Raw genomic sequence first — 144,179 nt, 5'->3', positions numbered from 1 at the left:
ATGCTTATTGTGTCAAAGTTGATTTCGAATATTCCCAATATATATTTTATATACTGTTTATTTCTTTGCATTGGTATAAGGCGTTTGACAAAGGAGGTAACTTTATATAATGAAAACATTGGGTGCCAACGCTCTCTAAATGCTTGACGTGCGCCAAAATGCAAGAAAACGGTTATGGTTTCTGGCATTCTTACTCATCTATCGTCGACAAAAATGTTTCAAGTTTCAAACTTTATTCAACGCCGACGCCGACAATCAATTTACAACAGCTCGTAGATTTAAAAAAATTCAGACGAGCTGTTAAAGTCGTTGAAATGTCAGGTTGAAACAAGTGCGACTAAAGACTAAACATTTTTAATGTTTGCCTTTTTATCCACTTAGATTTGCAAAGTATAACAGTATATTTTATTTTACCAAAACTTTGTATATGCTCTTATTTAGTAGAATTTGTATCAATGAAATTGTAAGAAAACATCCTCTACAGTGTTTATCCTAGTTGTGCTGAATATTATTGGAAATATGTACCGCATATGGGCTTGTATCATTTTGCGAATCTTATTGCTGTTGACGCTCTCTATATTTTCTGAATTCACAATCTGTTCACTCATCAAAATAATTATGGATCTCTGAATTATGTTTAATGTGTTGATGAGATGAAGACTTGGTATATAATTATACTGTCTTGTGAACAATTTGACCGTAAGATTGATCTCTATCATAATAAGCTATGTAAAAGTATTAGGCATAAATACATTTAAATGTTTGTATAATTATTGCTGATGGGGTTGGGTAAAATACTTCTTTAAAATTTTCTATGAATTATCATGAAACTCAATAGCAATGGTGGCGAAATATGTTAGAAAATTGTAATTATATTTCCACCTGGTGTCATACAATATTCTAAACATTGTATGTCTGTTACAGGCAGAAACAGTAAATCTGTGAAAAGTCTGTGTGACATATTTGTATCAAATCAACAGAAGTTTCCAATTAATAAAAATGCTGGGTTGCTTTTGTTTTTGTTTTTTGTTTTGTCAAAGAAAATACTTTCTTTTGCATCATAATTATCTCACATCTGGCTATTATCATTTCGATAATGGTAGTTGATAGTCCTGTTTCTTTTCGACGTTGATTTACTAGTGATTATCAGCACTGCACGAAAGTTATTCTAAAAGAAATTCTCTTCATATATCGACCTCGTCTTTGTGATAAGAGACGATGCCACGTTGGTGACAAAATCTTAATGAAAAGAATCATATTTCTCCTTGGAAGGAGGAGAAATAAATCACATGAAGTATTAATATTAATTCAGTACGATATTTCTAAACAATACAGGGTACCTTTCTTATTACAGTAGCAAACAATTGTGTCTGTGAGATTGTCTAGGTGTCGACGATATTAATAATCCAGACTACAGAGGTTTCCAATTCTTTTCAAAGAAAATATTTTCTTTTCGGTCGCATTATCTAACCTCGTCTGGCTGTTATCACTTAGATAGTGGTAATCTGTTTCTGTTTCGTCTGAGCATTTTTTTCTGCCACAATTTGATATTGATGTTACATATCAGTTGCGCATCGAAACACAGCTGTTAAAACCACTGGTTCGCATTCACTGTAGACATATTATTGAAAGTATTATTTTAGTAACACTAAAAGAAAATAGGTTTATCCATGAGTAAATGTTCAAAATAGCTTTTATATAATTGTGCGTGCATAACGGTTCACAAGGAACTAAAATGTTTATTTTAATGGAAAGTGGAAAGTGCAACACCGCTCACACCCCCGAGTACCAGAAAAAAATGTCATTATTATGTGATTGCATCTCATGACAGTATAGGCCTAATATACATGAAGCACAATTACCTCTAGTTGGAAATAACAAAAGCACAAATGTTTATACTTTATTACTGGTGATGAAGGCAGGTGATTACTTACAAGGAAGATATATAATATAATCAGGATGAACGAATATTGAAATGTATCATACAGTAACAAGAAAAGTGTACAGTAGGATTTCCATTTTCTTTAGCAAGTTAAAATACAACAATGCTGTTACTTCATTACAATCATAATCCTGACCTGAGTCGTTTCTATTTTTTGTTTTGGTTGTAGTTTTGTATTATGTAGTCCATTTAGTATGTCCCCTTCGAAGACGGAGGGGTATATAGTTTTGCAGATATCGGTCGGTCGGTTGGTATGTCGTTCGGTCGGTCCGCAGACCAATTGGTTACCGGATGATAATTCAAGAACGCTTAGGTCTAGGATCATGAATGTTAATAAGGCGGTTGGCCATGACCAGCAGATGGCCCTATTGATTTTGAGGTCAGTAGGTCAAAGATCAAGGTCACAGCGACCGGAACAGTTAAAAGTTTTCAAATTATAACTTAAGAACGCTTAGGCCTAGGATCACGAAAGTTGATAGCGAGGTTGGCCATAACCAGCAGATGACCCCTATGGATTTTGAGATCAGTAGATCAAAGGTCAATGTCACATTGACCCAGAAAAGCAGAACGTTTTTGCTAAATAACTTTGGTCTAAGATCACATTTGATACGGAGGTCACTTATGACTGGTAAATTCCCCATAATTATTGATATGAGGTCAGTACGCCAAGTATTCAGTGCACAGTGGTGAAATGTCTGTTTCTTGTGCAATTACTGGTTACATACAGGGGGAGCGGATTTCGTGTTCTACCAGACCAGCCCATTTACTAGATAGAACTAATAAAGTTCTACTAATGCCGGCTCTAGGATGCGTGGTTGTTGCACATTTTATTACCCTTCGTGAACAGACTCGGTGAAAACGAGTCTGCTGTTATATTGCTTTGTTTTGTTTTATGCTCCCAAACGATCTTCATATAGATTATATTGTAATTGATGGGTTAACGTCACACCGAAACAGCTTTATAACATCTCTGGCGACGTGGGTACAAGAGACATAATAGGTAAAGAAAAAAAGAAATTTTGAAATTTCAGCAGGAAAAGATTACATATGATAAAAGATTATTATATTTGATAATAGTATTTCCATTTAGTATGTCCCCTTCGAAGACGGAGGGGTATATAGTTTTGCAGATATCGGTCGGAAAAAAATTACAAAATTACAAAATTTCAAAAAAGAGCAGCTCGAATCATCCTTGATAAATGTTTTGATTTTCCATCTGAAGATTTGTTTAAAGAGCTGAACTGGATGAAATTCAATGAACGACTGCATTATAAGAAAGCAATTTTAGTCTTTAAATCAATTAACAATCTTAGTCCATCCTATCTTCAAAGTAAATTTAAATTTGTACATAATCCTTACATTAATTTAAGATCAGAATCAAATAAATGTCTTGAAGTACCTAAACCAAACTTAGAACTGTACAGAAAATCCCTTGAATACTCGGGACCAAAAATCTGGAACACATTACCTCTTGAAGTAAAAAATTCTAACAGTCTTGAGCAGTTCAAAAGATCCTATTTAACAAACTGGAAAATGAACAACATAACATATGCTTAGAATGTTGTAATCATGCTATTGTCAAATTTGTATTTGAAATCTATTTGTAAATATTGTACATAATTTTGAGGCCCACTTGGAAGATTGGGCATGCCTAATAGTGTTGCCTCAATAAATAAAGTCATTATTATTATTATTATTATTATTATTATATTGGTGTCTTTCCACATTGAATTTATCAAACTTGAATAAAATTGATAAAACTTCGCATTTTATTCAACTCGCTTAATAAATTCGATAAGAAAAAACACTTTCGTAACATCCCCTATAAAAGTCTTATGGCAACTTACTAGCTTTTGGCTGGTCTTTACTGTAGGCACAGGCGCTTACTTTGGAAAAACAACGAGCTTTCCGTACGCTGATTGGAAGACTTCCTAACACGAAACAATTCTACATCAAAAGCAAACGTTCAAACGCAAACGGTGTGGGGCAAGCGTTTCAAAGTCAGCGACCTTAACCACCTGATCACAGAGACTGCTTGATGTAATAACGACTTTATTTTATGAGGCTAGCTGTTGTGAATGATGTGAATCTCTATTCATTTTTGTTCAGTTATCTGTTTCAATGTCACGTTAGTATGCAGATATACACTTGTAATTGTATTTACATTGATACATTTTCACAATTCACACAATTTCCTTGTTGTATTTAGATTGTTTAAAAAGACTTAAAAGTTGATTTATTTCTTTAATTATCTGCTCTAGACCTCCACAAAATTTTATGTAATCTTAGAATGCTTTTGGTAATAGTATTCTTTAAAGGATAAGCGATGGCTCAAATCAAAACATTACGAGTAAAAATGACACAAATTAACTTTTTTTTGTCTTTCTTTAAATGACCTATATAAATTGACACTAATAAGCTGCAAAAGTTGAAGTTCCTTATATGTAACTATTTAATGAAATATATTTTAAATTCGTTCTTATAAAAAGATAAATCTATGTTGTTTTTAGATATGATGATGTCATAGGTAAGGATTATTTTGGCCCTATTAACGCTTTAGTTTGATTACTTTGCCTTTCTGTACCATGATTTCTCCTGTCCTTATGCAATTTCGTCTCAGAACAAAACATGGTGAAAACGACAAATGAGTTATTCATAAATTAATGTAAATATCTTCTATGTCCGTTCACTCCTTGAAAGTTTCGATGAAAGCCTTCCTTCTATATTTCATTTCAAGGCGTCTTAAATTATCCATGCAGTGTTTAGGTTAAATGCGATTCAAAATTACATCCTTCAACTTGGCTGCATTTAATCAAGGTTTCACTTTGTACTACCTGCAATTTACTCAGAAAATATAACTGTAATTTCTAGAGAAGACGGGAGAGCGTTTGTCTACGGATCGCGGGGTCGCGAGTTCGATCCTCGGGCGGGGCGTATGTTCTCCGTGACGATTTGATAAAAGACACTGTGTCTGAAATCATTCGTCCTCCACCTCTGGTAATTCATGTGGGGATGTTGGCAGTTACTTGCTGAGAACAGGTTTGTACTGGTACAGAATTCAGGAACACTGGTTAGGTTAACTGCCCGCCGTTACATGACTGAAATACTGTTGAAAATCGGCGTTAAACCCAAAACAAAAAAAACATGCCACACCGTACCGAGGGGTGGGCAAAACTGCACGCAATTATGCAAACAGTATAACATGATTGTGTGTGTTTTATCAAAAGATTACTAGATACTAGACAAAAAGCTTCCTCACATGAAAGAACGATGCATATTGACAAAGTGCCAGCTTCCGCTGTGATTTATTGCTCCAAATGAGGTCCAAGACAATATGTCAAGTCTAAGTAAGAGTTGACGAGTATTTTCCTATCTGGCTGCAATATTTTTGTCATTTACCCATTCCCGTCATAGTATCGCTTTCTGCACAGAACGATATCAATAAAAAAGTAATTTTTCAAGACGGTTCTTAATTACATTTCTAACTATGCGTCCGTCCAATATTTCAGTGGCGTGTTTGTTTTACGGTTGTTCGAAGTTGTTCACTTCCCTTTTCAATCTCCTACTAATGTTTATGGCGTGGTCACACTACACGTAGTTAATCGTAGTAAGGAATGATCGTAGTTGATCGTAGTTGATCGTACTAAGCGTAGTTACACGTAGATAATCGTAGTCAAACGTAGTAATGATCGTAGTTCGAACTTATGATTTGTCCATAGTAAGCAAATAATTTTTCGACATGTTCAAAATCTGACTACGATTAACTACGATGTTTTGACCCTACTGCGACCGTAGTTTGAACGTAGTTGATCTTAGTTAAACGTACTTGATCGTACTTAACAGTAGTGTGTATCGTTTTTGATCGTAGTACAAGTACAAACATGATATGAAACGAGAGCCGATTACACAAAAACTTTACTGTTATATAAATTAATTTCAATTCTAGTATGATAATATCGCTAATTATAAATACTTAAAAACTAAATAGAATTGTTTTCGGTATTCATGCGAAATGAACAACAGATTTGGATCGGCAAATATATGTACATGAATCGCGCTAGCAATCAACTGTTCATTTACCATGAAGACCGGGAAAATCCATTTTATATATTGCATTTAAATTATATTTTCTTTGCATTAGTTAGCAAATCTGTGGTATAAATTGCGCATTTTTATGCATTTTACTTTTAAATTCAGTTTTTCGGCCATTCTGTTTTATAACATCGTTTTTTCCTAGGCGGCATACTGAAGCTTAAATGATGCTGTCTCGTCAACTTCCTAGAGCAAAATGACTGTAGCTTTCCCGTCCTGCGCAGGCGCAACCACAACGTTTTTCCGTAGCTCAACGTAGTTGATCGTAATTTGTCGTAGTTGTTCGTACTTCGATCGTAGTATATACGTAGTGTAACGTAGTAACTCGTGGTAAGACGTAGTGATACCCTAGTTAACCCTACCCGATTTACTCGTAGTTGAACGTAGTTGTTCGTACTTACACCTACTTCAACGTACTAAGACTTTCCATATTTCATATTTTAAACCTAGTTCAAGCGTACTTCAACCCAGTTGATCGTAGTATTACTACGACAAACTACGTTTAAAATGAATTACGACTAACTACGTGCGTGAACGTAAATGTGACCATTGCTTAAGTCGTTTTTTGTTTTCATTTCCGTAGCATTTACCGACTTCATGTGTGGTTTTGAATGGCATGAGCATTGGTCAAATTTAAGCTGCGATTTAAAAGTCTTGAAATAAATTGATTCTATATCGGTAGAATCTTGTATACTATTTTGAAGATATAATAACGCTGTGGACAAAAAAGAAACCTCACTTAAAACCCCGGATAAATCGAAAAGTTTTCTCTTTGCGACTACGTGCGATCGATCTTAAACATTAAATATGCAAATGCATATTGAGTCTGGTGAAATTTATGTCTGAATAGTCTGAAGCAAGACATTTTATGCCTGTCGTGTGGAATAGGAATTTTGGTAATGTGACTGCAATAAGGTTAACATTTAGATTATGTTTATGACGAAGGTGCAAGTTTTGATATTTGTATTAAGGTCACGTCACGGCTGAGATAGTTTAGCATTACTGCAATACACAATCGGTATTAAAATTGTGTTTCCAATACATGTGCTCATTAGATAAATCCTCAATATCTATGTGAAAATAAGGGATGTGTTTTGTATGATTGCAACACTTTGAGTTGCTCTAATTAGTGACAAATGACTGAAACAATAGGAATTCGTACGTGACTTGGATAGACAAAACGACACTAATGTAACAATATATTTTTATATTGTTTTAATTCATGAGTTGTAAGCTACAATATAGAATACCCATTTTCAAGAAAATCAAACTGGAAGTTAGAAATAACAGAAAAAAATTAATTAGGTCATGAGTCATCATATACCTGTCAAAATTTGTTATTAGTTTTCACGAGCTGTCAAAATTATTTTTATCTCTCTATTCTGCAAATGTAATGTTTTTGTAAGTATCTTGGTAGGATATTGTAATGTGTAACTTACTTTACATTCCACATTTATATTTGTGCTTGAAATTGCTTTGTTGAGCTCACCGAAGTCACGTATGAATTTCTATTGTTTCAGTTTATTGTCTGTAAAAAAGGTACCAAACCTCAATATTAAGATATAAAAAGTGTTCCTTTCTGGTAGACAAAGGAAACTGTTTGGTTGAATCATAACATAACGGGTTTTGGAAAGAATGAATATTTTGTGTGTGTGTGTGTGTGTTTTTTTGTGTGTGTGGTTTTTTTTTTGTTTGTTTTTTTTTTTTTTTTTTGTTATTCAAAACGTGATACCACCTTAATGATCATTATATTCGGGATAATATGGCTCATTAATACATTTCCCTTTTCCAAGTGAAATACCATGTCAACACAAATATTAACTAATTTCCTCTTTATGCAAAGATCCTTCACCATAACAAATGAATATAAAAAATGATATTCCCATGATTATCATATTTAATCAAAATTTACTTTGGTTGTAACCTTGCATGCTTATTGATATTTTGCTCGGACCAAATACATTTTACTTAAAGATATATAAAGCTGTTAATTTTGTTCTGCCAACAGAAATGCTTGTTCCATTCTATAGCCTGTGCATTTCAACTGTAACAAGCTTTCTCGATTTGGCAAACTTTGAGCCATTTGTGTTACTATCACCTTAGAAGAAGCGCCCAGAGTTTTCATCAAACATTTCTGTGAAACAAATGTGAATGACAAAGCTGATGCACATACCGCAAATATAACCTAAACCTCATAATACGGATCTATCTCTTGTATGACAAACATATCAAGTTACAGTCCAATAAGACCTTTGATACCCAAGAGTGATTTTCGCTTTTGAGAAAGAAATATCGCATTTGCGTGCACACAGCCACTAATTGAATCAAAGCATTGTAAATACTGGAGGACGTTTTGAAATGTATTGATTCTGTCAAGTCCAAGATCAGCAATGTCCCTTTTCTGTTGGGAGTGTTTAACTAGTAAATGTCTTTTTCGGTTGTTTTTACAACAGTGTTACCATTTCCTTGCCAAATTTCTATGTTCATTGTGAATTGAATGACTAAATATGAACAATGCAGACTATCATTATCAGACTGCACAGATGTGCATGTAGACACAATTACAAAACAGTCATACATTTTGTAATAACTATTGGGCAAATATACATCAAACTATAATAACATAGCGAACAGAACTGAAACACATTTTTAAGGTCACTAATTATAACAGGGACGACCAGACTTTTAAGGAATACACATATAACTGATTACCGTGTTGCAAATTAAAGTAGACTGTAATAGCCAAATCATTTGAGCATGAAATATTTTGATTTTGCTCTAGAATAGTATTAACTTTTTACAGATTTACCGAGAGCTAAGTAATATAATTGTATTCGGCAATATTATAGATTCCTTTCTCAATAAATTTCCAAGTATCATAAATCATTGGAAAAGTCTTTTACTTTTTTTGATTATCAAAAGCATCTATCAAAGTTCTATTATTTTATTTCACTTCTTTGTGGTGATTAAAAATAATAAATATCCGAGCTTTTACTTCCGCTAAATTCTGAATATTTTAGTACAGCAAATTTATATGTGAATTTCATTGATGTAAAATCTTCAATGCGTGATCCAGCGATAAGAACACTGTCTCGTATAAAAAGCGTGCTTAGTTTTTTGGTCAGAGGGCACATCGTCTGCTCGAATTTATACTACACTAATCATCTGCATTCAATTAAAGCGCGCAGTGAAGCGTGGTGATTTCAGTTCTTCTATGTGCTGCCATTTGAGAACTATTTTCTTTCGGCGGAGTGTGAAATCTATGGTGGTTATCAAAAAATCGATTAAGCCGAAATTCGTATATGTATGATTGTGGTTCCACTGGAAGGAATTGTCTTCGACAATCCGTCCAAAACATTTCGACTACAGTTAAGTTTGCTTGAGAGTCACGCCTATAAAGAGCCAACTTACATTAGGAGACAATTTTTTTCAGTTCCCATCCGTTTTGCTAAAGATAAAATATATTGTAATATGAGATCACGTTTTGCCCTTCCCTTAAGTGGACCCTTAATACATTGAACATTGAACGACCTTTTGACGACTATGCTAAGCTCACCGCAAAGTAAAGTTCGAAAAAACTATATCTGAGCTCTGCCTTATGGGGCATAATACGCGAGTTCCAAACAGAAATGAACAGGGCAAGAACAATGGGTATTAATCAATAATTGTCAGCAATTACTTTGGGGTAGGGAACTCTATATTATATTGAGAAAAATAGAAACTGCAGGCAAAAATGAGGAAGGTGTTCCTTATAAACAAGTAACCGAATTAAAAAAAGTAAAACATAAAGGTACAGAGAGATGGTGTGTGCGTGCGTGCGTGCGTGCGTGTGTGTTCGGGTTTAACGTCTTTTTCAACAAATTTCAGTCATATAAACGACGGTGTCTGCTTGTAGCAGTGAGCAAAATGCCCGACTTTATAGTGCTGCCTCATTGGAATATCACGCCGTAGACACGTGACATGATACCCCACCAAGTCACATTATACTTACACCGGGATGACCAGTCCTAGCACTACCCTCTTGCTGAGCGCCAAGCGAGGAAGCTACTATAGTCTGTCCCACCTAATTTTGGACCTAAACTTTGGGCTGATATGAAGAAATGAAACGGGGTCAAAGATTATAAAACATGTTTTTGTGAATAAAAAAAAAGTAACCCTCGAGAATTTTTGCAACAATCGTCTGGTTTTCCCGTGCGGCTAAATTTCAGTTTCTCTATGTCTATGTCTATGTTATACTGCTTATCAGTCGTTATCGATTATGATTAGCAGGCGCGTTGTCAGGGATAGCGTTAAAATAATAAGAATACAGAGATTATGTGCATCTCAAAGATAAAGTAAAAGAACTATTGTACAGGTCAGGTTAAAAAGTAAAAGCAGGAAGTTGATTAGAACTCATAGAAGGGTGGTAGCTGCCTAGCAAATACTTCTAAGCTGGGACTAGCTTGCAAAGACACAGGGAGATGTACCACAGACGTAGGCTTCTGGGAAAAAAGGAGTTTGCATGATAGTGTGTCTTTGAATACGGTATCAAGTAGTTCAAGGTTTAAGTAGGTCTAAGGTGCAATTGTATTTTGAACCATTTTGTGGTTGTAATGTACAAGTTCAAAATGTATTTATATTATATTGTTTGAGAGACGTTGCATGTAATCGATTTGTAATTAACTATAGTGGTTGTTGCGGATATTTCAGTTCTCAACTGATTTCAAGTAATTTTGTCGTTCTATACTTATTCATTGGTATCAGTTTATCGTATTACATGCCGTAGGTGACACGTGAGACACAAGGTTTCTATGGGAATTCGCTGTTGTTTATTTCTGGTCGCCATTGCCAAGTATTCTCTACTTTGGAGATTTTAGGGAAATTTCACGTGTTATTCCTCGGGGACGTTTCACACTTATTTTTTTACACGTAGCTATTTTTCCTCCCGTATGAAACAGAATGGGTTTGAAATAGAATATACAATTTAGTATACAAACGAAATTTTGAAAAATGTAAAAATGGAAAATAGAAAAAGAACTTACTTTGTTCGAAAGAATCCTGCCATTAAGTATTCAGTTATAAATTCCCTTAATCATAATTCCATTTATACCTTATTCTCGATATTCCGTGGTTTTTCGTTATTTCCGTGGCTGTCGAAAATACGCTCGCGCCGCTTCCGCGCGTGTCCGAAGTTCATGAAAGTTTCTCGGAAAAGTAAACAAAGATTTGTGAGCATCCGAAAATGCGCGATAAACAGGTAAGTATAGCTTATTTACTTAAAAATATGTAGTAATGCACGAATATAAGCACGCATTTTCCCAAAAAAAACACTTACATTTCAACATTTGTACTCATAAATTTGCGATATTTGTCAAAATTTCATGCAGCCGAGTCCAGCAGCATCCATGATGCAGGTCACGTGACTTCAGCATCGCCCAGAGTTGTCTACCGCAGCTATAGTTATTGTAAACAAATACATTACATTAAGTCCCTCGTACAATTAAATTCCAATTAGAAATAATTTGTTGCATGTATGCTGCAACTGTCTAAAAGTGATTGTCTGTGATGTTTATGATAATAAATAAAAAGTATTATTAGTATTACATAGGTCTATATTAGAGTTTCATCTTAATTTTTGCCCTTTTCTCTTGTCCTTGTTTAATAGACCTTTCTAGTTTATGTATTTTTAATCTAATAGTCTTAAAATGCTCAATATTTGCCAGTCAGAGGTTGAATTTTGTTGGTTTTTTTTTAGACAAAACCAAAAACGATTGAAAAGAAATACAGAAAGTATGCTGCTGAGAGCATGCTGAAGGCCTATGATGCTGTGAGAGAGAAGGGTGTACCTGTGCAACGGGCAGCACTGCAATATGGCTTTCCTGAGCAGACTTTACGAGACAGGGTTAAGGGTATAGTAAATCCTTTAAGCTTCAAACAAGATAAAGAGACAGTTTTTACTTACGAAGAAGAACTTACCTTAGTAGAACACATTGAAACAATGGTTGAGCTGGGTTATGGTATTACCAATGTTCAGCTCCAGCATACTGCTGGTGAACTGGCATACGATCTCTGCAAAAAGAGTAACAATAAGCCAATCAGTAACAACTGGTTATATGCATTCAAGAAAAGATGGGAGCATAGACTTGCTTCTTTAAAGCCACAAAAGCTAGACAGTAATAGAGCCCGTTCCACTACACCTGAAGTACTGCAGAACTATTATACAAACCTTAAACAAGTATATGACAAATATGAACTCCATGATAGGCCTCAAAATATTTACAAGTCAAAAGTTTTTCCGCCGCCAGAAATGTATATTCAGATCAGTCATAATGAATGTCAATTTTTATTGTGAGCAATGTTTTGTGGGCTAATGATCTCAAAAACAATTGGGGTCATAACAGGTCATGGCATAAACTATAGATATTAGATTTTTTAGAATATAACTTAATAACTATAGTTTATGCAAACTAACCACACTTTTCTAACCAGAATCCTAACAGATGTAATGTAAACACATTTCCATTTACTGAACAAACTTTACATATCTCTATCAAAGGTTATCATCTCACTGAACAGCTGATTATTTGTTTACTTGTTATGAACGCAGATACTGATGACGTCATACGCATCAATCCGTTGTTACAAGTTAACAAAACGCATTATTCTAGTAATCTCCGATAATCGTGGTAATCCTACATCACAATCAATTTTAAAATTCTTGTATCTAACCAAATGTACCATATGAAAGGCGAAAATTGTAAAAAATAAAAATGTAAAGAAAAGGATCGTGTGAACTAGGTCACATCCATCCGAAAGCGACAATTGAAGATGGTCGTAACTTACGGTGTGTTACGAAGATGGTCGAAACGTGTCACGTGAGCCAAGTTTTTCTCTTATTTTTAAAATAATGATAATATATATATACATAAATATAATATTTTATCATTTAAATAAAGTATTAGTGTATCACACATGTACGAATAAAAAAAAATCTGTACAGTATCGAAAACCTGTCACGTGGCTTGTTCCATGTCCCACACGTGAAAAAAATTTAGCATACCAATAAACCCACCGCCTCATGGCGGCGGGTAACAATGTTGATGAAACTGTTTGCAGCCTGAACACCGACTACCAAATGTTATTGCACCTATCAACAGTAAACCCCAGGCCATTACTTCACCAAAATCTACTACAACTACATTAATTGGATGTTCAAATGCCATTGGAAATTCTCTCCCACCTTTCTTTGTATTTAAAGGCAAACGTTATAACCCAGACCTGATGAAAGGTGCAACCCCTGGTGCAAAATGTGAAATGTCAGAAACTGGATAGTCAAAGTCTAATATTTTCAGGAAGTATGTTCAAGACCATTTCTATCCTCATGTGAGAATCCAGGCATCAGGTAGTGAGCATGTCCTTCTGATATATGATGGCCACGGTTCCCATATTAACCAAACATTGATTACATGGGCCAAGGAATATAACATTATATCATTTGTTTTGCCTGCACATACTTCGCATCTCTTCCAGCCGTTGGCCCGTTCAAGTCTCAGTACTATACTGAATGTGCAATTTATATGAGCACACATATTGGCAAAACTATAACGCGTTTTGACATGTGTCAGATAACTTGCAAGGCTTATCTAAAAGCAATGACCCCATTCAATATTATATCAGGGTTCAAAAAAACTGGAATCTTCCCCTTTAGACCAACACAAGTTCCCTTAGAAAAGCTCCTGCCCTGTGAAGGCTTCAGGGAAGAAACCCCCTAGCAAAGGCCAAAGCAATCAAGTCCGGGAAAGAGCCAGTTGAAGAATTCCTCAAACTGAAAGTGGAAAAACAAGTAGTAGATGATGTACAATGTAAAACATGTGACTGTGCCTTGAAGAAAAAAGTATCTAAAACTGCAAAACCAAAGCCTGGTGGTAGAGCAATGACAGAAGATAGCTACATAACTGAAATTACAGAATATGAGAAAAAAATACACAGTCTGAGCACACTGGAAAGAGAATTACAGATGAAACTAATTCAAAATCAAGCAAACAACAGAAAACCAACAAAACTCAGTCCAAAATTTACAAGTCAGCACAAGAACCGCAATCCCCAAAACCATCAACAAGTGGTTTGAACCTGAATACAAAGGCTTCCTCAGCTGAAGATGGTGATGATTCTGATGGATCCGACTCGAACGAGGAGGTAATGGAGCAGGACTTGTGCTGCGTGTGTAAACGAATGTCACCACCCAACTTGAAAGACTTACCTTTCTTGAAAATAGTTAATTGGGCTATGTGCGACAAGTGCGGTCACTGTTCCATTTAGACTTAGTGCATGTTGTCAGGAGGCATAATACTTTTCTATGCCCCACTGTGTGCAGTAGGTAACTGAACTTGTGCAAAAGAAACCCTGTAAATACGTCTTTAAAATGTTCCAGTTTAGACGTTTAAATGATTCATAACTTTTAAAGTTTACTTTGTTTTTTATATTGAAATGTGAAAAAAAGACTTTTCAGTGCTAAAGAAAGAGAGGGTGGCATACAAAAACTTTTAATTAAAATACAAACATGCAAACCGATTGTGACAAAATTGTAGCATCACATAAAGCAGTCCCCTAACTAAATGCTGAGCAGTGTAATTTGTCAAGGTACCCTTCATCATAGAGACCATCAATCAGCCGATCAGAGCCATGGATTCAACGAGAAGCTGCCAGCTGATCCAGACCAATGTAGGTCAATATACATGTGGTGAGATTTTTATTTATTTTCTGTTATATCTTGTTGATTTTTTGAGTTAGCATGTTTATATTGAAAGGTTGCAGCTACTTTTGGTTAAAAAACAACAATGTGAATACCTAACATCAAACGCGCATGCGCAATTTTGCCGTTTAAGAGCCACGGAATTACGACAACACAGCATATCCTTAAATCCTTCCAATCGATGTCCAGTTCAATGCAAAATTTTCAAAGTAAGAAGTTTTGCACAGAAAATCCATCATCCGAAAATTGATCCAGTCAATCTGCGGTGGTGTTTCGAAGAATTTCTGGCAAATAACTGAACAATGCCTTTGAAACAATATCATTAATCACAGTACTTTTCAAATGCATAATCTAAGAAGAACCTGTACAGTACAAAGTCGCCATCTGCTTCGGCCTTCTTAGAATATAGCCTTCTACACATTTAACAAGCTCGCCATGACACAACTTTTTTTCAAACGCTAAATTCCAAGTATGTCATACAATATATGACGTCGTTAAATATCTCGAGCGATCAAATGCATTGGCGGCATGATATATGGGCTCTTTTACGCATATCTACCCCAACGACAATTAATTTAGAAAATACTGAAGCTAACTGAGTCCCGAATTTAAAAGAGGGTAAAGTAAATTAGTTGTCGACTATGTCAGTCTGACTACTGGATAAATTTAAGTCAAAGCGGGAATTGTTCAGTTTCTTTAAGTTGAGCCAGACCTAATCTGAGAAAAAAGGTTTAATTTGTTACTTTATAAAATATCGACATGCTAATTTAAAAGAAACGTGTAAAAAGGATTTTTCTATCACCGGCAAAACAAACAACCTTCACGTACCCGTATGGAGGTGGTACATTAAATTGAAATTTGACTTCTTACATGTAAGTGTAATGGTTTTACTAGAATACCCGAAATTATAAGAACTGTCGAAGATCATGAAAGGATATACACTGGCTCATATTCAATTAATGTTTACACCGATTCACGTAATACAATTGGAGTAGGCTATTTTGAAAAATATAAACATTTGTCACATGTACAGATCAATTCAATCTTTAGTTTCAAAGATTATTGAAATTTCGTCAAATATTTTAAAGGCACGTGTAGTATAAATTAAGCGACAGTGAAATTTATATGCCTTTAAATTAGAATTTTAAACGTTTTGGGGTGTATTTCAATTGGCCGCCGTTAGGGGGTCTTCTCGGCCATCTGGTTGAGGCTGCTTACTTGGAACACTTGCCCCTAAACGCCGGTGGCTCGAAATTTCCTTAGTGTGTAGAATTCTTTCATGTCAGGAAGCCATCCAGCTGGCTTTCGGAAGGTCTGTAGATCCGTTTAGGTTCTCAAACGTGATAAAATAATGCCCGGTGGGAACCTAGGTTGTTATTCCGCCACCAAAAGCTGGAAAGTCGCCATTATGACCTAAATTCTGTGGGTTTGACGTAAAACCAAACGTAAAAAGTAACAACACGAAACAACAAGTACGCTGTTTAAAGCATTTGTCAACATAATTCTGAGTTTCATAGATCAGTATGATATTACAATGAAAATCCATTTGGCATGTGACTATAAACACGCATATACATGACCGAGTGAATTCTATGTATATTGCATAGTTAAAGTTGTGCCATTGATACCGTCTTTTTGCCAGATATATTTTGTAACGAACGGTAGTGTATTTAATAAGCTAATTATACCAGTACTGGTAAAGTTCCTGCAACTACGAAATTTCGACTGAATTCTATATAAATTTTGAATTGCTACAAATCATTTTACGAAACACTGTTTATTATTTTTTTCATTTAACGTGTTTTGGGGAATTTTCAATATACTGTGTACTGCCCCCGTTTGTAAAGAAGTAAATGATTTCGGATACTCTTTTTGGCGAGACAAAAGCACGTATTTTCATAAGTCGAAATGAAAGTAACTAACGCGCTTGAACATGCTCTTTTATCGGCAGAAGAACAAATACCCTTTAAGAGCATATTTTATTTCGCCTATAGATCACCATGCCTATCAATAGCACAAACATTTTTAAACATGCCCACTCTACAACGGCCGAGCATGAGAAATAAAACTGAGAGAATTGATAAAATAGATATATGTTATGTAAAGAATAAGGCAATTATTAATTTGCTAACGTATTCCTTATATAGGCCGTTGTCGCATATTAAAATATGTACATTTTAAATCATTAATTGCATTGAGGAATAATGTTTTACCTAAATTGAACGGTCATTAAAATAGTGAACAAATAGTAACAGAAAGCACCAGTCATACACAAACATGTATTCATGCTAAAAACAATCTTAACAGACTTATCATCTGAACGTTGAACGATTGAAACAACAGTTACCCATAATAAAAATGATCAATGTTGCGCGCATCTTACTGTCCCCGCCTCTATTATGATATCTATGGCTGAAACAATGATACGCACTGACTTGAGACATGACTTTATTTTACGTCAATGCTAACGAGTAAGTACAAACACATATTCAGAAAAAAAGCTGAAAACCTGAAACCGAAAAAACTGCGTAATTTGATGTAAAAGGTTAATTCAGCGCCTTCCGTACAAGTAAATCCTAAAAGTTTTGGACATAGTTTGTTTTAATTTTCCATGTATTTTATTCAACAATAAATATATCAGACGTCGCCAACTGTGAGCAAACCCCCAAATGATGTTTGTATGGACGCCGCCATCTGAATGGACGTCGCGTCATTTTACAACGCAAGTCTATTTTTTACGTCTTTGGTATGACGCCGCCACGAGTCGAACCCACGACCTCCCGCACTCGGAGCGGACGCTCTACCACTAGGCTCCCTAGGCGGTGTGGGATGGAATATGTATGTGGATGCAGCAAGGAGATGAGGGATACCACGATACTGTATTATGAAAATAAACTAAAAGTATAAAAATACAAGGGCGAATGTGTGTGAAAGATGAGAGCTACGAAGACAGTATAACAACTAATTGAAAATAAAAAATACAGACAAAGCGCTGGGCTAAGTGCAGATGTGGGTGGAGAAAATATTAAGTAACAATACCAAAGGCTGAATTCAGGTACAAAATACGAGCAGAGGAAAATATTAACCAATGCGCTCCTGAGTAGACTACCAACCAAGCAGATTCTGTGTATGGTGATTCTTTTCCATGCAAAACTACTGTTTACAGGTGGGTAAAAATAATTGACAATTTAAAAGGGAGAATCTATAGTCCAAGATCTACCACGTGTATGGCGCCCTAATACATCAACATTCCTTATCATAACATTGCTGTTGCAGCCATTGTGGCAGAAGACTCGAGATATAGTTTCTCAAAAACTGCATTAATGGGCATTTCATCGAACATTGTTCACAAAATTTTTACTAACTGCTTGACAATATCGAAGATGTGAGCAAGGTTTTGACCAAACAACAAATGATGGAAAAGACTTCTTGAATTCTATAACATTGCAGTCGAAGGAGGTTTAATGAACTTCTCACAAGGGATGAGACATTGGTTTGTTATTTCAAACATCCAAGGCGGATACACAACAGTAGCTTAAAGACGGGCAAGATCGACCAATTATCGCAAAAAGACCTCAATGTTAACGTAGCAAAAGAATTCTTTACAAAATTTTCTTCAATTCCAAAGGCCCTGTAAAGCAAATATCCAGTGTACCTGGCAGAATTATTACTGTAAGTTTTACAGGGACAGTGTTTTAAAATCAGTTAGGAAACACTACGTTTACAAACTGGTTTACGGGACATCTGCCTCGACAATGCATTCAAACAAGGGCAATATTGTGCAACAACATTTACCTGACCAGTAGGTCAAACAATTGTCGCACCTTCCATATCCGCCCAACCTAAGTTCCTGCGATTTTGTTCTCTTTTCTTTGCTGAAAAAATCTAGCTTGACATCACTATAATTCCAGAAGCACCCATGGTAGGTATGTGTGCATGCATGCATGTGTGTGTGAGGATTACGCCACAGCTGTGAACCCGCATTGGTAATCCGGAATCGTATTTTCCGTGTTTCCGTATGCAATTTTGACTTTTTTTTCGGTTTTTACAAAAATGTTATGTACACGACCTTTGAATTGCGCAACACGAATTGATTGCTGTGTGTCATTAAAGATTCACTACATTAAGAGTTTCTGGCTACGCTTTTGCTAATGTAAGAAGTAATACACGAAGAAAAAAGTCAGAAATAAATGATATGTTAGTAAACAACCATCTATCATAAGTAGAAAATGTATGCTTAGTGTCGTTAAGAAGTACCGTTTTGTTGATACATATATCAAAGGAAGAAATCTAGGAAATGGAAAATGAATGTCACATTTATTGTATGAATTGACGGGGGCAAAGCAAGCTGGTATCGAAAACTCATTAACTATTAATGCGTCTTGACACCTTTCCTATGGCCATAAATTGGAGGCATAAATCATTGTAGAAGCTAGCGTTAAATCAATCAGTATGTACAACTCTCATTGAATAAATTCTTATAGATATTTTCTCACATAAGCCATTAGTGTTTTATGCAAATGTACTTTGTTTATTTAGCGAGTGCTTAAAACATAAAAGAATATTATAGTTGAATTCTTGTTGAATGGATGAAAGAACGATTGAATGTAATTAAATTGTATTATATTTTGTGCATAAAAAACATATACCGGTATTTATATTGTAAATGTGCACGATTAACTATGAACGATAAACGCATCCAATACATATAAAAATAAATACTTCCTATTAGAATGTGTACTGTCAATAATAGGCTTATACAAGCAAATTCAAATTAGAATTGAAATATTTTCAAAAATAAACAATTGATAATTAGGATAAAATTCAATGAAGAATGAAATTCTTCAAAATAGAAAAGTCAATCATCTTTTCTTTCAGGGTGTAAAATACTGTACATTAACAATGACATATGTCCAACAGGAAAGGCCACATTTAAAAAAGGTGTCGCCCACAAAACATACCACATGGACGTGTTATTGTGTTTGAATGTCTGCACAAAAGCAGCGCCTGAGCACATGTACACAATAACACAAATGTAAGCATTAATAATAAATAGCATAGAGGAAACACACAGACATAAATATACACAAAAAAAGGTATACAGGCAGTCACCGCCTTGGAAAAGCCAGTGGCGCCAAACCCCACTCATAAACTATTCCTATATTCCTGTATTACAAGAGAGTGTAAATAAAACTACGCCCCGCCAGGTGAATCCAATACACGCTTTAACAATAAGCACAAGAACACATTTTAACAAGAGCTTTCCGTAACTAAGCACGCTCGACTTTTCTCAGTGATTGCCTCTGAATTATAGCTTTGCCAGTAAAAAATTTATAAAAAAAAAGAATAACCAAAAAATTCTAAGTTAAAAAGGTTCATAACTCTGTCAAAATTCAATTCAGACTTAACGCGGATTGTTTTTCCTGGTGAAGACTTTGATAGTAAATAATTCTTTTAAGTTTCAAGTCAAAAGCTTTGATAGTAACAGAGATATTTGACTTCATCAAAAACTTTAAGAAAAAAAAATATGTTTAAATGGCCATAGTTCTATCAAAATTCAATCCGAGTTATCGGAATGGTTTCTCCTGGGGTAGACTTTAATAGTAAATAACAATTTTAAGTTTCAAGTCATTAGCTTTGACAGAACAGAGATATTAGACTTTATCAAAAACCTAAACCAACGACGACGCCGATGCCGGGGCGAGTGCAATAGCTCTACGTCTTTTTCGAAAGGTCGAACTAAAAACAATATGCTAATGTAAATATATATAAATCAAAACATATAGAACCGTAAACGTACATGCTCGATGACTGCACAATCCGGAGCACCAATAGGAACAATGAATATGACGAATCAGGTCAGGGGACAAATATCTCACCAAAGTTTTAAGTTTACAATCTTTATAGTTTGTAAAATTTCGTGAACATCGGGCAGTTTTCATGTTTTGCAATGAAAACTGTGTTATAGTATACTGGTATCTTGTAAAGGTTTTTCAGAATCTTCAGGTTGTTCCAAGGTGTCAACAAATGGTTGTTTTGTCACCAAATGACCATAGCCTCACAATAATAAATCTATGGTACAGAAATCTTATAAATGAAAATGTTTGGTGAAAGTCAAGTTCATAAATCATTTTACATTGGGTAGGGTGTGTGAGTCTGGATTGAAGGGTACGGGTATCCCGAACCATAACCAAGAAACAAAACGATAAAAGAAATTGAAAGAGTAATAAAAATATTTTAAGAGGGAGAGGTTGGAGGGCCGGCGGAGTGAAATACGCCCCCCCCCCCCCCCCACCCCACCACAACACACAAACTGCAGGTAAGCAACCAAATTCACTTGTTGAAAAGAAATCTAATATCATGGTTTAATGGTTCTAATGACCTGGCCGTAATAAGACATTATACGACAATTCTGTGTTTGCCTTTAGTAGAATTTCGTTTCGTTTGTGGAAAAATGGCAAATGTTACTATATCAAAGATCGCACCGTTGGAAATTAACTATTACAACTGCAATTTTGAAGTGCCGTGGGACGGCTGTAAAAAGTCTCCCCGTACTTGGATTCAGTGTTGTTATATTATCAGGTCCTTTGGGATCATGGAGTCAATTCAACATATGCGTAATAGAGTTCCGCTTAAGCCGGTGCTAGGGGGCGTGAGAGGTGTTGCACTTCTCATTACCTCTAATGAATAGAAAATCAAACCGAGTATGCTATTATGGAGTCAATTCAACATATGCGTTATAGAGTTCCGCTTAAGCCGATTCTAGGGGGCGTAAGAGGTGTTGCACTTTTCATTACCTCAGTCAAACCGAGTATGCTATTAGTACTCTTTGTTACATTCTATGCTTCCAAAGGATCTTTTTACAGAGGAAAAGTTTTGCTATGCCAAAATGCCTGACTATGTTTACATAGATTGTGACACAAGTGTAAAGCATTTACATGTAATATATTACCGTATTGGACACACGTGCGTACAAAAACCTGTATTTCGGTTCAACAGTCCCATGTTAAACATACGATAAAGCCCGAAACGCTTGGAAATGTTCCGAATGTAAATCGGGTGGAGTAGGCGTTTGATTATGCGTCTGTACAATATATATTTGCACTCATACCAAAAGCTGAAGGCAGAATAACAATATTCAGTGAAATACTTTTAATTTATACTAAAATAAAATAGATATAGAATAAAAAGGTTATTTATTAAACATTGTTCTGTACAATCTGAGATACATTTGGACTCGTACCCAGCAAAGTAAACCATATGAGCACCAATATTCAGCTGGGTACTCGTCCAAACATATCTCCGTATTGTACAGAACAATGTTAAATAACCTAATATTATTATTATATTATAACAAATTATTTTATATTATCGTGTTTCTTTCTTTACTTATCCATTTATTTATTAAGTTATTCGTGTTATCTAATTGATGACTGTCGCTGGTTTGGTAACACAAGGTTAGCAAACATTGTTTTGGCTGCTTTTACGCAAACAGCAGTATACCCAAAGATGTATTTAGCCGTGACGTCAACGCGTGGTTCATTAGTGTAAAAATAGAAAAGTTGAAACTACAGGTCGCCGTACACGACAAAAATGAAAATATTGCAGGCTCGATGTTTCTGAGCCTTTTCATGGACGGTTGTGAAACTGTGTGCTACTATCCATGCCGTCTATCCCCGGTTGAGCAGAATTCAATATTTACACATGCTTCGAGTACTTTAAAGGCACTCGCTACAGTTTTTCCGGACGGGTCGATATTTACCCTTACACCGTGCCAATTGGGTTTCGATGTAGCTCACTGCAGTGTTGGTGCGGTCTTCTGAGCATGCCCGGAAGTGATTATCTAATGTCGCGTACGGCAAAAATTCGCAAATTATTGTATGTTCGCATGCATTTAATGTACAAAATGTATAATATACTGACTAAAGGTTAGGGTAAGTATCACCATGGTTACAAAATATATACATTTAAAGTACTTTTAGTTCAAATTGCTTCAATCCGACATATACTGGAGTCTGTTATTTATACCAACGCTCCAACTCTGCATAGAGTCACAGCTGTTTCTAATCCCGTACCGTACATTCGTAAACTATAGGTTTTGTTAAAAATAAATGCGGAAACTTTCATCGTTCTATGCCATCAAAATGCTTCAGAAACACCTTAAAATCCGATTATTAAGAAATCTGCCCTTTGATAATTTTATATATACATTTCTAAGTCATTTGCTCAAACACTGAACGAGTATTTCGTGCCAACCTGCGTTGTATAAATGCCCGCCACACCCCACCTCGTTGTAATTTGATTTAAGCGAAATCTAATATGGTGACCTATCAATTTTCTTTTTGTTTTAGATTAGGTAGACATAACCAAAGTTATGTGCAGAGTTTGATTAAATTCTATTATGTGAAACTAGATAAAATAGCAGAAGTACCAACTTAAAACTGACAAAAATACGCAAAATTAGCCCTTGGGTCTGCTGAACAAGTATTCCTTTCTTTACAAAATCATGTACACTAAATAACTTTTTTCTCCTTTGCAGCGACATTTGCTATGATCTTTGTTATATTTTAACTGGCAATATTTGAATGTTTACTGATTGACTGATTGATTAATCAGTTTTGTTAATTATTAAATTTATTTTGGCTCCTTTTCTCCCTTACAAAATGAACGTCATGAAATTATGTGACAAATAAACATTTAGCATACAAGTAACTGCTGAACTAGAGTAATTTAACTTAATACAAGGACTGTTTTCAATATTTAAAGTGTTTATATACGTCATACCTAGGTAACTTTCCTTCAAATGGACTGTTTCCTACAAAGATTCTTTATAAAAATTAGAATGCCGTAACTCTTGTCATAATTAGTACAGGAGGCAGATGGTTCGTCTAGCGAATAAATTAATTACTCCCCGACACGTACAGGAAGAGATTTTTACCACATCAGACTATCTACAGACGTATTGGAACAATTCTGACGATGCTGCCTTGTGCCATTTACGGTATTTAAAAATGGCGGACACGGAACTTTGGACTACTTCTACATTTTTAGGGTCCGGCTTTTCGTGAATGTATCTTTGTTATGAATGAAACTTATAGGGATTCATATTTATGCTTAAATAACTTTAAGCCTGATGTAAACCGGATAGTTCACATCAATTTTAACATTTAACTATGTATGTACTATATATTGTTAGCGTAACAAATTTCGTCCGGCTTTTTGTCGATATGTTATTTTATAATTTATATCATGTATAATTATGTGGCTTTTCTTTTAAGCCGTGCTTGTAGTACTCGAGCCTGAAATGTAATGCACTTTTATTGTTCTCATTGTTAAATGTTGCTTTGGGCGTATCACATTACCTAGTCTTAAGCCGGGATTTTCATTGGTCAAAGCCGTTGCCATTGGCACTCCAAAGGCTATAAATACGGGTGTCTGCGTTCAGTCGGCATCTTCTTCTCAACCGTAAAGCCTTGAGAAGTAAAACTCACAGATGAGACATTTCTATTCAGAATTACATTTCCTATTAAGAAATACATAAAAAGCTCTTTAGCAAGGTAAAAGAAACGCTTATTAGACAGTCTTAGCTTTATTTTAAAGAGCAGAAAGTCAAATTCATAGAATAGGCACTTTTAGCCTTACAGAACAACAACAACAACAACAACAATATTATGAAGTAAATACAAAACCATGTAAAACCGAACCTTGCAGTATGCCTAGTCTGAACTACCACGTTATGGCAGAACCAAAGAGATGCATTGGTCTACGTAATTCTACTTATATTCACATATTATAATGCTTTGTACTGATGTAGATTCTATATATAACTGCTTTGACTGAAGAAGATCCCATTGTATAGGCCTAGGTCCTCCATTGTTAATCTATGACGATGTAATTACTTCTACGGTGTAATATCATTTCTACGATGCCATACTGTCAGATTCTGGAACGTACTTTTGTGTTATGTAAGCGTTATACGATTATTATGATGTCGCAATATTAAAGAGCTATTTTTAACCGTTCATCCGAGTTCCTGTGGTAATTTGAAGGTATTGATGTAAACCAGAAAGCTGTACCTGTATATATGCACTTCATCTTAACTGGTGGTGATGTATGTATATCGGTTATCATTTTGGTCCAAGATCCTGACTGGATAGGACCGAAAAGTTTTTCCCAAGGTATATGATATATTTATTGACGCATCTACAGAGATTGTCCAATATCGACGCATCCAAAGAGGTTGTCCTAGGTATACATTTCAACGCATCTGGTGTTAATCCCAACATACACTTGTATTTGCATGCTTTATCAGAGGAGATGTTGATGTGCAAATACCAGTTATTACCAAGTCAAATGGTTTATCGCGGCCAGAAATTTGTACAAGCCGGACAGAAGTTGCGAAATTGTCATTTGTGCAGGAAAGAAGCGTTTACCATAATTTCCAGTACTGGACAGGTATAGTGACATACGTTTAAGATATCATGCTTTCTGTTTTTGCAGGTAAACTTGTGTTTGGTTAAATTTCAACAGAGCACAAATGTCTGAACAGTGTACAAACTCATTACTGTTTTTTCAGGCAAGGGTGGAAAAAAAGTGGTAGACAATGAAAGCAGTAACATTTTTATTAAAAAAAAAATAAACAATGAGACAAACATTTCCAACATCTTTGGACGGTTCAAAATTCCATGTTAAACATACGATAAAGCCCGAAACGCGTGAAAATGTTTCGAATGTAAATCGGATGAAGTAGGCGCTCTATGTATAGAGTTAGATTATGCGTCTTGATACTGTACCAGAGGGGTCGGTCAATTGTGGGTTATTGATTACACTGGGCGAGTCTACTTACTTATTACTTGAGGATGAAAAAACGTGTTTTTTTTAATGTTGCTTTTAAACAAGGGTGGCGGTTGAACTACAAAAAGTACAACAACAGTTAATTCACAACAAACCGTACGGTATGTTTTATAATCAGTAGAAGCTAGCCGTATTTACGCTTATGAGACCTGTTTCACCCGTAAGTAAAGAATTCACAGGTCCATCATGAAATATTTTCCCCAGCGCGCATATACTTCACCTATCAATAAGTAGATCGGTATCCTGATTAATAAGGATGTGCAACTACCCAGGGGGTAGGTCCTTACAATATTTAGGTTTTCCTTGAATTTAGCCTAAACAAAGTAATGATTTAGAGGATATAAAGTGTTGTTGTTAGTTAGTATCCAGTTTTTGTAACTGTGTTGAAATGTTCATCTTCTTTTTTTTATTTATCTTTTTTTTCTGCATGTAACGTCACACCGGCACAATTATCGGTCATATGGCAACTTTCAAGCTTCTCTTGATGGAGCAAGATGCCACAAACTGACATCAAAGTACCTGTTGTTTAAAAGCAGGTATTGCATCTTCTTTTGTAAACTTTTTGAGTTATTGAGGTAAATGTCAGATTTTACGCATAAAATACCTCTCGTGTTTTTCTGTATTTCATAATTTAAATTTCAATGTAAATTTCATTAAATTCGGTTCAGTAATAAAGAAGTTGATATTTTTAAACTTCCGTAATTTATGGTTTTATCCCCAAAACCACTATAACGGGTCTGAAATTGTAAAAAAGTATGGTCCAGCAATAATAGTCCGAGCTCACGGCTATGTTTTGATTCCCGTGCAAAATCCAATATTTGGCGGAACATAACCATACAAAATGACTGGACCAGATATGCTTAGCGCACAACACATTATACTGACTGAGGACACTATCTCACTCTTCTATTCTTGGTAGAAATTAAATTATTTTCGATCAAGGTAAGAAATGTATTTGTTAGATTTTTGTATGATTTTTGAATTACGACTTTATTAAGTAAATTTTTGTTCATTATACAGAAATTTGCAAATGTTTACTTTTCAGCAAGATATTAGCTCGTTCGATATGCCAGGCTTATTAAATTTTTCTGATTTTTGTAAATTATTTACTTTGAAAGAAGAATCTAAGATGCTTCATTTGTATAAGTTGTAAAATTTACATTGAAAATTATGTAACGTGACAATAAGCAAGTACTTTTTGGCATAAATCGTATTTGTCAATCTTTTCGTTTTAAATTATAGAACGCCGGTACTGCATTGTATTGTAATGTATAAATGTATGGTTTGACAAGTACAGTACCGTATATTTAATTCTTTATTGCCATTTAAAATTGTGTGCCAGTATATTGCATATCTATAAAATGTCCATTTTGTTCTATGGTAGTCGATAAAACGTTCATACCAGTAATTGTGTTTTACGTTCAATTTGCATTGCATTTTTGTTAATTTGTTGTTGTAAACAATAGCTGCAGTTTATCATCTTCTGATCTTAATTTTTTATCGTAATCTTTTCATATCTTTATCATACTTTAAGTTAAGTCTAGTAAGTAACTTGATTGATTTGAGAATTGATGGAAGTAATAAGTGACGTATTGTATTCACGTGACGTATGAACTTAGTAGCACGTATATTTTGTATGAGTAGCACGTATCATTTATAGGAGACTGCGGAGGTATGGTGTACCCAAAGGAGCAGTTTTGTGCTTTTATTTGTATTTGCTATGGTGCTTACCATATGTTATATATTTTAGCTTCTTCAACCAGACGACATTTTCCTGGTGATTTCACAACCCGGAAGTCTTATACCCGTGGTTTACTTTACTCGCCTGGATGTGAATTCCCAGCGCTGAGATTCTACGTCCCATGGTTGTGCCTTAACCGCCAAACTGCTGACCTTTGTAATCGACTGAGATAGCTCAGGGATACAAACACCGGATATGGGGAACCAGAATGGGGTCAACGTCTTCGCGATTTAATGGGACAGTACCTTACCGAATTTTAGTGCTACTCTATGTTCAAAAGTGAAATCGAAACATCTGTATTACAGTCACAATAACATTATATAAATAATCTGAGAATTGAACATCTTTTATAAACCATCAGATATTGAGCTCAGTTTTTTCCTCTTTTCTTCTATTTAGTTTTTTTCCATTCATTGTAAATATTCATTTTTTCTGTAAATAAACTTGTAAATATTGTAATGAGTGTTAAATTTTCCGTATAGCATTCGTCCCCGGTTCGACCATCCTGTCACACAATATCCCAGATGCTAACATGTAAGCATTTCTATATTGAACTATAAAGGCGGAATACACACCATTATTGTTTTGATTTATGCTACTGTACCCTTTAAAAGCCGAAATCGCTCGGCTTTATAAGTAAAATTTGACGCTGTTTGAACATATATTTTCGCATACTCTCGCTATAATCTTATTTTCTTTTCTTTTGTTCTTGTATCCACCCGGGATCAAGTGTGTTCGTTTATGTTATTTTATTTCTCTGTTTATAGCAAATCTGAAAAGTTGAAAGTTAAGGTCATTAGTAGTATCAGCACTTTAATATTCAGCAGAGGAATCTGAAACTATTGGAATGAATTACAAGATTACCAATAAACCAATTTTTACAGACATCTTAATCAGATTGCTTGCTCACTCAATATTACCCTAGCACCTGCTTCCGCTGTGATTTATGCTTCCAGATTGCTATTCAAGTGAATGTGTCACGACTAAATAATAATTGACGAATATTTTGTTACGCGTCTGTGATATTTTCTTCCTTTCATAACTTCTTTTCTTAGCATTATTTCCTTTTCAGAGTGATATCAATAACACAGTAAATTATCAATACATCTGTCTAACATGTCACGCGTCTATAACAGCGTTTCCAAAAATTTATTATATCTGATTTCAATTTGCGACTGACGCCCAGTAAAATCTACACTGACGAGATAAAGAAACGCCTCATTCAAACTCGGTATACAATTTTTCGTTAACCGTGATTCAAAATTAGAAAAGAACAATTCCATTCGCAAATTAGATGCTTTACAAGAATTTATGGTCAATAAGAAATCATTTCATTGTCGCATTATGCTTAAATCTTGAATTTTAATAGCCCGGTCGGAGAAATGCATTAGAAAAATCAGTAGCGCGTGTGGCCACCTCTGCTAGCAACCACAGCAGCAAGGCGACGCCTCATAGAGCCGCACCAGTTGCGTAACAGATACCGTGGGATTCTGGCCCACTCCTGGCGCAGCGCTGCTACCAGTTCCCGGACGTTTGCTGGCTGGGGTTGACGTTGGCGTAACCGCCGTCCGAGATAATCCCACGCGTGTTCAATCGGATTGCAGTCCGGTGAACACGCCGGCCAAGGTAAAACATTAATGTTTCTAGCCTGTAGAAAGTCCCTGGTGACGCGTGCAACGTGAGGTCGCGCGTTGTCGTGCTGATAGACTAATCCTTGACGTTGACGGAATAAAGGGACAACTACATGACGTAATATCTGGTCGATGTAACGCCTGGCTGTGAGATTATCTTGGCAAACGACGAGTTGGGACTTAAACCTATGGTGGATTGCTGCCCACACCATTACTCCACCTCCACCGTAACGATTGTGCTCCAAAACGCAATTGTTTGCGTAGCGTTCATGGCGTCGTCTATAGACACGGATACGTCCGTCGGCGTTCCACAAGTTGAAACGCGACTCGTCACTGAATACTACGTTCTGCCAACGCTGGCCGCGATGGTTGCGGGCCCAAATAAGACGTTGGTGACGGTGGCGTAACGTTAGAATTAGACCGCGGTAGGGCCTACGACAGGTAATTCCGCGTTCTCTGAGTCGATTTCTCACTGTATGTCGACTAATTGGACGTCCACGGTTACCTACAACTATACGTGACGTAGATTGCGCCGTCACAAATCTGTCACGTAAATGACGTTGACGTATATAATTATCCTGTCGTATTGACGTTACACGCGGTCTACCTGAACGTGGTCTATCGATAGACGTTCCCGTGTCTCTAACACGTCGAATAAGATGCACAATTGTCGAACGAGAGACGTTAAAACGTCTAGCAACTTGTTCCTGCGTTCGCCCACATTCAAGCATAGCCAAAACCTGAGCCCTCTCTTCAGAATTCAGCCTCGGCATTACGAAAACTAATGTTTTTTTCAGAGAATAGCTGAAAATATGGTTGTGTGTCGTATTACACATGTACATGTGCAAAAATCGTTCAATCAAACCACATGGTTTACATGCACGGACTGCACGAGGAAATCATGACCAGGTACATGAAGTGAACAAATGGCTGAATGAAATCGCGCGAGTTTTTGTTCACTGTGTTTGTCGGTCAGAGTACATGTAGATTTACTACATTTCACAACAATTAAAAGCGTTAGGAAAAAAATAACGCCAAATTTCAATGAGGCGTTTCTTTATCTCGTCAGTATAATTCTTAAACGACTGTTGAGGTTGTGATGGATGGATGGATGGATAGATGGATGGGTGGATGGATTTTATTTAGTAAAAAGCATAAAACATGGCAATTAAACAGATGCATGACATATAACAACAATATGGTGGCAAGCAGGCTAATTACAATCATACACATATTCTAAACCTTGAAATACCAGGGATAACACAAAAAGAGAAACATAGTTCTTCTTATTTCCATTGTGGTCCCTGTTATTGGCGGCATGACACAGAAAGTGATGTATTTGTTTTAACTATAAAATTGCACAATCAAGTGTGTCACAGATAATTTAGTTTTATGTATTATCACAGTATTTGATGACACATATTCATATCAAGGTATTTAGAATTTAAAAACACCTAGAAGTCAGTATGAAAATCACAGATATATATCATGCACTACATAAAAGTGGCTAGATAAAAATGAAATAAGAATGTAGGAGGACTAACTGGCCATGAATTGGATTTTGATGGCGTGTTTGAACTTTGAGAGACAAGTAATATATCTCAGATCCTGGGGTATTGGTGTATTGTTCACTTTGTGGTGTGGAGGTTTTGAAATGAAGTCTTAAATATATTTCATTATATATTTGGATAATATGAAAATCGAAATACAATATTGTCATGTTAATATTAGAATGATATAGTATTGCCTTTGAAATATGTCCGGGGGCTCCCGTATTTGCTCGTGGTCAAAGATCGAGGGCTAATACGACAGCTCGAGAAGAATATCTAGGCTAAAATAGAATCACTTGATAAATAACTATACATGTAATAGAAAATACGTAATTTCATCTCTTTGCAAAGTCCTTTGCTTATTTTCTTCTTTTCAGTGAAATACTGGAATACGCTGGTGAAATTAAACTGACATGTTCAGCGTTTCAAAACAGTTAAAATACTATTTTTACTTTTTCACTGATACGGAACTGCACATGAATGCGAATGAACATGATTTATAAACAACCGGAAATCCTTACCGAAAGATACTTTAATAATATAAATGCCTTCGCCAACATAAAGATATATGTTTCACCTCACTGAAATCAAAAATAAATTTAGAAATCTCATAGAACTATCATAAACACATTTTGACATCATAACATTTTGAAGTGACGACGAAATGTACGTGTTTTTGCGGGGGTAAAATTGGTATGATTTAGCGAAAACATTAAAAATACATGTAGTAAAAATGGTGTTTTACTTACTTTTATTTTTTACAACGATTCATTTCTTTAATTTCATTTTCTACCTGTTCATTCCTTGTTTCCCCTTTTTTCTTCAATAGTGCTTATTAATTTGAGGTCTAGTTCAATGTCACAGGGACATGGACATTGAAAATTATTTCCGCTCAATATCTTGACAAGTATTTCACCTAGGACCTTGAAACTTCATAGGTATGTTAGTCTTGATGTGCGTATGACCCCTATTGATTTCAGGGTTAAAGGTCAAGGTCACAGGGATATAACATCGAAAATGGTGTTTTACTTACTTTTATTTTTTTACAACGATTCATTTCTTTAATTTCATTTTCTACCTTTCCATTCCTTTTTACCCTTTTTCCTTCAATAGTGCTTATTAATTTGAGGATTATTTATTGTATGCCTTTATTAGAACTTTAACTCATTATCACTTTATTCGGAAAATCCGACCTAAACGCCGTCAGGCGTTAGCTGCTTTTTAATCTGGTTCCCTGTCCAATATTGGTCCCCATTCAAAATGGCTTCCAATTATTGGATCAGGTAACCACTAAGCAAAATAGCCAAAATTGTGGCTAACAGACTGCGTCGTATAATAATATTTGAACAAAACTGATTCCGTATTCAAAATATATACCAGTCGAGTACCTGAATAGCTCGGCCAATGAGATAGTGTCCTAGATTTTACCAACCAATGAAATCGTATCCTTGTTTCCAAGGTAAATAAAGAATGACATATCGACAACAACAACATGAAAACTTTTTCCCTCGATTCATTCGGAAAAATTTGAATTCTATGATGAAAGTACTTCATTTCGTTGTATTTTATGCATGATCATCAGAGAAAAACACAACTTATGCCTCAAGTAATAATGTCTTTGTTCAACAAATGAAGAAAAGCTGAAACTACCAGAAAATGCTGCCCAAAAAGGGACACCTGCACTTTACCGGTACGCACATTAAATAAATACACCCCCTTTTTTCCTACTGCCCCCACAGCCCCGTTTTTCTTTTTTCTTTAATGAATAAATTATTGTTACAATTTATTTAAATGATTGTAACGACCGCGTCCTGCCTTTTAAAATCCTAGCAGTAAAGTGCATTCTAGCCCCCCCCCCCCCAGTCATAGCCTCTATGCCGTCTAAACAGCTGATCGCATGTATTGACATGAGGCCCGATATGGGTAGCCGAATTCAGAGCTCTATGTATAGATCTATCCCCCCCCCCCCCCCCCCCCCCCCCAAAAAAAAGGCATGCCAGTGACACATGTTGACTCTTGTCAGTCTTGAATTTTGCCCAATAAAATTTATTATATTAGATATTTACAAGTCTTGTCTTTTCAACATAAGTTCATTGATAAATGTGCAAAGTTAAAGCATGTCAGGTTGTTCATGCATAAAACAGTCTCCCAACATTTATAATCATCATAAATTATATTTGCCAAAATGTGACAAACCCCTTATTTATTTTCATTTACACCTGCAATAAATCCCCTCCCCAGTCTCCTTCAAAACAAAACCAGAGACTTGCAGTTATAACTTGTCTTCAATACTGAATAACAAGTCACTTGAAAATGCATATTTTGCATAAAATGCCAATTAAATGTTCATGTACTATTAAATCACTCTCAACTAGAATCACTAGTCATGATCAAATACACCGATAGCTTACATTATGTGTGTCATGTATCTTCACTACAGGAATGTGCATGTCATGTGAAGGTCACGTGAAGGCTGAAGGCTGACAATTTTCAATGGAATGCAGTTTATCATAATGTGATACCTGCTAGAAGGGCCACATTCAGTATTTTGGTTTATGAAGTTGCAAAGTTTCTTGAGGATTCCAAGCATATGACCCCTTGGAACATTGTGTAAGCATACCTGAAAGGTGCAAACTGACGTATATTTGAGGCAGTTTGAGCATGAGTTTGTTTTACAAAATGTCACAAGTAAATTTTCCATATAAGCAACTTGACTAAGGTGATGGCTTTTTGCTTTGACAGTCAGCAATAATAAAGAGTGATATAAATAAAGTTCTGTGAGTGATTCAATGAAGCCAGCTGAACTGTTGTCTAAAATGATTGATGTATTAATTTTAGGCTGTAAAAAATCAATCATTATGATTTTTGTATTTTGGCCTTTTTCAGATCAGCCCATGCTTCCCCCAATAAACATCACAGTGAGATGTGCACTTACAGCACAGCTATAACTACTGTACAAATTTTGCAGTCTTGACTATCACTTCAAAGGGTATTTTTCTTTTATATTTTTTTATTCATTTAATAATTATGACTTGGCCATATCTAAAAGATTTAATAAAACTGTCTCTAGATAGAATGTAAGTCAATATGTCAAAGTAAAAAAAATGTTTTTGTATATTTACAGTTATTTTCATTTCAGTTACCTATAATACATCTATATCTATAGGTACTTTTAAACTATCTATAGATCACAAATATTTGGTACTTGTACATTTTTAACATAAAGAAAAGCAACAATAGTTTTATTAAGGTACATAATGCAATGAGGACAGTCACATTTCATGGTGTGAGATCCCTTAATTGTTATAAAAATGTATTGAGACAATAATGTACATTTTGGTGATTAGTATGCAAGTATATGATCTTGAATTTATCATGTACTGTATATTAGTCTTTCATATTGTCCTTGTACCAACAAATTATTATGTGGGAAATTTAGAGAAAACCTGTTATGTTTTATGGTTATCTATATTATTTCTCAAAGTCAATACCAAATCAAAATTGTACAAAAATACACAATTGATGACAAAAAAAAACCCACAATATTTTGTAAATTGGAAGTCCAAATAAATATTTCTCATATACAAAGGCTCAGACCTCACATATAAGTTGATTTCCTTTTTGTGAAATTTGGAGACTCAGTGTTATTTCAAATCAGGAATTTTTAATGCTATTTACTCTGGAAAAAATGTTTTCATCAAAATTAACTAAACCTGTCTGTTTGAGATTTTTCTGTATGAATAAATAGCACATTTGGGTAAAATTTACTTTTATGTTGCTGTGCTGAACCATGATATACAAGAAAAAAGCACATGCCAGGAAAGAACAAACAGCAAAGTATGGGCTTAAAGTAGTATAATTTTCTGAGTAATTGAAAAAAGTCTTTTATACCTATTCAATAAAAAATGGGGAAAACTGGATTTCTGTGAAACCAGGCCTCTTCCTACATTCTTACAATTATGGAGTGTGGAGTGTAGCAGGCATTTTTTTCAAACTGGAAAATATATAATTTTTGAAAACATTTTGGCACAATAACCTTTAAATTTCACTCAGAGTATATATTAACTGTTTACATATTAAGTAACAGATTGGTCAACACATTCTGGTGTTCTCCAATGAAAAACTTGCATTTGGTCAATCTCATTTAAGAAACATGTTATATATGGCATTTAAAATGAAAAATAGGCATATTCCTATACAACTGGCATCAGTTCCAAGAAATCATAGAAAATCCAAAATAATTTTTATGTCTCAGCTGCAAAAAAAGAAAAAATATCTATTCCACTATTTTCCATATACTACATACTCTTATGCATTCCTAAGTGTCCTCAAATATGAATCTTCAAAAATTACTTTGCCTGCAGTGCATATAAGTTAAAACCAAAATGACTTATAAAGGGAAAATAAAATGTTGTTGTTTTTTTCTAATAATAAAAATCATAAAAAATATTGTTTGTTTGCAGTGATCTGATATAGATGCTTTTTACCCCATTTCTGCCAACACAGACATGACAAAAATACAGACAAAGAAAATTCGAGCTGTCAATATTTAGGCTAATAATGAATAAATTATTACATTCTACAGAAATAAGTAAATAGTTAATACAATTGTTTCTGTATGCCAGGGCTTCCTGCTAGGATTTGAACCTAGAATTCTTACTGAAGTAAGTGTGTTTCCTTACACTACAAGAAGTAACCCCATAGCAACACAGACATTTTAGAGCATCCTAACACTTTCATTTATATATAATATAAAAGAGCAATTAGTTCCCAAATCTGCAATAACAGATGATAACTGAAAAGACATATACAAAACAGCAACCTATATTTAAATGTGACGGTGATACTTGTAAATATTTCAACGAAACAAAATTTAATACATCATGAACTGTCGTGATATGTGCTGATAAATTAGCAACACTTAGTATCATGTACATGTAAAAATAGCAAAATGAACCGCGCCATCAGAAAACCAACATAGTGTGTTTGCGACCAGCATCCGTGCAGTCTGGTCAAAATCCATGCTGTTCGCTTTCAACGCCTCTTGCAATTAGAGAAACCGTTAGTGAACAGCATGGATTCATGCTGGTTGCAAAATCACTATTTTGGTTAGATCTATACATAGATCTCTGAATTCGGCTACCCCTGTCGGGCCTCAGTCAGATAAAATATATGTGATCAGCTGTTTAGATGGCATAGAAGCTATGAATATATTTTGGTCTTCTCAATCTCATGGTGCAGCTCAAATGAAAGTGAATTTTGTTGTTGCTGAATCTATAAGTGTCAAAATTAAAAATATGTTTCATATTTATAAACAAACGGATGCGGTAACCGGATCCCTTGACCCTATGTCTACCGGTCTGGGTATGTTATAATTTACTGGTAATTGCTATTGGGAAAAGCTGAAGTAAGTTATCATCAAAATTGCCTCTTTCCATTTGTTATTAAAGAATCTATACATTTGTATGAAAAACAAATATCTACAGTATGAGGCGTTAGACTTGAACTTGAGATTATTGATTAAATGATTAAATCAATTATTTGGGGACGAACTGTCAAAACAAGAGCGAGTTGACTGGGGGCGAATCGGCAGTATGCCATCATTTACGCGTATTTTTAAGACCTTCGTCTACTTAACATTAAACAAACAATGAAGAACAGTAAATCTATAACATTTAAATGAAATGGGATTTGTAACTGCCTGTATTGATTTGAAACAAACCTACATTTCGTCAGAAAATAAAAACTCTCGGTAGCTTACCTCGCAGCCGCCGCCATATTTGTTTACCAAAATCCCATCAGCCAATCAGGCTACAGAAGTCGCTGGAGGTTACCTGTCGTACTTTTTTGAAGTTCGCAGGGGACCAGTCTAGCTGCTTTTTTCGTGTTACTCTAATCGGCCGTAACATTTGGCGTTACGTCTCTGTATTATAGGCTGAACACCACTAAATCCAGCTGTTCTTTATTTCATATAAAATCCACTCACTTCATAACGGTTTTTCGACATTTTCTAGCATATCAGATTTTCAGAGACTTATATTCCCATAAAGAACTAGATCGCTACTTTAGAAAAACAAAAAGAAAAGGGGGTGTTAACTTTTATATAAGAAAACTACAGTTCGTTAAATACAACCCGCTGAATTTACTACTTTTCGCTTCTTTCAGTTTCTCTTTTCGTGACATTAAATTCTTACGCCGCCATTTTTATCTAGCATGCGATAGGAACATGCCGATTTCAACAGAATGCAAAGTGATACATACTGAAACGCGGTAGGGTAAAAGTAAGCACGTTGCTGCCGAGAAAATGCACTAGGAAAGGAAAAAAGATTAGTACTATTTATATTTGGACTACTTGTGACTGGACCTGCGGAGGCTTACATTCTATTTGGTAGTGATCAGCCTATAAGAGAAACTTTTTGTTTGATTTTTCCATGAATTTGCATTCATTCTCAAGGTACACCTATTTTACAATGATTCTGCTTAGTTTTGGTGCAAAATATTGAGAAAATATTAAGAAATGACAATTCATTACAGGTCACCCCCATCCCCAAAAATATGCAAAATTTAGCCCTGTGCAAGCAATATTTCAATTTATTTTACCTTATTCGTGGAATTCACATTTAACATCCATTTAATCGTTACGATGTTTGTCATTTTCATTCAGAAACATGCTAATTTCAGTATTATTTAGACAACTGAAGTGCTAAAATGCCAGAAAAGACATTTACTAGGTCCTAAAACGATCCAAAATAGTGCCACCTGGTCGAAAATTCGATCTAAATTCCAAAAACACAAGAAATTTAAGCGTTTTCAGCCATTTGTTACCGTTTTACATCATAAAGAATAGATTAATGGCATTTTCATTCATTTTCGAGGGGTTTCAGAAAATACCATGTATTGCCCCTTATAGGCTGAACACCACTAAATCCAGCTGTTCTTTATTTCATATAAAATCCACTCACTTCATAACGGTTTTTCGACATTTTCTAGCATATCAGATTTTCAGAGACTTATATTCCCATAAAGAACTAGATCGCTACTTTAGAAAAACAAAAAGAAAAGGGGGTGTTAACTTTTATATAAGAAAACTACAGTTCGTTAAATACAACCCGCTGAATTTACTACTTTTCGCTTCTTTCAGTTTCTCTTTTCGTGACATTAAATTCTTACGCCGCCATTTTTATCTAGCATGCGATAGGAACATGCCGATTTCAATAGAATGCAAAGTGATACATACTGAAACGCGGTAGGGTAAAAGTAAGCACGTTGCTGCCGAGAAAATGCACTAGGAAAGGAAAAAAGATTAGTACTATTTATATTTGGACTACTTGTGACTAGACCTGCGGAGGCTTACATTCTATTTGGTAGTGATCAGCCTGTAGTGCTAATAAATATTTAAGAGATCAAACTGATGATTTTCAACAGGAAGGCAAAATTTTCCTGATGAAAGTCGAAAGAACGATGGTGAAACTTGAAAGTCAAAAGGCAAAATCCACGATGATAAAAGACGAAACCATCATGATGAAAATCGAAACCACGGTGATGAAAGTCGGAACTATGAGGATGTTAGTTAAAACCGTTAAATGCTGAAACCACGATGGTGATAAGACGACAATTATATCGCGTTTTAATCATCATGGTTTCGTGTTTTCATCAGTTTTGCACAATTTGCACAATCGTGATTTCAACTTTCACCATGATCGGCTTTTGACATTCATCATCGTAGTTTCATGTTTCATCATCGCAGTTTCAAATTTTTATCATCGTTGTGTCGAGCATCATGGTTAGGGAAAAAATCAAATACGCGATGGGCTAAACGGAGGAGAAAATATCACAGACAGTGTGTAATTGTTGGCTATTGTAAAAAAAACTTATTCAATTAGAATTGTACATATTGATTCAGCGCGAGCTTTCACAATGATTTATTTCCCCAAATAAGGTATCAAGATGTATTAATAGATAATGTGCTTTCGATACCACTTTGGCCTTTTTTCGTCATTCCATACAATAAGTGTGACATTCATTTTCCATTTCCGAGATTTTTTCCATCGATATATATGAATAAAACGGTAATTTCATAGGTTACTGACCATACATTTCTGTAACATGGACACACGAGTGTTTAATCGTAATTTTTCATCTGTGCACGTTCATTTCATTTTAACCTATATTTGTTATTTGTTTATATACATGAAAATGAATTCTTCCAGATAAATGAATGGTATTTCGACCAAGGTCATTCATATTCTGTTTGTTCGTAGAGGTAATTTAGTGGTATTAAGTAATCTTCAAAGTATCTTGAAAAGGGACCTAGTGCGATAATTTTAATAGAAAATGTCTATAGATATATAGTGTTATTGTGCCTCGTATTACAATGTAATTACAATCATAGAGCAGATTAGAATATCAGTGAGGGAGGGAAAATATCAGTGAAAACTTTTGTTCAAAAATGAACAGTAACAGTTTCGGTTTCAGTTTATTTTTAATACAAGGCACATAAGGGTATCTGCATGGCATAATACCATAACAATTTCCACAAAACAGTTCCAAGACAGTTCAAACATATTCAAAATGATAATTCTATCTAAGCGTGACTAGAAATGTGTAAATATAATTGAATTTTACATTTAATGGAAGGTGGTAATATTACCTTACCTTTTGCATAACATTTTTAACAAATATTGCAAGTTTTAATAATACAGTCCTATCCGAGCTTTGAAACAATTTTTGAAAAGATACAATATTGCGTATTTTTAGTTCTCTTGGAATGTATTTTTTCCTTTCTGAAATAAAGTGTACACAATCAAAAATATAATGGAATTCATCCCCTATAGAGATATTATTACACAAATGACAAGTTCTCTGACTAAGATCAATATTATATCTTACATACTTTTCTACTGGTAATTTATTGTTACAACATCTAAAATGACAAAATGACAAAGCCAAGTCTCTTGGAAGTAAATTAAAATAATTCTCAAAAGTGAAATCTGTTTTAAATATTCTGTAGTTAATACATTTGCTAGATGACTGTAACTGCTCATTCCATTTCTGCATAAACTGATCTTTGATTCTTTGCTTAATAATAGTACTAAAATATTTTGGGCTAGGAGCCGACTGATTAATCAAAAAATCTGCAAAACCTAATTGTTCTAATGACGTTTTCACAAACTTTATCCAAGGACATGAATATACATTTTCAAAATCTAGTCTGTATAATAACCTATACATAATAACATTGATTTTTTCTGTTCTACTGTTCACAATTCTACTCCAGTAATTCAAAACCCTACTCTTAACAACTGCATCTAATGGTAAAACACCAAGCTCACCAAGTACCATATTATTAGGCGTAGATTTCTTAACATTTAGTAATAGTTTTAGAAATGTCATGTGAAAAGTGCATATAACACTAAGGTCTTCACAGCCCCACACTTCTTTTCCGTACAACAAGATGGGACTGACCATTGTTTCAAATAAATGCAAAATCAAATCAATTCCTAACTGCAATTTACGACATTTCTTGAGTAAACTAAACATTGCTTTTCCAGCTTGCTCACATAAATGCTTCTTAGTTTTATGAAAACTACCATTATAACTGAATTTTACTCCTAAGTAAGTAACTAAAGTCATCAACAATTTCCAGCTCATTGTTATTGTAAGTAAAAGATGGCTTATTCCTAATTTTCCCTCGAGAGAATACGACTTCTTTAGTTTTATTTGTGTTCACTTCTAGCTTCCACACGTCACAATAATCTGACATTGAATCTAAAGCTATTTGTAGGTCAGTCTGTGACTCAGCAAATATAACAGTATCATCTGCATATAGCAACAGGTACAGTTTAAAATAAACCTCAATTGTATTAGCACTAAGAACAGTCTTTACTGAGTTTGAAAGTAATTCAAGACCTCTGTAGCTATGTGATATGAATGACACTAAATCATTTAGAAAAAAAGAAAACAAAATTGGCGACAAATTTTCACCTTGGCGAACTCCGGCGGAGCTAGTAAAAAAGCTAGAGAGGCCTTGATTACTTTTAACACAGGACTTAGCCTTTTCATAAATAGCATATATGCATTTAAAAATTTTACCATCCATATTATGTTGTAACAATTTGTTCCATAGACAAATACGGTTCACAGAATCAAATGCTTTTCTATAATCAATAAAAGCACAATAAAGTCTAGTTTTTTTCCTTAAATAAAAATCTACCAGTAGTTTAAGTGAAAATATGTGATCAATGGTCCCATAATTCTTACGAAAACCTGCTTGTTCTTCACACAACAGACCAGAGGATTATAAAAAAGTATTGATTCTTGTGTTAAGTATACTAGTAAATAACTTGCCTAGACAACTCAATATTGTTATCCCTCTATAATTATCAGGGTCATTGGTGTCACCCTTTCTTTTATAAATTGGAATAATTATACCCTTACACCAACACTCTGGAATGTATGAAGTATCTAAAACAAGGTTGAACAATTTACATAATACAGGCAACATGACTTCCTTGGAGTGTTTCAAATATTCATTCAAGATATTATCATACACAGAACATGCTTTATTGTTGTGTAGAGAATTTATGGCAGCTAAAATGTCTGCACCAGTAATATTAACATTAAAGTCGATATTGTAAGATTCATGTTATCTAAACTGAAATGTACGTCTTCATCCTCGGAACTTTCATTCAATATACTAAAATGCTTATAAAAAGTTTCAGCTGAAATATTAGATATAACATCTGACTTTTCATTACAATGCTTATTCAGAAGTGACCAGTAAGACTTCGGATCCGAATGTTTCAAATTTCTAAATTTTTTGTTCAACTCTTTATGATACTTGTGAAATTTGGAGTTTAATTCCTTTTTGTAAGCCTTACTCATCACCTTAAGATTCTCAAGAGCATTTCTTGAACTACAACGTCTATACCTTTTTCTAGCAGTAAAATATTCATCTCTTTTAAGTTTACAATCTGAGTCAAACCATGGCTTTTTCAGTTTCTTTTTCTGGTTAACAGTATTAGTCTTAGCTGAAGGTTTTACATTTTTAATTAAGTCGTTACAGTCTGCAGCTTTTAAAAATATATCTGAAACATCAGACACAATAGTATCAGTAGAGTTAGGAACATCATCTGGGTTTTGTTCCAAATGTTCTGATTTCTCAAGTACATCTTCAATAGCTGACTGATCAAAGGAGCGAATAAAACCTTCTTTCTTACTGGAATCCTAAATCGGTTTAGTTACAACATTTAAAACTTCATCGTCAACATTCACCAACATTAAAGGAAAAACGTGGATGACTCGTTGGTGACTCACTGGCACTTGAAATGTGAGTCTGGTGTATCACAAATGAATTTTCAAGAAAGAAAATGCCCAACTTTGATTTTTGGATGTAAATGGGAAAGAAAGAAGAGTAAAAGTTCACCTTAGAAAAATGGGGAGCAACCGTGCAATAAGGTTTGAATAATATCTAGCCAATACTTCAATAAAATGGTCAGTATCAGCCACACATGATAGGATATGGTGGATTTCATCAGATAAGTCCACACTTTGTAAATCAAAATCAACAAACATTCTATCCATGTGTTTTTCAAGTCACCAGTCATATTGGCCAGGTTTCTCAACTCTAGCACTAAGAAAGGTTTAAACCAGTATTAGTTAAGCCATCGCTTAACCTTGTTTTCTAACGGATTTTTACCAACACTCGGCGGGTATATTTGCGATTGTTTTAGCTAACCTGTGGTCACACGATATGAACAGGAAGATACAGTCATGGGACCGTCTCGCCGTATTTTTATCTATACAAAACGTGTTAATTTGGTGATTTAACATGTCCATATCAAAACGAACGCAGAATTATACAACTTTTGAAAAAGAAGTTTTCATTGAAATCATCGAAATATACAAAGATACCTTTGAAAACAAAAGCACTAGTGCTCATCTGATCAATGAGAAAAATGTTTGCTGGGAAAAGGTAAAACGTGAGTTTAATTCAATGTAAGACTACAAGCATTTCTTTTTTGTTCATTGTTTTATTGTTATCATTTTTCCTAAATATTGCGACTTTCATGTACAAAACACGTTTAATATACTCTTGTAATTAGGAATGCATTTGTAAATTAATAGGTACAGTATATTTACAGGTACATGCGTATATTTCAGTGCATAAAATAGCCTTGCATGGACACTTTTTTGTCAAGTGCACCCGAACATATATAAGAAAGTACATACTTTTATATTATCAACTACATCTGCACTTGCAAATGTATCTTTTCACGTATTAATTTACAAATACACACATCATTAAAAGGAGACGTGTATATATATGTTCACCTACATATTTATGCGTGCACGTATATGAATATTTACATGCACTTATATATTTATTCGTGCACGTAATCTAGTAAAGTAAAAAGCGAAAAGTTGAATCTGTTACATTTTAATACACAGTTTTGTATTTTGAAATCCATTTATATATTATATACATTAAAATATATCGACATGGTTTGTATCTGTTGCATAATTCATTCTAGATCGAATGTGAACCTCAGAATCTGCAAGCAACTAAAACAAGTCTAATATGAAATGAAAAGTCCATAGCGAAAGCAGATGTAGTTGATATATCCAAAAAATCCAAATTGTCGTACATAACGAAAGGGTTTGCTCTGTCCCGTATCATTCTCTCCCTCCTCAACATTTCTGCTATTACTCCATGCTGGAAATTTAAATCCATGTCTAAATATTCTGCCGCCATTTTTCCTTAAACAACCTATGCCCCGGGTTTAAGATAATAGAAAGATAAGCCATTGCTGACACCGCTTAAAGTAGAAAATTCCTATCCAAGGTTTAACTTTTGTCTTGCGCCGTTATTCACGTGCTGGCTTAAGCGTTGTAAATATGTCTGACACGGTTTAATTCGGGGGTTAAGACTTCACATTACGTTTTGATAAACAAAAATCAAACAACATCAAATCATAAAAAGAAAGAGTTGTTTAACATGAAAATTGAACAACATGTAAAACATGTATATTACTTTACGAAACCAGTGCCAATATGCTGATATAAACACTGAATTCCGGAAAAGGACTGCCTGAAGGTAGCGATATCACCACTTGTTAAAAAAAGTAAAAAAAACCTATAAATCTATACATTTTCTGAAAGTATGTAAATAATAAAACTTAAAACTGTGTTGCTTTTTCAGTTTACAGCAGTGTTACTATTTTTTATGATTTTTCAAACCCGTATGTAGTTATTTTTCATTCTGTCAATTTCGTACGTGTTTAAGAAAGGTGCCTTGTATTTGTAATCAAATTATGCTTTCACATAGATATATTACATTCATGTACTGTTTAAACAGGTAGTATAACCAACTGCAGGCAAAATGAGCACTCCAGTGTCCACAGAATGAAGCCAATGTCCAATTATGGTCAAGCGGGACATGACACGAGAGAAAGTTTATGGGGAAATCTATAACAATCATAGTTTAAATTGTTACATACACTGGCCAGTTTTGTAGTGGTTATGTAATAGAAAGAGCATTGAAACTCGAGGGTAAACGATTTGTACGAGGGGGCGTAGCCCCCGAGTATAAATCGTTTACCCGAGAGTTTTAATGTTCTTTCTGTTTTGTATCATAGCCATCCATATATGGTAGTTGTAGGCGTTCCAGATTGCCATATACAGCAGTTCAGTGAGTACTTAAAATCCTTGCTTTACAAATGTGTAAAGCCCAGGTAAAATAAACCAATGCTAGAGGAGCAGAAAATCAATAAATACACTTCGCTGTCTACTGTTCCAGACACGCTGGCATACTTTTCTTTCCAACAGTGCGGTAACTAGCGTGCCTGTATTAAATACCTGCACACTTTTAGTTACCGCACCCTGTACTCAGAGTATACGAATTACCTGCACCAAATTTGTTAAGAAAAAACACCGAGCTATGATTCAAGTCCTTGTTTTATCAAAAGCAACTTTTAAAGGATTATTAAAGTAAGGCTCTGATAAGACTGCATGTCTAAGTTTTTGTGCATGGTCTTATTAATCTCACAGGTATTGGACAGACAATTTGCTCTTTGGCTGTAGACAATATTGGATAATACTGACCAATATCTGCAAAGCAGTATGTCCCTTACAGAAACAAAATGAATAGTTACCAACTTTCATATTTTTACTTCATGGCTATAGATCTACACACAATTTCAAATCCCCTGCTGCATAATCTTCAAGCAGTTTATATGTGTATATTGCTGGGTCACCTGAGTACTTGATGTTTTACCACATGGGGTATCCCGGCACCTGTGAATAGAACAAAAAACAATTAAAATTCAAATCAGGCTTATACTGGAAACAATTTACAAAATATGTTGCTTTAAATGTACACCTGAAAATGTAAAGAAATTATAAAGAATACATCTAAAATTAAGTATTGCTTAAGAAAACTACAAGTCTACATACATGCACAATTATTGATATGTTCATACTTGTCTTCTTGCATACAACATTGCATACTACTCCCTCCAAACATTTGTGTAAAAGAATCAGTTTATAGTTGCATTTAAGAGAAAACCATGATAAACTTTGTACGTCCATTAATCCATACAGACAAATAGACAGAAAGTGTTAAGTCATTATGCCTAGGACAGAACATAATTTACACCAAGCATACAGTTAGAGGATCAGTCTTGTTCGAAAAATACCTGTGATATAACTTGTCCAATATATGTGGCCTTTTCCCCAGAGTCTCCCACCATAAATGTGTGCTGAATCTTTTTCCCCAAAAGTATCTGACATTCCCTATGTTCCGAGGTGACTGGTGTATGAAAACTTTGATGAACTAGACGTTTAACATTAACAGCAAGCTCATCTGTAGTCAATTTAATGTTTCTACCATTCACATTCTTAGAAAATTTTAACAATTTTTCACCATCTGTCACTTTCTGTCCCAGTGCTTTACTTCTGAAGTTCAACTGTGCTTTAAGCGCCTGTTCTTTTTCTTTTTTACTTCCAAGTAGTGATAAACCTGATTCAAATTCATCTTCACTTTGCCAAAGGCCCCATAACTGAATTTCGTTGTTAAGATCTTCTTTCTTCTGCAATTTTGCTAATCTTGCTCTTTCCTGCTTTTCAAGCTTCTCTGTCAATAAACGCTTTCTTTCTGATTCAAGTTCTGCACACCTTATTTTGTATTTCTTGCGTTGCGTTCTCACATTCCGTGATGCTGCTTTCAGCAAATTTTGTCGATCAGACTCTGTCTTACATTTTAACCACTGTAATGTCTTATTGTGTACAAACATTATATTTGCTTCCATGGCAATAATGGTGGTATTTGGCCTCTCTCTCAAAAGTCTGTCCATGTGCCCAAATATCGTTTCCGAGAATTTATTGTGCTTTGGCACCCCAGCTGTCTTCATCACCAGTTCATCTGTTGGCTGTGACCATTGACCAGACACCAAGAAGTCTTTGAACAGTTTTTTCAACAATTCTATCAGGGCTGGAACCATGATCTGTAGAATACTTTCAACAATAGCATCATTCTCCCACTCAGCTTTCAGAGCCAGAAAAACTTTTGAGTGTTCCAATTTCTCTCTATCAACAAACGACATGAATGACCGACCTTGCATAAAATCAGAGAAATTCAAATTCTGAAGATAGTCTACCATTCTTGATATATTTTATGAGACTGCATTAGAGGAATGTTAGTGTCCTCAATTATACACTATAGTGGAGTTTTAACAAGTTCACAGACAAGACCTAGTGCTTTACAACCTGCAACATACTCTGGTATGTTTATGTCATGTTTCACTGCAGTTAAACGATTTGATGATTCCATTTCAAGGTAGCTACTTATCTGATCTTTAAGAAAAAACACATTTCCAGCGTTTTCAAATAAAATATTAAATCTGTTGCCACGAAAACGATCACGAAGCACGCTTTTCATTTTATTTTGTGTCAGAAACTCTTTCATGAACAAATGGAATTGCATGTGATGGCCACTTTTATCATCCCCACCTCTTGCAAAGGCTTTACAGCTGGTTCTCAATAAACGAACTGTTCCAGACTCTCCTGGCTTTTTTACTGAAGCATCAACAACAGGAGCATCTTCAAAAGAACAACCTTCAAACTCATTTAGAACCTTATCACACGTTTCCGCCATGTGTACAAAAGCATGAAGAGAGCAAAAAAAGTTGCACAGTTTACTAACAGACACCTGTTCTTCATTTGACATGTCATGCCATGTATTACCTAAATCCTCTTTCAACACATCTGTTCTGAATTCTTCAAGGAGTTCATTAAATGTGCCTTGAGTTGCTGCCCTATCAGACATTGTCGAAGAGATGTTTCTAAATATCTGTTTTGACTTTTCATTGGCACTAGAATTGCTAACCTCATCAATGTCTGAAAGTATATCTTTATAAACCTGCAAAAAATCCTTGCCAGCTTTTTTAACTAATTCCCGAAGACCCAACACCCATATGTTCCCTTCAAAATCTGAGGCATGCATTCCTTCATACTTAGCGCCAAATTTGTTTGTCTCGTCACTTAACAAGCAAGTATTGTCCTTGTCAATGAACACTTCAGACAGATGCTGCTGAGACAGTGACAAACGTCTAATATTCATATTGTTCACTGTAGTTGGACATGGCAACCTATCTGTTTTACAATTCACTAACTTTAATACAGTTTCAATAACTTTGGACACATTATTCTGTGAAACATTCAAACTCAGAAGTTCAAAAACACACTCTTGTAAAGCTGGGGTATAGGATTTGCTAATTTCATCAAAAGTCACAACATTATCATTTACAAGTTCTCTTAGCCATTCACTTTCCCGTAACGTTTCATTTAATCTCTGACTTTTTAATTCCAGTTCAGTAGTTTCTTTCAACCTTTCGTTCTGAAATATGTTTAATTCATTGTCCATTTGTTCAATTCTAGTTTTAAGAGACTGAACTTTTTCCTGTGCCTTTATTTTGTTATTAACTTCATAAGAGAGTTTGACCGTAAGCGCTTCATTTCACTTGTTTTTGCTTTTAAACGTGCCTCTAAACAGTCTGTCATTTTTAATTTCTCTCTTACTTTTATGTTCAACTCTTTCAACTTTTCTTTCAAAACCTTTAAATTCCCAACTTTAGACAGTTTTATTCTACTGGCATTCTTTGTTTCTTTTAACTGAAACTTTAGTTCCCTATTCTCTTCAGTGAAATCTTTAGCCAAGTTTTTCATAATTTCAAGATTGTCCTGCGGCTGCCTTACTTCTGTTTCTTTTACAGCTTTATTGCAATGTCTGGGCTCTGCGAGAGCCTTAGGATAATGTACAGGTGTATCTAAGAAAGACTCGAATTTTGCTTTTCCATTTAACTTCGATTTACTTTTAATCTTCTGTATTTTGTATACACAGCCTTACAGCAAGATTCGAACGATTTTTCATGTGCAGTTTCTGTAAAAGATGTGCTACAACCGGAAGTACATTGTGAATAAAGCCAGTCACCACAGGCAACATGTCCAAGTTCCTTAATTTTTTCAACAACATGTCCATTTTTAATGTGCTCCATGTTAAGTTGATACTTATTTAAATGCAGTTATAATTGTTTGTGTCTCAGATGCTTCACCTTCAGTTTTGGACAAAATCTCAGGACTTGTGTAAACATAACGCAGTATCTTTTTAATCTGAGTAGTTTTTTCACAAGTATCACCCCCTCACTCAGTAGTCTGAGTTGATCTCTCTACGGAAAATGTACTATCATCGTCAGCAAATGTATTGGTTGTAAATAAAGAATGGCATTCACATTCCTCTCCCTTATAATGTTTATTAAATCTAAGATTAGTATTGTTAATAGGCACAGTCTGTGAGCCTGTGTCTGTGTATCTTTCGATCTACAAAAAAAGCATTAAAGGATATTTGCGTTTTCAAACACAAATCCAAGCATTTCTACTACAGGTTAGGTGTTAGTCTAAGGGTGTAACGATACACTGAAATTCACTTTATCACAACACATTAGTTAGGTGATACACGTAGGGTATACAGTGTTCGCGTTTACGGCGTAAAAGTATCTAAATACGCAACGAATTTGGTTGGTACGCAAATTTTTCAAGACCATTGCGTACATGGGACGCAAAGTAAAAACGGAACTGAATGTTTTAATTTAAAGACAACAAATACCAATCACGATGAGTGAAATTCAAGTCGCCCAATTTTTGTTATTCATCCACTAACAGCCTATTGTGGTACAGCCTGTTGACACTTTACTCGAATACACATTCGCATAATTTCGCCTCTGTCTCCTGATACAGAGAAGTTTGAAAGCAATTATAATGGTCGCTGACACCGTTGATTTGATAAACTAAACAGTAGCGATTTAGAGCACTCTATATTACATTAACTTGTACATTCTCCTTTGACTTTTCAAAAAATTATCTTTGTCACAAATTGACATACGGGCCTTATTTTATCTGTATTGTAAATGCAGGTATTGCATCATCTTTTTGTAAATTTTTGAGTTATTGAGGTAAATGTCAGATTTCACGCATGAAATACCTCTCATGTTTTTCTGTATTTCATAACTTAAATTTCCATGTAAATTTCATTGAATTCTGTTCAGTAATAAGAAAGTTGATATTTTATAAACTTCAGTAATTCATGTTTTTATCCCCAAAACCACTATAATGGGCCTCAAATTGTCAATTTAAATTCGCGCCAAAGTAGTTAGATTCCCCGGCTATATCGTGAATCCCGTGAAAATGACAATAGTCATAGCTCACGGCTTAGCCGTGAATCCCATGAAATTTAGTATTTGGCGGGACATTATCCTTTAAATAGACTGGGCTAGATATGCCTTGCGCACACCACCTTACGACTTTATAGACGAATCTATGTCTGATTTATTTTCTTGCTAGAAATTTATGCTCGATCGAGGTAAGAAATTTATTTGTTAGATTTTTGTATGATTTTTGCATTACGATTTTTTATTTGGTAAATTTTTGTTCATTCTACAGAATTTTGTAACATTTACTTTTCGGCATATGATTTTGGCTAGTTTCGGTATGTCAGGATGATTTATGAAATTTTTCAGACGTTTGTAAATTATTTCGAAAGAGGAATCTAAAATGTTTCATTTATATAAGATGTAAAATTTATACTGAAATTTGTATCGTGATAATTGTAAAGCACTGTTTCAAAAACTTATGTCAAACATTTTGTTAATTATGGAACGCCATTACTGCATTGTATTGTTATGTATAAATCTATATGGCAAGTCTAGTACTGTGTATGTAATATATTATTGTAATTTGTAATTGTGTGCCAGTCTATAGCACATCTAATTAATGTCCGTTGTAGTGTACGGCATTAGATATTATATGGATGCCAACTATCATATAACGTTTGATTTATATTGAATTTTGTTAATTTGTAAGTGTAAATAATAGCTGCAGTTTATCATGTCCGTATCTATAATGTTTCATCATAAACTTTTCATATCTTTTTCATACTTTAACTTTAGTCTTTTAAGTAAGTAATCTTTGTAATAATGGAAGTAATAAGTGACGTATTTTAATCATGTGACGTTTGAACTTAGTAGCACATATGTTTTGTATAAGTAGCACGTATTATTTATGGAGCCTACGGAGGTATGGTGTACCCAAAGGAGCAGTTTTATGCCCTGACTTATTTGTTTGCTATGGTGCTTACCATATGTTATATATTTAGCTTCTTCCGCCAGACGATTTTACCTGGTGATGTCATAACCCGGAAGTACAATGCCCGAGGTTCACTTGTCTTCACTCGCCTGGATGTGATATTCCCAGCGCAGAGCTTTCGTCCCATGGTTGTGCCGTAAACCGCAAAGACGATGATTTTTGTTATCCTCTGAAGTCAGCTCAGGGATGCAATCACCTACCACCATAGGGAGCCAATACGGAATCAACGTATTCACGGTTTAAAGGGACTGGATTTTGAGATGTTTTGTTTGTGCTACTTAAAGTTCACAATTACATTAAAGACCTGTGCCACGTCAGATTAGAATGGACTATAATAACTTTTGTATCTAGAGATACTGAACTTTCTTTTTTTTTCTTTCTTATAATCAGTTTTTTTCTTTTCATATCTATTCATTGTTAATAATCATCTTATGTAAATAAATTTGTAAATATTGTAAAGGGTGTTGATTTGTTTTGATGGTTACTGTCGCCGGTACGGCCTTTCCTGTCACAATCTTACCTTGAATAATTTCCTTAAATCCGCGTAATTTGAATCATTTTAGGCCTACTCCGAACTTAGAAACATATCACTGACACTATCTGTGACGAAAATAACTTTACTTTTCTGACAACTGTTGCAGAAACTGGGTTAAACATGATTGACAACTTTTTCTTTTTGATGTGTGCCCTCATTAGGGGATCAAAAGGACCGTGTTACCCTTTGTGTGACGTCACTGCTGCTGATGTCATGATGACATTTATTTAACTCACACAGTCAGTTCTAGTACAATATTGCTTTTATAGATTTTAGTGTTTTGACTAAACATTGCACTAGGAGCTTGATTTATTTTTTACTGGGCTAATTTTAGAATATGAAATGATCAAACTGTTTTGAAATTGTATTCATAGATCTAACTAAAGGGTGTTTGGTTTTGGCAGTGATTAGGAAATTAACTTGAAAAAATACTTAGAATTACAATTTACAGTAATCACATTATATAAATTCACAAGAATGAGAAATTAGATTAACAAGGATAAGAAAGCAGATTCACTGATCTTTTCAGTTGGTTTGTTTTATAATTTGACATGAAAAAAGAAAGATTTAAACAAGGAAGTGACTTTTTCCGTAAAATCTTAGTCTAGTGCTTAAACCTGTTAAAGTAACTATTAGCTGGTCAAAACCCATAACATCTGATATAACTTTGTAGATTCCAATATTTTTATACCTCTTATCAGAACTGGAATGCATTTATGAAGTTAAAGAAGAGGTGTTATTTATTTAAAACATGGACATTTGTCAATATTGTAGCCGCAAAACCTGGGACTCAACCATAATTGGCTGGGACTCAACATTTTTGGGAGTACTGAGTCCCAGGGACTCAGTGAAATTTTCAGAAAACGTGAACACTGGTATAGTAGATCTGTGTCACAATACAGTAAAGATACAGTTATAAGTAAAAAAAACGCTCGAATATTCAAAGGCTTGTCAACTGAATAAATCTAAAAGTAGAAAAGGGGCATAATTTAGAGAAGACCCTGAATCACTCACCTGAGTATATGAGCTGCATGTTTAAAATGTAAAATCAAGCAATTCCTGGGGCTGGGTCATCTTGACACATGGCGGGTGTGTGTGTGTGGGGGGGGGGGGTCAAGATTTGAACACATTTTAAAGGAGTCTACTAGGCACTGGTACATGTCAAATATCTAAGCTCTAGGGCTTCTGGATTTTGAAAAGATTTTTAAAGTTTTTCCTTTCGGTTGCCATGGCAACAAAAGTTCCGCATGGAATTCAATTCTTTGAACAACTTTTGTAGAGCTTCACCCAAGGAACATTCCCGGGAAGTTTTGGAAAATTGGCCTAGCGGTTTATGAGGAGATGTCGTTTAAAGGAAAACTTTACGGACAACGGACAATGGACAACCTATCACAATCGCTCGCCCTGACCCTTGGGCTCAGTTGAGCTAAAATTGCAAATGAAGTTATGGAACCTGTGCAATGCATGTAAATTGATCTCAATGACCAAGTGTGTGAAGTTTCAATCCATTCCCACATATAGTAGTTGACATACCAGCTTTCATACAACAAGATGGCCCTATATCGCTCACCTGAATTAACTTGCTTTCTTCGCTGTTCAAAACAAAAACTTTCATGTTTGATTTCATCAAAACAAACATACTGATCAAGATTCAAACAATGTGATCAAATTTTATGAAGATACAGTCATTAATGTGGCCTCTATAGTGCTAACAAGCTTTTCTTATGATTTAACCTGGTGATCTAGTTTTTGACTGCACATGACCCAGATTCCAACTTAACCTAGAAATCATCAAGATAAACATTCTGACCAAGTTTCATGAAGATAAATAATAAATGTGACCTCTACACACAGACGCCGACACATGGGTGAGTGCAATAGCTCTACCTATTCGTTGAGTAAGGGGCCTCCATGGCCCGAGGGGTTAGAGTCGTTGACTTCAAACAATTTGCCCCTTATCGAATATAGAAATATTTCAAGTACTTTCGCAATGTTGTACCACTTTTTTTTCATTTTTTCAAATGATTGCTTACTTATGGTTCTCAAATTGTATCATGATGCATAAAGTATCATAGAAAAGTGTATCGTTACACCCCTTGGTGTTACATATATGCTACAAACACGGCTACTGAAAGCTTATGCATTAGGAAAGCATAGTCACACAAATTTAGGTATATCTGATTAGATATAGATAGATATATTTGTAAGATATTAGATATATTTGTTAGTAATACTGGTTAAAAAGAAAAAAGCACAACTAGCTGCCTAAAGGAGACACAAAACTGCTAAGTTATTAAGCTATGTTTGATACACAAAAGGAGAAAGCGTGCCTGGTTCCACTGGTAGGAGGACAAAGTATGCAATAATATGGTAAACCTTATACCCCAAGACAGCGTGCAACTACAATCAATCAACTGAGTATTGAAAGTACTTACGGAGTGGAATCTTCTGCTCTTGAACACAGGACTTAGAGTACTCTAACAGTCAGACTGGTTACCATCAAATATCAACTAAGAAAAGAACATTGAAATCTGAAAACATGTCTTTTCCTGAATTATTTTACTTTGTAATACCATTTTATTTTTTAAAAATGTGTAATAGGAGGAGGAAATATAGATAAAATTATCTTAAGCCCGATAAGGGAATTGAACATCTGACCTCGAGGGTGACAGTCCAACATTTCAACCCTGTCTCTAAAGAGCTAGCCCAAAAGCGAGGCTGTTTGAAGGGGTAGAGCCACCGACCTTCCGTAAGCTAGCTGAATTTAGCTTCCTCACATGAAGAATTCTATGCCCCGAGTAAGGCTCGAACCCACATAGATGAGGGGCAAATGGTTTGAAGAAAAATTATGTAACAACACTTACACTCTCTGAATCACTAATAATCACAACATCTTCATCATCTAGCAACTGGATATTAGGGGTTGGTGGCTGTGTGGACTGCTGTGAAAACGGTAGGTTCTCTGATGACTGAATGTCAAACAAATGCTGAGATGGTATTATCTCTACATCAACATCTTGCAACAGAATGCCTGGTGCCGGTGGCTGTGTGGACTGTTGTGATGACTGGCTGTCAAACAAATCCTGTGAAGGATCAAATTCGTCACTCATTCCTAAAATAAAATGCATATAAACCATTAAGGTTTATAATTGTTAGAAGGCAACATTATCACATAACAAAACTGGTATACATGTATTTTAAAGTAAGTGTCTAAGAGTACAGACCTCCTTTACAGCTATTTATGTACATAAACACACTATCACAGAATATTGTTACAAAAAAATAATCAAATAAAATTTAAGCAATGTTTGTCTAAAACTCAAAGCTATTTTATCCAAAATAACCAGCATTTACTAGATTGTAATCATTTACATCATGGACTTTAAAAACCTAGGAACACGGAATCGGACTGGCATATAATAAAGAAAATATTTATTTGGACAGTCTCTTAAATTTCACATAATCATAATCATTTAATTTATCCTGTGCTAACTGACAAACTGTCTTGTGTCAATTGCTTATTTTTAACTTTCAACACCAATGGGTACAAGCATAATTTAAAAAGTTATATACTTTTTTGTGTGGTGAAAATTATTTATATCAATCTATTTTTTTTCTCTCCAAAATCGCAATATATTATTTGTTTGAAAAATTGATTTTTAAAATGTATCTTGAAGCCTGATCATTGCTTACACAGAAGCATTAAATATTGACCCCCAATTATTAAAAGGAAATCAATATCAAAACATTGCAAACCCACTGAACAAAAGACCTGTTCTGCTGCACCGGTGACAGTTCGCTAGCCACCACCATTTTTTTTGTATTTCAGTTTCAAAGGGACACAACCTTTTCTCGACGGATACTTAAACTATTCGGAAAAAGTTGTCTCCCTTTGAAAGTAAATGTCATTTGTACATACAATATTCGGAAAAAGTTGTCTCCCTTTGAAAATGAATGTCATTTGTAAAGAAATACACAATTGCTGAAAACTGTGTTCCACCCTGTTATGTGAAATTTCACCACTCGCACGCTTTTGCAAATGCATCAAAACGAACATATGTAACAGTTCTTTGAAAATGGTGAGTTTTTTAAAGGTGTTTGACTGTCCGGAAGTGGGGCCCTTTAGGCAGTCCTTTTCTGGAATTCAATGTTTATATCAGTATACTGACACTTGTTTCGTAAAGTAATATACATGTTTTACATGCTGTTCAATTTTCGTGTTTAACAACTCTTTCTTTCTATGATTTGGTGTTGTTTGATTTTTGTTTCTCAAAACGTAATGCTAAAATCTGGAAAGTAGATCCCTCGAAAGCACCGAGAACAAGGCAAATAGTGAAAATTGCAGACTCGGTTTGATTGAGTCTGTTCATGGGCAGTAATGGAAAAAGCAAAACTGCCCACGCCCCCTAGCACCGGCATAAGCAGTATTCAATTTTTGTATGATTTTTGCATTACGATTTTTATTTGGTAAATTTTTGTGCATTCTACAGAATTCTGTAACATTTACTTTTCGGCATGTGATTTTAGCTAGTTTCGGTATGTCAGGATAATTTATTAAATTTTTCAGACTTTTGTAAATTATTTAGAAAGAGGAGTCTAAATGTTTCGTTTATATAAGATGTAAAATTTATACTGAAATTTGTATCGTGATAATTGTAAAGCACTGTTTCAAAAACTTATGTCAAACATTTTGTTAATTTGTAGTTGTAAATAATGGCTGCAGTTTATCATGTCCGTATCTATAATGTTTCATCATATACTTTTCATATCATTTCATACTTTAACTTTAGTCTTTTAAGTAAGTAATCTTTGTAATAATGGAAGTAATAAGTGACGTATTTTAATCATGTGACGTTTGAACTTAGTAGCACATATATTTTGTATAAGTAGCACGTATTATTTATGGGAGCCTACGGAGGTATGGTGTACCCAAAGGAGCAGTTTTATGCCCTGACTTATTTGTTTTGCTATGGTGCTTACCATATGTTATATATTTTAGCTTCTTCCGCCAGACGATTTTACCTGGTGATGTCATAACCCGGAAGTACAATGCCCGAGGTTCACTTGTCTTCACTCGCCTGGATGTGATATTCCCAGCGCAGAGCTTTCGTCCCATGGTTGTGCCGTAAACCGCAAAGACGATGATTTTTGTTATCCTCTGAAGTCAGCTCAGGGATGCAATCACCTACCACCATAGGGAGCCAATACGGAATCAGCGTATTCACGGTTTAAAGGGACTGGATTTTGAGCTACGTTTTGTTTGTGCTACATAAAGTTCACAATTACATTAAAGACCTGTGTCACGTCAGATTAGAATGGACTATAAGAACTTTTGTATCTAGAGATACTGAACTTTTTTTTTTCTTTCTTATAATCAGTTTGTTTTTTCTTTTCATATCTATTCATTGTTAATAATCATCTTTTGTAAATAAATTTGTAAATATTGTAAAGGGTGTTGATTTGTTCTGATGGTTACTGTCGCCGGTACGGCCTTTCCTCTCACAAACACTGAGATGAAGTCGGGGCGGCTTTTTACGGCCGCCACACAGCACTTAACACACGCTCTTGTGAAGTAAATAAAATCTGGAAAGTAGATCCCTCAAAAGCACCGAGAACAAGGCAAATAGTGAAAATTGCAGACTCGGTTTGACTGAGTCTGTTCATGGGCAGTAATGGAAAAAGCAACACTGCCCACGCCCCCTAGCACCGGCTTAAGCAGTATTCAATCTTCAAATCTAAATTAGTTGAAATCAATGATCCTGAAGGACCAGAAAATATAACAACACTGAGATGAAGTCGGGGCGACGTTTTACGGCCGCCACACAGCACTTAACACCCGCTCTTGTGAAGTAAATAAAATCTGGAAAGTAGATCCCTCGAAAGCACCGAGAACAAGGCAAATAGTGAATTTTGCAGACTCGGTTTGATTGAGTCTGTTCATGGGCAGTAATAGAAAAAGCAACACTGCCCACGCCCCCTAACACCTAAGTCTTAAGTCATTACTGAATAGTTGAAAAACTGGCCAATAAAGTTTAGGTCAGCAACTAGCCATAGCACATTCCACTGTTACAATCAATGATGACTCCAACGACAGTCTTGAGCAGTGATCACTTTACCAAGCAAATTCAATGGCTTGATCGTATAGAAATAAAACTGTTACAATAGACTAAATATAATCTACCGTTAGAGGTATTGCGAGTCGTCTAGAAAGTTTTTATCAAATTAACAGGCTAGAAACCATTATTTCAAATACTGAGATGAGCCGTAACCGTGGCAGAGCTGTAAGATGTAAGTAAACAAACCAAAAGGAGCTTGATTCAGTGATGATAAAACAAAAATAGAAAATGTGCAAACTAAATGAAAGCAAAAGCTATAAGCAGAGATCATAGACTTGAAATGGAGCATGTGTGATAACAACTGAAGAAGAGAAAAGAATCAAGAATCCCAACTGTGTTGAAAAGTTTTTACTTTCACAGAAGAAATGTAAAACTTCAATGGGTTCCTATAATAGGTAAATACAAGCCTGCAGGCATAATACTTAAAGATCTCGTGACAAAGTTTGTATATTTTCCAGTGTGAGAAAATGTGGCATTGACGCTAAAAAATCAAGTTGACCGTATGCCAGCTAAAGTAATGGGACGAAGACAGAAACTGTTTTCGGTCTTGCTCGACTGGCTAGGAGCGATACAGGTAAAACTTGGAACATTGAAGAATTCTCACAGATTACTCCAACTTTACAAGATTTATTGGAGAATACGATGTAGTGTCATAAATGAAATGTGGTCACATATTTTCAGTGAAATTTGGAGAATTAAAACATAAAAACATTTAGCTTAATGGATATAAACTTTTCCACTCATTTAAAACATTTCAGAATAAAATGGTTAGGCAAAAGCTGTGTAATGGGGGCATTTTAGCCTATATTATATATTCATGAAAAATCGGTATGTTATTGCTAACATGGATATGCAGTTTCAAAACTGTACGTAATATCTACATTTTTAAATAATTTGTCAAAGTGCGTACTTCAGTATAGATAAAGCGTTTCTCGGTCCAGTTAATAGAAATTAAAGAACATTTTGTTTGCGATGTGAAGGCTAGAAACTTAAAAAACGGAATGAATACAAAATCTATTATTTAATTTTGTTTATTAATTTATCTTGTTTGGTTTAACGTCGAACCGACACAATTTTTGGTCATATGGCGGCTTCCCGGCTTTGATGGTGGAGGAACACCCAATATGAATATGCTATTTTTAGATAGCAGACCTTATCGGTGACGTCACATTTCCTCACTATTAAAAGATCTACGATCTCGTATTATAGATTACATTCTACCAATTAGTTTCTTCTTTATTTTATATAAACAATGAAATCTTGAGACCTTATTTTTAGTATTTTAGAGGGTTTCACTGATGTTAAAACCATATACGGTCGTTTAGTATGATATGTCTTCTTATCAAAAATAGAAAATATTGACATGCTATGCTACATATTAGAAAATTAATCTGTTCTGAAAAACATCACCCTCTGAAAATGCTCCCATGAAAAAAAGCTGTTTACCAACGCATATGTAGACATTTTCTCAAAGAACAAAACTAATACCAGGAAATTCACAATGAAAATGGTCTAGATCTTTTCTAAATACAAGAAGCAATAAAACTAAGCCAAAAATATAACTGCCACATATGAATCATTATACCAGATTTCATCAACAGCATGGCACTACATTTTGGACTTCTTCAAATGTAACACTGAGTAGTCACTTCCTTTTTGGTGTAATCAGTCCTATATGCTGTTGGTAAGCCGTTGAAATTTTTCTCCGTATCCGCAGGACAATTTCAGTCTTTCAGAATGCTGTATTCTATGAACGAAAATAAACCCTAAATCAACAATAAATTTGTCTTTAGAAAAAAAAATATTAGGAATATTTGTAAATGAAAAAAAGACATGCAAATTCGCTAGTGTTCAAGTCAGTTTACGCAAAATTCACGAATATAGCATTTAAAACTATCGTTTCACCTGCATAACCATAGCAAAACAATTGCTCCGCCCCATCAGGTTTCTGAAAGCTTTGATTTAAGCTTGCCCTTAGCTTCATGTAGTTGAAATATCCCAATAATATCAAATGCGAGTGTAAACTAGAAACTAGACTGAAATCAAAAGAAATAGATCACATTTCAAACACTTTTATATAGAAGGGAGGTAATTAGAAGTTTTCATAAAAAGTAATTAAATACTATGTGTACATTTCCAATAGGGATCTTACTCTATGTGACGGATCTTTTTGTTCCCTAAAGGAATCTCTAACAGAATATATGAAAACTGAAAAATGTCATAAAAGTTTGCTCAAATGTGATTGGCCACTTAAAAAATCACCTTATCTTTAACGTTACATAAGCTCCACTTGTATGCATGCATAAGGCAAGATGGCACTTGATCTTTCGCTTTGTACTTTAACCATATCTGTTCACATTTAAAGACGTGTTATAGAGATAAGAAAAGAGTTGGAACTCGAACATATTTGTATTCCATCTCATTGTTTACTATGTTTGCAGACAAGAATGCCGTAATAACAGTGTACTCTTGGAGGCGTTAACACATGTTAGCATGAGTATAACACTGAAAAAAATGAGACTAGGCCGAACTTTTTTAAAATTCTTTTACTGTTCAGATCGACATACATTTTAAAAATTACAATGTCAATTGTTTGTTGTAAGGAATCACGGCAGTTTGGACTCTCGTGAAGATTTATAAATATTTGCATAATTATTACTATGCAACCAGAGTTCTACGGTGATCCTATAGAGTCATTCGTATTGTATCATAGTTTACCTGCAGTGACATAATAACTGTGAACTTCTTTTTGTAATATTCTTCAATTGAGGAAGAGGCGTAACTATAAGCCGTACTCTAACTAAGTTATAGAACATGTCTTAGGTTCCGCCTACATATAGAATACTGTAGGGAAATCACAATTTTCTTTTTTCTCTGCAACGGTGAATTATAAAAGTTTAACCATAATATTTTGGCTACCATTGTGAATATAAACCGAACAAAAAACTACTGTTTGATCGACGTAATCCCTAACAGTGTTTTTTCGTGAACTGCTACTTTATTTTTCAAGATCCAGACATAAATTGTACACATCATTCTGAAGGTCTCCGTGGGTGGCTGTAGGTTTATTTGAATTTTTAAGATAATCTTTGATAATGCCAAATTTATCGGCAAACAAGTTCTTTTCCCATTCGGATAATTGGGTAAGTCATAATATATATATATATATATATATATATATATATATATATATATATATATATATATATATATATATATATATATATATATATATATATATATATATATTGAAATGTTGCGTTTCTGGCAACCATACACATGAAAGTTTTATAAAAATCCATTTACAAGTATGCTTAAAATTAAAAATTTAAAAAGAATGGATGTCATATATTGCTGACATTTTTAATGGAGAATACCCCCATCAAAATCGTTTTTGACGATTTGACGATGAATTCAAAACTCGTTTTGAAATTTTAAAAGGTTTCTATCACCATCATCGGAATTCTTTAGATTGATGTATAATATCAATTATAGTGTCTAACACTCAAAGAGAAATAAAGGAAAAACATTGCTATGGAAATGCATATCAGACAATAGTGTGACATTAATTGAGACTCTTGCATGTTTTCATATTGAATTTATCAAACGGATTTTAAAAAAAATAAATGACAAGGCTGTGCTGAGAATTTTATCCTTGTTGTTCAACGAGTGTTACAAAGTCAGTGTTGAAATACACTTGTGTAAGAATTCTTTAATCACAAAGTCATGTCAAGCTTTTCTGCCAAAACATCGAACTTTCTTCTTTCTTTGCATTATTATAGACAAAAACTTAAGTATACCATTTTATCATTTTGTCCATTTATAGAGTTTTTGTAGTCTTTTATTAATCAAAGAGCATAAACATCGACATAGTTGTGAAGATCCTGGCTTCATTTGCTGGAAACTGGCCTCCCATTTATACAAATATTTTACATACATATTAAGTTTATATACTTTGACAGAGATATCAACAAAGCCATCAATTTGTAACACAATCAAGGCAATAACTCTAGTCATGCTAGATGGAAGGGATGCAGTTTTGAGCAACTACAAACTGACATTCAGACATCATATGCAAAGAGAAGGAATTATCTACTTTAAAATTTGTACAAAATGTCATGTTGAGTTGTTTAATTCATCGTAGCTACTATGACTCAATACAAACACTCGCGTAACACATCAACTCAGTGTGACCAACGATTATCAAGGTATGACTAGCGGACAACACCAAAATTATATCCCTCCGCTTCTTGCAATGACAACTTTTAGGAGTGAGCTTATTCTGCATGATAATGTAATTTGATAACCATTATGATCACTCTAGCTTTAAAATGCGGTAGTAGTCAATTTAAGAAATGTTGAAAAGTGCAAAATTTTAAACGTGCTCCGGGTATGCCGATGCCGTTACTATGAACACTGATAATTCAGTGAATAATATAAAAATGCATTTGTATTTCAACTGCACGCTTATTAGAAAATGTTTAGTCAGCTCGACATTCACTATTTATAAAGGGTAATCGAATGTCGAGTTGGAATGTTTAGTCAGCTCGACATTCAGCTCGACAATTCGTTTTAATATAGCGAAAACCAAACATTCTAGCTGGCTAAACATTCTAGCTGGACATTTGATTTCCCTATATAAAACGAATGTCGAGTTGAATGTATAGCTGGATAAACATTCCAGCTCGACATTGGTTTCCGCTATATAAAAACGAATGTCTAGCTGGCTAAACATTCCAGCTTGACATTCGATTATAGTGAATATCAAGCTGAATGTCGAGCTGACTAAACATTCCAGCTCGATATTTGATATCCCTATATAATTTGCGAATATCAAGCTAAATGTCTAGCTTGCTAAACATTCTAGCCCGACATTCGATTTCCCTATATAACTGGCGAATGTCGAGCTGAATGTCTAGCTGGCTAAACATTCCAGCTCGAATTTGGTTTTCGCTATATAAAAACGAATGACGAGCTGAATGTCTAGCTGCCTAAACATTCCAGTCCGACCTTGGTTTACGCTATATAAATGGCGAATGTCGAGCTGAATGTTTACCTGGATAAACATTCCAGCTAGACATTGGTTTCCGCTTTATAAAAACGAATGTCTAGCTGAATGTCTAGCTGGCTAAACATTCCAGCTTGACATTCAATTTCCCTATATGAATAGTGAATGTCGAGCTAAAAATCTAGCTGACTGAACATCCCGCTCGACAGGGTTTTTTTTTCTATGTAAACGGCGAATGTCGATTGTCGATTGTCTAGCTAACTTCCTACACATGCAACACTCAAGCTTTTTGTTGTCGTTGAAGTCCCCAGTAACACCTCTGAGCATGAACAGGTCTCCCATTCTTTTAGTTTGCTCCTTCACATGGCTATGAGCGGAGTTTGAACTCACACAGACAAGGGGCAAGTGATTCGAAATCAGCGATCAAATCTAACTTTCATAGATGTCAATTTTATCATGATTCACATAGGGCCCCAATATATCAGCATTCGCTTCAGCTTCCAACTACTTTCATGATGGGTCAATTTGTCACCAATTTCGAACATCAGCTCAGCATTTAAATACTTTTACCGTCAATTAAAACGAGCAAGTCAGAACGATTCTATTTATTTTTGTCATTTATTGCTATTGTATGAAACATAAATTATGTAATATCAAAAACAACAACAGAACACACAACAATATACATATTTCTTTCTTAAATGTGTATATCTTTTGAACCATTTTTATATCTAACATGTAATATACAAGTTTCATTTGCCTCTTTCAAAATTAAATATGCTAGTATCACGTTAGCAGACGACAGTAAGTTATTCAGCAGCTTGTGAATAATATTCGATACTTTCGGATCTTTTCATTAAACTTCTAAGAAGTAAAGAAACTATATATTTACAAATAAAGAATCTCTGAAAATTATAGAATAAAATGTCACATTCTGTATAAATGAAGTTTTAAATACAAGTCAGTCACATCATTTGAAATATGTTAATTTTTTAATACATTCGGAAGTATTTTATGAAACGACTATGCATTACAAAACATACATCACGTAATACCCCATAAAATGTTACAAGTACAATTATCTTTGTACAATACAGTACAGACAAAAAAAGAAATATTATGAATGAAAATTCTGACAAAAGTAATGAGAGGGCCAGTATTGAAACTTTCGATGATCATTTTTGACTAGAAACATGTTATTGACAACATTATTACATTTGCATATACCAACTGTACATGAGATGGGAATCAATTGAATACGTTCTGCTGAACTTGGATGATGCGCCACGTAGTCTTAACGGACAGTTAAACTTCAAATGATATTTGATTTTATATGGTAGTCAACGTATAAACTCTGGGAAAGAATTTCAACTTGACTGCTGTAGAAAGAAAATGTCTGAAAATGGCGACAGTCGGCATCATTTTAGGACTGCAGAAATATCAATTTTACTTTCTTTAGTTTTGCAAACAAACATTAATACAAACGTAGTTCTTTTTGTTGCAATAATTAAGTGAATACAATTAAAATGTTGTGTCTAAAAACAAATGAAATCCATCATTTTGATATTAAATTAATCCACTGCATCTGAAACACTTAAATGCCTGAATTAAAAACATGTTTGGGTATATTTTACCTGCAAAAATATTTAAATGAGTAGGACCGTATAAACCTTTTAGTAAAAAAATGAACTGATGAAAATGTGTTAAGCTTCGTTATTGTATTCGGATCTCTCGAAGTCACAAGAGCGTGAGTAACATGAGATTGAAAAGTAAAGTTTCAATGAACTGATTGTATTTTGTCACAAAAACTGTTACCCTTTATTAGGCTTGTATAAAACTATATAAGCCTTGCATCTAATTGTTTAATGCTATTTTTTCGTAGACGGGTATACACAACATTGGAATGTTTTGCAAATGCATGAATCGCGCTAGCGTTTTTTCTTTCTATACCAATCACAAAATGACTAAATATTTAAGCACTGAGTGACCTCTTGCAAATGCATGAAATAAGGCACCATAATCTGAAAAAGTAAGTCACTGCACAGAATGGAAATTATGCATGTCATTGTATTAAAAGGTCCTTTCTGTATCTTTTCATGCAATAAATAGTTTTGGTAAGTTAGCTCTAAATATTAATGTAAGAAATTCAATCGCAAAGTTTCTTCATGTAATAAAATAAGGATCTCTCTCTCTCTCTCACACAAATACCATTTTTTCATTTAGTTCAGCTTATCGCTATCTTAATCTATTACCATTTAAGAAACTACTTTTAAGTAATTTTAAATATATCATATCTCTGGTTATGCGTTTTAAAATATGAAAGGTAATAACTTTTGTGAAGATAACTAGCTTCCTAAACATGTTGACATATGCTATATATCTAACTGGAATGTTCAAGTAATGGACGGTCATCCTATGTAAAAATATCAAAATATATAAAATATATACATCTAGAAAACAACAACAACAATCGGGAATGTTCTTCTGTAAACAAAACAGCAGTAAAGTTATCTAATACAACATTAGCTCTTTGAACTATGCTCTCAACATGAAATACAGCTAAATGTACGAAGTACGTCATGGTTTACAATGCGTTTAGCCAATATAGAAGGCTATAAATGCTATATATGTCGCAACAGTGTATTCATTTAAACTATTATGCTACAACTTAAGATTTCTCTTGTCCATCTAACATTTCAAAAGGCGAAATCATTTCATTCCTATTTACAAAAACTTAATATCAAAGAATGCACTGATGGTAATTTTACAATGTTCTTTTATCATAGAACGCAAATATGGTATTTATACAAGCACCATCTTCTGTAGCACTTTATAAAGTTCCCTCTTGAACACTACTATTCACGGCGATCAACCCGTGAACATGTCTTTGATCATCTCTATATACATAATAGACAGCTTCCATGTAGATACTGCTGTTTATTCCGTTATAGTGTACAATTCCAAACAAGTATTTGAAATTATCAAAATGTGAGTACTCATTTCCATTCGTCAAAGATTCTATACAGCCCACAATACGAACTACCAAGGAACTATGGTCGACCGCTGATATGCAGGAATGCTCCATACGGACACTGTGCTCGGTCCCTTCAACTATATACAATCCGTATTGGGTTCTTTCTTGTATTTCTGATTTATTCTGCATGGATAATATTGTAGAAGAAATGTTCAAGAAATCTTCACAGAGCCTCAAGTGTTGTTCAAATAACACACCAATGACCCGGAAGTAATGTAAGCTACTTAGTGGCGCCAAATTATCGAGCTGGAATGTAGATCCGTCTGCGGCAGACGACACTTTCATAGATTTTGTCAGCAAGGGTCAATTTCTGTGAGAATTAATTCATAACCATCGTCTTTCTTCTTCAGTTCAATGATAAACGTTGATTCATGTGAATAATGACGAATTATATTGTCATCCATGCGTACTAGGATTCTGAAAAATAAAACAAAATATGTTATGATTTAATTGAAAATCATTTGATTTTCATTGTAATGCATACAGGCTGTGTTGAAAACAGACGTCATAACGTTAACGTTTCAATATGTCTGTATATAACATTTTTGAAAATACTTATGACAAGGTTGACAACAATTGCAATTGTAATATTTCAACCGTTTGGTTAAAATGTATGTCTGATTTTATTATTCAAACTCTATCAACAGGGAAATTTCATTCCAATTCATAGCATTTTGTATTTCTGCTCTTATGCAATTTGATACTTAAAGCATTTCCAAAAACAATTAATCCAATAAGAATGTAAATACTTACCCTTTCTTTGAGCGTTTATATGAATGTTTGATTTTCGACATGGGAACATTATACTTCTCTTCAACCTGAAAACACAAATAACAACCATGTTACATACAAATAACAAACATGTTACACACAAATAGAAAACATGTTAAGCACAAATAACAATCATGCTTCACACAAATAACAAACATGTTACACACAAATAGAAAACATGTTAAGCACAAATAACAAACATGTTACACACACAAATAACAACCATGTTACACACAAATAACAAACATGTTACACACACAAATAACAACCATGTTACACACAAATAACAAACATGTTAAGCACAAATAACAAACATGTTACACACAAATATCAACATTGTTGTTATGTCTGCAACACGTATGTTAATTCATGTATCATGCACCATACAAACAAACAAACAACAAAATACATATAGTTTTCTATATAACAAGGCTCAAATATTTTAACAAGTAAATAAAATATTGTCATGCTATACAGCTATACAGAATCCTAAACTTGAAGGTGACTATTTCAGCTGATGTATGAACCTGAAGTTGTCCACTGCTTAGTGATGTATATAGATATAATGTTATGTATAGATTATAATTATGTTACAACACAAAATGTTTGCATTCAAATTTTGCATACCTAAAAATCTATAGTTGTTAATTGCTTTTATTTATCAACATATATGTCGACACTGGGCCTCCAAGAGTGATCTTGATCTTTGACATTAGGGTATCCGTATTGCGCAGGACAGATAGGACAGATAGTCTCATTATGGGGAATAGCTCTGTCAAGTAATATTAAAAAATCCCGTGATGGCAGGTTGTTACAGACGGACAAGAAAAAAGTTTGTTCACCTTTGACCTCAAAGTTTGGCCTTGACCTACTGAATTTTATACATAACATATCGTCTAACCATTGGGAACATTTATGACAGTTGACCTCCAAGTGTGACATGTGGCCTTTAAATTTAGGGTCCTAATGTTGAGCATGACGCGTTGTCTGATTACAGAACAAATATTGTGCCAAGTAAATATCAAATCCTCTGACGGATGGCAAAGTTGATGACCGGACACAAGTATGGACGGAAAGAACGACAAAATGATTGCGGCGCCATCGTATAATTCCAGACATTTGTTTTAAACGAGTAGGAGACTGATAACGTATTATGACTGCTGGTTACACTGAAAAACAAACAAGGACAATGCTCCAAAGGAGACACCACGTTCCAAGAATACAGACCCAACAAACGGGGACCTTTGTAGCAGTGTATGTGACCATTATACAAGTAAACACACAAACAAATAATAGAATACAGTGGGACACTGTTGTACAACATTGCATATAAACAGGGCTACACTTAATTTCAAAATGAGGCACATTTTCTAAAGAACTTAATATTTCTACTGATATCATTACAAGCACAATACATAAGTATTTAAAGCGCTGCTTGACTCCCCTCAAACCGATTTGCTTCTATGTAGGCAAACTACTGACGGAGGTAACACATTTGAAAATTACTTACCGCTTGTAAAAGTCCATGTAAGGTAGGAGATCTTAACATGACAGCAGTGAAGACAACTTCATGTTTCTCTCTAACATACAGCAGAACTGAAATGGAACAGAATATCATAACTTAATAATTTAAGATATTAATATTTTTCGGTAAAACACAAGTCCTTATCCTGCTATATTTCTAAGACAGACTTGTCTATCATTCAATTTGGACAGTACCATTTATTATTCGAAGGGGTGTTCATTGAAAATTTACTGACCTAATAACGAGCAGTGCTGACTATGACCATCCTGCATGGATTTGTAGGCTGATCTTGGTCTGGAACTGGTCGCAAAGGCAAAATCACTTGCCACCAGCAGGCTAATGGAAACATTCTATGGATTAACTTTACACATCTGAAACTTTCACAAACTGCACTACCCGTTTGAATGTTATATTTGTGTTATAATATCAACACATTTTAGATTTCCCGTGGAATTTTTATTTTCCCATTGGACTTTTCTGCAATTGCACTAATTTTAGCATTCTTTACTGAAACGAACTAATTTTCTGTACTGAAACATGGTCAAAAACTTCGTTATAAGTAACTCAACAAAATTAGAATCTTTGGACGTTTGACTGTATGTACCGTTCTACAAATACAGAGACCAACACCAGAGATACATGTACACTGTATTCAGAAGCTCAGAGCTTCCTTGGTATTTATGTTGTTCCTTTGTTGTTGTTTTTCCGTATGGACTGGTTCAAATAATCTTAATATTCTTCTCAGATGTAAACAATGTTTTATTTTATGATATCGCATGGCTTTTGTGTTACAGATGTAGTTTTCTTTAATGGTACTTACTATTTGAAAATGTTTGATATGGAGTGTAGTGATCTGTGCGAGGTCGTTTGGCTGCTGGGCTTATCCCATCTTCAGCACTGTCATAATGGTCAACGCTGCTCGTTATACTGGAAAAGAGTAAAAAATTCAACACATGTACATAAATTACTCTAGCATTAATGACAATCTGTAAAATACATAAACGCACTGGCAGTTTTACTTCTGTTAGAATTAAATAAGAATATACAAAATATATCATTAGACATATTTCTCTAGAAATGTTTTTGTTGCTTGCTCTTTGCTGTGTTATAAATCATACACGCACAGTTCATGCCATATTTGATGGTGGAGGAAGACCGTAGGTGCCAATTAATTATTTCAGTTTGGGCAGGCACCTTGGTCATGTTGGTAGAACTAACACCAGAAGTCAGGTGGATAGCTTACGTATGTAACAACACCAGTAAGTCTTTTTTCCAAAATAAAAACTGTAGTTTCAGTAGCTATACCCTGTAAATGTCTTACGAAAACAATAATTAATTTAGATTTAATCATTCATTACCTTGAACTTCCGTCTTCGTCTGTAATTGACAAATTAACAGGACTTGGCTGTAAAGAAAAAAAATCTCATTGTCTGAAAACTATGTTACATAATCAAAACAATCTCCACTAACAACGTCACGTTGGAATTATTCAAAACTTAAACATTCACCAACTGCTTCGATGTATACTGTATTCATTCATTAGCAGTATTGCTGTCAACTGTCCTTAAAATATCATTTTATTGTTCACTACTATAAAAAATTTAATAATATTTTGTAAAGGAATATTACGTTGAGTTATATCATTTCAGTTAATCTAAAATGTAGTTGAACACGAACCGAAATTGGTGTTTACTGTTGAAGACTTAAATACAAATACATTCACCTACAAAAGAATATACTTTTCGTATCTTCTCTTCTGGTACTACTTACCCTAGCGGAGTCATCGCTTTCGAATGTGGGTGTAAACAGTATAGGCTGAGACTGAAGGTCCGCCACGGGGTAAAATTCCGATTTGTCTAGCGCTTCGTGATATACCTCCTCGTGGCGCCTCCTGAGAGCTGTGAAAGTAAAACAAATCATTTAACATTATCAAAAAAGACATTGTTTGATATTTTTCAATTAATCTAAGGGTCCATACGACCGGTGTGGGTCCCGTCATGTCCCTTGCATATCTAAGGCAATCTTTATTGTCTAAGCTGAGACATGTAAGTTACGTATGTAATGTAAACACTGACTCACTTTTTTGTAGAAAATACACAGAAATATATTACGTTGTCAATTTTAACCAGTTGTAATACATATCACAAATATGTTTTGGGTTCTCTTTCCCGGTGTTATTTTCAATGTCGCTATACATTACATTCAATACGCGTATTGGTGAGTTCAATGGAATGAGTTCGCATCAATGAAGTTTCTTATAACTAACAGGGGCGTATTATTTCAAAGAATGGCATATATATCATCCCTGTTACCTTACCTTTGGTTCCTGGTTGAGTCTCTGTCTTGCTCACCCTGCACTGTTTCCTCCTTTCTTCATCTCGTATTTTCCTTTCGGCGCCCTGGGAATTAAGGCATATATGTTAAAAAAAAAGTGCATTTTAACTATATTACTCGAGTTTGAAGCTTCTTGCTATAACTTATTTTTGATCGACTGGATTTCAGTCACATCGACAAATTTCAGGTCATACGGTGAAGTTCCATCTATACTCATGGTGGGAAAGACCTCAGGTGCCCCATTAGCTATCATATCAGGTGGTGCAGGCTGGCACCTATATACCACCACCTCCCTCTGTAAGCCGAGTGGAGAACTACCTAACGTGACGACATGAGCTCGAAGGGAAAGTAGTGAAATTTGGGGATGTTTTATTGGAAATTGCGGTTATAGATGAAGTCAAACTGAAGTAATGTAAATATCATTTTCTCACTAATTTTCTTGTAATAAATCTAAAATGACACTGTTGTGACATCTGAGCGCCCTACCTTATCGCAAAAGACCTTTATCTGACAGTATCCTCTGCTGATAGGGAAAGCATCTTTGGTTGAGTTCTCGTAAGTGTCCACTTGTACATGTAGAGGCAGGCCCTATATGAAATTTCGTATAAACATGTAATTGCTAGAGCAAATATTACTGAAGGAAGAAAACAGTTAACAAGAAACCCCAAAAGGAAAGTCATTATAATCTAACTTTACGTCATGAAAACGAATTTCTAAGTACAAGAATGGATCAAAAAGTAATGTGTTGAATACTGAGCTGTGTTGTAAATCATACAATTCCATATCCATTGTTTAAAACGTCCGTGTTTAGTTTGTAAGTCTATTCATTTACAAAATGTATAAACGACAACTTTATCTTGCAGTATATATTCCGATCATATATTTATCATTACTGTAAAAAATCGTCCGACAAATGTTTTATGTATATTTTATACATATAGGTCTTACCTTTACGCCTTTTTGATTACTAAAATCTGTACTTAAACAGTGTACCGCAATATTCACCTGTAAAAAATGAGGTAAATGTCATAAAAACTTACTGTAAACGGAAAAACGTTACGAAACTGTAGGCTGAAGTATTTCATTTATGGAGAAAAAAAAGATAGACAAGCGTAAACGATATTTTACTCTTTGTTTTTGGATTTTATCATGAATCACTGCTCTCTTTCAAGTCGATTTTAGATTTATCTACAAAAATCGATATGTATTTTTGAAAATACAACCTTTTCGTTTCAGTAAAAACTCTGAACAATATTATAAAAATCTCATCTAAGCTGTGGCCAGGATATGGAAGTACTAAAGTTATTTCACCGTTGACAACTTCCGACCTAGATATTGAATGGTTGGCCATTATTAAAAGTTAACATACATGAATGAAGTGTAGTCAAAATTCAGATATGAATAACATTGTTATGACCTGACACTGGAAGGTGTCCGAAGACGAACAGACAGTCAGCGTGTGTACCAAAAGATGGCGCCTTATCAAGACCAGAGCTTTAGCTTACCTTCACTGGGGAGTCACGTGGATTCCATTTCACTGCAACAGCATTGTATGCTATCTCTTCGGTGCAGTTAGGGCCTATGTTTATACTGTTTTTGGTGTCTGTTGGGGGAAAATGATAACAGTTTAGTAGTTTTGTATCATTTGAAATAAAGCATACAGATGAAGCGTGAATGGGTAGTGTAATTAGTAATAGTTATAGTATGTGTGAGAGTGTGTTACCAGGATATATCAGAGCTAGGGGTACATCGAGGGTATTTTTCTCTGCACATATCGTCGAGGCCGGTAGGCCGAGACAGATATGTGAAGAGAAAAATAACGAGATGTACCCCTAGCTCTGATATATCCTGGTAACACACGAGCACTACATATTATAACTGTTTTATCGCATAGTTTATCATTAAAATTTATATATTATTTTCATTTAAATTTGTTTATTATTATTTTTACTATTTTGATTCCCTTTCTGCGCCTCGCTGACTGAAACACTAAAACTTCTGTTTTAGAAAATGTGTTCCCCAGATAAAAGTACCCAACAAATTTCTGCATTGGTTTTAAATCTTTGCATTTCATTGGCCAGACATACTGTAAAACTTGTTGTTTTGTTTGTAAAAAAAATCAAAGAAAAAGAAACATTTGAGAAATCTCAGAATTTCATATATTTCATGTATTTCTGAATTTGGCAATAACTATCAAGTTTGAAATATTCTAGTTTATTTATTCTTTTACTTTATAAATGTAGGTGTTTGTGACAATTCTTTCTCTGTGAACTGTAAATTGGAGCTAAAATCATGTTTTCTTTGAAAGGAAAAAATTATACCCCCTTGATAGGACCTCAATAGAGAAAAAGTGTTCCGATATATATCGGAACAGTTTTACTGTGCTGATATATATCGGAACACTTTTTTTCTTATGAAACTCCATAGAGATTTCCGTGTTGATATATATCGCAACAGTTTTGTAAGATATCAGCACAGTTTTGTAGTAATAATGTGTGTTACTATGTATAACATGCTGTAAAGATCAAAGGAAAATTGCCGCACTATGCGATAAAGGTGAATATTGAACATTCAACCTTTGAGAAAATCATTCTGAAATCCTATTACAGTCAGTGTAGCACCATGGCGTCGTTTATCTTTCATTACATGAAGATCATCATGGAGAATTAATGAATATCAATTAATCATACCGTGCACGTGAAAAATGTGTTTTGCGAAAAGTAACAGCCTTTAATATGTATGTTACTAAAATTAGCACCATTTTTTTTTTATATTGATGGGCTAATCAAAGTGGTCAGTCGGAAAATAGTGGGGCCTACAAAGAGCCTTTTTAGACAAAAATACAGTGGCATCTGGATGAACACTACACCGACTGTTGCTAAGATGTGATATTTATAGCATCTTTTTCAGTGAATTATCGAAATATTAGAGTGAAATATATCTAAAAAATAGTATATTTAGCCATGGTAGCCTTCGTGTGATTATTGGCTATGTGGTGCGATTGTCACCAAACGGCCAGCAGGAGTATTAAAATATTTTCGTCGTAGGTACACTCCCGCACACTTTGAGGCAGTCTGCAACAGACTTGACATACCTATATCAATAACTCGTTGTTTGTAACTATGTTGCCGGCTATGCCAGAATTCCCAAGATTTTCTTTCGTCTTCTAGGTGTTTGTCTTCTCTGAACACCACCATAATTACTGACTGGAAAAAACATAACGGACCTAATATTTCTTCAGAACTAAAGGCATGAGACGTCCATGTTATATGATAGCCGCACCATGAGAAAACCAACACAAATATTGCATTTGCGACCAGCATGGGTCCAGACCGCGCAGTCTGATCAGGATCCATGCCGTTCGCTTTCAAAGCCTACTGCAATTAGAGAAACCGTTAGCGAACAGCATGGATCCATGCTGGTCGCAAATGCACTATGTTGGTTTTCTCACGGCACGGCTCAATTATATAATATTTATAACACATTCTTTGACTTTTCAGTCTATCCTGTAGGTGGCATTAAACTGTTTTCTAAAGCCTCTCCTATCTGTACTGAACAATTTAGAATATTTATTTTCAAAAGCAATAGTCTACAAAAATGAAATGTTAGATTATATACTACTATTTGGGCAGAGAGTGTGTTTTTAAGTCACATCTGCAATTTCAGTTTATATGAGGCATGTTAAAGAGGGAAAGTTTTTTTTTTAAAAAATACCTAAAGACACTTAAATGCATAAATATAACTTCTTACCTTTAATGTCTGGCTTTTTATAGTTCGTTGTCCGTCATGTTCCAGTGTTAATCCGTAATACTGACCTATATAAATATTAAAGATATACTATGCACATCTCTCACTGGAATATTTTGTCATTGTGTATTAACTTTTAAACGTAGAAAACCCTAATCAAAACGTAGCTAAATATAAAAACTAACTACGTAAGTAGAACTGCATTCACATATGACTTTTGTTATAAAAAAAGCTGTCATTTGAGGTGGTAGGACCAATACATACCGTGGATATTTATGTATTTGTTATGTATCACTCTTAACGGAAAACATGATACTTTTGTACACTTTTAGAAGACCATCGTAAACGGCGACATTTTACAATATTAACGTTTTAGAGTTAATAAAAGTTGTAGTTTACCAAATCAAACTTGAAATGCTATTGGTGATTATTTACTTGTGTTGTTTCTTTCATAGACGATATTTTTGGTAATCGAGAACATTAAACTTTATCATTCAAATGGACACTAAAGACTTTTTTTTAAATCTGATACAGTAATTATTTGATGACGTGTTAAGGGATGTTGCCTGCCTTTAAACATTATTTTGACTCCATATTTACTCTGATTATACTATAAAGGTACATACTTTCGTAATTACAACTTTCGTAATTACAAAATATTGTAGTTAAACAAAATACTAAAATGCAACAATTTTCTTTGGAAAAAAAAATAAAGTTACATTTTAATGAAATGACTCATATCTCTAAACTGCTTTAAATTGAATAAAAATGTTAAACAAACTAAATGCTCTATAAAAATGACAAAAAAACGTTCACTTTCTTGTATGACTCGTTTGAGAAACTATATTCGTGAGTATTATTGCGCTTACCTTTATTGAGATATGTTATTCGGTCCTCCTCAATCCTCTGTGTGGTTGATATTGGACATTCCAGGAAGTACTTGTAACCCGCGGGATCTTCCTCCCTTTAAAAAAATCCAAAATTTAATTTTCATATTAGGATTTATTTAAGTTCGCATTAAGATTTTGTAAATATTATATGCACGGTTACTGCAAGTTTAATATGTGCACATTAACGTCATCATTTAATTCAACATGAAACGAGTTAACGTATTCCATTGCATTTGAAACTTATTTTCTTAACTGTCGTACTCTTAAAGCACAAGTCTTAAGAGAAAGAACAAGAACAGATAGAATAACATGGCTCTATAAATACTTTGTAAACAATAAGCACTTACAATTTTGTAATACCAGATTTCGCCAGTTTGTCCAGCGGATGCCAGTACTGTTTCACGTACATCGGTGGTGCCGACTTCCGTCTCCTAGCAACCTTGCCTCCACGCTTATCACCTTCGTCGCCAGATCCGTCTGGATATCGCTTGAGATCAACGCCCTCAGAATATTGCTTAAAATAAATGTCCATCACATCAAACATTATGAATTTGTTTTTGTTTTATTCACCACTTCCCAAATATTTAAGTAAAAACAACGTGAATACATGAACAACTTTACATTACGCTATAAATCTATTGACTTTACATGGTGTTGTATAGTGTAATTTTATACAAAAGATATTATCGTTTCAAATTGAAAAGCTTTTGTTTGTTTGCTATCTTCCTACACGGCAAAACATGAAATCTGATATCTATATCTAGGTATTTAAACGTAAGAGTGCATCAAAAATGCTCTCACATAAAACTAGTTTACACATACCACGTGATTCGGTTCCCTTGGAGACACACACGGTTCACAGAAGCCACTGTCAGGAGATTTAAGGCTGTAAGTTTCTTTACCGTGCCCTCTGCCACTTGGATTTTCATGGACGTAAGGAGCTTGTTGCTGTATATATCTCTCCAGCATTATATCACAATCAGAGGTCGCAGCCACGGTGGACCGAACTGGGTTTTGGTACATACTAATGGCTCCAGAGTTCACATCAGGGAAATAATACACTGGGGGAGGACCATTTGATGCATGGCATATGTTTGCTGCACTATTTGAACTATTAGTCTGATAACCATTTTGGTTTGTAGCAGGGACAGAGTTCTGCCTTACATATTGTTTGGTTTCAAGCGTTTGCGCATGCGCAATCGCACTGTCTTTGTTAAATATTGGTACAGTCACACGTCGCGTCACACTAGCACTTTCTATTGTTTGCGGAGCATCCACTAAACGAGTTTGTGTACAGTTTTGTGCAGTCTTTATTTCTTTGGTAAGAGACAGGGGAGATGATGAGGTGTGAGCTGTTGATGACGTCAGATGTGACGATGAGTATGTTGTCATGGGAACGGGAGATGCGTCCAAACTTTCAGCCTCTATGACAGGCAATGTTACAGGTAGGTTTTCTAATATAGTCTCATGATTCTTTTCAACAGATATGTCTTTTAAAACAGCACTGTCAGTTATATATGTATATTTATCCTCTACGTTATTTGTACAAACACCCTCTCTTCCACCGGGAGGAAGATTTGAAACTGCTGTTTCCAGTTCCGTTTTTTCACTTATAGTCTGTTGATCTTTTTGATTCATTCTCTTCATAATTTTTTCTGTCAATGCTTTCACAAGCTTCTTTGATAATTCTTGTGTTTTTACATTTACTTGTTCTTTCGGCTCTCTCGGTCGTCTGCTACTGCAAGTGACTTTCTCCGGAGGCAATACCGCGGTTACTGCGGGTGCTTTATTTGCACTGCAAGACTGTGCTGGAATGTCACCGCTCATATCTTCCAAGCTCCGCATGGCCACAGGCAATTCGGGAACAGAAGCGTCTGTGGTATTTTCGGAGCTGTGAACAACTGATTGCGGCACTTCTACATACAGTTGTGAAGGGTCCACAGTTTCGGCGCTAAAACAACTTGTTTCTACGCAAACCTGAAATATCGAATTGATATGATATATTAATGTCATCTGCTCAACTTTAGTTTATTAAACTTGTCGTTTTTTTAAAGATGAAGACATTCAATGTTTTTCCTATATTTAATTTTCAAAATGGCAAATATGAGCCAACCCACATTAAACATACGAAATGTAATTATCTCAGGATGTATTTTTTCTCTCTTTTTTTCCTTTAAGACTTGTTACCTATAATCAAAATGTCTTTTTGATTATGATACATATGTTTATGTGCTTATTCCTTGAACAGCTTCATATCAGATTTGATCTAATGGTTGATCATATTGCCATTAAACTGTTCTAAATTTAGTAAAAGATATACAGTTGAATATTGGCCGTTTATCTTTAACCGGTGAAAAAAAGATATCGAATGTCTTTTGACAGCGAGCTCAACAATCTTGTCTATGTTACAGACTACTTTTTGTACCTACATTTACTAATTACCATTAGTTGTATACATTTTTGATGGGAAAAATTTTACATAAACATGCGTTCTCTTTGGCAAAAACAAACCGTAACGTCTTGAAAAGAATTTGTGTAAACATTTACACAAAAAACAGCTTATCTGCAACTGTCTGAAAGTAAAATATCGTGACCTTTGTGCACCACTTTATACTTTATAACCATAATATTCTAAAACTTAGTTCATAAAATATTTAACTTACATACTAAATCCAAATATTCCGATAAATTAGACGACAACGTTAAAATTAACACTACCGGCACACACTATACATGCCATAAAATAAATTTAATGTATAAAAAATAATGAAAAACAATACGCTATATTCCTAAACATGTAATATTACTTATGATCCTACAGATTACTTTGATCATACCGCCGCATAGTAAAATGCCGATTTAATAGCGCGTGACTTTAACAATACGCGCTTTAACATTTAAGGCAATATTTAGATAAAATTATATGTAACTCAGTAGTTATGATATAGAAAATATGCCAAATGTAATATTCCACTTTAATCGTGTAACAGATGTGAGCAAAAATCCTTAAATATTTAAACAAGATTGGGGCTTCCAATATAAAATGAGGTATCGCATAACTGTTATAAAGCCGCAAAATGGTAATTTAACTAAGATAAATGGCCCGGAGTAGCTTACAACTGAAACAGAAACCATGGCTTAACTCTCTTTTGACCCATAAAACGATGTATTTCACGGTAGCCAGAAGAAATGTGATTATGTTTGGCGTTTTTTTAACCCGTATACAGTTATATTCAATCTAGGTGATGATTTCAACTTTTTCCTGTGAAACTAATCCTTGATATCTATGGAAATTTGCTGAATTATAAAAACACAGGTTTATTGTCAATTCAATTTTCAGTATAAAGGTAAAGGTCTTGTTTATTATAGTGTCACCCCTATTGAAAGGGCCAGCCAATTTGGCTTATGAGACACCTTTACCATTTACCTCCCAACTCCTACCACTATGCCAGACGCCAGGCGGATAGAAGTCGGTAACCATTCATTTAACTAGCTCACGGCTCACGAACCGGCCATTTCGGAACGAGTCCCATGACAAACGTCCCCCGGACGAACGCTCCCCATAGGGCTCGATCCTTCGACCTCCCGATCCCGAGGCGGATGCCTGAACCACTGGGCCACGGTGATCGGTATAACTAGTATAACTAATTATAATGATACTTAAAAGCATTTGTCATGATGATATTTCTTGATGGGCGCTTAGTTCAAATATGTTGTTATAAACATGTTATTAACCTTTACCCTGCTAAATTTCTATAATGGACTGGTCCTTTATTCAATTTGGCCAATACCATTTATTATTCGAAGGGTTTTTCACTGAAAATTTACTGACTGAATAGCGAACAATGCAGACCATGATGTGCAGGCACTGGTTGCAAAGGCAGAATTACTTGCCGCCAGCAGGCTATATGTTAAACTAGAGCTATCACTAAAGGTGATGAATGTACCCCCGCATGCACTGACACAGTACATTGCAATTTGACGCACACAAGATTGCATAATTATGTGGACTGTATGTATATAGACTGTATGTATACAGTATAGTAACAAAAAACAAAGTCCCATAACTATGCAGAATATATCTAAAAGAATGTAACATGCACCATGCACAACTAGGGTTGGTACTGATCACTTGTGTGAAGTTTCATTAAATTGTGTGTAAGGGTTTGGTAGATCAGGCACGCACAAGATTGCATATGCAGACTGTATGTACATAGTATGTTAACAAGAAACAAAGTCCCATAACTCTGCAAATTTTTGTCGCTGAAAGAACCTAACATGCCCCATGCACAACTACTGTTGTTACTGATCACTTGTGTGAAGTTTCATTAAATTGTGTCAAGTGGATGAGGAGAGATGGTGCGTACAAGATTGTGTCTATGTATACAGTATAGTAACAAAAAAACAAAGTCCCATAACTCTGCAAATTTTTTTTCTGAAAAAACTTAACATGCCCCATGCACAACTACTATTGTTACTGATCACTTGTGTGAAGTTTCATTAAATTGTGTCAAGGGGATGAGGAGAGATGGTGCACACAAGATTGTGTCTATGTATATAGTATAGTAACAAAAAACAAAGTCCCATAACTCTGCCATTTTTTTTTCTAAAAGAACCTAACATGCCCCATGCACAACTACTGTTGGTACTGATCACTTGTGTTAAGTTTCATAAAAGTGTGTCAAGGGGATGAGGAGAGATGGTGCGCACAAGATTGTGTCTATGTATATAGTATAGTAACAAAAAAAACAAAGTCCCATAACTCTGCCAATTTTTTTTCTAAAAGAACCTAACATGCCCCATGCACAACTACTGTTGGTACTGATCACTTGTGTGAAGTTTCATTAAATTGTGTCAAGGGGATGAGGAGAGATGGTGCGCACAAGACTGTGTCTATGTATATAGTATAGTAACAAAAAAACAAAGTCCCATAACTCTGCAAATTTTTTTTCTAAAAGAACCTAACATGCCCCATGCACAACTACTGTTGGTACTGATCATTTGTGTGAAGTTTCATTAAATTCTGTCAAGGGGATAAGGAGAGATAGTGCGCACAAGATTGCGTCTACGGACAGACGGACAGACAGACAGACAGACAACCTGAAACCAGTATACCCCCCCCCCCCTTACAACTTTGTTGTCGGGGGGTACAATAAGTCCCTTTCTGCATTTCTACATGACATAAATTGTAAGCATAGCTCTCAATCACAACGTGAAAGAACAACGTAATAACAGTGTACTAGACGCTTCAGATATTAAAGAAGCTAGTGCCAACAATATCATGCTTAATTTGTTGTGATATGACATTGTCACCGGCAGTAGCTACTTATGTATTTGGATTCAATTTACAGCGTGAATATAACAATCCACAAAACTGCAATATGTTATTGAAAATAATATCAGGCATAAATAAAATACATGTCGTGGCTTTTGATTTTCACAGTGCTGTGGCATGGATTGAGCTAACATTTATTTGCCGCTCCATACCGTACACTGTTGAGTATGCGTGTTAGAGTAGTTTCGTACAAATGTCTTGTATGTGCTCAACTAAACGTAACTTTCAACCTTTTTAAGATTATACATATTTGAACTAAGAACTGCTGCATTTAGCAACTACATGCATATTTCACTTACCTCATTTATCACTTCTTCTGCAATGCTGACAGGGCAGTTAGTATTTTCTGTTGCTATGACAACAGTTGTATCCTCGCCACAATCCCTGTTGAAGAATTTGTCCACTTCAGAGGCTAATGTCGTCTGCAACATTTGCATATAATCACCGTCCCCCTCACTTCCGGTTTCAACCTTTGCAGACGACCCGTCATCTCTATAACAATCGAACGAATGAAGTCAAACTGCAAGCTTTATTGCAGAGGAGATTTTTAAAATATTTTCTTTAATTCTGGCAGAACAAATGTATATAAACCCGCAAAAAGTACCATCTACAAACCTTAACTTACAGTCTTTAGTAAAACTTTCTTCTTTATGATGTTTCTTTCAAACAAATCGAAAATATCCGTTTATATTTATCAAAATGACTTAATGTGCAAACTAAAAAACTTGTAAATGTAAAATTGAATTGCTCAATATTGTAACCTTGAGCAAGTTAATGATATCTCGTCCACGCATGCGTGAAACAGATCTTTTTGCAAAATAATGTTCTATTTCTTTTTGTTTATGAACAGGAAGTTCAGTCCCTATTATAATTTTTGAATACAATCACAAGACCTTGAAATTTCCAAGGTTGAGGCAGTCTGAACTTTGTAAGACAAAGTGCAAAAACTGTCGTGTTCTTTTTCTTTGGAATGAAATCCTCGAACGGAGACAATTACCGTCTAGAACTTTTGGGATATTTTTAACATTTTTCTTTCTTTTAAGAATCTTTAAGGTGCCTTAATGTCAATGAAACTAACTGAAAAGTAAATATTTCGCACCTATTATGGTTTTATACCAAACGAAGTAAATTAGTTGTATCAATCTGATATTACCATATTTGAGAAGTTATTATTTTTTAAATTGAATACGGTTAAGTATGAACAGGAGTAGTTTACAAAGCAAAGTATAGTCAACAACTGTGTAGTACAGACAACAAGCTTGCATATTTGAGGATGGGTACCACGTTCACACTCAAAATAAAATCAGAATACGAGTTACGTAATATGAACCGAACAAGAAAGTGCAATACTTGTGTCCTTTCTGGTCTGACCTTGATTTTGAAGACAGACAGACAAAATTGTGTTATTTAAGATTTGTATAAGGGTTAATAGAAGTATAACCCAGAGAAGGAACTGCAATGTTTTAGGACCCTTCTGATGCCCTAGACCATCATCTTGAAGGAGAAGTCGGATACTTTGCATTGCAAACAAAACTAATTCCTGGTTGCTGTAAAATTTCATTAATGGTAACGAAGTTTTGTCCGGAAAAGAAAGCTTAGTATTTTAATACTCTTTGGGCCACCATGAAGTCTGTGCATAACATGTTGTTGCAATATTATAATATTATTCAAATATAAAACATATATTACCATAACATGTTATGTCTTTTCAAATCATATCTTACTAGATTACATCCCCATCTCTAAGATATGATATATAATTTATTTAACTGCCGTTTTGTAAATACCTTTATACCATTTAACTGTTCTCAGATTTATTTTCCAGTATACACACAAGCATTTTTAAATAAAGGGAAAGCTTTCACAATTATTTTACAATTTTTTATGCAAGATTTACTTCCCTTGCCTAGAGATTAGATATGTACCTCATTATGTCGTAAATAGAGTTGATTTTGTCGCCTATTTTCATCCCGCTTCTATCCAGGGCAGGGAGGTTGATGTACTCGTGCAAGAGGGCCACTGCGGACGCATGCGTGTCAGCGTCATTAGCCGATGCGGTTGCCGCTGTGAGCGGATGTCCGTAAAAGGCACGGATATCGTCAGGCGGGCCGTCGGTAGTGGGTGTGTGTTTCCCAGTGGTACTGCTGGTGTTATCTGTCTTGCCAATACCGACGTCGTCGTTTTCATTGCTGTTGTTGTTTCTATCAAAGCCATTATCTACGTTGCTGTCCGATTTCAGGTCTTCTCTGAAAATAGAAAAAGTTTGAGTTAAAATTATTTTTGACTATAGCGAGGTAGTGGGTTCAAACTCGTACGGCACGAATACAGGAAGGCAGGAGTACAGGAAAGTTATGAATATTTAATATATCGATATATAGATCTCTTTTGCTATATTGAATTTCAAAACATTGAAATGTCGTTATTTGTTTCTGGGTTTTAAGTTACAACGAATCGGCTAAGATCAATGAGCAATTTCCCAGGAAGACCCCCAGTGCCGCCTCCACCCCTTATTTCAGGCAAGGACGGACATAGACCTGTATATAATCACTGACATTTTGTATGTTATCTGAATATCAGACTGAAGACATACATAAACTGAAATCTTATTTCATAAGACGTGAACATGTGCTATATAAATAGCATATTCATGCTTAAACGCTCTTAACAGAATCTTTTTACCTCAGTCAATTGTGACAAGCTGCACGTCGATTGTGGCTGTCCGCAGTCTGTTGAACCTATTTGCGGTTGGTTTTTAACCATATAATTTTACAATATTTTGTGGTATAACAAAAAATTGCATACACATAACATCATTGGGGAAATTATTTCAAGTAGTAGTAAGTAGTAAGTTGATGAAAGGACTTGAGGTGCATCATCTTTTGTATTTATTACATATATGACCACAATTAGCACCTTGAAACTTCTTAGTTTAAAAAGCATTTTGAAAAGTAAATGTTTAATTGCTCTAAGAAAGTGGCTTCGCTTCGAGAGGGCTCTGTGTGTGGGGGGGGGGGGGGGGGGGTGTAATAACACTATATTTAACATATGCGACCAGTGTTTCCGGATTTATGTACAATTTACTATCTTGTATCCCACAAGTAACAGACAACTTCTCCAAATCATTCAAGAATCAGAGGTAGAATATATATTCATTATACAATAGAAGAAAATTTCTCTTTAAAGGAAATAAGTTCTTAGAGACACGTGTATGAATATTGTCTTGTATGACTATTCACGGTTTAAAAACAGCGACAATGTGGGCGACGAATTAGTTCAACCTGTTAACATTACCACTAAGATACGATTACCAAAATCATTTTATTTCTACGCTTCGATTACTATGTACAATTTTACCACTGAGTCAATATAGTTTGACAAGCTTGCGTGACAATATGTAAATGAAAATGAATCATTAAAATGACTTATAATGTATAATAATGTATAAAAGGCCTTCAACTGTTGATCTTTATCCAACACCAGAAATTTCAAAAGGATTCTAGATCTTTATAATCTATTTCAACAGCAAAACTTCAATATTTGACATATCAACAAGTATGATATTCGGTTTCATTTTGACCTTAAGCAAAGGATATATTAGATCTATTTGGATAAAATGAGAACAGTAATTAAACTATCAATGACTATAAACATTGTGGTATTCGTCAAATTCACATATCTTATTTCAGTCATCAGTCAAAGTACGTCCGATTCACCCATCTTATTCCAACCATCAGTCATGGTGAAACATCAGTCACAGTGCAACAGTTTAAAACCTCTTATCAAAATAAATTTACACTTCGCATTAAAGATTCCAACGTCAGTATATAATTAAATTATCTGTCAAATTACGCTAGATTCCAATCATCACTCAATCGAAGCCAGATTCACAAACCACTTCCACTAATCAGTCAAATGAAGTCAGACTTACATGTCTTTGCCCAACTATTGTCAAAGTACAACAGATTCATACATCTTATTCAAAATCATCAGTCACAGTACGCAAGACTTAAACATATTTTTTTTTCACATTATCACCCAACCTCGTCTTAATCAGATTCACGTCTTTTTCTAATAACCAGTCAAAGAACTACCTAGTTGCCAGTCGCGTTCGCAACAAACTTACTTTTAGGAAAAGCTTTAATCTGCAATTACAGAACATTATCATGCTTCTATAACCAAAACGACAAACAAAATAACGTAGAACACTATACTTGATGGCAGTTAAGACGTCCGCCACACAAAGCGAGACGAAGTTTTAGTGCAATTTTAGTTTATACTATTGGACGGTAGCTTGATTAGAAAGCTTAAAGTACTGGTGACATATGAGATGTGGCAAGACCAAAGTGGAGCTCGACCTCACAACCCTCGGGTTCAACGGTCGACACCTAAACTACTCTAGTGGTTAAACCGTTATGGACAGCATAAGAAAAACTAAATACCCTTTCATCTTAAACAACACGTGCAAACTGATGAATTGTGCATTACAAGCAACGAAATGACATTTCTGAGTATAGCTATATGTAAAAGTGTCCAAAGGAAAAAAACCAATCTATGCTTTTTGGATCGTGTGTGGTGTCTGTTGTATTTAATGGTTCCCTAAACAGCTAACCTTCCTCATTTTCAATTGCTGTAAATTAGGGAACTGTCCTGTAGGACCACATTTGTAACAGATCGCATTTGTAACAGATTTCATACGTATGCGATCGCATTCGTAACAGGTAAAATGTGTTACGAATGTGTTTGTCCAACATGGGGGTTGACATGAGAAGCACATATGTATCATGTTGAGTTTTATACTGCAAATGTTCAATGAGTTGGTTGTCATCGCAACATCATTAAATAACTACCATAAGCACCATCACAAGTTAGCGTCGTCGTCGTCGAGGTCAATGACATCATAAAATTATTTGAGCCGCATCATGAGAAAATGGGCCTTCGGGAATCTTCGGGGCTTTGCGACCAGTGTAGGCCCAGATCAGCCTGCGCATGCGCGCAGTCTGATCATGGCCCACACCGTTCGCTGTTATTTCAAAGAAGGCTTATTCTACCTGAATATGAAATTTTCTGACTCTGATTCAGATGCATAAATGCACAGGTCAGCCTAAATATAGACTTTCCGGAAATTCACGAAAATGTCCGAATGCCAATTTTTCCGTGACGTGGCTCAATTGTTATAATCATTTCTGCTTCCATTGCCACTACCACTTTAATATAATTACAACTTCAGCTACTTCTACTGTTACCTCGACTTGCTGAAATGTAGACCAACATGCTCAGGTCACTGGTTCGAACCCGGTGGCGACATACATTTGTAGCTATAGTTCGTCATCCAGAGCTGTTTCAAGTTGGTTGACAAACAGGAAGCTGCTATGTCACGGGACAAATTATATACAACTTGTCATGGACGGAGTCGTTAGCCTTAAGTCTAGGAGGGTCCGACCTTGTGCTGCGAACTAATGTCTATGGGATTTTAAGAAAATACACCTTATTTTCTAATTACCCTCACCCCACTGAGTCCGTCTGTAGGCCTTCTTTTATTATAATCCGGCCGTGAAATAGCGGAGTCTGTGCGTTCGTGCAGTTATATATATAAATATAAGTTCATGTCCTTGGTATAACTTGCCCATTCATAGTCAGATTTTCAAATTATTTGGTACAAATGATCATCATGGATAGAAGGTGTGTTGAGATCATGATCCTTGTTGCTACATGTATATATCCAAGATCAAGTTCACAGCTTTGAACTTACATTGGTTTTGTTATTTTGTTGTAATATATATGTTTGTGCCCGAATCATAACCCGCTTTAGTCAGATTTCCAAATACTTTGGTACAAATAACCACCATTTATTGACAATCTGTAGTGATCATATTACATCTATTACTGCAAACGTCTCAAATTTTGGGACCCTGTAGAATGGTTTCGATGAATATTATTTTTGTTTGTTGGATTCAGAGCGCCTGTTTTCAACAGTATTTAAGTAATACAGTTTCGGGCAGTTAATCTTATCATTAATCCTAAAACGGACCAGTCCAAGATGATGATGGTTATTATGATGATGATGATGATGATAATGATGATAAAAATGTCAGTAATATTAAAATCAGTACAACAGTATCTTTATGTTAGTAACAGACAACTTCCCAGCTAGAAACAGCACTGAGTAACGAAAATAGCAACAGATACGAGTAGTTTTCACCCGGTCTCGAACGTGTGTCCCTCGACACTCTAGTCGACGGTAAGTTCTTCCCATTTATTTCAACTGAAATTATACCCTGGCTCATATACGAGTTTACACTCGTGTGTTCGTTTACGGGTCTGGTAAAACGCACTGATACACGTAAGGTATTAACTAGGTGGATGAAAGACACATTGTCAATATCTCTGGAAATTCTGGCCCTGACTAGAAGTTCAACTCGCTCCGCCGGTTTCGTAATCTGCAAAACTATCCACTGCACCAGCCTCACCGATGGAGTTACTCGTGCCGCTCCTATAGAGATACAAAATAAGAGTGTTTCCATACGAATGCTGACACCAGGCCTGGCAAGACAACTCTCATAGTAAATATAATCCAATAAAGTTCACGCCAGAGTTTTAAGTTGGACATATTTCTTTTGTCGTCAGTTTAAGTTTTTTATGTTTAAAGCAATGCGAATTGACAAAGATAAACAAAACGAAAACGAAATCCCTATCTTGCAGCGAACCCGTGGACACCGACGACATCAGGATCAGAAAAATAGTCATTAGCAGTCCTCGATTTGTCAAGCCAGTCACTATTTTTAAGTATACATAGATGTATATATACCCAGTGTTCAGCTTTAACAAGACTTTCTATGTTAGTTGAGACTGCCTTGATCTTGATTTTCGAGTGCGCTTTATTTGTTGTTGAAGCGATACAACCATCGAATTGCCGATTATAAAAGTTGAACAGGGATCGCATGTGGTGTATCTTCCCTTTTAATTATACATATTCATATACTTGTATTCATGCATTTAATAAAAATGAAATCTTACAAAGCAAAATCTAAAATGAGAAGTTTATAAGTGACATGTACATGAAGTACTATGAACAGACCAGTCATGATAACCATTCGGTATTCTTGCCAAGTTTTATTGCCAGATAACCAACCAGTACCGAGATATTAACCTAACCGGAAATATCCCTCTAATCAGCAAGAGGGCCGTCATGGCCCACTATCGCTCACATGAGTAATACTACACAATACATGTTATTATATAACTGATATACAAGTTTGATCAAAATGAAATAATAAATATGGCCTCTATTGTGTTAACAAGACTAAAATAAGCAAATTTTGCCATTTCAGCCATAAGTCTGAGATCAGTGGCGCGATATGGCTGTTTTGAAAGGAAGTGAGATCCTATATAAGTTTAATGAAAATCAAATAATAAATGTAGTCTCCAATGTCTTCACAAGCAGCATTTTTTACCAATTCAGGGGCCGTAACTCGAAGTCAAATAAATGGTGCAATACGGTTGTCTTGAAAGGAACCGAGATCTTATAGATATATAAGTTGTATGCATATTGAGTCAAAATAACAAAACATGCGGTCTTAATCGGGTTCAAAAGGCTAAAATCAGTAATTATTGCCATTCCAGGGGCCATAACTCCTAGATGAATAAGGTGATATGGCTGGTTTTCGAAAGGAACCGAGATATAGATCTATATTAAGTTCTGTGCAAGTTTTGTCAAAATCAAATGATAAATATTGTCTCTGTCATATTTGAAAAAAAATGTGAACGGACGGATGATCGCAATAGCTTACTTTGTCACTTCGTACAAGTGAGCTAAAACATGTTACAAATGTGTTTCAGATGTAAAAATGCACTTTTTTGTTCATTTTTCCGATTGAAAATGACATGCGACAAATGTGATCAGATGTCACATCAAAAATCGGCATCGATCACATTCGTCACAAAAATTGTTACATATGTGCTTGATTTCTGTTACGTATGCGATCTCATTTGTAACACGTGTTACAAATGCGATCTGTTACGAATGTGGTCCTACATGTCCAAGCAATACCAATACTTTTTTTTAAACGTTTCCCTTCAGTTTTTACAGTTCTTTATTAGATTTTCGACAACACAGCCTTTATCAAAACATATCAATTTAAATGATCAAAACAAAAAACGTGGCTGGAAAATCTGAGTATGAATAAATCATATACAATGTAAGTGATCTGAACATAGTTTTATGTAACGATGCTATATTTTGGCCTTTTTTCTCCCTGTTACAACTGTAAGCTTAACTCTTACCCTGCGAAAGTTCTATAATGAACTTGTCCATCTTTCAATTTGGACAGTACCATTAACTATTAAAAGGGGTGCTTACAAAAAGATACAGACTGAATGGCGAACAGTGCAGATCTTGATCAGACTGCACGCATGTGCAGACTGATCATGATCTACACTTGTCGCAAAGGCAGAATCAATCGCGTCCAGCATGATAAGGGATAATATGTCTAGACAGGAGTGCATGAACCGAATCATACATCTAATGTCTTATCAGTGCAGTGCACAAAATCACAAACAGCTGCGCTGTAAATTTATACAAGTGCTTTCTCTGAAAAGTTAAAATAAAATTTGTGGAAACTTTTCATCAATGTAATCGTCCTTTTCAAACAACTTGAGGCATGAAAAGATACATTCACCTGTGAATGCAGCGATAGTTTTTCATTATATTTTTACCCAAAATACCTTCAAACTATTAAATAACACAGACAAATTGTAACCTTGATCTTGATATAAGATAAATAATAATACGCAGTAGACGCGTAGGGACACAAATTCAAAACTCCCAAGTTTGACGATGAGCTTCTTGTTTTTGTTTTATTTTAACTGACTGCGCATATGGTACCTGAATAATATGTAATATTTCATTTTGCTTAAATTCTATATTTTATATTGATAAGCTATATATGGAACTGTGACAATTGAATTTCACGTTGATTAAATCTTATTTTTCAGAGCTATAATCAACTAGAACTGTCACAGGAGTGACTCATACCCCCACCATACGGTCTTGTCACAGAAGAATGGCAACCATAAGAAATCTTAAAAATACTTTGGAGTACTTCATCCTGGGCTTCCACATATAAGTAATACTAGTATAATACTAGTATGGTAATACTAGTAAATATATTAAATCTCTAATATTAGAGATACACTAAAAGTGAATACAAAAAATGTCTAACCGACCCATGTTACCACAGAAAATGTATTTACTTTTTACATAGGACTTATAATAAAAAAGTTAGAAAAATACCTAAAATATTGAAAATCTAAAAATAGGATTTCTAAAATTAGACTAATTCCTGGAATTTAAGGGGAAGAAACTCAGTACGAAACTTAAAAAAAAGGTTACTTCCCTTTGGCTCTAAGCCAATCAGAATGAGATATAGTGAAAATACATCAAAATTAACCTTAAATTCTAGGTAAAAGGGGACACAATTCAAGAAAAATTAGTGTCAGAGTTATGCACCTTGTGTCACATGATGTGGGTGATGAGTAGGAACATCTATTTTAAGTCTGAATCAAATCCATTCAGTAGTAACTGAGATATAGTGAAAATACATCAAAATTAACCTTAAATTCTAAGTAAAAAGGGGCATAATTCATAAAAAATTGGTGTCAGAGTTATGCACCTTGTGTCACATGATGTGGGTGATGAGGTGGAATATCTACTTTAAGTTTGAATCAAATCCATTTTGTAATAATTGAGATATAGTGAAAATACATCAAAATCAACCTTAAATTTAAAGTAAAAGGGGAAATAATTCATAAAAAAATTGGTGTCAGAGTTAAGCACCTTATGTCACATCATCTGGGTGATGAGGTGGAACAACTATTTTAAGTTTGAATCAAATCCATTTACTAATAACTGAGATATAGTGAAAATACAACAAAATTAACCTTAAATTCTAAGTAAAAGGGGACATAATTCATGAAAACTTGGTGTCAGAGTTATGCACCTTGTGTCACATGATGTGGGCACATGATGTGGGTGATGAGGTGGAACATCTATTTTAAGTTTGAATCAAATCCATTCAGTAGTAACTGAGATATAGTGAAAATACATCAAAATCAACCTTAAATTCTAAGTAAAAAGGGGCATAATTCATAAAAAATATGGTGTCAGAGTTATGCACCTTGTGTCACATGATGTGGGTGATGAGGTGGAACATCTATTTTAAGTTTGAATCAAATCCATCTAGTAATAACTGAGTGAAAATACAACAAAATTAACCTTAAATTCTAAGTAAAAGGGGACATATTTACATGAAAACTTGGTGTCAAGAGTTATGCACCTTGTGTCACATGATGTGGGTGATAAGGTGAAACATGTATTTTAAGTTTGAATCAAATCCATTTAGTAATAACTGAGATAATAGATTTCGGGACGCGACGGGACGGGACGCGACAAAACTGACTCCTATATACCCCCCTCGGGACGGGACGGGACGCGACGGGACGCGACAAAACTGACTCCTATATACCCCCCTCAAACATCTTTAGTGGGGGTATAACAACTTATACATAAGTGGGAATCGAAATATATTTCAAATATATCTTTCGACAAGTTTGAATCCCACAGGAGGATGACTTCTCGATCAATTCTACGGGGATCTTTTTAATCAGCCTTTCGCATGGAATGTACATAGATATGACATGTATTCAAACAACTGAATCTACCTTGTGTGCTGCCCCAGTTCGTATTCAAACAACTGAATCTACCTTGTGTGCTGCACCAGTTCGTATTCAAACAACTGAATCTACCTTGTGTGCTGCACCAGTTCGTATTCAAATCGACAATTTACTTAAGAAGTACAATTTCACCTGACACCAAGATACACAAAGAACTGTTTGCTCTTACTCTTTATTTAAGGAACGTTTAATATTTGCTAAATATTAATTAAACAATATCCCTATAGTGCTTCCTCGAAATATTCTCCAAGTCAATTTACTGAATACGTAATGAATGCAAATCTTAAGTTGATAATTTCACTTTTCCTCTATCTACAACAATGTACTTTCCCTTTTCCTTCAAAGAGATACGTCATATCTTTTAAAATGAGAAAGAATTTTTATTTATTAATAATAATGATTATAAGTAAAAACTAAGTGTATTACTGTGTTTTAGACAAATAGGCAATGTTTATTATATAACAACTCCTGTAATCTATCCACTTTAGTGAGTCCGTGTGGATCACACTGTAAACATTATATAAAATAGATGGAATAACACTGTTCTCCGAAAATGCATACTTAAATATTACTAGATTTCCGTCATTTTATAAACGTTACTGCATGGAAAAAATGATACTATTATATAGATTAGGAGTTGTGTCCCTTTAAGATGAACTGCACGAGACTGGGACCATATACAATGGTTACTTCCTTGTATTCTATCACATAGGCTTAGTCTGCTTAAAAATGTTGATATCTGACCAGTAAATTAACAACAGCTGTCCGTATGACAGCACGCTCGACTTTTCTCAGTGCTTGATTCTGAATTAGATCTTTGCCAGTAAAAACTTTTTTATAAAACCTTAACCAAAAACTTCTAAGTTAAAAAGGGCATAACTCTGTCAAAATTCAAACAGAGTTATGGGGATTGTTTCCGCTGGTGTAGACTTTGAGAGTAAATAATGTTTCAAGTTTCGAGTCAAAAGCTTTGATAGTAACAGAGATATTTTTTAACTTCATCAAAAACTTTAACCCAAAAAAAATCTAAGTTAAAAGGGGCATAACTCTGTCAAAATTCAAATCAGAGTTATAGGGAGGGATTGTTTCTCCTAGTGTAGACTTTGATAGTAAATAAGTATTTTAAGTGTCAAGTCAACAGCTGTGATAGTAAAAGAGATATTTGACTTTATCAAAAACTTTAATCAAAAATGCTAAGTTAAAAAGGGGCATAACTCTGTCAAATTCAAATCAGAGTTAGGGGATTGTTTCTCCTGGTGTAGACTTTGATAGTAAATAAGTATTTTTAAGTTTCAAGTCAATAGCTTTGATTGTAATAGAGATATGTGACTTAAAGTTTATCAAAAATTTTAACCAACGCCGACGCCGGGGCGATTGCAATAGCTCTACTTTTTCTTCGAAAAGATGAGCTAAAAAGTATTTCTAATTACCTCCCTTTATTATGTCTGATATGTCTAATAATGTCACTATATTTTGATTACCTCCCTTTTGAAAGTCTTGTTACCTCCCTTAACAATTTTTGAAAGCATGTATTTTCTAAAGGTGTAGATATAAAAACGTAGCACTTTTTTGCAACACAGAATTAAAAGCAAAATGAGAATTTGAAATAATGCAGTTACTTTTCTTCAGGTACATTTAGTTTTTGCACAGTCTCTCAAATAGATATTTTAATTTCAACTATTCTACTGGACAAATATTAGCTTGAAAGTTCTCCGACATTTTGTAGATTACCTAGTAAAATATAACTAGCCATTCAACCAAAAAATACCTAAATTTTATAAACTTTATTTTTCTCACAGCTGTTAGAGGTCAAACATTCATAGATGTTGTCGACAAAAGGTAGTTTCTCACAATCAAATTTACAATCGCGACAAACTGTTCATTGTAACCTGAGGCCTCCATCGCCCAAAATGTCCAAGTAGTTGGACACATTCTGATGTCCAAGCAGCCGGAAATATTTTTTTAACCTCAGTAAAACGATACGACTGTGCAAACATTTTACATGTCATTATCAAAACACAGGGTAACCTTTGTGACGGTTTTCGTTTATCAAATGAATCATCATTTTTATTATTAAATGTTTGTGCTACTGTTCGGTCTATATTTCGACGCTAAATTTTGCTAGGCTCAAGTCAAAAATGAAAATTTACATCTGATGTCATGTGATAAAACACTAAAATGACTTTGACCGGCAAGCCATTCAATATTTAGTAAGTGTATAATATTGAATGTTAAAGGTCCATTACTAAGGGAAAGTGAGTTGGCAATTTTTTTCATAGCCAGTGCATAGACTTCTGCAAGACACTAAATAATGAAGATTGGCAGGTCAAAGTTTACAGAAGGTCTTTTGAACTCAAAGAAATGTATGTGTATTATGTTGAAATTTCAATGATTCGACAGAATGACCCCCCAGGTCTTTTTAACTTTCTTCATACTTCATATAAAAATAATTGTACATATACTGCGATTTATTTCGAATTTTTACATACCAACTTTCATTTTCCAATAAAATGAAATAGTTTCTGTGCTTTTTAAAAGAAATTAAAATGTTCACTTTCCTTAGTATTGGACCTTTAAATTTTGTTTTGATCGCAGCTATAATGTATCAAGATATTTTTAAAAAGGATAAAAGCTGTTTTATCTAAAATATCTAAATAAAGATGTGGCCTAATAGTCAACTGAGAAAAACAAGCGTTTATAATATTTTTGACAAACACTACTAATGGATCGCGTTTTTCTTGTATTTGTGTATTCGCGATAATTAATCAGCAATTTTGCTTTAAAGTTCTTACATTGCCACATGAAGTTATTCATATGTAAGGCACTTAAATGGCACAGGCTGTATAAACAGTTACAACACAATAGCTATAACAATATCCGCCAGCGTCGAGATCGAATCTGCAACCGCTTCAAGATACCATGTGCGTACAGTAAAACAACTGAATATACATAGCTTCATTAAGCGGCCTACTTTCAGGACTTACATGTCGGTAACTTTTGAAATTTCCAATAAACATATCGTCAATTTAGATTTAAGTCATGTCAAATTCAGGGGTCACTTTCAGATTTGTTTTAAAAGAACAAGAGAGTTACAAGGTAGAACTGTCTACCTTTGGAAAGCCAGCTGGCTCACCAAAGTCAGCTTTTAACTTTAAGACTATTTAAGTTGCAATTTATTGCTTTTATGATATGCATATTGTGTATTATGCTATGTTACACCTCAAAATGGTAGTGATTGTGGCGTAACAGTGCTATTACAACACAGTTGTGAATAACAGTCAGATACATTTCATTTCTACTGACTTTGTTATAAAGTATACCCATATTAATAGGCATAATAATTAGTAGACGTTATATCATATGTATGTGGTGTATAGTATACTATATAGTATTTATAGGTCACATCGTATAACTGCTAATAACATATTTTAGAAAACGAACCGTATTATAATATATTACATGTCGAAAAGCAACTGCAATAGAAACTGCGGAGGTGAATGTAATCCTTTACCAAACCCATTACAGAAACCGCCACTGCTGTCCCATTATGGAATTACAGTTGTACCAGTATCGGCCCGGTATCATTTTATAGAACGATTAATTATTCCTGACAATGCTTTTGCGTAGAAGCCGATTTTTCCACAACAGTTATTGATTAGGAATCAATAGTTTGGTCATTAAAGAATAGAGATGTCTAAACAGGAATAAACATGTCTGTTTAATAACTTTCTATACTGGCTGTTTTTATTCTTTTATCGAACCACATTCAATACTGGTGTAAAACAGTACATACAAGAATGGTGCACGTATATAAAACATAATAACTCACATTTCATACAAGACATATGAATTTAAAATATATACTTCTGTTTCTTAATGTTTACATCATCAAGGAGGACGGTGGGGGGGGGGGGGGTCTGTGGTTGGACTTTGCTGTTTTTCCCCCGCCACAACCACCCACCCCAACTCAAAAATCAGCTGCCTATTTGCGGTCAAATGTGTAGATTTTAAATGCCCTAACAATTTAGAGAATTGTGCAAAAACATTCTTCCCGGAAAAGAAAAAACAGCGGAAGTAAATTTCATATCAAAATTGTTTTACAAGCTTCGGGTCAAAAAAGGGACCATATATATAGCAATGCTATAATTCGTTTTTACTACTTTAACGCCATGTGAAATGACAAGATAAGTAAAATTTTAAAACTTTAATCCGAAACGTCTGTCAGAATGCATTGAGAAATGTTTCGTTTTTATAAACATCTGTATATATAAATTAAACAGCGTTTAGACTTTTTATCTTTATGCATGAAATAACTACAAAATTTACGCTGAAAATAATTTCATAAATGAAGAAAAGCGCACTGGAGCTCGACGTTGACGTACTTTGCATAATATAAATATATCCCGCATGAATTATTACTTTAAAATGCACGAAGGTAATGTAAAATTCATAAGCAAACAGTCGCTCATAAATCGTAATTTACACAATAAGCTACATGTATAAAATGTCAAAAGAATAGTTAATTTATACAAATGATATACGCCTTTGTATAGATAAATATCAAATCTGAGAGCAATTTATCACCATGTACAGTTTTAAAGAAAATAGCTTTCTTTTTCAGTATGAAAGTAAATCGATGTTTTAACATATAAAAAATACCAAAAAAGACTAGTTGTTAATATTGACAAGTTTTGTGCACTAGATGTACTTTGACAAAAGGCAAGAGTTTTTAAATACATCGCTGTCCTTTACATAGTTACACTCAAATTATACATAGAAATATACTTAACATTTGTGATAAAATACTGTTGTGGTAAAAAGAAAAAGGAACTGTAAACAAGAGCTGTCACAGAAGACAGCGCGCTCGACTATTTCGATGCTGGATAGTGAAACTGGGCACATCTGAGGAAACTGGAGCTGTCACTGGAGTGTTTAATGACTCCAATGGTGGATGAAGATATTGCACAATAGCTTGAGTCTGTGTCAAAAATATTAAGTAATAAGAGAGGTAAAGATAAAATGTATCAAAACACTATATAAGTATAATTCTAAGCAAAAAGGGGGCATAATTCATAAATTATTGATGCAAGAGTTATACACCTTCTGTCATATGATGTGGGTGACGATGTGGAATAAATAACTACTTCAAGTTTGAATCAAATCCATTTCGTAATAACTGAGATATAGTGAAAATGCATCAAAATTAACCTTAAATTCTAAGTAAAAGTGGGCATAATTCATGAAATATTGACGAAAGAGTTATGTACCTTGTGTCATACGATGTGGGTGATAATGTGGAACAACTATTTTAAGTTTGAATCAAATCCATTTAGTAATAACTGTGATAGAGTGAAAGTATTCCAAAACTTTAACCTGAAATTCTAAGTAACAAGAGGGCCAAGATGGTCCTAGGTCGCTCACCTGAGAAACACACCATAATACACCATAACAGTGTAAACATGTTTGACCTAGTGATTTAACAGGAAAAAAATATTCTGACCAATTATCATTAAAATTGAAGCAAAAACAAATATTTTCTTTGATTTGACCTAGTGACCTAGTTTTTTACCCTAGATGACCCATATTCGAACTTGATCTAGACTTTATCAAGGCTATCATTCTGACAAAATTTCATGAAGGTCAGATGAAAAATACAGCCTCTATCACATACACGATGTTTTTCTTTGATTTAACCTAGTGACCTACTTTTTTGACTACAGATGACCCATTTTCGAACTCGGCCCAGAATTCATCAAGGTAATCATTCTGACCAAATTTCATGAAGATCAATTGAAAAATGTAGCCTCTATCACATACACGAAGCTTTTCTTTGATTTGACCTAATGACCTACTTTTTCATCTCAGATGACCCATATTCGAACTTGACCTAGATTTTATCAAGGTAATCATTCTGATCAAAATTCATGAAGATTAATTGAAAAATACAGCCTCTACCGCATACACAAGGTTTTTCTTTGATTTGACCTAGTGACCTACTTTTTGACCCCAGATGACCCATTTTCAAACGCGGCCTAGATTTTATCAAGGTAATTATTCTGACCAAAATTCATGAAGATTAATTGAAAAATACAGTCTCTATCGCATACACAAGGTTTTTCTTTGATTCGACCTAGTGACCTAGTTTTTGACACCAGAGGACCCATTTTCAAACTCGGCCTAGGTTTCATCAAGGTAATCATTCTGACTAAATTTCATGAAGATCAGTTGAAAAATACAGCCTTTATCGCATTCACAAGCTAAATGTTGACGGACAGACAGACGACAGACAGACGCCGGACATGGAGTGATCAGAAAAACTCACCTGAGCATTGCTCAGGTGATCTAAAAAGGGGGATAATTCATTAAATATTGGTACCAGAGTTATGGGCCTTGAGTCATGTGATGTGGGAGATAAGATGGAACAACTATATCAAGTTTGAATCAAATCCATTTAGTAATAATTTAGACAGAGTGAAAGTGTATCAAAACTTTAACCTTAAATTCTAAGAAAAAAGGGGTATAATTCATGATATAATGGCGCAAGAGTTATGACCCTTGTGTCATATGATGGGGATGATGATGTTGAACAACCATTTTAAGTTTGAATCAAATCCATTTAGTAATAACTGAGATATTGTTTAAGTGCATCAAAACTTTAACCTAAAATTCTAAGTAAAAGGGGAATAATTCATTAAATATTGGTACCAGAGTTATGGGCCTTGTGTAATGTGATGTGGAAGATGATGTGGAACAACTAATTTCAGTTTGAATCAAATCCATTAAGGAATAACTGAGAGAGTGAAAGTGCATCAAAATGAAGATGAGGAATAACTATTTTAAGTTTAAAGCAAATCCATCAAGTAATTACAGAGATAAGGAGAGAAAAGAGAAAGTGTAAAAAAAACTTTAACCAAGGTGGGGACGCGGAAAGACGCCGACGCCGAAGCCGTCGCCGGGGTGAGTAGGATAACTCTCCATATATTTCGTATAGTCGAGCTAAAAATCTGTTTGAAATGTTAGGTGACTTTGATCTTAATGGCGGGATTTAAGTCTATTGACCTGACAATGTCCCTTAACTTGTGATATGTGAATACCTGACAACTTCACCACAGGAATAGTTATAACGTTGGTTTTACGGGTTATAATTTTGGCTAAATTATTCACCACGAGGAGCGTACCCTTGACTTACGGGTGGTTAATTTGAAGCCCAAACCTCTCAACTTTTCCCTTAGGGATCTATATATAAAAACACATTATAAGAAAACATTAGTCCTATTTGTAACCTGCAGATAACATGTACGCATTGAACGGACACAGGATGTAAAATTCTATAATAGTTTACACTACTACTTTCAGAACCATGCAGGGGCCCGTTTTACGAAGTTTACTTAGGGAAAAGTTAAAACTTAGATTCAATGTGTTTCAGGAACATCATTTCAGGCAAATTCGTTTTAACTATATTCGGCTATTCTCAGAAACTAAACAGTGCAAAAATATAATAATAATGTTATAATAAAGCATAAAAGACATAGTAGTAATATCCTACTGAAGAAATGTGTCTTAGAACAGAGCCTAGGACAAAACCTACTACTAAAGTATTTTAGATTGATAATGGGGCATTGTGAAAGTCACGCAAACGGTTTCCCATCTGCACCTGTAAACATAGTGTTAAAATGGTGTTTAAACACTTGTCGCTGACGCTTTAATTAAATAAAATTGGCATTTAGTGGTCTAACATCAATTGAACGAACACAATTAACGAATGTCTCATCGAAAACGCAGGGCCCCAGGCCTTAAAGATACGTTCCGTAGATAAACTAAAGAAATGTCTCTATTCACATTGTTAACTATCAGATAATAGGGGCGATAGAGTTTGATTGAAAGCCTGTATTTTATCATCTGTAAAAACATTACTTTTAATGTAAATGAGACTGTACCTATACAAATTGGGAGGTTATGAAAGTTGAATAGTTCTCGTATGAATAATTTCACATAATGCATTATCATGTATTTTGGTTTTCTTACACTTAAATTCATCCGATATTGTTGATATTTAAGTTTGATGAAATGTCTTGTTAAGTATGATTTATGCATTAAATTTGATATTAAAATCCACACGTTTTTATGTTGTTTTTCTTTTCATTCTGTCTGTGTATAGTAGTGTAATATTTACACTATCAGTCACGCTTTAATTAAAATGTTCTGTACTAGTTCAACGTAACTTATCAATGCTGGTGAAAAATGAAAAGTTTTACGTGGCTTCCAGGCCCCAATTTCACGAAAAAACTTAAGTAATTGCTTAGCTAAGTCTGTTATTTCAAATGCTTGTTTTTGCCCTTTATGCGTCTTCAATGTTGACTTTTTCATCTTTATCAGACCCGTACATGACTATTTCATAGATCAAAACACAACAATTCTGAATTTTACAGAAAATGAAGTATAAAAGTAAGAAATATACTTAAGCAAATACTTAAGTTCGTTATAACGTGCTTAAATAGAAATATCATATTTGCGTGACTGAAATAAGTACTGCGGACAAATACTACTAACCATGGTATAATTTAGCTATAAATACATTGTTATAGAATAAATCAACATAAAATGACTATAACTTTGAAAGCAATAGCACAATTTTAAAATAACAGACTTAACTAAGTAATTACTTAAGTTTTTTCGTGAAATTGGGGCCAGATTTCTATTTATCACGTCGTATTTATTCGACTTGCATTAATACATACCAGGTCCCAGTATAATATCCTACGGTCTAGAGATGACAAGTAATGGTCAAGGGTACAATTATCTGAAACTAATCGGTGTTCATGAATATACTGAAAAAATAAACAACACTCTAATACAAAAACTATGAAATTCTTGAGGGAAAAACATGACAAAAGAAAAACGTGGATTTTTACCTACAGCATTTCATAAAAAGTTGTGACAAGATATTTCAAGGCGTTAGAAAATAGTTTGAAGACATGACACAGGCAACTGTAAAAAGTTGTGACAAGATATTTCAAGGCGTTAGAAAATAATTTGAAGACATGACACAGGCAACTGTAAAATGCCAGTAACATCTATCCCGTTTGTTTTGATGCTACAAGATCTTATTGATCCAAGTGACAATTTCCTGTGATTGTAAATTCTGATTGATTTTGTAGAGAAGACATTTTTGCCCCGTGCATATCGACTAAAAAACAATTGAGAAAATCGAACTTAGTGCTCTTATCCGGATGTAAACATATTCTGCGGGACAAATCTAATGTTACAGCAGACGACAAACATGTTTGTTTGTTTACTAGCACTTGGAGAACGTAGTGACCGGATAACACTGGCCATATCACAGGACTAGTATAATTTAGAATTTTACTATATATCTCTATGAGAAGAAAACCATTTCAGTATCAAGTACACCTCTTGGACAAAACAATATTTAAAAGGGATGTGGCCGTAACTCATGGGCTGAGTAACCAACACATCATTAGACCATCGTTGAAGCTATTTCTAGACCTTTCGGCATCTTTTTCAAGGAAAGTGTTGTTGTTTCATGACGTTTTCTTTACTAGCATTGAATTTGATCCACATATTAAATCCATATTCTAGCATAAAACTGCTGTTCTTGTCACTTTTCGGGGGTGTTTTAACAGGAGAGAAAACGTGTGTTAACAGAGAGATTCTCGCGCTCGCGTGCTGTTATAACACCTTTTTATATATGCACGTTCCGTGGCAAAGCGTAAACGTATTACGGCCCCAAAACGGATAATTCAGAAGGAAATGACGTCAACGTAATAAACAACGTAAACTTTACCGCGCATTTCATGGAAATTTAATGACGTTGAGGGACAATATATTCATTTACTTGGTATTTTACGCGTTTTATGCTAGAATAGCGTTAGCGCATATTCTTTTCGTGTTATAACATCTTCAGAATCCCTCGGGAATCGTTGGTACCCTCGCCCTACCGGGCTCGGGTACCAACCAATCCCTCGGGATTCTGCAGATGTTATAACACGAAAAAACATGCGTTATCCCTACATTCTTGAATTTCTGTTTTTTTTATCGAGAATATCATTTCCCTGTGTAAAAATCAGACCAAACCCACAAGTGCGATTACATGAAAATGTTATATACATGTTAAAAGTATCACTCAATAAAGCCAAAAGCGGCTCAATTTTACCTTTCAAAATCATTTTTATGATCAATTATAAACTAATCAAGATATTTTCAAAATTTCACATTACCAGAGTAACAATGTACCTTATGCATGACATTGTTTTATTGTAAAAGAAAAACCTTGCAATGAAAACGGTGGATTAAACAATAGATCATTATTTATTGTGGGGGGGGGGGGGGGGGAGAGAGAGAGAAGATTTTCTCATGTAGTCAGCGGAAGTCTTTTCACTATCGTCTGTGATACACGTGTTTAAGGTAATGTTCAGCAGTTTACATGCAACGACGTATTCCCCATATAGGATTTCTGCATTCTCTGGCTGCTGACATATAGTTCATATTAGCAACCAGCTGGAAAATGCCGAGGTTGCACAAAGCAATGGTCATTACGGTTCCATTATCTTAACAAACAATTTAGCTGTACTTCACATCATTCTCCTAAAATAATTTAGATTTTTAGTCATTCGTTGATGCTGACATCTTTATCAGGTCTAGGATTTCGTACTTTATACAGATATTCTGTAAATAAACGAACAATCCATAAATCTAAAGATTTTTCAGTCTGTAAATTTACAGACTTGGTGTATAAAATATGTTGCAGTTGAACCTGAAACTGCAGCTTAAAATGAAATGTTTCACTTATTGTATGCATAGATAAAACTAACAGGAGAGTTTCAGACAGTTTCGATCACTTGAATTTTTTTGTCACATTTTAAAAATATTCAGTCATTCATATTGGATGAAAATCATAAAAACACCTTCATTTATTTATGCAGTCTGTAAGTCATATAGATCTAATTTTAAACTGCGGTTTAATTTCAACAGATTTCATATACACAGTATGTAAATTTATAGGCGAGAAAATCTTCAAACATAATGGATTGTCTGTATATTTACAGAATGTCTGTAAAAACAACGAACTCCTAGACATGTTATATGCTGCTGACATCTGGAGCCCCTTTTTCATATCTCCGACTGCAAAAAGTTGAATGTTCTGAAAAATGAACTGATTTTCTCTGACTCACAAGCCAAAAAATATTGTTACGACACATTCCTTTAACATTCACATGGTGTAATGAGTGTAACATTTCATTATTTCACGTGCTTCAATCAATTACTGAACTTATTACTTTTCACTGTCAAAATGTCGATGTCTTACATATTTTGACATTTTCAAGCACAAAAAATCAAGATACCTCCTATGAAGTAACACGCAAATAAGATACACGCAATACATGAAATAGAAACCATGGTACACAAAACAAACTTTGTTCACAATGCACAAGGGTGCAGTCAGTCGTGTCTCAACCGATTCTGAACTTATCCAGAGAAATAAACGTGTCATCCTCCCTCTCTTTAGCTATTTGAATAGCTAAAGTTTTGAAAGTGTAATTTCGATCTAGCACAACAGAAACATACACTAGAGCGAGTTTCGTCCTTGACATTTGTGCCCATGTGTGAAATGCACATGGTAAAATTTTGAAACTCACTGATACATGAATAACATTCAAAGTTTACATCGACTTACATGTAAGAAATAACTTACAATAATTTCCCTGACAAACTTGAATACCAGTCAAGAACTTGCTTCCAATCCATATTCGAAAATTGCATATACAAAACACGAAAATAATGATAACAAACTACAGTAAGAAAACAGTGAGATATAGCAACTTTCTAACACAGCTCGTTATTCTCGAAAAGTCCGTGCAAAACATGTTGATCAAAAGTGGTGTATGTAACTGTAGCACAAAGTAAATTTTGTTTGGTAAATGAGGTCGAGTTCTTTAATTTTGTCTACGAAAAGATGAAAAAAATATTTTTCAGTTACATGTAGAGCCAATTCATACTTCATACAAATAAGAATAATGTGATAGCAGTTGTCCAACTACGTAATACGAACTACGGGGGTCCTATACACCTCCCACCCCAGAGTTCTGAAGACTGACCGAAACAAACGGCGCTACTATGGCCAGAGTATATTTCCTTTAAATCTTTCTTGGAGGACAAGGAAAGTATAGCTGTTGTGGATTAATTTCTTCTCAAATGCGATGAAATAATAACATGAAAGCAATTTCAGAATTGGAGTTTATTTTTCAGACATTTTCTACTTTTAACCCTGGTTTAAATACACGTGAATCATTTCATCTTAATTTATTTATTTATTTATTTATTTATTTATTAGAGGCTCATCAATATACACAAATAAAACATGTAAATGGCTAATTCTCATACGAATTATAAGACTAGTACAAAACAGAGCACTAAATCTTTATGATCTTTCTTTTTTTACAATTTCTTACATCAGTGAAGATATATTTTCCTATAAACGTTTCAAACATAATTAAAAGCTTGAAACGCGAACTATTTTGTCAAAAGAATAATGTATACTTATTGTTTAAGACACAAAAGAAACTTTAAACGAGAAACGTACATAAGAAAATATGTCAATCATTACAAACCTTCAGAGCGGGAAATTTTGCATTAATTTATTACAATTAAGCAATTAATGTCTGGTTACGACGAATTTTCTTTTTCACCTGTGAAACAGGATGATAAATGAGTTCAATGAATTTAAGTTTCAACTGTGTGTCCCAGGGCCGTAGCAAAATTCGATCAAAGACTTCCTGTGGACATTATCAATAGAATTTGACCTAAAATGTCTCAGAAAATTTCTCAGAGAAGACAGTAAAAGATGTGAGCTGAGTATAACACTTTCAAATGGTCAGAAAAAATATAGGTCAACGGCTGTCATTACAAGATGAGAACTGCCACGGGCGGCACTGTTGGATTTCGGGGTAAGGACGAGGGCTAGACAAGAAAAATGGGGTACTAGATATAAGCAATATGTGACTTGTCAAACTTTCTTTTACTTAAGAACCAATTTAATTCTAACTTCTGCATATTAAGAAGGGAGTTTGAACTAAATCCAAAGGAAATATGTACTCTGTACTCTTTTTTTTATTTAGAGAGAAGTGTATGATTGCTGCTTTCGCTTTACGGCACACTGAAGATAAATACTAGTACGTATCTGTTACAATAAACATCTTTATAAAGAAATTATATCAGATATATTTTTAACAAGATGACCCCGTCCCATTATTATGGATATTCTATACACATGAACTTGGTAGCTGTAGCATATATACCTGTATCATATAAAATTTGTTTCTTAAGATATATTTCATGCACTATTTAATGAAACCCAAACATTCAAATTTAACTGTGCAATTATGTTGTTTAATTTTATGCTTTGCCTTATTTGGAAGTTAGACATTATAATTTCATCCCGCTTTTGATTAATCACCTAGCAACCTTGAAACCAGGACAGAAATATTCAGTAAAGACTTTACACAAAAGGGACAAAGCCTTTATAAAAACTATTGTTCGATCTCTGTGTGTATTCCACACATTGTTGTGTATTCAGTTTATACAGCTCAAACATTCTGAAATAATCGTCTTTTTACCCCACCAACCTTCGGTAAACACAGACAATCAGCGACAAAGATCTAACCTCGGGGCTGTACATGTGATACAGTAATCTACCCCTCATCAGATAATAAATTAAACGCTTTGTCCAGCACAGAATGACATTTCTTTGACATGTATATAGACTGTTTATGAACATGGTCAATGTATTTTAAGTATAATTATGGTCCACAGAATTTCATACTATATAGTCTATAAGTCCACCATGTGAATAATAAGATAAGGACCAGCATTGGAAGTGCTGAGAAAATGTTGTTGTTTTTTTGGAATTAAGATACGTTTACGCATGGTGAACGTCCTTTACGGATACAATAAGTAATTTCGATACTTAGTGAATAGAAGAATAGAAGTGACAAATTCAAATAAACGCTAACTGACTTAAACGTGTAAGTGTGTATGTTGAAAAGTGTTTGAGAACTTGCAGCAGTCCGTATTCGATTCCTAATGTGGTGTTTGAAAAAATTAAACTGTGCAAATGTATTTTACGTGTACAATTAATTGCATTTACAATGTATGTTTAATGCATGTACAATGTGTTCTTTGGTCTGCAAAAATAGCCGTGGACAAGGCTGTAAGACGAAACTATTTAGAAGGTTCGGTATATTTTTAAAGATTAAATCAGTATATACAAAAAAACTGTATGCTTACAATACATGAAACCATAAGAATGTATCATATAACCCGATAATTACATCTCCTATTCATTCTCGAAATATACTTACGAAAAAATAAATCTACCACACGTATATGGAGTATGAATAAAATTAAATCCACTCAACTGTTCACAAGAAATATAAATTTTAAAACTGATTATAATTTGTTTTTAATGTCCGAGGTTGTACATCATACCTTGTGGTAGTTCCGCCAGTTTTATCCAAGCTTGAAGTCATGCTATTCATAACATCTACAAAACCAGGAAAACTAGTTCTTCAACTTTTATAAACACTATTGTTAGAACTAGCAACTAATAACCTTCCAATCGCCATGTCTAAACGTGTGCACGTTAAAATTACAGTAGTTTATTCATTCAATCGAAAAAGGTTTTCGGAGTCAGCGCTCCGTGACTATTGACAATATCGGAAAACGTAATTCAATGGTTTTGATCGTAGGAGATTTTTCAACCAGAAGCACTTAAGCGTTTCAAAATGTTGGCAGGTAGTTTCGTTGTTATTAAAATTATGCTTAAGAGTGAAATGGATAAAAGTGTTAAGCCGTAGACTTTATGGGCTTGTAAATGTATAAAGTTTTGGCTGTTTGAGTCATGTTAGTTTCAAAATAGTCTAAAATGCGACAGTTTTGTTGTTGTATAATTTTAGTGTGTCAGATACACATGTCTTGGAGATTAAAAACACCTTGCCATAGTTGTTGGGCGTTTAAAAAGTATGCCGGACTTAATTATTTCTGAATCATATACATTTAGTCAACTAATTTATTTTCTCTAAATAAAATGACAAGAGTTTACATGACGAAATAGCTATAGACAATCTATAATTAGTAAATATTTTTTATTACCTAGTAACACACCAGTCGTCATCGTCATTAGCAAAACCTAATTCAAGACTAATGTCATTATCACCGTCTAGATGTTTTAACAACTGTAACTGTCAATCATAGTTTTGTTGCTGGATTTCGTTTCTGGGTTTCGTCTTATTACTCGAAAGATTTCATGTATTTACATATTTACGATCCGCAAGAGGTCAAATAAATGCTCGTTTCCCTATAGACATTATATAACTATCCTACCGATTTTCGTCGCGAAGTGATTTTCGTCGCGAAGTGACGAAAATCGGGATCGATCCCTCTACGGTAACATGCGATATACCGATTGAGATATGTACTTTCGGCACGTGCACAGAGCGTCAGACTTTTCCTTGTGCCTAATAAGCGTCCACATAACTTGTCAAACCGCAACGTCTTGCACATCATTACAAATATGGATATATGGTATATATTCATGTAGTGTGCACTTGTCAATAACATCACCTAGTGAGCACAGTGCATATAAATAAATATATGCCTCTTTCTGGCAATTCCGAGCCTTCTCATTGATCCGAGCCTTTGGAAAAAATCCACTTGCAGCTATTTCCTGTTTCTAAATTTTATACATTTTGTGGCAGTTAAACAAGAATAAAAATGAAATAGTATTACTCACATTAAAATAGAAATATACAGAACAGAAAATTTTGGCACAAAATTTGCTTATCTAAAATCACTGGGGTAATAATTAACCTTCTTATAGGAAACAGAAACCACTTAATGTAAAACTTTTTTGTCTGCAAACATAATTATATATATGTTCTTAATTTTAAAAAAGAACTTTTTTAAAAAAAAGCCTTTAAAAAGTTAGTTTTTGAGAGCTAGTACAAATAATCACAAGTCTCGGTTCAACGAGAAAGCATCTGGCTGTTTCAGACGGTGAGGGTCATCATGTGAAAGCCTGGATTATTCATTGACAACAGTCCTTAGAATTTTTCTCCATGGGGATTTTTTAAGTTTAGATGTTGGAGTATCAAACTATAGCAAAATCTCTTTTGAAACTTAAATCTGTTTCTGCCACAGGCACGGGTCCAGTGTATATTTTTTTTGTTTAATATAAAAAAAAAAATCTTTTTTTTTCACACAAATATACTTTATGTATGTTAGTCAAATGGAAAAAAAATTGATGACAATGTATGTGATACTGTGACCGGATTTTTTGTCATCGATTTTTTTTTCATTTGACTAACGTATAAAAGCTTAATTGTGTGAAAAAAGGGATTTTTTATATCAAACAAAAAAATATACACTGGACCCGTGCCTGTGGTTTCTGCCACGGTTAAGGGGCTCGGAATAACAAGAAAAGGGCATACGGAGGGTACGCCTATCCAAGAGGCGGAAATTACCTGTAATACAATACAATACAATATGGGCAGTGTTGTTTTTATTCCAAAATCTACCTTCAAATTGATAGGGAATTGATCCTACGCGTAGCGATGAAAATCGGGATCGATCCCTCTACGGTAACATGCGATATACCGAATAAGATATTCACTTTCGAATTAAAAAAATGTGTCCTTCCGTGCTGTCATTAGACAGTTCTTTTCAAATGTTATGGGATGAGTTGAAGTCGGATCGATTCCCGATTGTGGCAGTGCCTTATTCTCTCATTATTAAACGATCATCCGTTTTGCAAAAAAAAAAAAAAAATCGTATTGCAAGAATTTTAGTATATAATATTACTTGCGGTGCTAAGTTTATATATCTGTGATAGGAACTTCATTTTCATAGAATCCGTTTCTTGGTTTCTCTGATTCTTACACGAGCTTCCGTTTCGTAAGAATATATAATTTATATCATTTTCGTTACTAAGCTTTTATATCTCTGCCAGGAACTTCCGTTTAACGAGAATTTCTATCTCTGCATTAGTTTCACAGTTTCTCTGCTTATAACATGAACTTCTGTTTCTCTAGAATTTATATGAACCTTATCGTTAGTTAGAAATGTTTTCTTAGTTTCTATGTCTATTATACCGAATTTCATAAATCGCTTTCATGTTTGTTACAGGAACATCCGCTTCGCTAAAAAATACAATACTTCCGTTTATGTCAAGTTTCTACTCTTATTATAGTCAGCACTTTTTAACTACATTCAGCAGCTTATTGTCATATCATATGACATATAATACGTAGTCATGTATTGAATATGCACGAGAAAGAATATTATCTTTGCTTTTGTTATACATGCCATGGTAAAAACATACCTTTGATGATTTTATTTTAAATATATACATGGTATTGTCATGTTATCATGACAGAGACGGCCTTCAGATTGCCCGAGTTTTCCAACACTGAACCTCTTGCCACAACTGTTTTCGACAGACGAATCAAAATGGCTGAATTTTGGATAGTCGGTAGCCATACCAGAATAGCCAAATACAAAAAAAAAGAAAAAATATATAAAAAAAATAGGGGGTTGAATTTTTCCTATTGAAATGCAAGTCAGTTGTGCTCTGCTACCCTAATAAAGCTCTCCACAGAATAAACACATACTTTAGATCTCCATTTACAAAACTTACCATATGAAAACCGTCTCATCACATTAAAAATACATTCTAGCTGGGAGAAAGGCTAACTTTCTAGCTGTACATCATCATGAGCATGTACTACTGCGTCAAGGGACATAACTCAATTAACGTCCACAGGTTCTTAGTTCTGTTTTAATGTCCTCCCGTTTTTATAATATAATTATGATATATCGACTGAATCTCAGGCACTTAATATATTTAGATATTGTCCAAATTAATACAAGTTTACTTTTAAAATGTTTTAAAGACTAATGTTCCCAAATGCCAGCGTAAAGAAATGAAACTTTCCTAAATTCATAAAAAATATTTTAACGAAACAAAAAGAAAGTATTTTTTTTACCAAGAAAGCATTGTCATAAAAATAAAATATCAATCCCTGGACTTCCTTTATGCTGTTAGATATTGAATGTAATGTTTTGGGTTATGGACTTACGAACAAAGAGACAGCAGGACGGGTATATAACTTGCTGATGTCTGGAAGGACTTGGGTAGTTCTTTTATTCAAAGGTTTAAAAAAGGAAAAGTACAACACTCAAAACATAACAATGTTGGCCTATGAAAATTTATTTTTTTCTCTTTGACGTAATAAAATAAATATAAATAGGCACTGTTGTAACTACTAAAATGGTAACAGATATATTGACGTCTATTTAAGACTTAAATGTTTTTTCTTGTGCGTTTATACGAATATAAATCAAATTCGGACTTCTTGCAAACCACGAATGTAGATTACTACCAAAGATAAATGGATTGCTTTCCAGGAGTATAAGAAATCGGGATACCGGTCTTTTCAACAATTAAATTAATAGAATAGTCGGAAAGACCCTGCCACGTTCTGCAATTCGCCTTCCGATAAAAATACAGTTTCTGGCTTTTATTTGAAATATCGTTAAAGGCTTTGAAAAATCATACACTCGTGTCGATTCAGTTTTGAGCTTTACCGTCAGAAAAATAAGTTAAAACTATAATTTAGTCTTTTTTGTTTTTTGAAATGTTGGCGTCAAATTTTGAAAGCCTTTTTCCAACCACGCCATGATGTTCATGTTTATTGTGAATGACGTCAGAGTGCGCTTGCAATCTCGCGGAAAAGGACCGTCTTCGCTATTATTACGCCAATGTTGTTTATACAAAAATAAACGTGTTTTTTTTCTTTCCCTACAAAATATATAACGAATGTAAATATATATTGTTGATTTTTCACAGAAACCAAGCAGCTTCGTTTATTATAAAGCTTCGACGTCGACGTCGTGTTAAGCATAGAGGACGTTATAAGTCGAATCGACAAAAGATGTTTCAGCATGTAAAGCTAACATAAAAAACAAAATTACATTTATACCTTTCCACACTGATTTTCTATTACACTCGTGTAATATCGTCTCTATATATCACGCCGATGCAGATTGTAGATGTTTATGTTACATGCGATACAAAATCCGTACAATTTATATAATAAAAAAATATATATATCTTATTTGATGGTTCGTTAAATGTTGTATACTTTCATAAATTCAATAAATTAAATGATAAATAAAATATGTATAGCTTTCAAAATATTGGGTTTTCAAGTTGAAATATATAAACAATCTCAAAAGCCATGTACTTTCATGTATCAATAATTTACATCTTAGCTGTGGTGAAATTTAACGAAAAGGCCCTTGATAGTTCTAAGATCGTTCACCTGAGGTTCACAGCCCTTAAATGTAACAATTTTGGTAGACAGTTATCCAACGAACATTTCTTCCTATTCTCATCGAAAGCCAGTTTACAGAATCCGATTTTCCTTAGAGCCATATAAGGAAATTTAGACCGGTCGCTTGCGCCGCATGACTTTTTAACGAATCAAAATGTTTTGAACAATGGTGTTATAGAGGGTCGGCCGAGGAATTATTTTTTCCAAGGGCAAACGGTTTCTGATAAAAATTGTTTTACAGTTTCCACTATACTGCCAGTCATGTTTTTTTTAATGTAATTGAATAATCTAAGTTGTTATCTAAGGCATATTTGCGTAAAGTTATTTTGAAATCAGACTGTGTAGTCCAGTTTCGTTTAAGATACTATTTATTCATTTCGTCTTTGCAAATACATAATAACAATACATAAAAATCATGAACATATATGATCTTCGTCATCATCATCATCATCATCAACAATATCATCATCAACTTTTCCTTGTTTATTGCTCTACTACATTTTTCATCTTCTATAATTACAAGTCACTGTGTAGTTTGGGTATACATGTATGTTCAGTTCATAGAGGCTTCAAGCTGAGGGTTTGTAAAATATCCTAAGTTTTGACCAGCAGGGATCGAACCTGTAAAAGGGATCTATAAAATGCTTTTCAGTTTAAGTGAGATCATGTGAGGTGATAGGCAAGAGTAAAGTATTTGAAATGTTACTGAAAAAAAATCGATACAAGGTGAGCTACCGTACGATACGATGTGCGACGGTACGCGCTTTGTTTCGTACAGATGCACGTCGCGTCATCATACTGTCGGGTGTTGCAGGTAACAAACACGATGCTTCGAAATCTCTAACAGGTTCCTATAGAAATTCTTGTTGTTTTTTTTAAATATCAAGCAAGGAAGGTGCTGCAGACATCGATATAAAATGACATTTTGATACATTGAAAAATAACTTTTTTATTTTATTTTAAACGTTGTTTGAAAATAGAAACAAGTGTTAAAGATGACAAATATCTATGACTGGTGTTTTTTGTATCTTTGTATTTTTTTAAAAAAAGCAATATATTTTTTTTTTCAGTAAGGTCAAGCCAGATAAGACGATAGCATTTAAGATTATGTTATAAACCTGTAATAAAATGACGACAACTCAGGTGATGGTACTGACGATTATAGCGACGACAACGATGACGATGATATTTCATATTTCATATTGATGTATCAAAATAATGTTGATAATGATCGTGATAGGGATCTGTAAGCGTGACGTGTGTAGATTTGCTCAAAAAAGTATGTGCGTTTCTTTCGCACAGTACTCCCTGTGGAGCTTTATGTGGATTCGAGGTAGGCAGAACGCTCCCAGGGAGCGTTATCCACTTGGACTGTAATGCAGTTTCACAAAGCATATTAAGAAAAATCACAAAACATGAAAATATATGGAACTTTTAACAAAACACAACTACAACGATCATGTAGTTTAAATAACCTTTGATTACACTAAAAAGGAGACAACAGAAAATAAAAAATGCGCATACCTGATATCATCGTCGCCTAATATACTTGACAGAAGCTTCAACAAATAAGTATCCATTTGTGTAAAATGTGCACGTTAAAGCCAAAAGATTTACATTTCCCAAAATGCATTATGCATAAAAATTCGAACGTGGCATGGATAAAATCATTTTCCTCTAAAATCACATTATTATCTGTCTGACACTATTAAAGCAGACTCCGCCCTCTGATGTGATTGTCTTTTGACAAGCCATATTTTTTGACATACGAAACTTATGAGTTTTTGATCTTAAATTATTCAGTTATCTTTGGACAAAATGAAAATTATGTGATCTCTGTTCTGCCTAAAGCTACCTTAATATTCCGAATATGCAAAGTAATTCAGTACCACACTCATTTTCCATAAGACACCAATTTTGAATGACGTCTTTACTTAATTCTCAAAGATAAAGTGAGATTTCGCTTTAGTAAACAACGCAAACAAAATGAACATATTGCCAGATTTTCAATTATCAAGGAAAATTGCATAAGGAAGGTTTTGACAGTGCAGTGATTTCGCTGAAAGATATAGTCAGGCGATAACCATCAGTAAAACCCTTATTATCAACTTCGTTTATAATGCAAACATAGTTTTCAATTTAAACATTGATACACTTTAAGTATACCAAATAGATAATCAGAATAAGAGAAGTACATTATATTTGGTCAAATCAAAACATTTGAAAAAAAAATTATTTTGCCAAAGGCAAACAACGATGGTGACCTTTCGGTGAGAGGTGATGGCGACAATTGATATACAGGGATAAAATCAAACTAGAAAAGCGAAAACTTTTTATCCAGTTTCAGCAGATGGTTATTCCCCTACACTGTGACGCTGATTATCCGTAAGATATTTTCAAGGCGTATATAATGAACATTTTTCTCATTAGTTTGTAAGATAGTATTCTTAGGAATTTCTTGAATGGCTGGAAAGCGCAACTGGATATTATGAGACGGAATTTAACTATTTGCATTTTCTTTGTAAAACAAGGAGGTTCCTATCATAACATTTTTTTCGGCGACGCTTGATAACGCATTATAGATAATTTATCAAAATGGAAGATTTATGCAACACTCTGCCTGATTGGACGAGAGTGTCAATTTCTTTCACTCTGTTGATTGTGCTACGCTGAGTGAAATGTAGACAAAGCGTTTATCCTAAACGACGCTGTTCACAGTTAAAGCTAACTTTGGCTCAGTATATTTAGCAAGAATATTGATATATCTCAAAATGATAAGTAAGTTTAATAAATATGATAAAAACCTGTTCAAATACCAACATATATCAAATTAAAGAAAGAGCTGAATACGGTCTGCGTATCACCTGAATAAGGGTTTGATAAGAGTCTTTTATGTAGAGAAGTGCTTTTTAAAAGATTTTCCTTGTTACAATTGTCGTCTGTATATGAAAAGGTTTCTTGCTTTTGTGACTTATTCATATTGCATATTAAAATGAGTACTTGTTTGCTTTGATATATTTGTTATAAATTATTTAACTGATTTATTATATATGAATATTTTTCTTTAGTATGGTATGCAAATATTGAACTCAGTTGAAATCTGTTTTATTATATATATGCTATATAATGACTGAATCTCATTACACTGAAATGAAGGTATGCTGCATACAGTTTGTCTATGTGATATGACTACGGTCAAACTTTGCTTATGAAACAGAAATATTGAAATAATTACAATAGTATGTTTTGCTTGACCTTCACTTTTTTATAGGTGTGACGTCATTGTCCAAAGATTCATGAATAGCGAATATGCATTTGTTAAAGCGGGATCAGTTGGCCTATTTGAGAAATAAATAAAAAAATAAATAAAAAATCTTTGATTTTTCTCATGTATCTAATCAAACTTGATTGTAGCATTTTATTAGGCCCGCAGCCATTTTGTTCAGCTGGGACATTTAACCCTTTTAGGGCTGCTAGAGCTAAAACTAGAATGCCTTATACAGCGTCTCATGAACAGCTTGGTGGATCTTTTATACTTGGTCTGGAGCATCATTATAAGGTCCTCTTCCAAATTTATTTATATAGAACTTGGGCCCTATTAGGGACCACTTAGCTAAAAGTAGATATGCCTTCTTTGCATTAACCACTAAAAAGTAATGGATTTTTTATCAAACTCGATGTGTAACAATATCGTAAGGTCTCGCTATTTTGTTACAAATGTTTGTTTGTTGTTTGTGTTGGGTTTAACGCGTTTTCAACAGTTTTCAGTCATGTAACGGCGGGCAGTTAACCTAACCAGTGTTCTGGATTCTGTACCAGTAACAACCTGTTCTCCGCAAGTAAATGCCAACTTCCCCACATGAATTATCAAGGTGGAGGACTAATGATTGCAGACACAATGTCGTTTATCAAATAGTCACGGAGAACATACGCCCAGCCGAGGATCGAACTCACGACCTGCGATCAGACGCTCTACCTATGAGCTAAGCGGGCGGGTTTGTTACAAATGGGGATAGGGACCAATTTAGCTAAAAATATAAACACGTTTAATGACCTCTTCTCATGAACCGCTTCATAAATCATCATCAAACTACTGCTGTAATTATTCGTCTAAGAATAAACGAAACAAAATTGCAGCCCTACGAAACCTTTGCGAAAAATTAAAAGAGAACCATTTAAATTGTTAAAGTGCGGTGTTTAGTTTTGCAATTTGAAAAATGTTAGATGAAAGATGAATGTTAGATGAAAAATTCATAAACTTATTTCCTTATTACAATTCGCCGACCATCATTTTTAAAGATATTTCTTGTTTGAAGTTGTTATTTCTTATATGGGCCGTGCCATGAGAAAACCAACATAGTGGGTTTGCGACCAGCATGGATCCAGACCAGCCTGCGCATCCGCGCAGTCTGGTCAGGATCAATGCTGTTCGCTTTTAAAGCCTATTGGAATTGGAGAAACTGTTAGCGAACAGCATGGATCCTGACCAGACTGCGCGGATGCGTAGGCTGGTCTGGATCCATGCTGGTCGCAAACCCACTATGTTGGTTTTCTCATGGCACGGCTCATATATTATCTATAACTGGCCTAAGCATAGTCAACCAATGATCAAACGTTGTACTGAGACAAAACACGTATTAACTTCTGTTTAAATTCTTATGAGCAGATTTGTTTGTGACGTCATTACGATAGAATGTTTGGCATCCTCAAGTTAGGTAAGACAATAACACGGGGTCATATTACAAGGAATAAATCACAAGTAGGTAAATTACTTACTCAAAAAGTGAGAATCTTTAAGCTTCTGCTGAAATTAATTGAGACACTTGTATAAAACTTAAAACGAAATATATATATCTCTCTGACGGTATTTATTTTTCCTGCAAAATGCAGATAAAACACAAGCTAACTAAAGACTGTGGTTACCATAAGTTCTTTCAAACAATAGAACATTTCTAACAAACGGTACAGAACATACATTCTGCAATAGGGAATCAAACCAAGTTCTGATTTTTTTTTTTTACAATCTTCTGTACTTGTACTTCATTTGCAAAATCTACGAGGATATAAAAAGTGCACAGTATTTTTCAAATTCTCGTGGTGGAAAAAACAAACAGGATACACATATTTCCATATTTGGGCATAGGCGACATACAGATACGTTTAAACATGTTCAAATCTCACTGTCAATGTTTGCAAACAAGTAACTACAAGTGGGGATTACTCAGTGCCCAAATAAATTTCTGGTGATGTTTGATTTGTGTAATAATATTACTTTTTTCTGTCCTGTTACGATGTATTTTGGAAAATGGCAATGTATACTAAAGTATCAATACATCAATAAATTCCAATTAATGCAATAACTTGTCTGACATTGACCTACTATTTCAGATATTAACATTTGTAAAAACCAAAAAATCAATGGGTGTGTTGTGTAATTAACTGAAATTAAAAGCAGTAGGCAAACGCGTTCTTAAGTTTTACGCCAAAACCGTTTTAGTGACCAAGACTTTTGATCCATTTTCTGGTCAAATACAGAGGAGTTTACTGACCACAGGCAACACTCATATGTAATTTGAAGGCAGTAGGCCAAAGGGTTGTTTAGTTATTGACTGGAAGTCATTAACAGTCTGGAGATCATTGACATTGACCTTTGAGTCATTTTGAAAACACTAGTGCCATCTATGGACCACATGAAATCATCCTACACGTTTGGCGACTGTGGGTCAAAGCGCATTTAGTTGATAACGGTATCTGGATTTTAGTCCAAAGGTCATTGTACTAAGCTTATACCGGTGTCTAACAACAAATTGGTCCATTTGAGGGCTGGCCTGCGCTCATCTTTTGGCCTACACGTCCCATTCAGCGTGTCAGTCACATACGTTCTACCCTTGATTTACTTAAATCTAGCTTGCAAACATTTTGGTCAACGTAGACGCAATGAACACCAAACACCTGAGACAAAATGGAACATAACACTAAAGGTAAACATGGACCGAACATGTCTGTCCGGTTCCTCGGCTCCTTTTGCATTATGGATAGATTGACGTCAAGCTATTTAACACAGTCGTTACGGTACATACGTTTAGCTGACAGTTGAAACAAAGAAATTAAACGAATACAATTGTCTTACATGTATTCCAATAAATAGGTATTTGCACACTTCACGGGTGTGAAGCTGGAGTCGGAGTTGAGTCTTTCTTGCTATTCTACTGAGTAAATTTTTGCGCGGCTGGTAGCTTTTATCCGACACAGCCGTTTGTTCTTAACATTACGCTCAAGTCATTTAGAACTGATATTCGTCATAGTGTTTGGATGTAAGAATAAACGATTAAACCTAACTCAGCAGATATAAAGAATTGAATATATTTAGTAAATACATATAAACTTTATCCATGTCTAACCGAGAATTTTGAATCTATTATTTAGAAAAAAGAACAAAAAGCCCAAAGCAAGTTGCATAAAATGAATATGAAGTGTACATGAAAATCTGACCTTTGATCTCACTATATGGGAATTTGGGAGATACATTAATGTGTTGTATCCTTTTTATTATTTTCCATGTCATAAACATGTATAAGAATATTTTATTTGGAATGTCTTCTTGACATAGAAGAAAATGTAACTGTAGAGATAAATAGTTGTTAACATTCAATTTTATAAAACTTCATAACAATGACTTACCATAATTGGGATACACAGAGGGCGCTTAAATAGTGAATACATTTCCATGAAGAAATATAACCATAGGGAGTACCATAACCTTCATATATAATATTAGACGGAAGACATACAATTATATCATTCATGTCAAACAACAATGCTGTGTTAGTGAATCAGTGTGTTCGCTACAAATGGAACTAAAAATCAATTTACCTCTGATATATCGTTTGGATCTTGATGGTACAAAAACTGGTTAAAACGACGTCTGGCTAGGTTGTGATCTATGCATCCAAAGAATCGAAATAAAGATTTAATAAACTGTCTCAACATCAGCTTCAAGTACCGTGTGGCTCCCTGTACTTGGACTTATTGTTTGTTATATTTTTGTCCTTTGGGATCATAATTATTTATTTATTTATTTTGTTGTGTTTAAAGTCGCTCCGACAAAATTATAGGTCATATGGCAACTTTTCAGCTTTGATGGTGAAGGAAGACCCCAGGTGCCCCTCTGTGCATTATTTCATCATGAGCGGGACCTGGGTTGAACCACCGACCTTCCGTAAGCCAACTGGATGGCTTCCTCACATGAAGTATTCAACGCCCCGAGTGTGGCTTTCTCTTGTTGCTCTGTCTTCTGAAAAGGCATTGAGTACATACGTTTTTGGTTCTTAAGGTTTGCTTTTTATATATTTATACACGAGCATTTTTGTGTTTTACATGCCATGCCTTTTTGTTTCCATTACGTGTGTAAGAGATTCACCTGGAGGGGATTACTTTTATTTACACTGTCCCGTGTCTTTGGAACATGGTGGGGGTAAGAGTGAGGTTGGGTGCGCACCATAAACCGGTTTAAGCTCCCCAGTGGTGTTTTTGCCACTGACCGTTCCAAGGCGGTGTCCCACTGTGTTCCTTTGTTTGTTCGTTTTGTCCTGATGTGTTGGCTTTTTGTGTGTGTTCCTTTGTTTGTTCGTTTTGTCCTAATGTGTTGGCTGGCTGTGTGTGTGTGTGTGTGTGTGTGTGTGTGTGTGTGGTGTGCGTGCTGTAGGTTTCGTTTTGAGGAGGCTACGTTTTTGGTGCGTGGCATTCCCTGTTTGATATTTGTCTTTGTTTTTTTTAACCAATATCGATGAAGAGCAAGTAATTTGTAGCTAGAGACCTTTACCACTCGGCCATGGAGCCCCGTTTTGAGATCACGGTCACCCGTCCGTTTAATGTATCTGTATATCAGACTTCCGGTACTATGGTGTATGAGGACTGTTGAACAGACTTAATAATACCGAGTCTGCTTATATATTGTTCGGTTGTTTTCTTTGTTTCTAAAGGATATTATTTTAGCTTTTATCATTTATACACGACTATAATAAATAAACTGATTGGGAAGAGACCTCTATGTAACATTGCAATATATATGAATCCTGTTCCATCAGAAAATTAGGAAAGAACTTTTATACCTGTACAGAAACAGAGTTTTATGTTTAGATTAACCAGGCTGAAAGTTTTGCAGTTTGGAAGTTGCATGAAATGGGCCATAATTCAATTGAAATTGCTTTAGCTGTGAAATGCATTTCTGACTTTTCTTTGCAACGTACCTTCTAGAGAAATAAAGTTTTAAGAATACCTAAATCCGATTTTCAATAAAATCCTATTCTAAAGGAGACATAAATCTGCCAAAGAAATTTTATTTTATCTTCAAATCTAAATAAGAGTGCAGAAATGTACAATATAATATTTTTTTCGTAATGTTCGGCTTTTATATCTATACTTATATTGTTATTTCCTTACATAATGCAAAACACAAAATAACAAGAAATATCTTTAAAAATGATAGTCGGCGAATTGTAATAAGGAAAGAAGTTTATGAATTTTTCATCTAACATTCATCTTTCATCTAACATTTTTCAAATTGCAAAACTAAACACCGCACTTTAACAATTTAAATGGTTCTCTTTTGATTTTTTCGCAAAGGTTTCTTAGGGTTGCAATTTTGTTTCGTTTATCCTTAGATGAATAATTACAACAGTAGTTTGATGAAGGTTCATGAAGCGGTTCATGAGAAGAGGTCATTAAACGTGTTTATATTTTTAGCTAAATTGGTCCCTATCCCCATTTGTAACAAAATAGCAGGAGACCTTACGATATTGTTACACATCGAGTTTGATAAAAATCCATTACATTTTAGTGGTTAATGCGAAGAAAGGCATATCTACTTTTAGCTATAGTGGTCCCTAATAGGGCCCAAGTTTCTATATAAATAGATTTTGAAGAGGACCTTATAATGATGCTCCAGATCAAATATGACAAAGATCCACCAAGCTGTTCATGAGACGCTGTATAAAGGCATTTCTAGTTTTAGCTCTAGCAGCCCCTAAAAGGGGTCAGATGTCCCAGCTGAACAAAGTTGGCTGCGGGCCTAATAAAGATGCTACAAATCAAGTTTGATTAGAATACATGAGAAAAATCAATTAAAGGAATTTTGTTTTATTTATTATTTTTATTTATTTCTAAAATAAACCAACTGATCCCGCTTTAACAAATAGCATATTCGCTATTCATGAATCTTTGGACAATGACGTCACACCTATAAAAAAGTGAAGGTCAAGCAAAACATACAATTGTAATTATTTCAATATTTCTGTTTCATAAGCAAAGTTTGACCGTAGTCATATCACATAGTTAAACTGTATGCAGCGTAACTTCATTTCAGTGTAATGAAATTCAGTCATTATAGAGCATATATATAATAAAACAGATTTCAACTGAGTTCAATATTTGCATACCATACTTAAGAAAAATATTCATGTATAATAAATCAGTTAAATAATATATAACAAATATATCAAAGCAAACAAGTACTCATTTTAATATGCAATCTGAATAAGTCACAAAAGCAAGAAACATTTTCATATACAGACGACAATTGTAACAAGGAAAATCTTTTAAAGTGCACTTCTCTACATAAAAGACTCTTATCACACCCTTATTCATGTGATACGCAGACCGTATTCAGTTCTTTCTTTAATTTGATATATGTTGGTATTTAAACAGGTTTTTATCATATTTATTAAACTTACTTATCATTTTGAGATATATCAATATTCTTGCTAAATATATTGAGCCAAAGTTAGCTTTAAAACTGTAAACAGCGTCGTTTAGGATAAACGCTTTGTCTACATTTCACTCAGCGTAGCACATTCAACAGAGTGAAAGAAATTGACACTCTCGTCCAATCAGGCAGAGTGTTGCATAAATCTTCCACTTTGATAAATTATCTATAATGCGTTATCAAGTAGTTTGATTCGCAAACTGAAATCACGTGGCATAGGTAACGAAAACGAATTTAGACGGCGTCGCCGAAAAATTATTCTTAGGTATTGACAAGATTTGCTTTATTCCTAAGATTGATATCAGGATTTTATATGTTATAGATGCTTTGACATTTTCTTTTCGATTCATTTTGCTTTCTTAGTGTTTCGATTAACACTGAAAACACATACCCTGCACGAAAACCAACACAATAATTGATAGTTTATTCAAATGTCCGCAAAAATAGCAAAACATATTGTCCAGTGTGATCACAATCAGTATAAGACAGGAAAATCAAAATACAAATGTATACACTATATATATATAAAGCTGTCTACAAAAAATTTTTCTGACTACAACTACACCTTATACATGGAATTATAAGTTATCTACACCAACCTTTCTTCCTCCAGATCCATAACCGATTCCAAAATTTTAAAAAGCGAAATGTCCATCGGACTCATTAATCTCCGACCTTACATATGACATTTAAATATAAAGTCAGACACTCAGCTTGTATATTTAGGTACTTGCGTAAAGCAGCATCTTTTTGTTGGACCAGCAAGGTTCATAGGATCAGGCAGTTCAAGGTCCGTGTCACATCCATATTTAGTTATGCTAAACCAGTCCCTTACCGGTGTCGTTAAAATGTTAATGGTCCAAATATGCCATCATAAGAGATACTATCGGTTCCTAAACTGATGACGGATTTTCATGAATTGCAAAAAAATGTAAGAAAAACTATTAGAGCGTATTTCACTTCGTCCTACATCTTAAAGTACTTTTGGTATAGTTTCTACGACCGCCAAATTTGTCTTTTAGTTATAGGCTTATTAATAAATTCAAATGAATGCACCTTTTGATTGGTAGGTTCATAGGTTATCCTCTCACGTCATCCAGATACTATATCAGACATTATATTTATACATCTCATGTCTATGAGAACATCTGTTTAGAACGTTCACTGGATATAACGTAGATCTAGCTTTACGATAGTTCAGTATGTATTTTATGAACTATAATTTTACAAACAATATATAATTATCTAATTTCAAAATAAACATGGTACGTCTAGGAAAATATTGAAATTGGTCAATATAACAATCATATAAAGTGAGAATGAGCAAACAAACATGTTCAGTGTAATTGCAAGTGGTAACTATTCTATTAAAAAAACTCAAGGAAAACGAAGACAAGTTAGACTATTACTTTTTTCATCGTCTCAACATGTTTACGAATCCGCAAAATACCCTTAATGGCATGTGTAACCGTATCGAAAGACGTTGGTTCTACCCAGGTGCCCGCTTGTGATGTAATAATACTCTGAGAGCACATGGGGTCTTCTTCACCATGAAAAGCTGGAAAGTCCCTATATTACCTATAAATGTGTCGGTATGACGGTAAATCCAACAAACCAACAAAGCGAGTGTAACAAAGGGAGATAAGTATAATTATATACTAACTGGATTGCATCCATCAGCACGGACATCTCGCTGTTTCCCTCCAGCCATTCTAGAATGCCTTCTGTTGTTGCTGAAAATGTTAAATTGGTTCAACACTCAACTCTAGTATTCATACAAAACACTTTGAAGACTTTTAAATACAGCTGATTAAATCATAGATTAAGGTATTAAAGTCCAATTACAAATTTTGTCTGCATCTGCAATCACCCTGATTTGATATGTAAATCATCTTCAAGACTTGACAGGGTAGCAATGACTACAGCTTAATAAAACAATATGTATACAAATTATAAAAGACCACCATTTTTCTCCTCCGTTAGACCAAAGTGTCAACTTGTATAATTATTGAATATTTTGCTTTTACCTCATCAGTCATTGTGAAACTGTATTTCTTCGAGAAAAGTCCAGTACTAAGATATCTGATAATATTACCTACAATCTTTGCTAGCTTTATGTTAACTGTCTTTCAATACCTTATAAGTACTTCAATTATAGTTTCTACATATCTCAGACAAATGATTTTGAATATAACATACTAATAAAAAGGTTGAACCGCCAGTAATAAAACACGAAAAATCTTTACGTAGAATGAAGCTTTCAAGCTAGTAATCTCGTTCATCACTCGTTCAGCCTTTTAGATAGGGTCACATCCTTAAGGAGCTTCAACTATATTGTGAACATTTAGTTTTTTATCATTTTAGTGACAAAACGATATTTTAACAGCTCTTTTTTCTCATAGATTTATTGACCAAATGTACGATAAAATTAACTTAAATCATGGAAAAGCTACTTTATGATTAACTCCTGTTTTGGGTTAAAAGGATTTAATCTAACTTAAAAAGCTACAAAGTGTTATCTCTAGGTTATATCTTGGTAAAAGTTCATTCATTATTTTAACACGTTTTGATTTATCTGTGAAGTGTATATATAGCATCTGAAAAAGTGTCCAGTGATCTTTTATCATGTAAATAATATTTTTATCATCTCCTTATCAATTATAAAAACGTTCATAAATAAAGATAAGGGTTATAGCAATGAGCAGTTATGACAAATGTATGCAAGACTCTTCAAATTTCAAACCTCAAAATATGGCCAGATATTATCTTTATAATTCATATTTTTTTGCATTTCCTTTCTATTTGCTTTCTAGACGTTTATTCAATTCCAACAAGGCAAACAATACGCAAGTCTGTTTCGCTTCATGTATATAAGAAACGTGTTCAAAAAGTAAAGTATATTTGGAAGCAGTGCTATAATTATGAACTTTATGTCAACTCCGATTTTGTTTTGCTTAACCCATGACGAAACTGAACTTAGTCGGAAACTAGTTTTCTTTTCCCTGAAAGCGATGATTTTAAAATGCCGCGTAAAGAATGCATGTGATTTGATATAACCTATTCCTGTATCATTTGGTTTCCAACCAAGAAAAGGAATACATTATAAATATACACTTACCCTGGCCTAGAAAGTTCTCTGCATCAAATATCTGCGTGTCTGGTATCATGTTGACGTTTCACACATCCTAACAGTTACTTATTGGTTCAATATGATGGAGTCTACCGCAAGGGGCCTTTATTTAAGCTTAATGAGTAAGTACAGTTATTTCATTTCCAGTTGTTTTAGACTGTAAGGCAAACTTTAGAATATTTTAACCCTCAATTCCAAGTAAACCAACATTCTTTTTGTCCACAAGCCTTTAACAGAAATGAAGCGGTGGTACCAAGATGCTCTGAAATAAATAAAAAAAAGATATGTTGAGTAATGATGGCTATGATAAAGGACTTTAACCATTGCTTGAATTACATATCAATAAGTAAAAGGAAAACAAGGAAAATACAACACCAAGAAAACATTCCCCTCAAACCATAACCGGAAAGTTTTTTAAAAAATAAAGCATTTACTTTAACCTCAATTCAACGAAATATTGAAACCTGTCAATTATAATATTTATGAAGAAACAGAGAATTGATATCAACAGTCTAAATATTGATGCAACGTTTAAATGCCATAAACACTATTAGAAAGTATATTTATGATATGGAATAGCAGAATAAGTCATCAACGAAATCCAGTGCAAACTGTTTTATGACGTCATTGTTCGGAATCACTACTAAAATTGCTGCGAAATCGAGTGACTTATAAGCGTTCAAGAGAGTTTTGCTAAAGCAAAATGTGATAGGTTTTGCACAGTTTAGAACCTCTCGTGAACAAACTTAATAGTACCTAGTCTGTATTGATAGATTTAATTATATGCCAAGTTACACATTGTGAATTGGAATATAAGTATAGAATACTCACAAATGTAATGTATTAGCAGAGAATTAACCTATAGTTTGATAGAAAATAAATAACGTTTGCAGTCATGGCATAGGCAACATAAGATTCTAATATTTAATCAAACTCATTCACCGGTGTTGCTGCATTTTAAAACTCGATACAAAGGATTGAAGTACATCATTCGCAGAATGGCAACATTTTCTATATAGAAATGTTTTCAGTTTTCATAAGTACAAAACTTATATAATATTATAAAATCAATGTTTTTCACACGGTCAGAAAACATTTTTTTCTGATGAAAATAGTAGATACTAGATAAATAATAAGTATGTAGATTTATTGTAATTTGTTAAACATTCGTTTTAATTTCAAGAAGTAAATCATTCACGAGATTAGCATTTGATGTAAGTCATACCAGTGTTAGAAACCTTTATGCACTTACACACCATGACCTGATCGTGTATCTTTTCTGTACACGATAACCTGACCGTGAAAAAATCCTATTTGCACTCATGCTCCAATGTAGTAAACATTGCAATTTAATCACGGGGGAGGGGTTGGGTGGAGTAGCTTGTATAAATATGTAAGAATCCTTCTTGCAGTTCTGCTCCAGGGTGGTAAATTTTAACTTTTTGAGCAGTCATTTAATTGCCAAAATAAAAAGTAAAACAAAAAAACAAAACAAAAACATGAACTATAAATGTTTTAACTTTACCAGATTTTACTAGATATTTTGATCTTATCATTTGCCCTAAATGAGGGTAGATCTACTGAATGTGGCATTGCATCATACGATAGATGTTGTTATAATTGTTATTATTATTAATACATGAAACGTATTTGAAAAAAAATATATACTACGACTGAAATCAATATGCGTCAAAAAATCAAGATTTTTCAAAGTCTGACTCAAACTTTTAACATAGTTTATTTCTTTATTTCAGTTTCATCAGTGTACAACATATATTACATAATATACACAATAAAATATCAGTGAAATGCACACTGCCACTCTATAAAAGAGTTATAAGAGACTTATAACTAAAACATATCAGTATTACTTTGATTATTATATAAGGACATTTAAAACACCATGTTAAAAGTAAGTTGTAGTTTCTAACCTAAGCTCAGATATAATGTTGAGACTAAACCATGAATAAGAAAACAGCCAAATTTAAATTTGGTTGTACTAACAACGTTTTTATCTCGATCAAATTGTTCATGAGCTAATTAGCATCCACTTCTTAGTAAAAACTATACATGAGATAAAACAATCATTTAAATATTGAGAGCTGTCCGCAAGACAGCGCGCTCCACTATTCGGCAATTTGAAAGTAAAATGAATATGTGTCTCAGTAAAAGACCTCTACTTACATACTTACATACAAAATGTATGTCTATAAGGAAGCTTTTATTATCAATGCAAGGAAGCTTAAATCAGCTCAATTCATTATATGTATGAAATGGTAAACTGTCAAAATTACAGTGAACCAAAACTGTAATAAAGAACTCTTTGAAATAAGAACAAACACACAGTCTTTTGTTTAAGCATTTTAGCAAAATGAAGTAATACTCTTCTGGTAAATGTATAGCTAAGGGATACATGTGGTAAGTTCTGAATACAAAACTGGGGACCTGTTATTTTTCAGCCAGAACTGGAGCGTTGCAAATCGTCAAAGTAAACTAACCAAAACTTAAATAGTCGTCTCTGAATACATTATATGTAAAAAAGAAGAATGATTTATTGTTTTCTATCGAAACGTAAATTTGACATTGTAAACTTTGCTTACGTAGGTTAAATAAGCAAAGTCATGCTCGTAATGCATCCAAACATTTAATATTCCAATTTAGAAAATAACCGCGGTTTAGTAATTTTCCATGCATGTACGTGAATGAAGTCAAATACTTAAAACACAGCCAATTTACCAAATGCTGTATCATCATTTTGGAATAAGGAAAGTGGTTATTGATAAGCAATCATGGTAAGTGACAGTGCGACGCATAAGCAACGTCCAGGTGAATGCACGTATTACAGGAATATGTGAAAATATGTAAACAGACGTTATAGATATTTTCTCCAATATCCTGCAATGCTGTGTCCTTAATGGTGCTTTGTTTAGTGCGTTAGCATCTGCAAAATCACCAAGAAACATATTCGCGTTTTCGTTGTATTGAACTATTCAAGGATTAAATGTTAATTTTGGGCGTTTGTACGGGTATACTCACACTGGACTTTCTGGCAAATCCGTGAATCGCGCTGGTGTGGGTTCTTATATTTACAATATTACAGCCGTGTAATATCAAAATAAGAGATTTCGTTTAAAAAATTTGAGACCTTTGACTACCGATTTTTTACTATAAATAGAACAGCCAAATCGACCCATTGCCTTCCGCTAATATATACTGTTTGAAAATATCCTTAACAGCAATGAAAAACCTCATAGTCGTATCGACACAATTTTTATCTTTACCGTGAAAAAAAGAGTTTTAGCTGTTATTTAATGTTCTTTTTGAAAATTTCAAAGACTTCTTTTTATCTATAGCCTTTAGAATTAGTCCAAGCATGCTGTTTCTGGTATAATATGTATACTATGCATGTTTACAAAAATTAGTAAGATGTAGTTTGATAATTATGTATCTAGATAAGAAACACAAGGGAGGTTTATGACTGCATATTAAGTAATCAAATCATTCAAGTGCAAGGAGATATTTGGCTGTGAAAGAATGACAATTCTTCTTACACTTAAAGACAATGGATCATTTACAAATATATATGAGATGGATTTTATATCAATTAATCAAGCACTAACTCAACTTATTTCTATGCTTCTAAAGGATCTTCTTACAGATCTTGTTACATGCCCAATTTTGAACAAAGTATTTTTCGCGTGTAATGAAAATTAAAAGGTGATCAATTTCCAGCAAATTTGTTTTAATATGCAAAATATGAGGCACTGCAAGCTAAAAATAACATTGATTGCATGCGAAAATATATAATATATATAAACATATAATGTTTTTTGAATATATTTATATTAGTTATTACATTTGTCATTAGTATTTTAAGGAATGAAACCGCAAAACATTATAGAATTTTTTCTAATACATCCCAACAACCAAGACTGAAGAAATTCAAAGTAGAAAAATAATTTTATTTCTACGTGTAGATTATTTAAAAAGCGCAATTCATTGTCACGTGGAAAGTTAAACCAACATATCTATATGAAATCACACTCGTAACGTATTTATAGGGAGGGGAGAGGGGTGGGAGAGATGTATCCTAAAAAAAATAAGTCAGTTGAATATTTGTTTCTGACAAGAGCATCAAACATTTTCTGTAAGCAGCATTTTTATCAATTTCATAGACAATGGTTGCTGAACATGATTGCATCTTCCTTAAATGCTTAAATGATATGACTTGAAAAATCTATTTATCACATGTTTTAAATTGTAATATATTAAATTTTGTTTAGTACGCCACATACGCCTTTGAAACGCCATGGTGTCATTCTTATTCACGCACGTTGGATTTCAGTGCTCCTTTTTCATATGTGATTTGTTGCTAAGTCATTATCAGTAGTTTGCATTTATATGTTAAAAAGGTCATGACAGAGAATCTGCAATTCTCGCCTTTCACTCTTTTGTTATAAGCATATATAGAACCGAGTTCTGTCTGGGACTGAATTTCAACATAGTATGATTCGGAATATTTTCCTATACCTTTTCGTATTCAACTGCAAAATATACACATATGTAACATATTGACGCCGAGGCCATTTCAAGTATATAACACGTTGGTCCAAATGATGTTTTCTATGCTTAGTAACGAAAGAGTGATTTTGATGTTTCAAAAGATAAAAAATTACCTATGATAAAAAAAAAAAAAAAGGTGTCACGTGATCACTAATGGACGGACGTGTTTTTGCCACTGGTCATTAGATTGGAAATAAAAGTGTCTTTTTCATTGAATCAACTATGTTTTGGACTTAAATTTTATCGTTAAAAGTTAAAGTGGTTGTGTCTTAGTCAATGTATTACTTATGGCAACCGGCATTTGTGATTTAAATGATAAAAAACGGAAACATAGTAGTGACAATAGCAGTCAAACGGATTTGAAAACCCCGCGTCATGGCGGATCGCCTAAGGTAACAGTAAATAACAGTGTTAGTTTGAGTGACGCTCTGCACAAAGCCAATTTAGTGTTACACGATGATTCTATTTCTGTAATTCCTGAACTAGTCAATTCTGTATTTGAACATAGCGATATGGATTCTGCAAGCAGTCAGACACAGGTCACCAAAGTGACACAGGTGACTGAGAGCCAGAACGTCAAGGACAAGGGTGATAGTAATAGTACAGATTCTACGGATATTATGCAATTCCTGAAACGTATTGAATCCAAGATATGTCGAGTAGATGAGAGGTTGAATGCTCTGGACAATTTAGAGGTAAAAATTAACAGTTTTGATGTCGAGCTTAAAAAACTATGGATTCGTATTGAAGAGCACACCAAAAACAGTAATTTCAAAATCACTGAAATTGACTGCAAGGTCGATAACCTCGAATTTTCACTCTCTCAGGCACAGAGTGAAATCACCCAGTTACACGCAGAAAAGGTCAAATTACAGGACGATATGTTCTATTTACAATCTCAAAGCATGAGGAATAATTTGATCTTTGGTAACATAGCGGAAAGTTCGGACGAATCTCCCGTGCAAACTGAGGCAAAGTTACGCGAGTTTATGACTGATAAACTTAAAATGGCAGCTGATCTTGTGGATCAAATAAAATTTGAGCGGGTGCATCGCATGAAGCGTAACACGGTTAGGAGTGATCAATCTCGCAGGCCACGCAATATTGTTGCTAAATTTACATTATTTAAGGATAGAGAAATCGTTCGTCGTTTGAAGAGTAAACTGGAAGGAACCAACTTCTATTTGCATGAGCAATATCCGCCCGAGATTATGGAACGCAGAAAAAAGCTGATACCCAAACTCAAAGCCGCCAAACGTGAAGGCAAATCAGCGTGGATCAGTTATGACACATTGTATGTCAACGGAGTTCCGGTGCGGGATAGGGCAGCAGATTAGGGGCGCGTTGAGGATGAACTCTCTATTTATTCTTGGAACATTATTGGTCTGAATCGTTTTAAACTTGAAGAGGAGGATTTTTTTAACTGTTTATCGAAACATGATATTATCTTTTTATACGAATCATGGGGGAACTCGAAGTCGGATTTTGATATTGATGGTTATAAATGTTATAATTTCTATAGAAAGTACCAGAATAGGAGGGCTAAAAGGAACAGTGGAGGCCTAGTGTTATATATTAAAAATTCTATTAGTAAAGGAGTTAAAATCGTTAAGAATCACCATGATACTATAATTTGGTTGCGGCTTGATAAAAATTTCTTCAATACAAAAAATGACATATACTTAGCAGGAATTTATATTTGGGTCGAAAATTCGCCAGCATTCAACATGATAACAGATGATTTTTTTGAACTGCTTCAATATGACATTCATGAATTTGAACCACGTGGTGACGTCATGATAGTTGGTGACTGGAATGCAAGGGTCGGAAATGGGGACAGAAGGGATTATATTGCTTATGATAGATCAGTGAATTTCATTGACAATGATGACTATTGTCCGGATACACCGATGGACCGTATATCAATGGACTCTGCGCACAACAATAACGGTATTAAGTTGCTTGATTTATGTAAATCTTGTTCGATGCGTATCGTTAATGGTAGACTTGGAAAAGACTTTTGTGTAGGCAATTATACTTATGCATGCCCTGCGGGGGCTAGTGTTATTGACTATTTGGTTGCGCACGAACGATGTTTTGGTACACTTGCGGATTTTTGCATTGAGCCTTTTTCCCATTTGTCTGATCATGCAGCTATCAACTTTTCGTTATATTGTAACACAAATACATTGAATAATAATGATAAGTATGAAAGAAAGAGTATAAAGTGGAATGACGAATTACGTAATCAGTTTCGTAACGGTATCATTTCAAAGCTTGCAGATTTCAATGCTATAACATTAAATACTGATTTTAACAACAGAGCTGCATTAAATGCTTGTGTTTCCGAATTTACGAATACTTTGCTTAGTGTAGCAGACCCTTTATTTACTAAAAATGTAACAGTGTCTAATCGGCCTAAAGTATCAAATAAATTGAGCAAACAGGCTGATTGGTTCGATAATGACTGTCAGATTGCAAAAAATAATTATTTGGCTGCAGTCAATCGATATAATTGCCATAAAACTGATGAAAATAGGTCTAATATGTGTACTTTAAAGGGCGTTTATAAGCGTCTTGTAAAATCTAAGAAAAGGCGTTATGAGTTTCAACGCATAAAAGATATTGAACGTTTGAGACATAGCAAACCTAAAGATTTTTGGAAATTTTTCAAAAGTAATAAGAAATCATCAGGTAACAATATTTCGCTTGATGTGTTTTATAACTATTTTTCGACACTGAATGATAATTTACCTAATTGTGTTAATAATGACGCTGAAACCTTTTGTAATAATCACGATTTTAATGTTGATGATTGTATTTTCGAAGAGTTAGATGTTCCGATTACGGTATCAGAAATTATGAAGGTCTTACATACTCTTAAAAAAAATAAGTCTTTTGCTGCTGATCAGTTACTAAATGAGTATTTTACTGAGACATCAGATATTTTAGCATCACATTTGGTTGATATTTTTAACGGTATATTGAATTCAGGACTTTTTCCTGATAGTTGGATGGAAGGCATAATTGTACCATTACATAAGAAAAACGATCCGGAATTAGCCAGTAACTATAGAGGTATTACATTAGTTAGTTGTTTTTCGAAAATATTTACAGGTATCCTTAACCAAAGAATTAATATCTGGATTGAAAGTAATAATATACTTAGTGATGCTCAGTTTGGATTTAGAAAGGGTCGTTCGACTGTTGATGCCATTTTTGTATTAAATGCGCTCATTCAAAAAGTTTTAAATAATAATGGCCGTCTTTCATGTGCTTTTATTGATTTTCAGAAAGCTTTTGATAGTATATATCATAATGGATTGTGGTTCAAATTATATAAACTAGGAATTGCTGGTAAAACTCTGCGTATTATTCGAGACATGTATTCTAAAGTTAAGTCCTGTATACGGGGGTGTAAGACGTATTCGGATTTTTTTGAATGTTCATTGGGCTTAAAACAAGGGGAAGTAATTTCGCCCGTTCTTTTTTCTCTTTTCCTAGAAGACATAGAGTTATCTTTGATTGACGGTGTCGACAACGGCTTCAATTTAGATGAGTTTACTTTTATTTTATTGTTGTTCGCCGATGACATGGTCATTATTGGTAAGAATCCTGAGGATTTACAAAATCGTTTAAATTTGTTAAAAGAATATTGTGTAAACTGGGGTTTACAAGTTAACCCAGATAAAAGTAAAATAGTTGTTTTTAGAAAGCGTGGGCCAGTTAGACGTAATGAAGTTTGGTATTATGACAATAAGACCCTCGGAGTCGTTGACAGTTATAACTACTTAGGAACAGTGTTTAATTATACTGGTACATTTCTATCAAATCAAGAAACAATTGCTGGAAAGGGTCTTAAAGCTATGAACGTTCTGCTAAATAATATTAGTAAATTATCTCTTAAACCTAGTACTATTTTGCAATTATTTGACTCATTTGTTACGTCAACATTATGCTATGCCAGTGAGATATGGGGTTTTGGTAAATCAAAACCAATTGAAAGAATTCATATGAAATTTTGTAAATTGCTTCTTCATGTAAAGACATCTACTTGTAATTATGGTATTTATAGCGAACTAGGCAGATACCCATTATATGTAAACAGATATGTACGTATTATAAAATACTGGTTGAAGGTTGTTAAGTCTGATAATATTTTTATACAAAGTTTATATTATTCTTTAGTAAGTGATATTGAAATGGGTAGAACGAATTGGGCATCTAACGTTAAACATTTATTGGATAGTTACGGGTTTTCGTATGTATGGATTAATCCAGATATTGTGGATCTTAATACGTTCCATATTGTATTCAAGAATAGAGTGATTGAAAACTTTGTACAAAATTGTTACAATGGTATTAACAATAGCAGATGCTTATGTTCATATAAGTTGTTTAAAACTACATTTGGATTTGAAAACTATTTAGATTTCTTATCACCTAAACTTAGAATTGCATTTTCTCGTCTTCGCCTTTCATCGCATCAATTAAGAATCGAATCTGGCCGTTATGGCGCTAACAGGGTTGAACATAACCAAAGATATTGTTTATTGTGTAATAGCGGCGATATAGAAGATGAGTACCATTTTATTATTAAATGTCCAGTATATGACACTATTAGGAAATTGTATATCAAGCCATATTATTATCGTCGACCTAGTGTATACAAGTTTAATCAACTAATGCATAATACTCAACGTTCAGCTTTATTGAAGCTTAGTAAATTTATTTATAACGCTTTCATATACGAAAAGGTCTTTCTGTAGCTATACAGTAGGAGTTTAATATAATATGCTATTGACATTACCTTCATGTTTACAAACATCATGATCTGCTGATGTATATAGTTTTATTTATATCTGTAGCCGGAGCTATGGTTACTTTGTCATGCAGTCGTACCAGTGCTGCATATATCCACTTAAGGTACCTCTCTTTTGTCATACTGCGGCATATATTAGCACTTTCTAGTTATTTACACTCTTCGTAACTATTCATGCCTTGTTGTTGTTTTTTTTCTACAAGGCATGTTTAGGTATTATGTATCCGTGCTTGTTCTCCGTTTGTCGTACGCGCCTGGTTATCCTTACATTTTCGTTTCGGTAAGGCCTATCGCATTTCTATATTTTCTTAGTTATTTTATATGTGAGTACCTATTAGTATCGCTAATCATTATTACTCGACATACTACTGCATTTGTATTCTGACACAGTATTATACTCGGCAACTTTATCAGCATAGCACCGAAAATGATAGTCACTTGTTTTGTCTTAATTATTTCACTGGTTACTTATCTAGGTGTATATCAATGCTAGTACTGTACCCATAGCTCCGACGACAACAATGTTCCATTTGCTTTGCATTCATATATTGTATACTGTAAGTAAATATCACATGTTACGGTTGCTATTTTAGTTCACCCTCTATAAGCACATGTATTTATTTCACTATCTGATTTTGTTCACCGTCCTTAGTGACACATAAATATACTCTATACTGATGCTATGTAACGAGAAACATTATATTGTTTAAGTTACTGGAAATAAAGAATATGTTCTGTTCTGTCTGTTGATAAAATTAATATCATGCGTATCTCTTTCCATATCAATTTTATTTAAGACGTAGAATAAAAATGTAAAATTGTTGGACAGAGCCTCCAATTTTATTATTTTATTCCTTATTTTTACTTTATTTATTCAGTAAATTTGATTAGAAAAGACACTGATCAAACAGCATCTATATCTGTGGGACTGACACATAATCAGGTTTGATAGTATCATTGTACTGAAGGAGCATTTACTAATAGGTTAATAATACGGACAATTTATCATGCTTACGTAATTCTGTATTTTCAAAGACATTTTAAAAATTTAGTTATATGCGCATATCAAATACATAATATTTCAGTATTGACGTCACAATTATTAATGGTTTGCTTTTGAGGCATTAAATGTGGTTTTGCAGTTTTCTTTTATGTAGGGTTTTGACACATGATGGGTGCGCGCTTAAAGGGTGCGTGAAATATAATGCAACTTGGAAAACCGGAATCTTTACTCTTTATCTGTAATTTTGTTTTCTCTCTCATTCCTAAATATAGTAACAATCATAGAAATACGATGAACCTGAAAGGTCGGTTATATTACGCATGTAGCTGATGGCGGGTTTTAGAAAGAAAATATTAACAGGATCTTAGTGTAAACTATGTAATTCTAGATACAGTAAGATTTCAAATGAATGACACACCGTCAACCTGGCTAGCAAGAGATACTACGCCGGTATGAAAACATTTTCGAGTTTCTGATTGGTTGTGTAAAACCTATGGGTTCTTTATTTTCTTTCTTTTAGACGCCATTTTGAAAACACGTATCAACAATGTGTGTTTAAATCTAGACCCCGCGGTACTAAGCTAAACACTTCTGGCATTTACAGTAACAATAATCAGAAACCATATTGATTGCATTTACCGTATTTCTGGTGGTGTTAGTCAGTTAGCATCCTGACACATTTTAGATTTAGAAATACCACTGAAGAGCATGACCTAACTTAAATATACATATTTAATTTGACATTCGTCATAATTGTATAGATTGAAAAATATCAATGTAATTCATTATTTATATTCTGTTTTAATTCTTACCTGTTGTGAGAAGTTATGTTTTAATGTGAATTTATCACCATTATGCAATATAGCTTTGATGAAAGTGTCATAAAAATGCAATCATAATTACACCATTACAGAAATAAAAGTAAAACGTGTAGTTATCTCTGTATTAGTTTAAATTTATACATTATATGTAGCTTTTATGGTAAATATTTACTGAAATATACCACATTAAAGCTTAGATAAACTGAACGATTCTGTTATAGACGAAGTTGCATGGTTTATGAGCTGGAAAAAGATTTCAGATCACTTAGATGAGACATATTCACTTTAACAAGTATAACATTACAATCCATATCAACAGAAAGTTTAACAAATATTTTATGAGGAAGACACCATTGGAAAAAAAAATCTTGGAAAATTTACGTGTCTTGGCACACTGATATGTGGAGCAATATTTTAGAGTACTGACTGTGCATATTAGGCCTTGAGCTGATAATACCCCTCCCCCACACTCCCCCTCTCTCCTCTAGGGATATTTCTACGCTATGATTTTCTTAAAGCATATGATATTCGGCCGTCTTGCATCGGGTTCTTTTTATGTTACAGCCTACTTTATACGTTTCCATTAATATTTTTTAGAAAATACTGATTGGCACTACATGTATCCATAAATGGTTTACTAGCTACACAATATGTCAATATACAAAGACAGAATGTACAGATATATATTTTTTAGGTAAAAGTACTTTACGTTATCAAATGTACGTTACCAAACATTGTGACTAAAATAGAAGATATAACTATGTGACTTTATATTTCATTTGAAGTGTATATATGTCAAAAGTGGTATAAAAAGAAGTTGTGGTTATAACAGATAAGAGCTTGACATACATCAGTTGTAAAATAATTCTAATTATTACGAAAACAATAAGCGGTAATGTATAGTAAAGAAGATAAAATAATATATTGTTGACTATTCGAGTTTTAAATTTATAATATTTAAAAAAAAATGTAAAAAAAGGATTGGTATATGGTAAAATATTTTGTTTAAACGGATATGCAACATGTACAAATTCCATAAATATGTATTATATATTTTAAAATATATAAATATATGACAAAATATAAATCTATATAACAAAAATTACTAATTACATAAAGTATATATAATTTTCTTCAAACTAAATTTACAAGATGAACAAACAAATCATTTTTCATGTAAAATGAAACTGATTTCATCGAGTGGAAAATGAAATGAAATGAAATGAAATAAATAAATGAATTACAAATGTGTGAAAAGATTGACAAAGAGTGATTGCTCAAACTTGTTTCATATATATGGCATCTTTGAATTATTCAATCAATGATAATGCTACAGTCCAGCATATCTTACAAACATCGGTAGATGCAAGTACAAAATATATTATAGTGACATGTAACTTGGCTATAGCTAAGAAGGCACATTCATTGGTACTGCAGACTATAGATGAACTTTGTAACATAATTGTTAGAATGGGTATGTTTCACACAATCTGCTCTATATCTGGGACTGTAGGAAAATTAATGAAGGGCAATGGTCTTGCAGAACTTGTAAATCAGGAGTTTGTGCTAGTGAATCACTTGATAAAGTATTACAAGGTAAACACTACAATCGCCCTAAATGTACATACGATTGTTATGGAAGTTCTTGAGCGGTTGCTTCTATGCATGTTTGAAGAGACAGAACCCCGCAAAGAAAGCATTTCAGAAGACACATTCCTAATATTACAGAAACGGGCTGAAAGTCCATGGACAGAAATAATAACTCTCCAGACTTTGAAGAGTATTTCAACAGACATCAGCAGTTCAACTCAGAAATGAGAAAGGGCATAATTGGTTTCAGTAGAAACTATGCTGCATGCTTCTGCTGGAGCATGACCCGTCATTACAAAGCCAGGTATATTTAAGAAACACTTCAGAATGCAGACATAAATAGAGAAGACCTGTCCAAACACAAAGAAGTTTAACATGCTTAGATACGTAGGAGTGAAGAAGAAATTAACAAGGTTATTATGGAAAGAATCCTTCACGAACCCATTTCAGGTTAAAAAAAGATGAACTTTACTTTGTATTCTTGCGAAAGCAGAAGTCGCTTATGACCTTAAGGCAACTGAAATAGGTGAAAAGACAATGGATGAATTTATCAAAAGAAGATTGATCGAAAAATCAGTTCCTTTCCATGACCCAATAAAGAGAAGAAAACTTAAAACATTTGCCACAGCTGAAGTTACAAGGAAAGTAACCAATTCTCAAAACAAAATACCACAGATAAGAGCAGAATGTAACGTGTATGAACAGTTGGTACTTTTAACTGTTCAGCACGACATATATCTAGAATTGACACTTTCATTTCTTCTAGGACCTGTCCCCTGGCCGTTATAGCTACTGCATATGGAATGCCAGTGAAAACAGACAATTTAAGTCAAAACTACTTCACTATGTAGAGGCTAACCAGCCGTCAAAAAGAAATGACGTTGTTTTGGTGTTTGACGGTAACGCCCTGCTGCAAAGCTTAGTAACCTATTCTTGCAATATTCCAAGACGTAGCCGAAACTGTTTCAGTCAACTACCAAAGACGCCTCGTGCCGATTTTGTAACTGATACAGTCCTCAGTCGATCAAATTATATGAGCGTCGAAGAACATGGATCTGCTCCAAAAGTCTTACTGTCAGGAGCGAAAACCAAAATATCACGTGACTGGAGAGCATTCATGTCAAATAGTCAAAACAAAACACAGTTGGTCAATCTTATTTTCGAACAAAGAAAATGTGATTCATATGCACCAAAGTTGAAGGGAAGACAACTGTACTTTGTCAATAGTGAAAAGTGTTATTTACTCACAAGTGAAGATGGGAACAAAGTTCAAGCTCAACCTTATGTACCTCTGTACTCTACACAGGAAGAAGCAGACACAAGAATAATATTCACTGCTTAGACATCAGTACTACTAGCACTACACGAAAGACGACAATCAAAGTTAGATACCCAGATACAGACATGTTTGTGTTATTGTTGATATCTTCAAAAATACGAAATACTGTTTTATTAACAGGCAAAAAGAGACACCTTTTAAATGCTCACAACATCTTTAAAAGCAAAGGAAAAAGAATCTGCTCAATTTTGCCTGCACTGTCTGACTGGTTGACACAACCAGTGCTTTTTTCACAGGGTAAGTAACACCACTCAGATTTGTAGAGAAAAAACAGGAGTATGTTGAAACATTAGCGGAAGTAGGTAATACACATCACTGTTCTGATGACCTCTTTACGGCATCGAAAATATTGTCTGTGTAATTTATGGATGCAAAGAATACAATAACAACAACAAAGTTATATATGGCATGTTTCTTGAAAAGTATCAAGTACGTGCTGGCAATGTCCTGAGTACATATAATGATATGGACATGAATCTATTGCCACTGTGCCACTTGTCACTTAAAATGCACATAACACGTTTGAGCTAGCAGTTGTTCATTTGGATTCATACTCATGAGAACTACCCAATTCTACCAAACGTAGATGAAAATGGATGGAAATTTAGATCAGAAAATTTGTTGGAATATGACTGGTGTTCTGATAATATAGTACCTCATGAACTAGCTGGAATTATTTGTGATACACTAGCAACATGTGACGAGGATGACTCTGATGATGACTATGAAGAAGTAGAGATGACCAATATAACTGACATCAATGTGACTATATATGAAACAGACAGCGATTATGACGACTTAGGTGACTGAAAATATCAAACTGTTAATAGTAGTAGATACAAAATTGCTTATTACAAGGTAGCGGAAGAATGATTACTTAGTATGCTACAACGTAATTATTTCTCAACTCTGATTTATGTGAATTGATTTGGTTAAGCAGATAAGCAGTTGTAAGCATGTATTTTTCAGTTACTAAAATACACACTCAGGAACGTATCGTAACGTAGGTTACAATGTCAGTGCTGTGCTACATGCATTTTTATATGAAACTAGTTCGAACTTGATAAAACACTCGCATTATCTAAGTCTAAACATCATTATAAGGATTACATAAACAATCTATTAACTGAGAAATAAAAAGATTATATCGTGAATTTTAATAGCGTATATTATAATGGTAACGTACTTGTTCTTAAAACTGTTGAACGATAAATTCTTAAATATATGTATATGAAAATACTATATTTTAGAGATATCTGATATTTTCTGACAATTAAACGTATTGAAATAATTGATATGAGTATTTTGTTAAAACAAATGGTAACGTAAATTACAAAATGTAATCCAAATGAATAGCTTTTTTTTGTAATCGCGTGGTAACGCTTGTATCAAGTTTGCAATGGGAATGATCTAACAAACTACCTTACTGAAAAATTGTTGAAAAAGACGTTAAACCCGAACACACACACAAACGCACACACGCACGCACGCACACACACACACACACACACCTTTCTGGTTAATTTGTTTAAAGGCATCTTTCCTACATAACTCAAAACATCAACATCAAAGAAAAATTAAATTTCAATACATACGTTGATCTAATAGTCCTCAAGATAGCAAAGTGAGACTCTTTATTCCTTTTATTCAAATGCTAATGTTTAAAAAGTATTTACACAGTATAACCAAACATGCTGCAATATTTTGTTTGAAGTATTTTTTACAGTCAGTAATCGGTAAGTGTTATTCGTGATGACAAGTAGACTAGCTGAATTTGCGGAGGTGGACATGTGAATAAATACAATGCATAATTCGTATTGAATAACGACGGAATATAAATAAACTTTAACGAGTCCCTGTAATTGTACACTGTAAGGTCGAATGAAAGACACTACTGTTTTGCACCCACATACAGATAATATTATAGTCATTTTTGAATTTTAAATACTTAGCTTGCATGTAGATTTACGCAACGATTTTGAAACTGTGGCCATTAGGCTAAAATATTGAAATAAATTGAGAAATCAAAACAATGACGTTTAATTCCATCTTCCCTTTTGGAGGAATCTCAAATATCATTTATTGTTTTGAAAGTTTATAGTTTCTATTACAATGAGCTGAACAACATTTTCAATGATCGGCGCCTGTGCATATGACAAATAATGTTTGTTATTTCCGGCCGCATGTCGGTATTGAATTCACCTTTACTTCCTGTAAATATCTGGGGTCATTTAACAGCTGATTAAAATTGTACATTTTGATTGGTGGATAATCAATTCCACAGGTTTTCGAATCGAATAGATAACATTTTCTTAAGGGGTGCGCAGGTGCTCTGAGCTGTATTATTAGAGGTACAATCCGTTGCAAGACTCCTGTGGAAATAGCTTACATCATAAACCTGAAACCCCTCGGTAGTTAATTCGACTACAAGCCTGCCAACTCTGCCACTCTGATACGGAGTGATTTACAGTCAACTCGTCCACATTTTGGTCAGTTCGTATACCTTGGCGATTTCAAGTTGGTCATTTCGTCCCCCACTTTTCGGCCCCTCCTTTTTAGTCTTATTTTTTGTCTAGGTTTCCTTGATTATAGTTAATATAATTATGATGTAAAATATGTGTTCTGTAAAATATTTTCTGCATAAAAAGTCATGAAAATTCTACTTTAAAAACTACATTTTGTTTTGCTTTGCAGAGTGCATGCACGTTTCATAGCTTAAATTGTGTATTAGCTAATGCGGTCGTGTATCTTTTTTAAAGATACTTCTTGTCTAGACTGCTGACGAAAACGTTTGGAACATGTTGGTCATCTCCCTTCATTTTTGATTTGGAATTTTATACCTTGTTAAAACAAACAAACAAAAATAAAAACAATAGACCGAATGGTAACCAAGAAGTAGAAAAAAATCTACAATGGTTATTGTGCCTGGAAGTTATCCTAACCCTTACCCTACTAAATTTCTATACTGAACTTGTCCATCTTTCAGTTTGGACAGTACAATTAACTGTTAAAAGGGATGCATACCAAACAGTTACTGACTGAATGACGAACAGTGCAGATCATGATCAGATATGCAGTCTGATCATGATCTGCACTGGTCGCAAAGGCAGAATCAATCAGCATGATAAGGGTTAAACCCTGTATAAACAGATATAGTCATTGGGTATCCGAAAACGTCTTTGCAATGGGATATAGAGAATCTGTCATTGGTCTTTGAATTTTGAATCGAGAAATACACTATAAGGAATGGAGAGAAAAGATAAGGGTACCTGATTTTTAACTATTTTACATAAATAATATGTATATATTCAGTGCACGAAGAAGTCCGTCACAGGAGTGTGGGATAACCCATGTGAGATAAGATTTTCCAGCATTTCTAAAAATAGAGATTTTTCTGTCCGATAAGTGAGAAAGATATTTATTATCAGGTATTAATGAATGTATCTATACGTTAACAGTAAAAGGGAGGTTATAATTGAGAAAACAGATAACTGTGTTTAATAATAGTCTGTTTTCACAATTAAGAGAACTTGGATATGTGTTTTGAGCATATTTCCTGAAATAAAAATCAGCAAAAAATGCTGATAGTACACTGTTGCTAAAATACGAACCTGTGTTGTAGTCAATTAGTTTCATTCAAATAGTACGACTACGTACTACAATATCGCAAATTAAGAATCTCAGACTCTTCTTTACAAATGACAAACATTTCGTCGCAACATTGCTAAATAAACACATATTTTATTACTAAGAACCAATGTAGTTAAATAGATTATTGTTAATATGAAAGACTAATCACAGTAAAGTTATTTATTAGAAAGAGATTTCATTAAACAAAATCTAACATCAACGCGGCATCAGTCTGAATTTGTACATGTGGTTAAATAAATGATTCTTTAATATGAAAGATTATTCACAGTAAAGTTACTACTAGAAAGAGATTTGATAAAACAAAATCTAACATCAACGCGGCATAAGTGCTCAGTTGTCGTGAAAATTAAGCAAAATTCAAACCTGTTTTATTTACTAGTTCAAATCAAACCGTTAATTTAAAACAAATTATAGACAATAGTTTTGGCTGTCGTTCGGCTAAATTCATTAATCCAAACAGATGTGTTTACTCTTGTACGGTTAGACCAGCTGTGGTTAAAGAGTATTTCAATTACATAAAGACGGTCAGACAATCTAACTCACGATTCTGTAACATTACTGACTTGTTCTCCACACGTAATTGACAGCTTCTCCACTTCCCCACATGAATCAGACATGCGTTGCTAATGACTGAAGTAACATTCTCTGTAGTCAAATCACCATGGGCAAAACACGCCGCGCCCGGGGATCAAACTCGCTTCCTCTTGATTTATAGAACTGAGCTTTTACTAGGTTCACCGGATGGGCTTGAATCACAGGAGAAATGACATACTTTAACTTTGTGTATTTAAAGTATCAATTGTCTTGCTCTTAGATTCACTGAATATTAAAAACGAAATCTACTTTTGACATAAACTGTAGGAGATGAATTATGCCTAAAAATATTATCCACCCTAAGAATCTGGCAATTACATTGGTGCACTACGACTGTAAACATAAATACCAATGACTTTGGTGTGCATTAGTCACCATGCATGGTGCAGTTCAATTCAAATTGGTAAACAAGATAGTTATATTTACCTGGTTACCATAAAAGTGGTTGAAATTGCAAATCTATCAGACAAAATCATTTCAGCCTCAAAAATCAAAATCTTATGTATATAATATAAATATACAAACTGAAGTACAGATATACTAAACAGGGTGTAATGTGTTTTGTGGTGTAAAATTTTGAATACTATTATTTACTTTATTTGCGGGGGTGTAAATATGAATAGCTACCATTCATTTGAATGCGTTTAATAATGTACCCGACATAAGTGGTTCTCTTTTCAGTACGTTTCTACTACGCGAACTTAATTATCTTTAATCAAGCATATCTTGCACAAGAAATAAACAGATATTTTGTCCGCCTATGTCCAAATAAAGGATGTGGGAAATGGGTATATATTCTGCAAAAAGGGTTACACACGCAATTTTGTCAGATGAAATTAGCCCGACAAATATTTGAAGCGGAAAGCTAGCTCTAGCAAATACAGTAAACAAAGCAAGAGCTTGATCTGCTTTCAGCTAAACATGCTAAACATAGTACAGAAACCCCTTCAACAGTATTTAAGCAGCAGATGTCAAAGGCTGGAATGCTAGCAAAACATACGAAAACTCTTCCAACGATAACAATAAATGAACCGTGCCATGAGAAAACCAACATAGTGGCTTTGCGACCAGCATGGATCCAGACCAGCCTGCGCATCCGCGCAGTCTGGTCAGGATCCATGCTGTTCGCTTTCATAGTCTATTGCAATTAGAGAAACCGTTAGCGAACAGCATGGATCCTGACCAGACAGCGCGGATGCGCAGGCTGGTCTGGATCCATGCTGGTCGCAAAGCCACTATGTTGGTTTTCTCATGGCATGGCTCAAATGGTGCCTAAATATTTTAAGTACATAATCGTATGTTTTAGGCTACAGAGGTATTTATGCTCGCTTTATAAATGCATGTCCAATTAGTGTGATGTCATTGCTAATAGCGCCATTTCAAACATAATAACGAAGAAAGAATAGAGCATAAAACGCATGCCAGGCACCGTTATATCTAGTCTTTTCACTGAGAAGTTATATGCAACATCCCCCATGTCTCCTAGCACTGTCTTAAGCGGGACCCCACGGTATTAATTGAACAGAAATAATACCAACATCAGAAAAAACAAAACGATACTTAAAAGGCTATTACTAGTATTAAGGTTAACTTAATCTTAAGCAGATGTTTTTCAAATATTCAACGCAACTAGACTCGGTTCGATTGGGGAATAATAATAGAAGATTCGGCATGACAGTCTATTAACGCATTGTAAATATTTTAGGAACCAAACGTTCTAAGAATCACGTGGCATCAAGTACAGACATAAGACATGGTGAGAACGTGCTGCATGCAGTCACAAAGTGAAATCAAAATACTGAGTGGTCACAATTAAGCCCCAATAAAATTCTTATGCAGGGTAGTGGATTAATACTTCGATATCAGGTTACATCGAACAGAAAATGATAAAAGTTTGATTGAAGAACCATCGGAAGGTAGTATGTTATATGTTTAACAGTTTAAAACTTTGTGGAATTTCTAATTCCACGAGATCTTCTTTTTCAAATCGTCTACTCATAATTCTTTTTTATCAACTTCCGGTTGGGTGTGGTATATCCGATTCTATTTATATATCTTTTCGAGGTACTATATGTTATCGACCTTTTGTATGTTGATGCCAGGGTTTCTTTTGGAATACTATATATATGTATAATAAAATGTCCTCATGACTTAACTGCTTAACATTCTTGTATAAACAATAAAAGAAACATTTTGTTTTAATACTTGCACAGACATTGCACATGACCGTTCATATTACCATATACTTGTTACATAACAAGCTTAATGACAAAACAGTAATCAAATTAAAGATGACTGACATACCTGGTTTATCATGAAGTATTAATTAAATCCAAAATAAGTTAAGAATATTTCACAAATCCAGTTTGTTGAATGAAAACGGAAAGGGCACGGTTGTTGATTTAGATATTGATGTTCATTCAAATGATAATTCATGCAACAATATTGACATTGTACAGTTTCCAACTCATCACTCGGATCAGTGACTTGTGGTAGGAGTTTTCATAATTCATCATCTAAATCTCATTAGACAGTTTGTATAGACATTTTGTACTACCTCTATTTGCTTACCCATAAGAATAATTTGTATGAATTGAAGACCTTTAAGATCATGTGTATGAAACAACTTTATTATAATACACATGCATTAAATATGTATAAAATGTAGAATTATTTCACCAACATTTTATGGTTGGCCTTTCAGATGTGCTCTATTTTTTGTAACATAAATATTATCTATAAAGTATTATTCTTTATCGTTTTAAATAGGTGAGTTTTTTCATTTTTTCATTTTCACAGATACCTATCGCAATATATACAGTCATTCGATTCTGCTTTGTATGAAATGCGTATTTTTCCATTATTTTTCATGTATATTCTACCCGAAAAACTTATTCATGGTATGTATGTGTGTGTGTATGTGCGCGTGCGTGCGTGCGTGCGTTTGGTGCGTTCGCGCGTGCGCGCTTTATTCCAAGAGTCACCTCTGTAACATCGGTACTTTCTCGGCGTTAGCTGAAAAACATGGATTTTGACCTAGATTCTGTAGTAATCGAGACACGAACAGGTGCGCGCTGAGAAGATAAACCACTTATTAAGTCCTAAATGACATTATCAGAAGGCACATATTAAATGAAACATATTTAGTAGTTTTGTTACCCTAAACTAAAATGATATATTCTAATTTGAAGTTTTTAGTAATTTATCATCGCAAGAGAAATCGAAAGTAAACTTC

At 34.3% G+C, this 144,179-nt stretch overlaps 1 protein-coding gene across 3 annotated transcripts; it reads right to left on the bottom strand.

Moving 5' to 3' along the window:
- Positions 1–62,485: 62,485 nt before the first annotated feature.
- LOC123523670 (uncharacterized) lies at positions 62,486–143,388 on the bottom strand. 3 transcript variants are annotated; one of them, XM_053537833.1, is made up of 20 exons: positions 143,249–143,388; positions 122,550–122,823; positions 121,095–121,164; positions 81,457–81,777; positions 79,831–80,023; positions 75,019–76,173; positions 74,544–74,710; positions 74,176–74,270; positions 73,310–73,374; positions 72,654–72,765; positions 71,065–71,162; positions 70,508–70,564; positions 70,046–70,147; positions 69,543–69,624; positions 68,996–69,123; positions 68,584–68,630; positions 68,046–68,152; positions 67,211–67,296; positions 65,683–65,747; positions 62,486–65,346 (listed from the first exon to the last, which is right to left on the bottom strand). In XM_053537833.1, the coding sequence occupies exons 2-20, from the start codon at positions 122,596–122,598 to the stop codon at positions 65,223–65,225; spliced, it is 3,123 nt and encodes a 1,040-aa protein (XP_053393808.1). In that variant the 5' UTR covers positions 122,599–122,823; positions 143,249–143,388; the 3' UTR covers positions 62,486–65,222. The 3 variants fall into 3 exon arrangements, with proteins under 3 accessions (XP_053393808.1, XP_053393810.1, XP_053393809.1); XM_053537835.1 differs by lacking the exons at positions 121,095–121,164; positions 122,550–122,823; positions 143,249–143,388 and adding an exon at positions 104,765–104,986; XM_053537834.1 differs by lacking the exons at positions 121,095–121,164; positions 122,550–122,823; positions 143,249–143,388 and adding an exon at positions 101,973–102,080.
- Between the last annotated feature and the right edge of the window lie 791 nt (positions 143,389–144,179).

The sequence above is a fragment of the Mercenaria mercenaria genome, chromosome 3 (genome assembly GCF_021730395.1).
Source record: "Mercenaria mercenaria strain notata chromosome 3, MADL_Memer_1, whole genome shotgun sequence".
Classification (NCBI taxonomy): domain Eukaryota; kingdom Metazoa; phylum Mollusca; class Bivalvia; order Venerida; family Veneridae; genus Mercenaria; species Mercenaria mercenaria.
This window is presented reverse-complemented; position numbering and strand designations above follow the sequence as displayed.

What these genes read in the sequence shown, in the direction of transcription:
- LOC123523670 (XM_053537833.1), bottom strand. Translation starts at nt 122,598, where the DNA reads ATGATACCAGACACGCAGATATTTGATGCAGAGAACTTTCTAGGCCAG. An exon ending in AGAGAACTTTCTAGGCCAGG is followed by an intron (nt 121,165 to 122,549) that starts GTAAGTGTATAT and finishes TAACATTTTCAG; the next exon opens with CAACAACAGAAGGCATTCTA. An exon ending in TATAAACGCTCAAAGAAAGG is followed by an intron (nt 65,347 to 65,682) that starts GTAAGTATTTAC and finishes TTTATTTTTCAG; the next exon opens with AATCCTAGTACGCATGGATG.